Raw genomic sequence first — 144,179 nt, 5'->3', positions numbered from 1 at the left:
TATAATTATGTTAGTTAGGTTATCCAGATTTATAAATACATAGGTCAGATGGACAGGTAATCTTCAAACACTTCATGGACCTAGAGAACATGGCATTTAAATAACTTAGAATTCTGTTGACATGAGACATAATTGCTCCTGGCAGCACCAATTTGATCCCGAGAGAATGTTGGGCTTCTAAGACATTTCCATTTGGAAATTTGTCTTTGTCTTCTTGGCACAAAATGGCCTACTGGGCAAAGAACTGCCCTCGCCTCAACTGCTGACAGTACAAATGCTGTCCTTTCTGGACAAGCGGGACACAAGGAAAGCGACCACTATACTTTGCCAAGACAGGGTAAGATGGTCTTTCAGAATTCCTGCTTCTGAAAATGGTCTGTCAGATACTCTAGGCCTGTAGCCAATTTGAATGCACCAACGATACTGAGAAACGTTAGGTGACTGTCCAGGCTGCTAGCTGTCTCTGTCTACTCTTGCAAGACTCCCGAAAGTTGCTTGCGTCCTTCTCCCATTTCTCAGATATTATTATATTCCTTCTCAGGTCTTTGATGAGGTTGGAGATTAGCAGTTATAGTTACAACTTAGTATATATACATATATAATATCTTAGATAGGATATATTATGTATTAGACTCAGGTTCTTTAGGATAGGACACCTTTTGGAATGATCTTTGTAACACGCCACCTACCCATGCCCTAGACTTCCCTGGATTTTACTATGTGTTTTTTGCTTGATATTGTTTGTACTTATCGTAATTCCAACTTATCTAGGTCATTATCCCTCATTACTCCTGGACAATATTTGATAACCATCTCTTTGTATATAGTCTTGTATTAGGTTAGAACTTTCTTATTTAGACAAAAGGGGGAGATGTAGTGGGTAGCCATCCCAGCATTGGCCTGGAAGTTCCAACCCCCACTGAGGCTTTGGTAATGGTCACGCCCACAAGGCGGGGCAGAGGAGGAAGCGGAAGACGAAGGATCGGGAAGTACTCACTCTCTTGGTTCCCGGACTCTGGACGCTGGAGGTAGACTGAGCAGAGTTCTCCAGGGAACAACGCCGGATTGTGCTATACCCTTGCCAGACCCTGTAACCTACCCCCTCATTTGTAAGTACCCCACAAAATAAACCTCCCTTTTAACTACGTGGAGTGGCCTTAATAATTTCACCAATAGATGATGCCACGATATGCAGAATGAGCAGGATGGGAAGTATGTAGATGAGGTAAATGAGCCTCAGGGCAGAGCCTCAGGAAAGTATATAGATTAATAGAAATGGTTAATTTAAGTGATAAGAGCTAGCTAAAAACAAGCTTAAGCTATCAGCTGGGCATTTATAATTACTAATAAGCTTCTGTGTGGTTATTTGGGAGTGACTGCCGAGACACAGAGAAACTCTACCTACACTACCTGACATGACAATGTGACCTTCACTGACAGAGTGATGGCTATCCAAGGTTTCCATGTCAGGAGACATCACCCTCTTCAAAGGGTGACATAGATGATCACCAGCCAAAGCTGCCCATGCCTAGGCAGACAGTAAGGCAGGCAGTGTGGGTACAACTGATGAGCTTTACCAGTGAGATCCAAACCAGACTGTACTAGTAAATAAATTTAGTAAAATAGCAGCCTTAGATAATTTGCACTGTTACGGATTCTTATATGTTGATACAAAAGTAAACTATTTTTATATTCCTGTTTTAGATAATTTGTATATTAATACAAATACAGAACTATATTTGTTATAATGTACATATATTTCTACTCTTATTTAAAATATTTGTATATTGATACAAATGTAAATTTATATCTGTCATACTGTATATATGTTCTACTTCTGTTTAGGATATTCTGTATATTGATATATATTTAAGATTATTGTCATATTACATATTGCACTATACATTCCTACCTCTGTTATAAATATCCTGTGTATTGTCACAATTTTGAAGACATCATCCTTTACCATACATTTGCTTATAGACTGTTTACCTTGTTTACAGGAAGCCTTAGTCCTTAGGTTATTTAAGTAGATAAGACTTATAGATTTATAGTCACCTATGCTTGTCATCTCTATAGTTATGTTAGTTAGGTTATCCAGATTCACAGATAACATAGATTAGATGGACAGGTAGTCTTCAAACACTTCATTGATCTAGAAAATATGACATTTAAATAACTTAGAATCCTGTTGACATGAGACACAATTGCTCCTGGCAGCACCAATTTGATCCTGAGAGAACATTGGGCTTCTAAGACATTTCCATTTGGTAGTTTGTCTTCTTGGCACAAAATGGCCTATTGGGCAAAGAACTGCCCTTGCCTCAACTACTGACAATATGTGTGCTGTCCTTCTGGACAAGCAGGACACAAGGAAAAGTGACTTCTAAACTCTGCCAAGACAAGGTAAGATGGTCTTTCAAAATTACTGCTTCTGAAAATGGTCTGTCAGATACTCTAGGTCTGTAGCCAATTTAAATACACAAACAAAGCTGAGAAACACTAGATGACTGTCCAGGCTGCCAATTGTCTCTGTCTACTCTTACAAGATTCCCAAAAGTTGCTTATATCCATCTTCCATTTCTCAGGTACCATTATATTCCTTCTCAGGTCTTTGATGGGGTTAAAGACTAACAGTTACAGTTACAAATTAGTACATATATATAACACCTTAGATAAAACATATTAAGTATTAGATTCAGGTTCTTTAGGATAGGGTACCTTTTGGAATGATCTTTGTAACATGCCATTTACCTACGCTCTAGACTTCTCTGGGTTTCAGTTTGTGTTTCTTGCTTGATATTGTTTGCATTTATTGTAGTTCCATCTTATCTAGGTCATTATCCCTCATTACTCCTGGACAATATTCGATAACCATTTCTTTCTATATAGTCTTGTAGTAGGTTAAAACATTCTTTTTTTCTTTTTTAGCTTTTTCTTTTTTTTCAATTTTTTTGCCTTTTCTTTTTTTATTGTTATTATATTTGTGTTTTAATTTTACACATCAGCCATGGGTTCCCCTGTCCTCCCTCCTCCTGCCCCCTCCCCCACTTTCCCCTCCCCTCCATTCCCATCTCCTCCAGGGCCAAGACTACCCTGGGGATTCATTTAAACCTGGTGGATTCAGTACAGGCAGGTCCAGTCCCCTCCTTCCAGGTTGAGCAAAGTGTCGCTGTGTAAGCCCAAGGTTCCAAACAGCCAGCTCACACACTAAGGACAGGTTCCGGTCCCACAGCCTGGATGCCTCCCAAGCAGTTCAAGCTATTCAATTGTCTCACTTATCCAGAGGGCCTGATCCAGCTGGGGGCTCCACAGCCTTTGGTTCATAATTCATGTGCTTCCATTCATTTGGCTATTTGTCCCTGTGCTTTTGCCAATCTTGGTCTCAACAATTCACGCTCTTACAGTCCCTCCTCTTTCTCAACAATTGGACACCTGGAGCTCCACCTGGGGCCTGGCTGAGGATCTCTGCATCCACTTCTATCAGTTATTGGATGAGAGTTCCAGCATGACTGTTAGGGTATTTGGCTATCTGATCACCAGACTAGGTCAGATCAGGCTTTCTCTCGACCATTGCCAGCAATCTACAGAGGATGTATCATTGCGGATTTCTGGGGACCTCTCCAGCACTCTGCCTATTCCTGTTCTCATGTGGTCTTCATTTATCATGGTCTGTTATTCCTTGTTCTCCCTTTCTGTTCTTGACCCAGCTGGGATCTCCTGCTACCCTAAGCTTTCTTTCCTTCAAACCTTGCCCTTCATTACTCCCACTGTCATCCAGTTTGTTCATGTAGATCTCATCCATTTCTCTGTCATTGGGTGATCCCTGTGTCTTTCCTAGGGTCCTGTTTTCTAGGTAGCCTCCCTGAAGTTGTGTAGCAGTCTAGTCATCTTTGTTTTACATCTAGTATCCTCCTATGAGTGAGTACATACCGTGTCTGTCCTTCTGAGTCTGGGTTACCTCACTCAGGATGATTTTTTCTACATCCATCCATTTGCCTGCAAACCTCATGATGTCATTGTTTTTCTCTGCTGAGTAGTACTCCGTTGTATATATGTACCATATTTTCTTTATCCATTCTTCAGTTGAAGGGCATCTAGATTGTTTCCAGGTTCTGGCTATTACAAACAATGCTGATATGAACATAGCTGAGCAAATTCCCTTGTGGTATGATTGGGCATTCCTTGGGTATATGCCCAAGAGTGCTACAGCTGGGTCTTGGGGGAGACTGATTCCCAATTTTCTAAGGAAGCACCATATTGATTTCCAAAGTGGCTGTACAAGCTTTCCCTATTTGCAGATGACATGATAGTATACATGAGTGACCCCAAAAATTCAACCAAGGAACTGATACAGCTTATAAAAACCTTCAGCAACATAGCAGGATACAAGATCAACTCAAAAACATCAGTAGCCCTGACAAACAGGCTGAGAAGGAAATCAGAGATACATCACCCTTTACAATAGCCACAAATGATATAAAATACCTTGGGGTTACACTAACTAAGCATGTGAAGGACCTATATGACGAGAACTTTAAGTCCCTGAAAAAAGAAATTGAAGAAGATGTCAGAAAATGGAAAGGTCTCCCATGTTCATGGATAGGCAGGATTAACATAGTAAAAATGGCAATCTTACCAAAAGCAATCTACAGATTCAATGCGATCCCCATCAAATTACCAACACAATTCTTCACAGATCTGGAAAGAATAATACTCAACTTCATATGGAAAAACAAAAAATCCAGGATAGCCAAAGACTCCTGTAAAATAAAACAACCTCCAGAGGCATCGTGATCCCTGACCTCAAGCTCTACTATAGAGCTACCTAATAAAAACAGCTTGGTACTGGCATAAAAACCAACATGTGGACCAATGGAATCGAATTGAAGACCCTGACATTAACCTGCACACCTATGAACATATAATTTTTGACAAAGAAGCCAAATATGTACAATGGAAAAAAGAAAGCATCTTCAACAAATGGTGCTGGCATAACGAATGTGTAGAAGGCTGCAAATAGATCCATATCTGTCACTATGCACAAAACTTAAGTCCAAGTCGACCAAAGACCTCAACATAAATCCAGCTACTCTGAACCTGATAGTAGAGAAAGTAGGAAGTACTCTTGAACTCATTGGCACCAGAGATCACTTTCTAAATATAACACCAATAGCACAGACACTGAGAGAAACAATCAATCAATGGGACCTATTGAAACTGAGAAGCTTTTGTAGAGCAAAGGACATGGTCAACAAGACAAAGCGACAGCCTACAGAATGGGAAAAGGTCTTCACCAACCCCACATCTGACAGAGGGCTGATATCCAGAATATATAAAGAACTCAAGAAATTAGACAACAAAATGCCCAACAGTCCAATTAAGAAATGGGCTATAAACAGAGAATTCTCAACAGAGGAAGTTCAAATGGCTGAAAGACATTTAAGGAATTGCTCAACATCCCTAATTATCCGGGAAATGCAAATCAAAACGACTCTGAGATACCACCTTACACCTGTCAGAATGGCTAAGATCAAAACCACAGAAGACAGCTTATGCTGGAGAGGATGTGGAGCAAGGGGAACTCTCCTCCACTGCTGGTGGGAATGCAAGCTTGTACAGCCACTTTGGAAATCGATGAGGTTAGAACATTTTTATTTAGACAAAAGGGGGAGATGTAGTGAGTAGCCATTCCAGCTTTGATCTGGAAATTCCAACCCCCATTGAGGCTTTGGTAACTGTCATGCCTACAAGGCAGGGCCGAGAGAGGACCCTGAAGACCCGAGAGAGGACCCTGAAGACCCAAGATCCGGATGGGCTGGCTCTCTTGGTTCCTGGACCCTGGACACTGGAGGTAGACTGAGCAAAGTTCTCCAGAGAACACCACTGGACTGTGCTACATCTTTCCCAGACCCTGTAACCTATCCTTTCACTTGTAAGGTACCCCACAAAATAAACCTCCCTTTTAGCTACATGGAGTTGCCTTAATATTTTAGCCAATACCAGACTGCAGCCCCACAAGCAGCAAGCACACTCTTCAACCACTGCCTTCTACCCTCTGCAGCCTGTTTCCCACCCTAGTTCAGGGTTTCGTATTCCTCTCAAGTTGAGTTCATAGACAGACTCCCTACTCTGAGTTTCTATCCCCTCCCCACCTCTCTGCTTTCTCTGGTCATCTAGTACACAAAAGTAGGTGTGCCACATGACCCTAGCTGCCCAAAATGCATAATGAAACTCTAATATCTCCCAAACAGAGTTTAACTTCAAAGCAATCATGGAGGCTTGTAGAATTTTCCACAATCCATCCTGGTAAGCAATCATGGCAAAGTAGGAGCTGGAGACTCCAGACTAGGTGATATAAATTCTCATTCAAGGGGCTGGAGATATGACTCAGTGGTTAAGAGCACTGACTGCTCTTCCAGAGGACCCAGGCTCAATTCCCAGCACCCACATGGCAGTTCACAATTTCCAGGGGACCTGGCACCCATGTTGAAACATCAGTGCACACACAAAATAAATAAACATAAACTCTCATTCAAGTCTGAACCATTTCACGTGTCTCAGGAGTACAGGGAAAATTTCCAAGAAAAAAGGAGCTGAGGGCTAGTCAGATTGCTTAGTGGGTAAAGACTTTTGCCACCAATAGTGAAATCCTAAGTCTGATCCCCAGGACCCGCATGGTGGAAGGAGAGAAGAGTGTTGTTCTTTGACTTCCACTTGTGCATCATGGTGAGTGTGCAACCACACACACACACACACACACACACACACACACACACACACACACACAAAATGTAATAATTCTTTTTAGAAAAAAAAGAAAAGAAGGAAGAAAGAAAGAAAGGAAGGAAGGAAGGAAGGAAAAAGGAAGGAAGGAAGGAAGGAAAGAAAGAAAGAGGGGGAGGGAAGAAGGGAGAGAGAGAGAGAGAGAGAGAGAGAGAGAGAGAGAGAAGACTGTAAAGACTTAATAATCCTCAGTTACTACAGGACAAAGCATGGCACTGAGTGCATCCACATGTCATTTCAGTTCTTCCCCACAACAATCTCCCTAAAGGAGAGACTCTTACTATCTACACCTTGTAGATGAGACACTGAGCCATGACCAAGCCACACAGGCAGCCTCTGACTGCCCTCATGCTTGTTCTCTGGGGATGCTGAACAGGTTACTCAGGAAGTATGAGGACCCTTTCTATTGTGAGGTTCAAGGCTCTCCCATAACACCGAGGCTATAGTAGTGAGTGGTACTACATGTGGCCTCCTCATGCTTGCTCACTCATCATGCTTGCTCACAGGAAAGCCATGGAGACCAGCATGGTGCCTGAAAATAACCTAGATTCGAGGTAGGGAGTCATTACACCACAGCAGAGTCCTATTTGTTCTGAGTGGGACATGGTTTGAGCATTTAGCTAATATCTCACAGACTGGAGGGTCAGTCTATGACATGGAATTTTAGGAAATTGATCACACCCACATGAGGTGGAGCCTCGAGGTCTCTAGGTCATTGAGGTCTGCCCTCAGAAGGGATTGCAGGACCCTAGTCTCTTCCTGGCTCCTCTTGCAATGTCTTCTCCCCTTCTCACATGATTGTGACATCATTTGCTGTTAGCCCCTTCCAGGGGGCAATGGAGGGTAGCGGATGGGGCATGAGAACATAAGGGAATGGGACAGTTGAGCTGGAACATGGACAGAGTGGGAGAGCAAGGAAAGAGATACCATGATAAATGAAGACATTGTGGGGACAGGGAGAAACAGGGTGCTGGGGAGGTTCCCAGGGGTCCAAAAGGATGACCCTACCTTAGACTTCTAGAGGGTGCCTGAACTGGCCTACTCCGGTAAACAGACTGGTGAATACCCTAACTGTCATTATAGAGCCATCATCCAGTAACTGATGGGAGCAGATGGAGAAATTCACAGCCAAGCACCAGGCTGAGCTCCAGAAGTCCAGTCGAAGAGAGAGAAGAGAGATTCTGTGAGCAATGGACATCAAGATCATGATGGGGAAACGTGCAGAGACAACCAAACCAAACTAGTGGGAACTCATGAACTGTGGACCAATAGTTGTGGAGCCTCCATGGGACTGGACTAGGCCCTCTACATAGGTGAGACCGTTGTTTAACTTGACCTGCTTACGGGGCCCCTGGCAGTGGGATCAGGATTGGTCCCTGGTGCATGAGCCAGCTTTTGGAGCCCAGTGCCTATGTTGGGACACCTTATACAGGCTTGGTTCAGGGGGAGGGGTTTGGACCTGGGGCTAAGCTAGGGAACTGAGACAGGAATAGCTGCTCCCTTTTTTGGGAATGGAACCGTGTAGGCATTCTCTGGTTATATGGAACTTTGTAGGTGGGTTTAGGTACCTGCCAGCCGAGGAGGAGGCTGAAGGTGGAAACCACCCAAGCCTTTGGAATTTGCCCCACATAAGCACCAGATATTGGTGAAATTATTAAGGCCACTCCACGTAGTTAAAAAGGGAGGTTTATTTTGTAGTGTAACTTACAAATAAAGGGATAGGTAGGTTGTAGGTTCTGGCAAAGGTATGGCACAGTCCGGTGGTGTTCTCTAGAGAACTCTGCTCAGTCTACCTCCAATGTCCAGGGTCCAGGAACCAAAGAGGTCCCTGCCTCTCGATCCTGGGTCTTCAGTGTCTCTCTCAGCCCTGCCTTGTAGGCGTGACCATTACCAAAGCCTCAATGGGGGTTGGAACTTCCAGGCCAAGGCTGGAATGGCTACCCACTACATCCCTGCCTCAGCTGAATGTAACAGGTTCTGCTGACTCTCCATGGGAGGCATAGCCTTGGAGGAGGTGAGAATGGGGAGTAGATTGAGGGGGAAAGATAAGGGCGGCAGGAGGGAGGAGAGGGGCATCTGTAGCTGGCATGTAAAATGAACAGAAAGTTCTTAATAATTAAAAAAGACAGAGAAAAAAATCCCCTTCCACCAAACTAGGAGCTAAATGAATATTTTTTTCCCTCTATGAAGTTAGTCATCCACAGTATTTCATTATGGTGATGCAATTCTCCAGCATCCTTTTACTTTCATTTTTAATGATTCTCACTATGTGTTATGGAAGTTTCCTTATGCCTTTTCCTTTGGGAAATTCTGTGAGGACTTTGGTGAAGGATAAAAATGTATACAAACAGTAGCCTCTCTAAACAAAATAATTCTTTGAAAAACAGCCCAGCCACCATGGAACAATATAGCAATAACTCTGCCTGCTTCCATACAAGTTAACACCAAGCTGCTAGGAAATTTAGACACATAACATCTGCTTGATGTTTGATAATCAAGATTTATAGATTCCTAAAGTCTAATTAGGTTCACGGTAGTATTTGTTTAGCTTTGTCTTCGCTCACTTTTAAGCAATTCTATAATGGAATGTCTGATCCTGAGGAGCCTGCCTGACTCCATTTTTGAAGGCAGGAGCCATTATGCTGTATTTTTAAAAATAAGTTTCCATTTGCTGTGAGAGTTGAGTTGCTCTGTTTCCTGGAACCTGACCTTCCCCAACCCATGACCTTTTTTTTTTTTTTTTAAATTTCCTTTTTGCCCCATTGTCTTGTCTTCCCTGTGTAAAACTTCTGGTGACTTTACTCCTTAAAAGGGCCCCAAGAAATGGATGTGGGCCTGCTCTCCTTAACCCGATTTAGGAGGCAGTCACTTGTCAGCTCTTGGGTGCACCCCAATAAAAAAAATCAAGCTTGCTTCAAATGTGGCTCAAATTGTGGTAGTGGCCTTATTCTGGCCGTTGGGGTTAACAACCCCTCAAGAAAGCCCTTTTCCCAAAATCAGGCATTTAGATAAGTCCCCATTTCCTCAGGGGGTTGAAGAAAGTGCCTTCTTGCTGAAAAGAGAGACAAATTCTCTGGCAAGAGGAACTTGAGGCCCTTCATTAACACATGACTGATGCCTGTTGTCAAGGTCAATGCTAGCTTCCTCAAGCCCTGACCTCAAGCCACACCTTGGCTCCCACGCCCCTTGTCTCCCATTTAATCCTATGTGGAACTATAGAGTTTAAAAGGTGTATTCTTTCTTCAATAAAGTGCCGCCCGATTCACCTTCAGATCGCGTCTGTCTCCTCCTTCCCTTCACTGACTCCACACATCCTCTTTGGGACCTGAACCCCACCAAAGCAGATACATCTCAATAAAGTCCTGAACAGGCTACTTCTACTACCTAGCTTCAACTAAGGCTGGCCTCCCTACTCTACATTCCCCAAATGTATTTGTTTCTCAACTCATGTTGTTACACAGATTAGGAAAGGAAGACTGTAACATTCATAGTGGTAAATATCATACCCAATCAGCTCATTACAATCTCTGCATTTACCGAGGGACTGGAAAAAAAATAGGGCCACATTGCCAGGCGGCAGTGCTCACACAGCTCCACTCTCAGGCAAAAGGAACAGCTGAGAAACATTAGCTTGGTACATACACATGGATGAACTCAGGACCTGCTGGCCACGATTTGTCAAGTCATGTAGCAGCAAGCCTAGGATAAGATTAGTTACACTCCCCTGAGGAGGCAAAGGTTTAATCTTCAAAGGTCTGAATTCAAGCCCCATTCTACCCCAACTCACATTGTATGACCTCACAAGAAGCAATCTTTATCCTGAGTTACACACACTCCAAACTGAGATTAATCCAACTCAAAAAAAATAAAAAGGAATTAAAAAAAAAGAAGAAGAAGGAAAGAAGCCCTGAGAAGGGGCATGTTAGGAGGCAAGGCTGTGATTCACTATTGTGTCTACTGCCTGTTCCCGGGATGCTGGATCCTCCTTTGTCCCAGCCTGGTCCACCTAAACACAAAACATGGTCTCATCAAACTTACCCTAGGGACCAATGGTAAAAGGTCTGTTCAAATGCACATGTCCATGCTGCCTCATTGTTCCAGTTCTAGTGTTGATGCTGTGACAAAATACCCTTCAATACCAAAATCAACTCAGAGAATGAAAGCTTTATTCAGCTTACAACTCCAGGTCCCAGCCCATCGTTGAGGGAAGTCAAGGCAGGAACTTGAAGACTGTCCTGTTTGCTACTGCACACCCCATCCTCACTTACTAAGGAACGTATTTCACAGACAAAGAGGTACAGAGCATCCTAGTTTGTTTTTTCTTGCTGTGTTTAAACACCATGACCAAACATAACCTTGGGAGGAAAGGATTTATTTGTCTTATAGGTTACAGTTCATCATAAGGGGAAGCCAAGGCAGAAAACTGGAAGCATGTTATTTACTGGCTTGCTCTCCATGGTCTGTCTGTTCAACCTGTTTTTTTATACAACATGGAACCACCTATCCAGTTGTGACACCACCTACAGTGGGCTGGGCTCTCCTACATCAGTCATTAATCAAGAAAATATCTAACTACTTTTATGCAGGCAATCTGATGGAGACTTTTTTTTTTCCAGTTGAGGTACCTGCCTCTTCTTAGATGACTCTAATGTGTCAAGTTGGGGGGAAAAAAAAACCTAATGCAGACAAGCAGGAACTATGACAAATCCTACTTGCTAACTGGATGGCAGGTGGGCTTATACTCAGCTAACTTGCTTCTTGCTTGCTGCTTGCTTGTTTATTTGCTTGTTTGCTTGCTTTTAGACGTATATTTATTTTATGTGTATAAATATTTGCCTACACGTATGTATGTGCACCATGTTCATGCCTGGTGCCCACAGAAGTCTTGAGCGCATCAGACAGTTGTTAGTGATCACGTGGGTGCTAAGAACTGAACCTATGTCCTCCTCAAGAGTAGTCAATGCTCTTAATGCTAAGCCATTGCTGCAGCCCCTCAGCTAGCTTTCTTATATAGTTCAGGTCCACCTATTGAAGGATGGCACCACAGGTTAGGCCCTCCTGTATCAATTAATAACCAATAAAATACACACACACACATGACCACAGACCAATCTGATTTAAGCAATTCTTCAACTGGGACTTTCCTCTGAGATGACTCTAGGTTGCGTCGAGTTGACAGTTAAAGCAGATAGAAATCCACAAAGCTGCTAGATTTGGGTCTTTTCACACAGCCCTCACTATCTCACCCACTTCCTATGCTTAATAACTTTTGAGGGTCATCAAATGACTACACTGCTCAGTTTGGAGTCTCTCCAAATGTGTCAGGCACCTAGCAGCACAAAGAAAGAACCATATGAGATTTCTAATAATCTATGACCTTTGAGCCTCAAAAACAGTGATTTCGTGTAGTTCAACCTAATTCATTAATGTACTTCCTTTAAACGTCACCCCCCCCCCTTCACAGTGACATGATATTTTCTATTTTAGAATAAGAAGACAAGGTTCCCAGAGCTTAGGCCACTTGTGTGGAATACATGCTTATTAAGGAACAGGTAATTTGAAATGCCTGATGCACACTGCCTTTCTCTGATTTCAAACAACCCTTCTCCTCAGGGGGAGACAGGACAAATGTGTGTCATCTCAGCCATCTCTGTATTCTCAGATGGTTCAGCCTCTGACTCCAAATGGAGTCCTGAATGTCTCTAGAGGCCTGAACTGTGTGCAAGTTTCCCAAAGCTTCATTTCTTGTTGAAAACTGAAGTGTTTTTCCTGGAAGGGCTGCTGATTTGAAGGAAGTGGCTTAAACCTAAGTGTCTTTCTGAATAATTATGCTTCCAGGCAGGGAAGGTGTGGCCAATGGCCAGCCTGGATTAGCTATGACTTTCACAGAGCTTTTGGGCTTGATGCCCCCAGGGGATCTGAGTCCTCAAGTGGCCTGAGGGCTAAAGGGAGTGTCTCTGTCCCCAGAGTCCACAGCTCTGCAGATTGAACCTTGGAAGGACTCTCGCTCTGGGATGACTGAACACAGATCGACATCTTAACTGGCAGTGTGGGCCCTAGAAGAAGGAGCAGAGAGGAGGATGGCACTGTCCAGGGGATCTACACTACATCATGTCTGTGATCACCCTGACTCCCCAAGGCACCCTTGGTGTGCTCCTTCTTGTATAGAGACCATGAGTTTTCTCTTTTTGTCTGAAACATATTCTTGCTAATGTATCCTGAACCGGCCTTGAACTTAAAACCTTCTGTGTCTTGAATGCTGGAATTATAGATATGTGCTAGCCTGTCCAGCAGTCATAGCTTTATAAATGCAAAAATCAGGCCGAAGTTAATACCGTCCTCCATCCTCTCCAGTTCTTTGAGGATTTGAGCCCAAGTCTGTCTGGTTCTAAAGTTCTGGAGTTGATTCCAAAAAAGGTCAGAAACAAAGTGGGGGACTTACATTTGGCCCAGAGCTGGCCTAGGCTCTTCCTTCTCCAATGTTTTTATTTGTTCTGCTTCCTATAGAGAATGTATCACTATACCCATTGCACAGCTAAGAAAATTGAGGTCCAGGCCATCAGGGGCTTGCTTTCCCAGCATCACTCAGGTAGTAAGTAGCAGAATCAGTCTTTAGTCCAGTCTAACATGAGGGTGCCATTCCTGCTGGCTGCTTCTTGAACACTGTACCCCAAAGTGTGAGCCTTCCCCTTACTGTGCAGCTACCCAGTGTGTCACTTGGAGCAAATCAGTTATCTCTCTCCACCCCATTTTCTCCTTCTATATTAACAAAGGTCTCAATGACCTCTAGAACCCAGTCTTCCTCCTGCTAGGCTCGAAGTATTCTGTTGCTGGCCTTGGAGTTGACTGCAGATATTTTAAGAGATACCATAGAATTGATAGCATTAAGAATAGATGAGGGGCCGGGCGGTGGTGGCGTACACCTGTAATCCCAGCACTCGGGAGGCAGAGGCAGGTGGATCTGTGAGTTCGAGACTGGCCTGGTCTACAGAGCTAGTCCAGGACAGGCTCCAAAGCTACAGAGAAACCCTGTCTCGAAAAACCAAAAAGATAAAAAAAGAAAAGAAAAAGAGATGAGGGAGGGCTGGAGGAAAGGCAGTGTGTGGGTGGGGAGGCAAGAAATCTGGAAAATGCTTGAACCAACTGGAGTGCGGGGAGACAGGCATAGGCTGGGCTCTGGGCTTGCTCACCAGACATCATGATTCCTCTCCTAGGCCTGTAACAAACGTTCCCCAGATCCTCACTTGCGCTGTCAGCCTCTCTGTCTCCTCTCCTCACTCAGGGATGGGACCCAAGACTGTGCACCTGTGGGCAATCATTCCTCCTGCTCCCCTTGTTCTTTCTTCCAGACCTCTCCTATTAGCAAGAGTCCAGGCTCTGTGACCCCTTTGCTGAACTCAGTCCTGGGCACCAGGTAGAGTTCAGTCAAACTCCACTAACCACCAGGAGAAAAGGAACTGTGTGGCTGGTCCACTATATGCCAGGCATATATTCAACAAAGAAACATACCACAGTCTGGTGTTGTACATAATGATAAGAAAGCAAGATTAAGACCAAAGTAGCTGCACATATGGAGGCTTTTTGTGTCAGTGCCCTGGTATCATGGCCTTCATTGTAGTAATCGTTACAACTAAATAAGACAGTTGCTATTCCTGTACCTTTACGATACATTTCCTCAGGCGCAGAGTAGAGGAGTCACTCACAGGAACCCACAGAGGGTAGCTGGCAGACGAACCTGGGTCTCTTTGACTAACAGTTTGGCACTTCGTCTTTAAAGCAGGAGGCCTCTGGGACGACCGGATTCTCACATGTCACCTTGGTCAGGGTGTTTAACTCTCTGAAACTTCTCTTCCGCTTCTGTAGAGTAGAGCTGTGTGAGGACCAGAGCAGAAGCTAGATCCACCATGGCAGTGGACAGTCCTGTTGTACCTCTGTGGGGGGCGGCTTTGATGTGTCAGGCCCAGAGCTGAATGAGACTCTGCAGTGACCGGGACAAAAGGCAGGGAGGCAGCATCAGAGGCCACCAGGCCGTGTCTGTCTGCACATCCAGAAGCCCTTGTGGTTTTTACAAACCGTGTGTAAATGATTTTTAGGGCTATTGTGTGCCACATGAGGGCTCATCCACCTTGGGACACTGACTTCCTGACGTTCCCCCTCAGCTCCCTCATTCCTCAGAAGGATGCCTGAGCCAACCAGAACTGGACATGAAATTGATTTCAGAACTTGCAACACATTGGACTTTTCTTTCTTTCAACCCCGCAGGAGTGTTGGGCCTGGAAAATCCCAAAGGTGACTCAGATGGTCAGGGAAAGTGACCAACGCTGAGGCCATTGAGCCGCTGGGGTCTGAACAGGAGCCAGGGCTGAATCACAGGGAACCCAGTGAGGGGGTCTCAGCCCTCAGTGCTATTTGACCCTGTTGCAGAGGAGGGGTCTCTGGGCAAGTCTCCTCAACATTGGTGGCCTCATGCTTGAAGTGTGGGTGGAATTCCTCCCCTAGCTCCGACCAAAGCTTCTGCAAACACAGAAAAAGGGAAGTGCAGTCTCATACCTAGCCCATACCTAGATTACAGGAGTCATTCAATCTCTATCAGCTTTTACTCTGTCTAAAACTAATGAGGTGGTTCTGGGGCACTGACTCAGCAGGTAAAAGCACTTGCTGTGAGCCTGACAACATGAACTCAATGTCCAGAACCTACACAAAGGTGGATGGAGAGAACAAAGTTATCCTCTGGCCTCCACACACATACCACGGCATGCATGTACTCACTCACACTTCCTGCATGCACACACACAATAATAACAACACCAATAAACTATAATCACTGAAATTTTTAAAAGTATTATTTAAAAACTAACAATTACCAATGAAGCCTGTGAGGGCCAGAGGAAGGAGCAAGAAGGAGACACCAGTGATGGGAGCTGTAGCCTCGGGCAGAGGAGCAGAGATGTTTGTGGTAGCAAAAGGGAAGCAGAGGTAAGAGCCCTGCCATGTTTCTGCCAACTCCCCACCTCATTGTGGTGTTTCAATAGGAATGGCCCCCATAGGCTCCATATTTAGATGCTTAGTCATCAGGAAGCAGCACCATTTGAGAAGAGTAGGAGGTGTGGCCTTGTTGAAGGAGGTGTGGCCTTGTTGAAGGAGGTGTGGCCTTGTTGAAGGAGGTGTGGCCTTGTTGAAAGAAGTGCATGACTGAGGATGGGCTTTGAGATTTCAAAAGCCCATGCTAGGCCCAGTTCTCTTTCTTTCTGCCTGAATGGCTCCGTGCTCCTCTCTATAATAACGGACTAAACCTCTGAAACTGTAGGGAAGCCCCAGTTTAATGATTTCCTTTATTAGAGTTGCCATGGTCATTTAGTCTCTTCAAAGCAATAGAACAGTGACTAAGAAACTGGTGCAGAAAACCCTAATACAAACGGGCCCAGAAACAAACACTGGAAATGAGTGGGGGTCATGGGACATGGATCAGGGTGAGGAAGGAGGATGGTGAGCTCACAGGTGCAATCAAAAGACACTGACGGAAGGCACTATGGTGACACTATCCCCTCTCCACTTTAGAAGGATGCTCTGAGCACCACATAGAGGAAAATGAGAGATATGATCCTGGAGGCCAGAAATCAGCAGACTCACACACAGAAAGACACACACTCTCTCTCTGTCTCTGTCTGTCTGTCTGTCTCTCTCTCTCTCTCTCTCTCTCTCTCTCTCTCTCTCTCACACACACACACACACACACACACACACATACACACACACTCACACACATTTATCCACATACATACACAGAAGGACTGACCAGCTAATACCACCACCACTGCCACCAACAAAGCAGCAGCAATGACTGGACTGTGTCTGTCCTGGGCTGTCAGGGGCTCCATTCTCCTTTTTTTCTTTTCTTTTTTCTTTTCTATTCTTTTCTCTCTTTTTTTGTTTTGTTGAGACAGGTTTCTCTGTATAGTTTTGGTGCCTGTCCTGGATCTTGCTCTGTAGCCCAGGCTGGCCTCGAACTCACAGAGGTCCACCTGGCTCTGCCTCCCGAGTGCTGGGATTACAGGCGTGCACCACCACCACCTGGTGCGATTCTCCTTTCTTTTGATTCAGAACTAGCTCAGTGCTCCTGAGCATCCCCCTGGTGCTGACACAGGGTCATTTCATTTGCATATTCCCTAGCTCTGTGACCTGGTTGCTGGGTAGTTTTATGTCTGCTTGACACAGGCTAGAGTCATCTTAGAGGAGGGAACCTCGATTGAGAAAATGTCTCCAAAGATCTGGCTGTCAGGCATCTTCCTAATTAATGATTGTTGGGGAGGACCCAAACCATTGTGTGTGGTACCATCCCTAGGCTGGTGGTCCAGGGTTCTATAAGAAAGCAAGCTGAGAAAGCCAGTAAGCAACATCCCTCCATGGTTTCTACATCAGTTCCGGCCTCCAGGTTCCCTGCCCTGTTGAGTTCTTGTCCTAACTTCCCTCAGTGATGGACTTGGATGTGAAAGTGTAAGCCAAATAAACCCTTTCCTCTGCAGCTTGCTTTTGATTTTGATCATGGTGTTTCATCATAGCAATAGTAACCCTAACTAAGACATCTGAGCATTGTATTTTCATCTTACCCAGGAGGAATGTGTAGGACAGATGAGTTCAGAGACTTATCCAAGGCTCCCACAGCAAGGAGGCAACCTAGCCAGGGTTACTCTATTTTCTGTTGCTGTATCAAAGGTTGGGCACAGTTTGTAAAGAAGAGTAGTTTACACAGCTCACAGTGTTGGAAGCTGAACGTCTAAATAGCATGGCACTAGCTGTTATGAAAGCTGCCTTATCTGTGTCACATCTTGGCAAATGGTTAGGTGATAGGGCCATATATATATATATGAATGGCTGGAGCAGAGCTGGGTCTATTCTTTTTATAATGAGCGTCTTTTGAGAACTAACAAAGGTCCTGTGTAAACGACCTTAGGCTCTTCGGAGGGCAATGTCCCAAAGCACCAAACCACCTTGCATTGGGCTCCATGTGTTAAGGGTCCCACCACACTGAGGACCTAGCTTCTGACTCTTGACCTCTTAGGGTCACACAACAGCCATAAAAGCAAGGCTTTTCAAGTCTGCCAGGCTTTGTCTATCCTAAACATCATCTTCACTGTGCACGAAGCCGGCCACCTCCTCTCTCCTCCTTTTGTTCAGCACCTCTCATCAGCCTTCTTTCTTCCTTCCTTTCTTTCTTTCTTTCTTTCTTTCTTTCTTTCTTTCTTTCTTTCTTTCTTTCTTTCTTTCTTTATTTATTTATTTAGCTTTGCTCCTTTCCTGTAACTCACTCTGTAGACCAGGCTGGCCTCGAACTCACAGAGATCCACCTGCCTCTTCCTTCCAAGTGCTGGGATCAAAGTGCCATCAGCCTTCTTAATCTTAGACTTTAACCCTGGACCAGTCTTCTGGCCTACGGCATGTCCTGTGGGGTCCTCGCCAGGCCAGATTGGATATTAAAGCATCTTTCTCCTCCACAGGAAATCTGGGGCACTTCTGGAGCCAGGAAGGTCTATACATCTCCTTCCTGCCTGGGGGACACAGTCTGCTGTGGTATGGTGACCCCAGAACAAGCTGGCACCATACAGTCACCGTGATGGCTTAGAAAGGAGAGAGCTGAGGCTCAGAGAGGTTAATTTCATAATCAAAGGACACAAAGACAGCAAGCATAGGGCTGGGCAGCAGCCCCAGTGGGTTTAACCTCCTCAGATGCTCTTTGTCTGTACTGGAAAACCCCCAAACAGATCCAATACTGCCCTCATTTTAAACGTGAGGGAGAGGGAGCGGTGGCCTGTCAGACAGAGGCAAGGCTAGACCCTGTGGAGCTAAAACCACGGCTGGGCCCACCTCCTGGCAGTTCAAGTCTTCCTCTCTCCCACCAAACTCTGCCCACACGGCTCTAGTGTGCCAGGGTGAGCACTCCCCTCCAGGAAGCCAATTTCCAGGACCTTAATGGGTCTTGCTGTTGACCTATATTCTTCTAATCCAAACTGGAGCTCAGCCACACTGCAAGCAACTTCTCATCTGTGTCTCAAAGCTTTGGCTAGGAAACAAGTGAAGCCAACCCCATTTCCAGAGGCAGGAAAGCCCCCAAGGGTCCCATTCCCCAGTTCCCTCCAACCCACAAGAAGTTTGCTCTGAAGCCAATGAAAACTCTTGTCTTTCCTCTCTGTGACTCTCAGTATGACCCCTGGCAAGCCTAGGGTCACTGTCACCTTCCAAACAAACCTATCTATGTTTACTTATTTATTTTACAGATTTAAAAAACATGGTTTGGGATAAGAAGTATAGTGTGGGGGAGGCAGTGTTGAACTAATTAAACATACAAGAGTGTCCTTAGACTTCTGATCCTCTTACCTCTCCCACCCAAGTGCTGGGTGACAGGTGTGAGCCACCATGTCCAGCATGTACACATGCTGGAGAGCCCAGGGTCTCGCACATGCTGTGCCAGGAACTCTACTAACAGAGTTACATCTGCATCCCAAAGGGAAAACACCTTTTCAAAACTGTTCCTTGAACCACTGGGGAAATGGAGGCTTGTGGGGAACGCAAGCCATGCTCCAAACTGCACAGTAGGGAGGTCAGAGGTCACCAGAGGCAGGCCAGAAGCCAGGCCTGTCCTGCGAGGTTTAGTTCTTGCAGCACACTCTGCACTTTATTTGTACTGATAAAATTTCACATTGTTTCTAAAATTCTGAACGACTGGGGCCAGGGAGATGGTGAGGAAGTCAAATGTCTGATGTGCAAGCCTGATGACCTGAGCTGAAACCTTGAAATCCGCATAAAGTAGAAAGGAAAAAAATCAACTCCATGGAGTTGTCCTTTGACCACCATACATGTGCTGTGACACATGCATGCCTAAATACACACACACACACACACACACACACACACACCCATATACATACACACACACACACACACACACACACACACACACACACACACTTACACACACACACACACACACACACACACACACCATGCCCAGACTTAATAATGAATAAAGCTTAAAACAAATTCTAAATAACTATAAATGTCTTTTCCAAAACACATCTGTAGAAATAAGAGAAAACAGAGCTGAGAATTACATGCCCCTTTCTTTCATTACTTAATCTGTTTTATTACTTAATCTGCTTTCCTCAGAATGTCCTGGCCAAATTCAGTCTTCTCCTTCCCCTTAGAGACTTGAGAGAAGCAAGTTTAGGGCACAAAGGTGGGTTTGGTAAGCTGGTGGCCTCAGTGAGCTGGTGTTTGTGAACTGCCTCCATCTACAGAGTGTTTGCGATCACATTTGACAACAGCACTGTGAGGTAAAATCATGCCTGTGGGAGGGATCATGCAGCCTGGCTATGATGTTACCTGAGTAGATCATGGTGACCCCTCACCACAGTGACCAGATCATGGTGACCCCTCACCACAGTGACCAGATCATGGTGACTCCTCACCACAGTGAATAGAGCATGATGACACCTCACTATACTGACCAGATCATGATGACCCTTCACCACAGTGAATAGAGCATGGTGACCCCACACCACAGTGACTAGATTATGGTGACCCCTAACTACAGTGAGAGGGTCCCAGGACCAGATCTGGGCACCAGCACACACAAACTATTGAAGCTCAATGCTGTCTCCCTTCTCCAAGCATCTATTTCCTTGGGCATAAAATGGGTGTCATAGCACTAAGGAGTCCGGCACACTACAGCTCTCGGTATATGTAACTGGAAGTTATCTTTGTACTGGCCTCTGACAGAGACTACATTTAAAAAAAAATGGACTTCACCCCTGGGGTCTGTTAACCTAATACAGGTGGAAACTGTGTCTGAAGGGTTTTTGATAGATTCCAGATGACAAATCCATAGTAGAAGCTAGGTACATTCAGGATTGGCATGCCACTGGCTAATTGAATCACAGGTCTTCTGGGGATCTGCTGGGGAGATGTATGGTTTGTTTCTCTTGGATGTGAGCTGGTGAAGGGTAGGCCTAGAGCTAGTGGGCACCATCTTGCCACAATATGGATACTGTGAAGGAAATCAGAGTGGGGGTGGGGGGATCTGGATGAGGGGGCAGGTGTAGTCCCTGATGACATACTTGCTCCTCCTCTCCCCGCAGGGTATTGAAACTGAGTTCAATTCCTTCTGAAAGGGCAGAGTATCTAGTTGTCTGTCACTAGCTAGTGAAGGAATCCAGTTACCACACAGTTGTTGAAAGGGCGGAAGCGGAACTGGAATCGGGTAAGGAGCGTGGAAGGATACACTGGGTGAGACACATGGGCATTGCAGCGGGGCTTGCAAGCTCCCATGACTTTGTCCAAAAGATGGATATTGAGCTATGTCTGGTGCTACTCCTTATGCCCTGAATGGCTCGCAGTGTACTGTGAATTCCACCTAAAGAGAGCAACAAATATGTTCATATGAGTAAGAACCAAGTCTAGAATCACGCATTTATAAAAAATAGTTATGTCTAGAAAGTGAAATTAGAGTACATCCTTTCACTTTCTACTTCAGATTGCAGGGAACTAATAAAGTTATTTCAACTGGGTATGGTGGTACATAATCCCAGAGCTAGGGAGAATGAGGCAGGAGGATCCATCCAGAGTTTGAGGCTAGGCTTATTATAAAGGAGGAACCTGTCTGGAAAGAAGTGTGGGGAGGGTGCGAGGCAGGAGTGGGAAATGGGAAGGGGGGGCAAGAGGGAGAAAAAGTGAAACAAGAGAAAAGAAAACAGTTATTTTCAACCAAGTTTCATTATTTGAAAATGAGGGCAAATGGCATGTTCTTTTTTTTTTTTTCGAGACAGGGTTTCTCTGTAGCTTTGGAGGCTGTCCTGGAACTCGCTTTGGAGACCAGGCTGGCCTCGAACTCACAGAGATCCACCTGCCTCTGCCTCCTGAGTGCTGGGATTACAGGCGTGAGCCACCACCGCCCGGCTATGCTGTGTTCATTTTAAAGAGGGGAGCCTGGGGGTGGGGGTGGTGCTGAAGTCCTATGATGGTAAACCTCAGCATACATTGTGTAATTCCCCACAGTGTTTGATGCCAGGGTCCGAGTGTGCAAATGTAGATGCCTACAGCTAGCAAGTATACTTTGAGTCTCCAGAGTGTGACAAGCATTAAATAAGGAAAAGGCCAGCTTCACAGGCATGAGAATCTTATTTAGATTTAAAGAAATTACAGTGAACTGAAGTCACCCTTACTTGACAAGAACTTTTTCATAAACATTTTCCCCCCCTGTCCTGAAGAGTCATTCACAGACATTCGATGCATGCCTACATTGGCCATCCCGTTTACTCGATCAGCTTCATTTTCTCTCCTTTACTCTTCAACAAAAACCTCTGTCGGCAGATGGTGTGGTCTCCTCTGCCAAGTGAGTAGATCAAGGCCGAGGGTGATGGACTAGGTGACTGGGCCCTCCATTTCTGACTTCAAAGCTCAGCCTACTCTACTCTGCTTTCCCTGCTCTGCTGGGGAAGCCTCCCAGCTGACTCAGCCCAAGCTTCTTCTCTGGAAAACAGGGGGTGATGAATGATAAATAATCCTCACCCGAGTTTCCACATTTCTTCCCTCAGGAGCCTCAGTGTCTGGGACTTTCTAAAATTAAGCTGCTCGCTTCCTTTCCTACCTTGAGCCAGTTTTAAATATAGGCCCTCCTATCCATCTTCCATGTTCTCGGATTTCCTCGGCTCCTCGTGGACCATCAAATCCAGCAGTACTTTTCCTATTGCCCTCTTGACTTCCTTTGAGAATCTTGCTTGTTACCCATTTTGGACTCACTTTCTTGTAGATGTGTGTGCCCTTCTCCCCTGATGCAAAGGTGGAGAAGCCCCCAGGGTTTCAGCCATCCCTGATGGTTGAGCTCTGGGATATCTTGAGGCCTGCACAACCTGGTCTTGAATGAATTTCTTGAAAACGGTAAGATATGGAGAAAGGATAAGCTGTGCACCATTGCAGATATCTGTTGCTTCCTTCTAACCTATAGGTGACATGGAATACTTTTTTCCCCAAGCCAAACATAAGGTTTTAATTAAATATTCTCGGTTCTGTCCCCTGGTACTTGAGAGTTTTAAGGCAACTTTAGTTATTAGTTATTTAGTTATTATATATTTTATTTATGTATTTTTATATTACATATTACTATAATTACATAATCATAATTATGCCTATAATTACATATAGAAATAGTGGAAGCTGCAAGGTTCTGGAGTAATCTCAGCACGACCTCTAGTTACTATGTAACTTTGTATTGTTTCTTCAACTCAAAGTGAGTTTTAAGATCATACTGAGCTGCAGGCGGTGGTGGTGCACACCTTTAATCCCAGCATTCAGGAGGCAGAGGCAGGTGGATCTCTGTGAGTCTGAGGCCAGCCTGGTCTACAGAGTGAGTTCCAGGACAACCAGGGCTGTAACACAGAGAAACCCTGTCTCAAAATCAATCAATCAATCAATCAATCAATCAATCAATCATACACTGAGCTCATGGATTAAGTCACTTAAAAATCATCCTTTTCCCTTGTGCCCTTGTGAGCAGGTGATTTCTGTGAGCTATTACTATTCTTACATTGGCATGCAGTGGGCTTTTCTAAATACCAGGCTCTGTGATAAACTTCTTGCATTCACTCCTACATTCACAGTAACATGGCACACATTACCTCCACCATCACCACCATCCTTTGCACTGGGACAATGTGATTCACAGACAGGAGATGAATTGTCTCAAATTCCACAGCTAGTTAATGACAGTGGCCGGGTTAGTGTCAGGCCATCAACGTCATAGCCCCCCTTTCACCCACTGTGAGCTTATCACCCCTGGCTTCCAGCTCCTTCCCCAGGGACCCCCCTTGGCTCCTTCCTACCCTGATATCTCAGAGATATATCCACATTAATCTTCGTTTCCTTCTGCTATTTATGTTCTGTTACCTTGCTGATATCATATCACAAGAGTTGATTCATCAGAAATTACGGCTCAGTGGCTATGACCCTAAAGGAAATGTCCCAGAACATTCTGGAACCTGCCCCATGACTTCCTTCAGCCATGAATGATAGAGTGCTTATCATGGGGCAGAAGGCAGTCTATTGTGGGAATACAAAGGCAAAGGGACCAGGTTAGAAGACCTACAAGACACGAGCCTCACGGGCTGGCTGAATAAGCTGCTGTACACACCGCCTACCATAAACAGGAGGGGTCAGTCCAAACTGCTGACAGGCAGAGGCGCTGCTACAGGGGCAGTGAGCCAAAGACCCAAACCACAGAAGCTACCATTCTCTACAGATAAGAAAAAAGCTGTTCATGGTGACAGACACCCAGGTCATCATCCTTGTCCCCAATCTAGCCCCTCTTTCCCCGTGTTCACTTGCTCCAAGGAAACGTCTTAGATGCTGCTGTCCCCACAGAGCAGAACGCACCTGCCACCAGAAACAAAATTAGCCCACAAAAGTAACCCAGAAGGTAACCAATATTTACAAGTATCCTGAAATGCCATTTTCTCCTGAGAACTGCACTTTCTCTGTCAAAGCCGCCCTCCCTTTAAGACCACAATGTTTTCTGAGTTAGGAAGGCAGAGTGATGATAAATCTACTAAGCACAGCAGTCCCTTCCATCAACTCTTTCATGAGAAACACGTGGAGGTGGAGGGGACCGTGAGGGTGCGATGGGCAGAGTTCAGGAAGCCCCACCCACTTCTGGTGTACATGGGGATTTGTGGTATATTTCAAACATCCCAGCACTCCTAGGGGGAGGTGACAGATAGCAGAAGTCCCACTACAGCTGGCAGATGCCGGACAGCAAAGATAACCGAGGCCTCCTCTGGGGAAAAGCCACAGTGTGGTGTTGCCCTGCTTTCAATGCCTCAGCACGCACTTTGTAATGAGCCATTGTTCCATCCGTGGCCTCGGCGCCCACAAGACCTATCAGGTTTACAAATCATATGAGGCTACAGTATCTCAACACAGATATAAGGGCTGGGCGTGTAGTTCACTTGGTAGAGGGCTCACTTAGAATTCATAAAGCCCTGAGTTCAAACTCCAGCACAGCATAAAAGCCAGGTGTGGTACACACCTGTAACCCCAGCACTTAGGAAATGGAGGCAGAAAGATCAGAAGTACAAGATCATCCTCGGCTTCATACTGAGTTCAAGGCCAGCCTGGAATACAGGAGACCTTGCTTCACAACAAACAAACAAACAAAACTGATTTAAAATTGAAGGTACTTGCTTAACCTCCTAAGCCTGCTTCCACTTTTGTGTTCTCAGTAAAAGACAATAATCATCACCCACCATTTAGCTAGAAAAGAAAGTGTCAGCGTCTTCATTCTATGTGCCATTTCCCTATGCAGATGATAAGCAAAGGCAACTGGCTGTGCTGAGAAACGTCTTGCCAGCATCACTTTCAGACCAGGAGCACGTGCTCAGACCTCCTCACCTCTCCCTCGGCCTTCCCATCGCTGTGCTCTGCTTCCTCCTGCTCACCTACCTCCTCTACCTATGGACACGATCTTTCTGCAAACCTACCTGCTTTCACAGCCTACTATTCTGTTGACTGCCTTTTGCTTCAGACCTGCCCATACTCCTTATTGGGGAGCACAAGACCCTGAATAACCAACCTGTCTGCCTCCATTTTTCTCCCCAGCACCTCTGAAGGCTGACACCTATACAGTGACATCACCCATCAATCACTTCCTCACATTCTTCTCTGTCCCTGAGACTCTTCTTCCCTCACCGTCCATCATCTTCTTGAGGAATTTTGGCTGACCTTCCACCCTTCCCCAACTCCCATAGTCATCTATTGCTGCACTGGGTGGCCAGAGTGGCAGCCACCTGTGCATGTCACATCCTTCTCATTTGGTTCTTGTCTCAAGGACTAGCACTGTTTCATCTCTGCATCGCCCACCCACTGTTAGCCAAAGCCCAGGCCCAGTGGGAGAGGAAGAACTGAATAACTATAGAATGAATGGATGGATGGATGGACGGACGGATGGATGGATGGACAAATGAATGAATGAATGAATACTTGATGTATCTGATGAGCTTTTTTGAGGAAAAGTGAGGAGGACTTCAGGTTTGGAGACACAGACAGTGGTGAGATGTAGATGACTTTTGTAAGCATATGAAATGGATAAGAAGCAAAGGTTTGGGGAGCAGGTGGCTGCTTTGAAAAGGAGGGGACATTTGGAAGGTCCTGGCTCCCTATGTATCCATTCAGTTTGAAACAGAGCTATGGATGGGAGATCAATTGGAGTATCATCAAAAGGAGAAACTTTCAGTCACAGGGTCTAGAATGAGGGAAACAGTGCAGTACAGCTGGGGAACGGTGGCATTAAGGGCTGAGCAGAGAGGACAGTTCCATGTGAAAGACAGAGAGGAGCAGAGGAAAGCACATTCTGAAATTCACAAGCGGCAGGCACAGACACCCATGAGATAGTAGGCAAGGCCCTTAGTCACTTAGCCCCTGTCTACCCCCAGGAGATGCAAGTCTACAGAGCTCAGGTCCTCTGCATATCCCACACCATTTCACCTCCTCATAGCCTTGCTCAGCCACTCCATCTGCTTTCAAGGTCCCCATAAAGGCATCCCCAAACTCTCATCCATTCAATGACCTCTTGAGCTTATCCTCCTGAAAATCCTTCTTAGCCTGCCTTGCCCACTAGGCCTCCACACTTTTATGAACTTGGCTCTTATACATCGTGTGTATTATATTTTTCTTCCCATGTCTATCTCCCAGGCAAATCTGAGGTTGGCTTATTTACTTCTACGATGTCAAGACTAGACGCAAGGTCTGGCATCAAGCCAAAAGTATATGTTACTTACTGGCAAAGAAAGAATGAAGGACTTTGTACACTGATATCACTCAGCATGAATCAATACAACATAAAACCTACAAAGGTTAATGGAAGTTTCTCCTCTACTGGGTTTTGGTTAAATGAGGTTCCTTTGAAGATGCCTGGCTTAACATTATACAGGATATGGAAAGGACTGTTGTCCTAGCCTATGTGAGCTCCTCACTGAGGTTGAAATGAACTATTCTCAGTGGGAGGGATCATCTTCAGAGGTAGGTTATATAGAAACATCCGTTTGTGTTGAGGCTGCCAAATTGCCTTCTCCTTGCCCTCACTACACGAAGGGTGTCTCATAAATGCTAAATAATCATAATGACCATACTCAAGGGGATGTCAGTGGCTATAAAAGCTAGTTTTTATGGATGCTTCCTGAGTCTCCTGGTGGGTGGTTAGAAACTGCGTAGGCCTGATGACCGGAGGTCTCCATACAGGCTGCATCTGAGAGACCTATAAGCTTGGGTGGCAAGAAAGCACTCCAATCATGAGCAGGAACGCCCAACCATTGATTGATAGTGGAAGGCCACCCACACTGTGCCTTCTGGAATCTATTGGTGAGTCATGGGCCAAAGGATTATGTCTTCAATCTGGGCCACTGGGCTTGATATTGAGGCATTTCCTGCTCACAACTTAGGGGAGTTGTCCTGAGTGAGGTTGATGACCTCTAAATCCAAGACACAACTAAATGAGAGAAAAGGCCTCATCTCATTTACCTTTCTGGATGTGGCTTCCCAGGCCCTTCACATCTGAGTCTGCATTCTCTGGAATCTGGGTGTATATTCACTCTGCCACTTCCCCATTGTATTTCTTCATTCCATGGCCACTAATTGAGCACCTGTGCTGGAGGCTAGGCATATAAAGGTCAAGAAGAAATGAATACCACTTACTGAATCAATAATAGAGAGGTAACTATTCCTTTGTGATATGCTATACATATATATATTAGAGGTGAACACAAAAGGAAGAGCAGGTGACCAAAGGCATGGTATTTGCACAGTTTTGAAGAATCCCATCAGGCAGGTACAAGGGAAGAAACCCATGTCAGGTATGAGAGGCCGGGGAAGTGTGAGGCATCCTGAAAGCTTCCAACTGCACTATCCCAGGGGCACCACTCAAGAGTGTCTTTGAAAGTTTGCAATGGCACATGTTGGGACCATGTGTCCTTGACAGTCCTCCTCAGGAGTCCTGGGTTCTATTCCTGATTGTGTTTAGTGTCTAGCTGTATGACCTTGGACTACCCTCCTCACATTTCTCAGCTTCCTCGAGCGACGAATCAAGAAGCTGGGCTGGATATCTTCCAGATGCAAGCTTCCTTCTGGAGTCATCTGTGAGTCTCTGAGTCTAGGATGAGATGAAGGACTTGTAAAAAGCCCCCTATTCTTGATTTACACAAGACAGTTGATTATTGATGCGTAGAACATTAGAACTAAAAGGGCTGTTTAATTCAAGTGATTCTTTTTCCAGAAGCACAAGCTGAGGCCCAGAGAGAGTAAACAGCTTGCTCAAAGACACACAAGTCAAATGAGGACCCAGACTAGGGTCAAGGCCGAAATGTGTTTTCCTTGACAGGCTTGGAACACACCTTTAATTACAGCATTTGGGAAGTAGAGACAAGTGGATCTTTGCAAGTTCCCAAGTTTCCAAGTTTCCAAGCCAGCTTGGGCTACATAAAAATTTTAAAAGGTGTTCTTTCCCCTAAGCAAGTAGTTACCAAATTTGGCTATGTCTTCCTCAGAAGAGTGTAATCCCAGTGGCCTAAGTTTTAAGCCTATTAACAAAAGCAGGTAGGAGGCAGACTCAGCATCCTTCTGTGGAGCAGGACGCCAATGAAGTCTTCCACGATTTTTTTTTCCCAGACTGTGACCATCCTGTCTCTCAGAGCATGCAGGTGACAAGCCTGGGGATAAGGGATTGGTACTTCTTTGAAATATGACAGTCTAAGCAACTTTCCACATAAGCAGATTAAACCCCTGGACATACTCAAGTCACTTTAAACATAGCCAGAATAGTCAGAGCACCATGCATTCCCCAAGGCATCCAAACGAACATTTCACGTGTAACTATTTCCTCTGCCTCTTTCTGCCTTTCCTATCTCTACGTCACAGCCACACCCTTTCTCACCTGGCCACTACATTAGTCACCTATCTCCTTCCTTTCGCTCTGTCTCCCCTTGACAACTTTAACCCTCCCCTGCTCAGGGCATCCCACACCTACCAGCTCCAGCCTGGACTCTTCACCCTGACTTACCATGCCATTTTCCGTTTTCTCCTACTTCTCATCACGGCTCATCTCCCAGGCACTCACCCGACCCAAGAACTCATTGCTATTATTCACAGTTCAACAAATGCATTGCACTCCCTCAGGCCTGCATACTCTTGCTAGGGGTTCTTTTCTGACCTAGGAATGCTTCTTCATCCTCAAATCTATCTACCCAGGACATCCTTTTTGTATTTGCCTATCTGGGCGGCCATAACAAATCCCCAGTCTAGGTGATTTAAAAATAGACAGTTAGCTGGGCATTTGGTGGCATGTGCCTTCAAACCCAGCACTGGGGAGGCAGAAGCAGATGGAAACTCTATGAGTTTGAGGCCAGCCTGGTCTAGAGAGTGAGTTTGAGGACAGCCAAGGCTACACAGAGAAACCCTGTCTTGAAAAAACAAACAAACAAACAAACAACAACAACACCCCAGACATTTATTTTCTCTGTAAGTCCATGGTTGCCATCTAAGCAAAACTGGTTTCTTGTGAGCATTCTCGACTAGCTCCCAGCAGCTGCCTCCTCTGTACCCTCGCATGCTCTTCCTGCTCTAGGACTACATATACAACATATTTGGGGCTTCTTCCTTTACTTTCAGTGGGATTAAGGCTCACACTTCAAATATCACGTAACTTGAACTATCTAAAACCCCTATTGGCAAATACAGCTGCATTGTGAACCAGAGCAGAGGTGTGTGTGTAAAGGGATTTTTGTTTTGTTTTTTGTTTGTTTGTTTTTTGGTGTTTGTTGTTGTTGTTTTGTTTTGTTTTGTTTTGTTTTGAGACAGGGTTTCTTTGTGTAGCTTTGGAGCCTGTCCTAGAACTCTCTCTGTAGACCAGGCTGGCCTTGAACTCACAGAGATCCACCTGCCTCTGCCTCCTGAGTGCTGGGATTAAAGGCGTATATCACTGCCTAGGGGAGTCAATCTCAAGCCACCACTCCTCTGCTGTAGCTTTTTCACTCTGTGTGTTACGATTATGTATTTTCACATTTGTTTTCTCCACTGGTTTCTGCAAGCCTCAAGCTATCTCTGACCCTAAAGTTTGCTAACATCTGCTCCAACTTTTGTGAGACTCCCCAAAGCTGCAATGATGGGCCCTCATTAAGACAATCATTGAAAATTACGAAGAAATGAATAATTTGGTGTGAATTAGGGACCCGTGCAATAAGGTGCCCTGGAGTTTTAGTTTCAGATACTCACACTCCTGTCACTTGGCTTCAAGCTGGTGAGCAATGAACGTTCCCTAAAACCAGCGGCCCATTTTCCATTGCTCCTGGTTTCCTCACTCCCCAAGCAGTTAACGGGTAACGCCAGCCTTGCCTGAGAAGAAGAACAAAAGAAAACGTTTCAGAGCAGTACTAGCCATGCACCCTGCTAAGCAACAATCTTTCCATAGGTTTTACAGGAATCAGGATCACCCAGGAACTCCTGTTCCCAGTGGGCAACATGAAAACTACATCAACTGAATTGATCACTCTGTTCTTTCTGGCCCATGTTGCCACCATGTTGACGTCTGTAGCTCCTGAGGCCATCGAAGGTCATGCCAATGCCAGGCAGAGCTCCTGCCTGCCTCTGAGTCTGTTCTATCCACCAGGAAGTGAGAAAGGGAGAACTCACCATTTTCTTTCAGGTTAGGGACAGGTAGGACACATTATTTTTAAATCCCATAAGCCAGTCCCATGAGCGCACCTATCTATCTCTAAGAGAAGCCCCCAGTCCCCTGCTAATCCCTTTAGTAGGATAGTCTTATGACCAATTAAAAATTCTAGTTAATTCTAGATAGAAAAGAAATCCACAGAAATTCTACTGCTGAGACCAAGCTTGCTCTGAGGCTTGGGAAAGCTGCTTTCCTAGAGTGTATGCCAGGTAGAAAATTGTGGGGTGTGCATATAATACAATGACTTCAAGCCGAACAGCAGCTCGAGATAATTCAGTCTCCTTTATTGGTGAAGCAATAATGGGCCCATTTGGCAGAAAAAGCTACTCTGGACACTGAGACAGCGGTGATTTGTCCCTGTAACATGATCAATAGGAGAAGTTAATCTTGTGCAGATACACCCACAGACTGTTGGGACAGACTTGTTGAGCCCCTGGAAGGGCCCTTGGCTCTCTGAGTTTATGCTCCCATGACGCCTGGCTGGTGATGAGAATATCATGATGGGATATCATTGCAGTCAGACACAGCTGCCTGTAGACCTTGATGCGGTATCTTGTTCTGTCCCTTTTGACAGACATTTCTTCTTCTGGCTATCTTCGCTCCTCAGGAGTATCTTCCCTCCTTCTCCCTTCCTTTTCCTCTCCCCTGCCTTATCTCTCCTTGCTTGCCCCTCCTCTCCTCCCTCCTCTCTCCTCCCTCTCCTCTTGTCTTCCTTCATGGAATATTCTCAGCCAAGGGGCCGAGAATAGGATTTAGAGGTGTGAACTGGAGGCCGGTTCCTTTTCCCCTCCCCATTCCTTCCTTTCTTCTCCACCTTCTTTGCCCCCCCATCCCTCCCCTTCTCCTCCCTCAATTTCATACTATATTTTCCCTAACAAGCTTACTGTCCACAACACCAAAGTAAATCAATAGTTGCTACTCAAGTCTTCAGAGGACTTCATCCCCAGAAATGTTTTGCCTTAAGCTAACTTCTACTTCCTTTTAACATTTTTGCTTGTTTTAATCAAACGCCTTGGGTTTCCCCCTCTAATTCTCTCTTTGCTGGCCCCTGATGTGGCCACAGTCCCCTTCTCTAGCTGAGTTCTGAGTGCTTTAATTATTTACATACATTTCATGCTTGCTGTGGGTGTTTCCCCCTGGCCTTTACTGCAGATTTCTACAGGTCTCTTGGGGGACAGAACAGTACATCTGTGTCTTGGGCAGGGTGGCTGAGGATCTGATGGAGATAGGGTGCTTAGTAATCTGTATTGGATATTGTCAAGATCTGTGGCTGCAGGGAAGTGAATGGATTGGGGTACAACTTGAGAAACCCTCTGGTCCCTCCTTGTTTCATCGACAAGAAAACTGAAGCATATTTGGAGATTAGCTTCCTTTGGGTGAGATTCCTTTGCCAGCCATGTTTCTTTGCATTGCCAGAATTTCCTATTCAGTATTTAGGAAGAAAGGAGTGGGCAAGGAAGGGAGGAGGGAAAGAAGGAAGGAAGGAAGGAAGGAAGGAAGGAAGGAAGGAAGGAAGGAAGGAAGGTTTATTAAATATTGAAAGTGCAACTTAAAGTTAGCGCCATCTCACTTTATCTCGGAGACCAGCAGAGAAGTGGATACCACCATTGTATCACCTAAAGGGTAGGATCAAGGCTCAGGAAGATGAAGTCACTAGTTACACAGCATATAGGAAGTGGAACTGAAACTGGCCAAGTTCCTGCTGAAGCCCATCAGTCAACCACCAACACCTTCAAGGGGAAGAACGCAATGCATTGTGTAGGAAGCCAGACCAGCGTAAGGGATTCTTTTAAACAGTGTAATAACAAAGTTAGGATCTTGAGAAAAATGTCTCTGAACCTTGATGTGCTCATCAGTAATGAAGGATGGGCTCTGAGTCCTGAGCTCCTTCTGGCCTTCCAGGAGTGTGAGACAGCCCTACACTGAATTCCTCCACCTCGGTAGAGCCATTAAAACATGATAGATCCTTTCAAGAGGAGCAATGTTTCTTTAACTAAATTGCCAAGGTCAGGCCAAGCAAACTTATTTGGGGTTTGCGATGGGATTGCTCTTAATTGATTGGGGTGAACAGTTCAAGCTCCATTGGAGGACTGGCTTTTCAGCCTTAAGCTGGAAGGGACTGAAGCCTGACATGATCTGGGATTGTTTGGTGACAGCACCACTCTTAAACAGTTGATCAGGGGCCCTCAGAGCCCAGCAGCTCCCCAGTCCTTGGAGGAGAAGAAGGGAGTGTTAAACAGTAGATAAATATGCTGCCTGGGTCATTGGGAAGTCCTCCCAAATGCCTGGGGCTTTCCTGTGTTTCACTCCTGATTGCCAGAAGGGGTTTCTCTCTCTCTTCTCTTCTCTTCTCTTCTCTTCTCTTCTCTTCTCTTCTCTTCTCTTCTCTTCTCTTCTCTCTCTCTCTCTCTCTCTCTCTCTCTCTCTCTGTTTCTCTTTCTTCCTTTAAAGGTATTTTATTTTCTTTCCTTATAAGCATTTAGGACCATAGGAAATTTTGAATTTCTTTCTTCTAGAGACTCTAGGTAACAATGGTTTTTATTTCTTCTAAGCTTTGCATTTCCTTTGCCCTTCCAATTCTTTTGGCAAAGATTCATTAATAGTACAAAGATGATCACTAACCCACCATGGACATCATACCTTCTACTTCTGGGAAGCTCCTTGCTCTTTCTGTGCACAAATTGTGGAGTAGCCATCATGAGGCCCTAGCCTGGCCACCAGGAAGTAAAGCCTCCTTCTTCACTATAGAGAGCACAGGCAATACGCTGGGAAACAAACATTGGATATATTTCCAGTTACCTTTAGAAGAACTGAAACCCTGCAGGTAGGCAGCAGGAGCCCAGAAACTCAAGGGTACAGATGTCAAAGCTGGCTACCCAAAGAGGTCTCATCTGCTCTCAGAGGAGAAACTGGATTCAGATACAGTCTGTAGACATCCATGCTCCTAATTGTGTTACGACTTTTCTGAGCCTGTCACTGTGAAAGGCCGGGCTCCAGCACTGCTGGACAAAGCCAAAAAGACTGAGAGACAGGTGAAGAAAAGAGCTGAACAGAAGCCTTGAGATGGAAGGCTGCTACCCCAATTCCACCTTGCTGGGGGGAGGGTCACAAAACAAAGCTTATCTTGAGTTTCTAGGGAGCTAAATTTTAGCCATAGCCAGGTGGGCACTGGAGTGGTCATTAACTCTTAGAGTGATCAATTCTTTTTTTAATTTTTATTGACTTGTCAATTTCATATCATGCATTCCCATCCCACTTATCTCCCTGGCCTCTCGAATGCATCCACTCTCTGCCCTTAAAATCCCACCCCACCCCCCACCCCCGAAGGGAAAAAAAAAACCAACCACATTGAAAATAAATAAATAAATAAATAAATAAATAAATAAACAAACAAAAAAGAAAAAAAGGAGAAAAAGCTTGTCACAGAAGCTATAGTGTGACTCACTGAGTCACACAGTGTACCTTTTAGTCCATTCACCTTTACTTGTGAGTGTTCATTGCCATGAGTCATTGGTCTGGCTCCAGGCCTCTGGCTTCGGCTACACCACTGGGGCTCCTCTTGGACATCCTGTTATTGTCCTGTGTCATGGAAATCCTGCTGTTTTGGATCTGTAGGTCCGTCCCCTCACATACTCCAAAAGTTCATAGGTGAGGTAGATATTGAGGTAGGACAACTCATAGCCTTGGTTCTGGGCCTGGGTGGTAGCTGGGTTGGCCAGCCCACCAGCTTTCCCTCATCATCACTACCCGGGCAAGCTCTCCAACACTGCCTCCTGGAGCTCACCCAATGCAGCCTGCAGTGAGGAGCAGGGCCAGTCCTGCTCTCAGGTCCTCAGATCTAGGTCACCCACATTCACACCACCCAGGCCAGTTCTACCGTTTTGCCCAGGCAAGATGCATGGCCCTCTCTCCCAATTGCTGTAGGAGACATATGCAGAGGATGGCTGGGTCAGCTCTCCTGCTTTTCTGCCCTCAGGGCTGGCTCATCTGTGTCTACCACAGGGTCAGCTCACTTGGTTTGGCATGGCCCCTGTAGCAGCAAGGCCCTTAGACACTAAGATGGTCCTAAGTGACAGCCCAGAACCCTGCCTGGCATTGGTATGACCTTTGATGGTCTCAGGAGCTACAGACATCAACACAGACCCTGGCCGTGGGAGGGCCACAGACCCATCCATGGCCCTAGGCAGCAGCCCTGGTCTGGACAATACCATGCCCCAGGTGACAACACTGGCCACTAAAATCAGCTTTGCCCTGGTGGTGGCACAGCCCTTGGACACCAACATGATCACAGGTTATGACCTAAATCCTGGTCATCCATATACCCTTTGGTGGCAACATGGGCCAAGAAAGAACAGAATGATCAATTCAGTTGATGTAGTTTTCATGTTGCCCACTGGGAATAGGAGTTCCTGGGTGATCCTGATTCCTGTAAACCTATGGAAAGATTGTCAGTTAGCAGGGTACATGGCTAGTATTGCTCTGAAATGTTTTCAATTTTCTTAATGAGGGCCCACCATTGCAACTTGGGGGAGTCTTACAAAAGGCAGGAGCTCTCCTCTCCTCCTATCCTCTCCCCTCCTTGCCTCCCCTCCCCTCCCCTCTCCTCTCCACCCAGGACCTCATGCTTGCTAAGCAAATGCTCTACCACTGAGCTAAATCCTCAAACCTGTGTGAATAGTTGTGAGAAAGGAAAGTCTTAAGTCTGGAGCATGTGGCTGGAGTTTGAGGTGATTGGAGGTTGCTCTCTCCTGAGTTGGAGGAGGGGGAGGGCAGGAGAGCATAAGGAGAGTGTGCAGTGCATCAATCTCCCAATACAGCAGGTTCCTGTTGATCTCCAGATACGACTGAGTTAACCCATGTAGTGTCTGGCCTAGGGTAAAGTCCCAGAGAATGCTAGTGGCTGTTGGTAACAGGTACACATTGTGAAGCTGAAGCCAGTTTGGGCTCATAGGATCTTCTATTTTGTGCATCCAAAGCCCCTCTTCCGTACTCTTTCCTTGGTGTTGTATGTATATGTGCATACACCTAAAACACATCTTTTGAGGCTTTAATAATGTTTACATGTTACTTTCTATAGGGTTATAAACTACCACCTTAGCCGGTACCATGCTCTGGCTTTGTATCTCCTGCCCTTCTCTGAGATGGCATTGGCTACCGCCTTGTGTTGTCATTGTGCATGTCAGGCAAGAGCCTGAACTCTGCTCAAGGGCAGGGACTCAACCTATGTCCAGAAACAAGCATGCTTATGTTTCCAAAGCTTCATTTTACCTGGCATTTCCCCCCCAGCTCACATATTCAACAGTGACCTCTGCAAAGATGGCTTTCCTGGCTAGTAAGTCATTGCCTTCACTCAACAGTCCATTACATTGTTTTATAGCTGCTGGCATTTGAGTTGTGTTGTAGAATATTATTTTAAGATGTGTTACATTTGTTTATGCTGTGGAACATTTGTTTAATGATGCAAAGGTGTGTTGCATTCTTTTACGTTGCATTTGTTTAACTCTGTGAAGCTGTGTCACTTTGCCTGTCTAAAACACCTGATTGGCCTAATAAAGAGCTGCATGACCAGTAACAAGGCAGGGAAAAGGAGAGGCGGGGCTGGCAGGCAGAGAGAATAAATAGGAGGACCCTGGGATGCACCAAGGGGTGAGAAAAGAAGGGGCCAGCCACCCAGCTACACAGTCAGACACGGGATAAGAAGGAAGGAAAGGTAAAAGAAATAGAGAAAGGTAAAAGCCCAGAGGCAAAAGATAAATGGGATAATTTAAGAAAAGCTAGTTAGAAACAAGCCAAGGCCGGGCATTCATGTCATAATAAGACTCGGTGTATATTTATTTGGGAGTTGGGTGGTGGGCACCCCCAAAGGGCAAAGAGCCAAAGAGTAAACAACAACAGCGTTGGAATAGTTTCACTGATTTACTTACTTGTCTTTGTTATGGGAATACCCGCTACTGAACGCCGAGGTCCCGTCTGTCCTGTCCACTGCTACATTCTCACTTGAAGTGCTCAGTACAGAAACAGGCTTGGGGAATGTAACTGCCCACACAGGCTTTATCTAATGCCTGGGGAGTGGGCATCCGGGCCTCTTCTCCCAGACTGGACAAACGGTCACTCTTGGATAGAATAGCTCTACCTTCTCAATGAGTTGGAAGAGACCAAGTATGACTATTCTGAGAACAAGGCAAAACAAGACTAGGTTCTAGAACCAGAGACAAGAAACAGGTAGTGGATACACAGCTCGAGAGCTGGGGTCATACCCTCCTTCAGCTTCCCATGTGCAGCACTGAACCCAGCAGTAGGTGCTCTGTGAGCAGCTGCTGAGTTGCTATAGGGGATATAATTCACTGGGGGAGTGTTTGCCTACCGTAACGTGTGAAGGTTTAATTCCTAGCATTAAAACAACTGTCTTGCTACCTAAGAGAGAGGCCAGGGGTAGTGGTGCATGCCTGTAATCCCAGTGCTTAGGAGGTGGAGGCAGGCAGGAGATCAGGGCTAGCGTTGGCCATAGAATGAAGCCAGCCTGGGCTATCTGAGATCCTATTTTAAACATCTGAGAGGGATTGGGGCTAGAGAGATGGTTCAGTTCTTAAGGGCACTGGCCTCTCTTCTAAAGGACCTGGGTTTGATTCCAAGCATCCACATGGTGGCTCACACCACCTAGAACTCCAGTTCCAGGGGATCCAACACCCTCTTCTGGCCTTCATAGGCACAAGACACGCATGAGGTATGCAAACACACACTCTGACAAAAAACCCATACATATAATTGTTTTGTTTGTTTTTGTTTTTTGAGACGATTTTTCTTTGTGTAACTTCCCTGGATGTCCTGGAACTCACTCTGTAGACCAGGCTGGCCCTGAACTCAGAGATCCGCCTGTCTCTGCCTCCTGCGTGCTGGAATTAAACGCAAATGCCACACTGCGCAGCATAATTAAAAATAATAATAATAATAAAAACAGAACCTCTGGGGAGGGGAGGGCAGGCAGAAGAGATCGAGAATGAGTGTGAGAGTTCAAGAGAGATAGAGATGACAGATGGGAGTTCCAGTGTATCACGAGTTACTTTCGTGTCGGTGACCACACACCTGACAGCTTAAGGAAGGATGGATTTCCTTGGGTTTGTGCTTTCAGCAGGTCTGGAAAGGCCTGGCAGAGTTCACAGCAGCGGGAGGGTGGGAGCTGAGGACTGCTCATCTTGAGGCCATGGACTAGGAAACAGTAATCTTGAACTAGAAGCTGGCCTAACACTTAAGGCCTTGCTTCCTGACCTACCTTGGCCAGCGGGGTCCCACAACCTCCCCAAGTAGTGCCACCAGCCATGGACCAAGTGTTCTAACACAGGAGCCTGTGGGGTTCCACAACATGACAGGATCAAGTAGAGAAATGCAGCAGTCAATAAGAGTTTATGATTAAGATCTGTATCATTTATTGTTCAGCAGTTGAGTTTCTTTTGTGGTTCAGGTCATGTCCTTGGCACTGAGAAGAAAGATAAATCCTGGCCGTCAAGGAGCTCACAGTCTAGTGGGGTAAACACACACAAAAATAAATATAATGTGATGTATCCAAAGGGATGAGGAAGATAAAGGGCAGAGGAATCTAAATACTACGAGAATGTCTGCAGCTGAGAAAGGACCCATCTGTCTAGTGGACATTTTTGTAAGGATAAAGCAATGATTCACAAAGGCTCACTGATTACCCACATCAGAATTACCTAGAACACACACTAAAATGTAAGTTGTCAGTGCTTTCTGCATACTTGGACTCAGCACCTAGGGATTACATCTTAAAGTGCTTGTGATTCCACTGTACCTCAAATTGAGAACCCGGGAGATAGAATTTGTTGTTTCAGCTGAAGAGTGATCCATGTATCTGAAATGATGACTTAACTTTCTTCCTGTCTGGTGCTGGGAACCAAATGCAGGGCCTGATGCATGCTAAGAACATAGATTAACTACTAGCCCCTGTGCTGGGCCTTCAGTGAAGTAAAGAAGAGAAGGGACCCCACATGTACTAAATTCTATTGTAGTCTATATGTAAGCTAACTGAAATCTCAAAATAATCCTATGAAGTAGATATCATCCCCATGTTCAGAAGAAATCAGAGCTTAAGTAATTTATCATTAACAAACTAAGGAAAGTAATGCTGATATCTGAACCCAACTCAATGAGCTCCAAAGACCACCTTAGAAACACCGTGTTGGAATCAGGGAACACATTTACAGACTAACTGCTCTGGTTTCCATTTATTATTTGCTAGATCTCTTTGGTAAAATGTTGACAACTGTCAGATGCTACTTCAGTCCCATCTGATATAACCACCCATGGCTACAGCATCCTTCTTTGGCAAGACAGGATTGAGGGCAAAGCTGGGAGGAACTATGAAATGAACGGCTAGTTCTTTATTTCCAGCATCTTTTCATCCTCTAGTAGAGGTGTCATGAAACTGTTCTGTGACTAAGCACTGGGTCTATCTGGAGAGAAAGCAAACATAGCTGGATACTCACAAAAGCAGCCCCACCCAACGCTGAGTCTGGAGACATCTATCACCCAGAAGCGTGGAAGGCATTTAAGGAAAACTGCAGGGTTGATAGCACTCAAGTTCTCAAAATGTGGACTACTGGGACCAGAGCAGGTCTAGAAGCTGCATCAGAGAACAACTCCACCTTTAGAGAAACTGACAGCACAGCTTCTCCAGGTTAAATAAACACTCTCTGTTTCTCTATCCAGAAATAATGGGATGGCCAACCCTACTGTCTTAGTTACTGTTCTCTTGTTGTGAAGAGACACCATGACCAAGGCGACTTTTATAAAAGAAAACATTTAATTGTGGGTTTGCTTACAGTTTCAGAGGCTCAGTCCATTATCATCATGGCAGAGGGCATGGCGGCAGGCAGGAATGATACTGGAGAAGTAGCTAAGAGTTACATCCTGACCTGCATACGGGTAGTGGGGGGAGGGAGAGGGAGAGATTCTGGGCTTGGTGTGAACTATTAAAACCTCAAAGTTTGCTGCTAGTGACTCACTTCCTCCAGCAGGGCCACACCTCCTAATCTTTCTAATCTAATCCAGGACCTTGTGCTTGCTAGGCAAATAAATGCTCTACCCACTGAGCTAAATCCCCAACCCACCCAAATAGCCCTGAATCAATGACCACATGGGCAAAAAGGAGACCCATGTTCTGATCCCTGCCTTGCCACGCACTCAGGCAGGCACATCGCAGGTAATTCCTTATTGCAGAAATGAGGTCTGATTAACACTGGATTTGACCTGCACAGGTCAAAACTCCGAAGTTAGTGTGTGCTGTGTATGTATATGTGTGTGGTATGTATGGTATGTGTGGTATGTATGATGTATGTGTGCTCGTGTGGTGTGTGTGTATTTGTGTGGACGGGTATGTGTGTGCTGTGTGTGTGTGTGGTGTGGTGGGGTATGTATGTGTGTGTAGTCTGTGTGTGTGTGTGTATTTGTGTATCCACCTGAAATGGGAGCTATGTTCAATTGAGAAGCATGGTCTCCAATGTCAGCCCTATCATTCTCTTAGTTTGACTGTCAGCAAATCTCTGGGTATCTACACCCCGCTCCTCAGGTGATATTTTATTTGTGCTGAAATGTGTTATTTTATTTGTATATTAATAAATAAAGTTTACCTGGAGACCAGAGGACATGGATAGCTAGCCACAAACAGAAGTCAAGTGGTGGTAGCACACTCCTTTAATCTGATCACTTGGCAGGCGGAGTCTCTGTGTGTTCAAGGCCACAGCCAAGCATGGTGACACACGCCTTTAATCCCAGTACCAACTATAGAGATCTGGAGGTCTGTACAGACAGGAAGTGAGGTGGCTGGGTTAAGAGCCAACGAGAAGGCAGAACAGCAAGGCAATAAAGGCGCTGGTGGATAGGAAGAAGTCTTTCTCTTGGGAAGCTATGGCAGTGTGGTGAGCTAAGGTTAGCTGGTGGCTCTCACTATTTCTCTGGTCTCTACGGCTTTCACTCCTGTATTTGGCTCTGGGTTTCTCATTTCATAAGTCTGTTTAGAAATTCATCTACACAGGTGAATCTGAGAATCCAAATTTCTGCCCTGAGTGTTTAGCAATCCCTTGTTTTGTGATCTTAGATCCTACTCTCTGCAATTCCCCCCCCCCCATCTTCTGTGCCTTTAGCATCATGGAAGAGCAGGAAAGCACAAGATCAAACATACAGTTTCATCTTGGCGAAGTTCTCGCCTGTTTTCTCCTCTGTAAATAGTGTCTGTTTGGTTGACTCGGTACCAAAAAAGAGTCTAAAGTCCTCACAAGGCCCATTGTTAAGCGCTAAGAAAGAACTTGCTTAATAGGTGTGACCAGTATTGATAAGAAAAAGAAACTGTATTCCTTATTCTTTCACAATTTCACATGTATGTATAATGTACTTTGATCATATTCATCCACATTTCCCCCTCTTAACCTTTTCCAACTCCTGCTGAACCTCTTCTCCACAAGTTCGTTCTCTCTCTCTCTCTCTCTCTCTCTCTTTCTCTCTCTCTGTGTGTGTGTGTGTGTGTGTGTGTGTGTGTGAGAGAGAGAGAGAGAGAGAGAGAGAGACAGACAGACAGACAGACAGACAGACAGACCCTGGCTGTGATTGCATTTAATTAGGGTTGCCTGCCTGAGTGGCAGGGGTTATTTACTCAAGCGAAGGCACCTTTAAAAGTATTGAAAATGAAGTGAATCACTTGTGTCTCAGCCTCATTTTCTATGGGTAGGGAAATTTGATTTCCCTAGGGTATTTCTCCGAATCATATAGACACACACCTTACTACTTCGAGCTATCATTAGTCTGTCTTGCTATCTCCCTACGCACCACACTGGGAGTTTTCAGAGGGCATGGCATGGAAGGACTGATATAAAATGTGAAGAGTTAGGAAGGCAGATGGGGTCCATTTTTATCTCTGCCTCCTACTATTTTGTTGATGTTGGATAAGCCGCTTCAGGCCTCCAAGTCTCGATTGCTGCGTCTAAAAAGAAGACAGCAATATCTGAATCACGGGGCTATGAGGATGAACATTCATCCAATTGCTGGAACAGAAACAGGAAAGGGCTGGAAGTTTGCCTGTCTTTCCGAAAACGTAAGGTGAGGCTGAAAGGAAGACGGAACTACAGCGTTGGTGGAGTGCATGCGATGGGCCGACCCACTTGGAAATGTCAAACTCCATGGACCAGGCCTGCCGCATGGATAAACTATCAGCGGCGCAAAGATACTAAGGTTGAGCCACCCTCCTGGAGACCGGGACTGATGGAAGCCACTAACAGTTCCCATGGCATTCGGCGGAGCCTGTTCCGCCCACCGACGGGGCGGTCTCTGCGGCCCGCCGTCCTCAAACTGCGGAGAGGAGGAGCTGGGGATCCGGTGCAAAACTCCCTCAGTTGTGTTCGCACACGCTGCACAAAACCACGGCTACAAAAGCAGTCTGCAGTTGTACTCTAAGTCACGTGGCCTGGACTGAGAAGCCCAGAATGCAGTTCAGTTGAGGAGAACGAAAGCCTCTCTGCCCACCTGGCAGTCTGGCAGGACATAGGCTTAGGACAGATAGGCACCCAGGCCAGCGGAGGAGCCCTGCCGCCCTGGGATTCTTGCGGCTCTCCTGAGTGGCGGGGATGGGGTGGGGTGGGGGAGTCCCTAGGTAAACCCCAGTGGAAGCGAGAAGAAAGCCAAGGCATCAGGAGCTGCCCACACCTCTAGGTCTTTCGCACAGTAAGAAGGGCCACCTGAGGCTGTTACAGGAGAAAAGGGAAAGTCAGATGATGCTCTTGGAATATGTGTTTGTTGAAACTGACAATAAAGAAATGAGTGCTCTCCCCAGGGCCTCAGAAATGGCCCTGTCACCTTCCCATTCCATCCTTCTGTTGCAGCTTCAAATCCACCCTCGCCCACAATCCAGTGGGTATAAATGCCCGTGACACTCAAAGCTGGTCAGTCCAGTTCCTCTGTCCACCCTCACCTGAACCTGAAGGGTGACATGAGACAGAAGGCAAACGTATTTACTGACTACTACCAATAGATTCTCCACAGCACAGAGGAGGGGGTCCTAACTCTGCCTAATAGTACGACTTCCCAAGGGTTCTCTCTTGCTCTACAATATTATTACAGTATCCACTGGCAGTTCCCTAACTGAATTCAATCTGGGCACTGTCTTCCAGCTCCCAGTGCCAGATCCCATGGGTGGAGGGCTCAGTACCTAAGACTGTCTACTTGAAGCCCCAGTCCCAACTCAGGCTTCCAGACCTCCTGATGGACAGGTTATGTACAGTCACTGTTCCTATAGCTACCTCTCTGGTTTGATTAACTTGTCAAGTGCCTCATAGAGCTCAGAATAACAGTTACAGTCTTCTGTGAGCAAGCACCCTTCATGAGCCTCCAGTGTTCAGCAATGTGAAGGCCCTCAAGGCATGTCCTCTGGCTTATTTTATGGAGGACTTATTGCCCAGTGTGACAGAAACAGAGACAGCCCTGTCCAGATGTGACTAGACATGGAGAATACCATCTTACATTAAAAAGCAGAGAGGGTAGACCTCGCAAGTCCGGCTATTTGAGCAATCTTCTAGGCCTCATGCAGGATTCCACTTTTCATAGTATGGCATCAGATCCATCTAGATTGAGGATGGTAGGTTTTATGAGCTGATGCCAGATTAGGTTGGTGTGCATATATGTCCTCGTACATGTAGAGACCAGATTTTCAGTGTTTTCCTCAATCACAGTCTTCAATTGGAATCCACTTTATTTATTTCTCTCCCTCAAGCTGGAGCTCACTGATCAGCTGGACTGAATGGCCATAGAGCTCCAGGTACCCTGTCTCTACATACCAGCACTGGGGCTGCAAATACTACTGCACCTGGCTTTTTACATCAACCTTGGGGATTTGAACTTAGGTCCTCATCTAGTTTGCTTTCTGTTGCTATGATTTAAAAAAAAAACACCCTGGCCAAAAACAACTTGGGGAGGGCAGGGTTTATTTCATCATACATTTTATAACCCACCATCAGGGCAAGTCAAGTCAGAAACTCAAGCAGGCTAGGAACCTGGATGCAAGACTGAAGCAAAGATCATGGAGGAACCATGCTTACTGGCTTGCTCTCCGTGGCTTGCTCAGTTACTTGCTGGGTTTCTTATACAGCGCAATATCACTTGTCCAGGGGTAGCACAGCCCACAGTGAGCTCCTCCCACCCAACACACACACATACCCCAATCACTAATCAAGACAATGCCCCCACAGGCTTGCCTGTAGAGCAATCCGATAGAGGCGTTTTCTCAATAGAGGTTCCTGATTCTTCAGTGAGCCTTAGGGGTCAAGTTGATGGGAAACTAATACTGCTTTATACTAGAAGATCAAAGAGCTGCTCTTGCAGAAGAGTGAGGTAAGCAGGGAGTTTAGTGACAAGAAGGAGCAACAGCTGGAAGGGCATAGGGAAGAGCATTCCAAGTAGAGGAACATTCCAAGTCCCGAGGAAGGCAATGTAGATCAAAGCAGGTCATTGTCACTATTTTGGCAAACCAAGTCCAGGAGAGACACAGGGATTTGTCAGTCTCCCACACAGGGAGTTAGGTTGGGGTTGAGCAGAGTAAGAAAGTAGTTATGGTGTGTATGGCCTTTTCTGACACACATCAGAACAGTGAGGTCCTCTGCTCTACAGAAAAGCAGTGGTCTTACTGAATATGACCTCCAAACAAACCCACCCTCCTCACCCTTCACTGCCTGTCTCAGCCATGTGTCTTACCCACATCCCTCTGGGCCTCTGCCCACCATCTCCAGGTGTTGAGTCCTGATGTTTATCTCCAGCACAGATGTCTGTTGTAACCATCTCCTGCCTGTTGACTCTGGAAGTCTGCCTCCGGCCCAGATGTCTATACTGAGCAAGAGCATCTAACCACCCATTGAAACAAAAGCTCTGCTCTGTTGTATGCATGATTGTGTGTCCAAGCCAGACATTTTGGGAGAACACTGTAATGTTCAATAAATTGATATTGAATCAGTGAATTATACAACTGCATATGCAACTTTAATTTACCAGACTTATCTACCTTAAAGCCCCATGAATAGCTCAAATTCATGTCCAAAGCAGAACTTAAGCTCTCAATTTCTTCCTGTTACCCTGTATTCTTTCCTTCTAAGATTAGGACATACTCTTGAAGACTGATAAGGTTAGAAGTGTGGGGACTGTGCTTGCTTCTGGGTTCCCCTATATCCACAGAGGAAGAAGTCTTCCCTATTTTAATTCTTCCCATTTCTACAGTCCATATCTACTTTGCATTCCTTTGCTGTGTTTGAAATCTTACCACCTTTCATTTGGGCAGTGGTCGGTCATGTAATCATCTCATTTATTTCTCTCCCTTCACCTAAGCCTTGTTTCAATCTGTTCTGCAGGTTTCATCTCATATTTTTCCTATTACTTAGTAAAATAGACTTCCACCATGTCCAGGTAAATCACTGTATTTAAAGTTTGAATTCTTTTGTAGTTGAACTTTATCATGAGTGCTTTTGGGTATCTTTAAAGACACATTGAGGAACCATATTTATTGGGGGGAGGGGAGGGATGTGGAGGTCAGGGGACAACTTTTGAGAGTTAGTTCTTCTACTTGGTGGAGGCAGCAGGGTCTTGCCTGTTTCTACTGCAGTGCTGTGGGCTCCAGGTCAGCTGGCCCAGGAACTGCTTCTGTCCCTCATTTCACTGTAAGAGTGCTGGGATCCAGAGGAGGACCATTGTGTCTTCTGGGCTCTAGGGTTGAACTTGGGGAGGCAGATTTGCATGGTAAGTACTTGTAAGGGCTGAGCCATCTTCCCAGCCCTTTCCTTTATTTAAATATTGAATATCTCCATTTTAAAATATGTCAGCTGAGCATAATCATAATTTATCTGATCATTTTTCAATTACTTAGCATATAGTTTTGTTGTTATGAACAGACTTCAATGTATATTCTTGTACGTACATAATTTTGTCTATGATTAGCCCTTTGTAATTTTTCTACATTTAAAATTATTAATTTATACGATAAGGACTCTTGATGTACTTGTCAAGATATAAATCAAGTCATGTTATTCTTCTTTAAAAAAAATCTCTAAAAATAAATTGTGAACAGTTCAGACTCCTGAGGTAGGGTATTCTGCAGATTTGTCCTCAGTTTACCTCTCTGACTTCAGCTCCTGTTCCTGCATATGAGCCCCTTCTCTAGCCATATCAATAAAAAGCCCATAGGCTGGGCCAGAGCTTTGGGCCTGACTGTGTTTGTCTAGAAATCTGTGCTTCTGCTGCATTTTCTGCCATCTAGATGACTCTATTTGCTTCAAAAATTTTTGTTTTGTTTTTTGTTTTTTCAAGACAAAGTTTCTCTTTAGCATTTGGAGCTTGTCTTGAAACTCTCTCTGTAGACCAGGCTGACCTTGAACTCACAGAAATCTGTCTGCCTCTGCCTCCCGAGTGCTGAGATTAAAGGTGTGTGCCACCACAGCTCAGCTTGCTTTCAAATTAACAGTAAGCCTCATTTATGTAAAATATATAATATGTCTTCCATTTAAGTGCTTCTTGGGAGTCAGAATTGGCTTAAAAAATCATGTCACTTTAATCACAATGTTTTTACATAAGGCATGCCATATCTGATATCCAGCTGAAGAAATAAATACAAATAATGAGTAGCTTCCATGTTACATGGCCAATCAGAGATTTAAGGAAAAGATTTTTTTGTTTTGTTTTAACGCTAAGCTCACATTCTTTATCATTATCAGTTGCTTCCTATATAATCTCCCTATCATTTGGATTCCTCCTCTTTGGGTTTTCTGAAACATCTTGGCCTTTGTCTTTCTCTTTGTCTACGGTTTCAACTGCAGTTGCCTGGCTGCCAGAGCGGTGTTTAATTCTCAGCACAGAGAAACATTTGCCTGCTGACTGGATGGTGAGTGAGGAAGCCAACGTTGGTAGCATTTTCATAAATCTGACCTCAGTTTTCCCTTGTTTCCTTTCCTGTCACTGGTGCCCACTCCATGAGCCAATTTCCTTGGGGACTGCCACTCATTTCCTCTGATGTCTTGATTCATGCTGGGATCTCCCAACTGAGCAGGTGACTTCATGGTTCTGAAACTCCTCTGCCAATAACTATAGGCTCCAGACAGCACGTCCTGGAGCAAGCACGAAGAGAACCAGACTAAGAGTGCCAGGAGGAAGCTTCTGTTTGCCCACATCTGCTAGAGGATGAGAGGAAGGGCACCTCAGGCTCAGGACGGATGCTTGGTGGGATGGAAAGAGGCCACTGTGCATGGGAAGAACCAGCCTCAAAGAAAGACAAAGAAAAGGAAACATGGCACATGGCATGTGAGTCATATCTATGGGAACCTCTGCCCACTAAGGCTGCCCTTGTAATGGGAGACTCATCCACCTCCTCCGAACACTTGGAACCCATAGAAGCTTGTCATTTACTGTGTTGCTACAATGGGTTCTACTCCCATAGCAGGCACCTTCCCTAGCAAGAAGTTCTTGACTGAGAGCTGCCTGGACCACATGTTCCACAATTCAGTCACCAAAGCACTAGTTGTTTGTCCTTTCTTTCTCCTGTCTAATCTCACTGCAACATTGCAGCCTCTTTACAAATGTCACCCACACAGGGGAAGTAGAGTGGATATGCATATCTCCAACCACACATTCAGTCATATATGTGACAATACATAAACCCATATACATGTATGTGTTGACATACACACATTAACACACCAGCTAGAGGAGGGATGCCCTCATTCTCCATTTAAGCAATGTTCATCAAATAACAACTGTGGCTGTATCCTAAGAAAAAGAATTGGTATCACTCTCTAGGAAGTTCACCATCAATAGATGAGATGATAGACATGTAAGTAGTCAGCTAGAGACAAAGGAAGTAGCAAAACCATCTAACCTTCTCCTCCTCCTTCAGACAGGTGCTGAGATTCACCTGTCTGGAGGAAAAGAATGGAGAAGAGAAGAGAAGGCAATAACCATGCAGTTTAAGGTAGGCCAGCCACATGAGGACAAAGTTGCCACATGGTATGGAGGGGGGATTTAGAGGAAGAGTAAAGAAGTCCAAAGTATGAGAAAGCACCTGAGAGAAAGAGACATAGGAAACAAAGAAGAAAAAGGAGGAAGAAGAAAAGAAGAAGAAGAGGAGGAGGAGGAAGAGGAAGAGGAGAAAAAGGAGGAAGAGGAGGATGAAGAAAGAAGAAATATGTGTCTCTGAAAAAGAGCAAGCTGAGCCTCAGGACAGCTTGTTGGGACAGTGTTAGGGGGCTCAAATTTGAGAAGGAAAAGCACAGTATCTCATTCAAGAGATAATCATTCCACCCATCTCTTTAGCAAGGCTTAAGGTGAGCCCGCCTTCCTAGGGATGGTCTCTTAGCCAGGCTGACTGGATTAACTCTTTTCTGTTTTGAGTAGCATGGAGTGTTAGTTCTCCATTCCGGCCAGAAATTCATCCTCTTGACCAGAAGGAACTATTTTTCCTAATGGGCCTATATTGCTGCTAGGTCACACTGATGTGCTTCTCTAGGACTCAGCAAGTCATTAGTAAACACTTTAGTCAATGAATAACTGAAATTGTTTGTGTCTGAATCCCAGGTTTCTTCCACGTTAGAGGCGTCAGCTCAGAGAAGATTCTTTACTGAGCCTGTTCATCCCCACTTCAGAATAATAGATTTTCAGTAATTCCTAAGGCCAAAGATAGCATTTTAAGCTTTTCTGAACTTGAAGCCTGTTTAAGTGGTGGTTACTAATGGTTGCATGGCTTGGTTACCTGGCTGCTAGTTAACTGGCTCAACAGGAACTATGTTGTCCCTGACAGGAAGGCAGAAGGCAGGCAGGGTGAGGCATGCTTTTGATGCAGAGCATCTCAGACTTGTTACAGTGAGTTCCTCATGGAATTCTGGTTCGCAAAGCTTTGAGGTTACTGATGTCTGACAAGGCATGCACTGAAGCGAGCCTCGTGGAGACACAGAAGGGACAGTGCACATCTCAGCAGAACTTGAAGGTTTATGGGACAAAGCTTATTATACAGATGAGTTCCTGTGGATTTTACCTATAGGAAGTGCCCTGTTCTGTAGGTTAAGGTTGATGAGGGTCTTCTACTTCAATGTTTCTACCATGCTGCTCAGGGATGCAAATATCGGTGCTGTGTGGACCATACTTTGATAATCAAGGCCAAAGGCCCTGAAGTGGGGCTAGCTATTTTTTGAGGACAGTCCAGTACTGTTGGAGGAGAGATGAAAGACTCATCATCTCAGGTGTCTTAGATTCTAAAGCACCAGCTCTTCCCTGTCCCTGACACCGGGAAGTCCTCTTGTCTCTCTGAACCTTGGCTCTTCAGACTTGATATAAGGCTGGAAACACATTAAAATGTTGCTGGCTTGGGGGGTGGTGGTGGCCTGAGGGCAGCAAATGGCAGGCTGATCTCAGAGGCAAAGCTAGGAGCTGCATGGTGTGTGTGTGTGTGTGTGTGTGTGTGTGTGTGTGTGTGTGTGTGTGTTTACACAAGGCTTCAGTGTGCTAGACAAGTATTGTACCCCTGAGCTATCCTTAGCCCTCTCTACCCCTTTAATAAAATGTCTGTACCCGTTATATTATGCATATTCCCATCATGGAGTTTTGGAAGCACATAGCTTGTGTTTTATCAGGTCACAGATTGTTGAGGTCCCTGGAATCTGAACCTTGTGTTACAAGGCACAGGGGAATTTAGTAGCAGATGAAATTAAGTTTTCTAATTAGTTGACTTTAGCATAGGGAGATGATTTTAGAGATCCAAGGGTTCAGGCAATCACCAAGATGCTACATATAGAAGAGGAACAGAAGAGAACAAGAGACAACAAAGTGAGGAGGAAGAGGCCTGTAGCCAGGAAATGCAGGTGGTCTCAATGTGGAGGCCCACAGAGGTTTCCTAGTGAGATCTGAGCTTTACCCAGCATGGCTGCATTAGAGGATTGCTTGAGCACATGTGAGGTTAGCAGGTGATTGGAAACGGTCTGCACTTCGCTGTGCTAGGAGGTCTTTTGCCCCACCCCTTGGCATTCCTATAAAAGGCCCTTTAGAAGAGACAGAAGGGGCCAGTGGATAATGATTCAGACCCTCCTGAGGCTATCCTGTGTTTTTGTTTTCTCTCCTCTCTATCCTTCTAATATCTCTTATCCCCCAACTCCTCAAGAAGCTACCATAAAACATGGGAGCCAGTCCCCCACACCTCAAGAAGCTACAAAAGACAGGAGCTCCTCTAAAGAGTCCTGCCCAGGAAGGTAACAGATTTGTGTTGTTTCAACTCCCCAAGCTGTAGTAATTTGTAATTATTTTTACAGCAGCAAAAATAAACTAATGTAAAGCCTGTCCTACAACATACTGGCAGGCTCTTAGACAAGTTACATCATCTGCATTCCACAGCATCCCTCTTTTCTCAAGCTAAGAACTGCTCTGGGATGTAAAGGGACAACCAGGTAGAAGTGGCTGGCCCACAGATGCACAACACAGGTGAGATTCCAGTTTCCTTTTTCCTTCTAGGTAGGGGCTTTCCCAGGATAGGGGAGGGGGGACCCACGGCCCTTGTCAATAGAGCACCCTCCTCCTTTGATATGGGCTGTGGGAAAGAGTCTCCCTTAAGCTCCCCAAGCCCACTTTATCTAGGGAAGTCTCCGTATCTATCTTTGGGGGACCTACAGCTCCCACCTCCCACATGAAAACACTCGAGAGCACAAAAGCCCTTTTAAGAGGTTGGAGATGAGAGCCAGCCCCCAGCCTCCTTCTGCAAACAGTTCTTTTAGAGATGAAAGAACAGCTTCCGTATCCTGCCCCTGCAGTGACCATGATTGTTTCCCACTGACACAATCAGGAGCTGCTGTCCCATTGAGGCAAGCCCACTCTGAGGCCTGCCTGCAATACCTCTCTCTTCCTATCTCCCACAGACCCCCCCCCCCCCCCCCCCAAACAAACACCCCTCAAACAGTCCAGGCATCAATGCCTTGGTTAGTTATGTTATGAGCTTTTATTGAAAAAGCACATTTAATACACGTTTAGTTTCGCAGATACACATTTTCACTTTGTATGCCACAAAAATCTTTGAATATTATTCTCTTTACAAAACGGAACCTTACAAAAATACTGACAATTTAATGTTTTTATACAGTTTTTCTCTAGTTGCAGTTATTTCTCTCATTGTAAAACAATGGCTACCACAGAACTATGATAGTTTTAGTTGATATTTAAAAAAAAAAAACAAAAAAAAACCTCAATGCTCCTTTTAAGCAGCTAAAGTCAATAACACAGGTCGAGACACAGTTTATGATCATAGTAGATATAGCTAAAATTGTTTCAGACATATCTTACATAGTTAACCTTTAATGTTTTATACATTATTTATATAATATTTATATATAAAATCATAGCTTGCTATATGTTGAAATGAAAGGACAAGAATGTGGAAGGACGTGCATGTGGTTGATCCATATGGTTACGTGTAGCCCTTTGAAAGATTTGAAAAGCACTTGTCTGCTTCCTTTCCTCAGAGGTTCAGTAGAAGGCTCTCTGTCTACTGTCTAGAATGGGACCTTGCTTGGAAGGACACTTGTGGATAGAGGGTGAGGAAAAACTCTCTACGTAGATTTAACCCATGTGTTCCGCCCAGCAGAACCCACCAAAGAACTGTCCCAGGGATCAACCCCGAGACAACAGTGCTTTACACAGCAAGATCAACTCCTGCAAAGGCCTCCTGGCTCCCTATCTTGAAGACTAGCCTTGCAGGCATGAGACTGTCTGCTATTCTGGCTCTCTCTGATCCCAAGGAGCCAGAAAGATGCTTCATGTCTTCATTCTGCCCTTTCCCTCTTTCCTGTCTCTTTACTGAGGCTTGTTGGATTAGCCAAAGGCCAACCATGCCTGTGCTCATCCCAGGCCCTCACCTGACATCCCAGTAGGCACCCAGCAAGGATCTCAAGGGGACAGCAGTAACCGCAGTCTACCATTTCTACGTGTACAAGTGCCCAGTGATTGATTGATCCTGCGATGGCAGTTCCGCGTCACAGTATGGTGCGCCAGAAGAAGACACCTTCTGTGTCTTCTGAAATTGTGCTATTTGTGAAGTTCACTTTTCCACAAAGGGCCCCCCAATCTCTAAAAGTGAGGGCCTGTGGTTGTTAGCCTGGGGATGGGGGAGAGATGACAGAGGTCTCAGAGTCTGGGGTTTGGGATCTGAACACTCTAAGCCAATGCACTCATTCCTGGTATTTCAAAACGCAAAACTTCCTGGAACCAATGTCACAGTAGAGTGGGGCAGGCAGAGGGGTTGATTCGGTGCTGGTTCGAGCCTTGAAGCTCAAGCTGTTCTCACTAGCCTGGGATTTCTTGGGTCACAAAAGGTGACCACAGCCCCTGCTCAATTATTCTAGTGTTTTGCTCCTGACAAGCCTGTGCTCACTAGAACATGAACACTTAACCAGCTGCGCAGCCGGGACTTGGGACTCCGGCACTGTTGTTTCCACACAGGCAAACAACTTATTTTGGAAGGCCACAAGGTAAGGCTTTTTTTTGTTTTGTTTTGTTTTTTTTTAAATGTTTTCAAAATCCATTGGGCAAAAGCTTTTCCCTACATTCTACTGTCTGATGAGATTGGAGAGCAGCAGGAACATGCTGTCAGCAGTCACTTCAGAGAAACCACTGTGGAGCGCAGCACCTACACCATGTTATGGTGGTTGTTCCTGTCGATAATGTCCACAGGTGACAGGATCTCCTTCCTGATAGCAGGGGCAGGTAGCGAGAGGGTCGTCTTAGTCTTGAAGAGATCGGACACGAAGAAGACCTAGGGTTCAAATCGGAGATCCAAATCAGTCAATGCCTAGTGTAGCCCAGGAACAGGCCAAAGGGACAAACAGTTATAGTTCTTTAATCAGGGGAGGGGGGCAATCAATATCTTTAACTCTCTAAATGGGGGGGGGCGTGGCATAGAGGTCATATCTTCCAGCAAGCACTATGCAGACCGGAAACTGAAGCAATGACTAGCCTGGTCTGCGAAAGAGTAAACCCCACTTTTATGGACTTTGAATCTGGAACTTGACATTTCTGATTCCTCAAGGCAAATGTGTTATGAAAGATAAGTTCCCAACCAGGGAAGTGCTCATAATTACTCAGTTATTAATCCACACCACTTTCCTTTTTCTTACAAAGGAATCCAGAGTGGGGCCAAGAGATCGGCCAGTACAAACTCTGACCAGCAGGTGTTGGAGCCAGGAAAGGGTGATGACCACATTTTCCTGAAAGCCCCATGACAGCAACCATCTGAGGGGGTCTTGACACCGAGAGTCAGTAAGACACTGGGAAGAAAGGCCAGTGGACAAACCTCCTGCACTCATTCCCAGCATTCTTCCTCCTCCACAGCATGTAACCTTCCTGCATCTTTCTCATAATGATTGGGAAACATTTACAAAACACCCACTTGCAAGATGGCTCAGACGTGGTTGCTGTGAGTGAGCTTCTGAGGAAAGAGTCAAGAACCTGATGAGCTTCTCAGGGAGCAAACGTAAGTACACAGAACCAGCCTGAGATAGTCAGCAACAGGAGTTTGTATTAAACACTCCATTGGAAGTGGCAGCTGTCAGTCACGTCATTTCATAGGAGGCACACAACTGAGTTCATACTGGGAGTGAAATACACAAAGATCCTGGCTGGGAACCTAGCTCAGTGGTGCTTACCTAGCAGACACAAAGCCTAATAGGTCAGATCTGCAATACACACTCACACGCACATGCACACACGCAGTTTTCTGTGTCTCTCAGCTTTCAGAGCTGAAACTGGTTTGCATTGCCTACACAGTATTGTGACTTCATTCTGAACACTTAGTAGAAAGATGAAGTTCTTAATAAGAATTCACCAAACAGTCTCTACAGTCAGGCCTTGGCTACAGTCAGGCCTCGGACTGTTTGCTGAACTGATCTCCACAGTGTTCATTCTGCAGTAGCACAGAAATCACCAGAGAGCTGTAAATATTCTAAGAAAAAGCAGGTGCTGCTGGTCACTTGAAGAACAGATAGAATGGCCACAGGATAAATGTCCTGCTAGTCACCACCAAATCTTTTGTACCATTTAATTTGGTGCATATTTTAACAACTCAACCATTTCTTTTGTTGTTGTTGTTGTTTGTTTGTTTTGTTTTGTTTTGTTTTGTTTTGTTTAAAAAAAGAGTGGGGGAGGCCAGGGTGTTCCTATGCTACTAGAAGAAAATGAAATATGAGCCCTAAAATGTAAACCCCTTAATAAACTTACAGCTTGAGTGTCAGTGAAGGAGCCAAGGAAAAAGCTAAACCTTTATCCCTTTCCCTTTCAAGCTGTGGTACAAAAAGTGTTGTCTTCTAGACAGAGTCAAGCTGGGATGTGTGGGGCGGGCATTAAAAACCACCTGTTTACCAGTTGCTGGAGGCTTGAGGCTCCCCTCCTGGGGAATCTTTACACACGTGAGAAAGACTACAAATGCCCCCTGGTAAATGTTTGCACACACGCCTAAAGGTCAATGTGTTCAATGCCTAAGCTTGTCATCCCTTTCTTACGTCAAGCCCTCCCCACTCTTCTCCATATATCTCAGGCTGCCCTAGCATGACGTCATCACTGGGCAGGTGCAGAAACAGTAGCCAATTCTCTACCTGAAAATCAGGCTCCTTTCATCTTTGCTTTGTGTCCCAGGAAGACAGAACAATGTCTCCATCACTGGCTCTCACCTCCACTTACTGAGCTTCACAGTGAGATTATTCTCAAGGCCTGGCCTTAGAGGCCTTCACCCAGATTCCTGCCATCTACCATGGGCAAAAACAAGAAAAGAACAGCTCCACCATCCCCCACAACCACTCATCTCCCAGTCTCATTGGATGGGCTCATATCCACTACACACGAGTATTTCTGTTTCCTGAATGGTCTTGAGAAGGCCTATCCTGTCTGCAACAAAGTTCATGAAGACGTGTCTTCCCTTCATGCTCTGGACTGGAGCATGGTTAGGGGACCTGGACTAACCCACCTGTTCTCATGTCTGCAAAGATTTGCTTCATGAGGTTAGTTGAGCTCCTTGCATTGCACTAGAGCACTTAATTTATCTGTGTATACACCAGGTACTCAACACATGTTGGCCGTTGAATTTATCAGATGTTCTCTACTTTCTGGGAAATAAGCACTGTGGCTTTGAAGCACAAGCGCATACACAACTGAGCCCTGTGGGAGGTGGGGGCAGGGGCACACACTGAAATGGCCACATGTACCCAGCCAAGTGACACAGGGAAAGCTTGAGCCAGACCCAGCAGCATCCTGCCTATAGCTGCACTTTGCCTTTGGTGTGGCTTGAGGTTACACAAACACTTTTTGGGAATCAGGAAACATGATCTTGTCAAGACTCAAACAGGGTTCAGTCTTCCTGACGCTTGGACAGCAGAATCCAAAGAGAACCATCAGAGGTGAAAAGGCCTTGGCTTGGAGATGTCCCATTCCCTCCAGATGATTCCCTACCCAGAAAGGGAAGTCAAAGGCCCAGCTTAGGAATGCTCTGCCCAGATTCAGAGCTGTGGCTGGACCACAGGCAACACTTACTTCCAACCCACAGCCCTGCTCTACAGTTCTTCTCTGCTGTCTGAGAAATAAAATCCCAACCAATGAGTAAATGAGACCCCCCCCAAATAGCCAGCTCCCAACACTTCCCAAAACGCTTGCCTTCAATTTCATTCTGATTCTTGGAATTTTATAAACTACCAATTTTGAGAAAAGAGAATGAATGCAATCAATAAACACCTATTAAGCTCCTAGTGTGCAGTAAGCTCTAGAACATAAAAGGCAAGATGCATAAGACAGAGTTCTTTGCTCTGCAGGAGCTCAGAAGCAATGCAAGAGAGAGCCAGGTAAATCGCCAACCATACATAATACTGTGATTAAAAAAAATTAAACTATACTTTTATTTTGTGTCCATGTGTGTGAACATGTGCATACTACAGCATTCGTGTTGAGGCATGGGCAACACAACTTTTGCAGGAGCTCTCTCCTTCTGCTATGTATGTGGGTCCTGGGTACCAAACTCAGCCTGTCAGGTGCCTTTATCAGCCGAGACTCTCACTGCCTCCAATAATGCTCTGTTTTAAGAAGGAAGCACAGAGAATGAAGAATTTAACCCAGACTGAAGGAATGAGAATGGGCGTTCGTGCCTGGTGCCAAGGACAGATAGTTGAGCTCAGGGGGAGTTGGCCAGGTGGTGAATGGCAGAAATGGTGTTACAGCCAGGGATCACAGCCTGCAAAGACAGCATGGCAGCATGTTCAGGGATGGAAGGAAACTCACTCAGTAGAGCTAGGACAGAGAGATCAGTGATGCTGGAGAGAAGAGGGCACCATCTTTGGGCATATTGAGATACTTTTTGACTCCAGACATCATTGTGAAGGGCAGCATCACATTGGAAGAATGGGCACTAAAACCAGAGAAGGAGCCAGAGGGCATAGCATGAGTGAAGGCGGCATAGCAGTGTGGAGAAGAGGCAGTGAGGACATGGAGAAGGGCACGGATTCTGAGATGCCCAAGAGGGGGCGACAGCTGACATAGATGGGAGAGTGGTCTTAGGGGGAAGCAGTGGTTTCTTTTCCTCCTGTTTTCAACTCCACACACCTCAGCACTGGTTACAACCAAAGTTGTTAAAATCGAGGTGATTCTGTTGGATGGCTTTCTAATACTTGGGTCCCTAAGGTATGGTCTTGGGGAAGTGATTCTGACCTACTGCTGAGTTTGAACATTTGGCCGTTCTGGGATGGGATGCAAGGGCGGAAGATGACCTGCTGTACCCAAACACTCTGGACAATGCCATTCTTCCTCCAGAAGCAAGGCTACACACAAACAAGGCAGCTCTAGGAACCCACTCCCATGATGAAGAGATAAGAAGCTCACAGTGTGAGGGCCCCTGAAAGGCTGGCTCACTGTACTGCTGCCCTCCTCTGCCTCATCTAACCAGAGGGACCGGTAAAAAGCTTTGCTCCCTAAAGTAGACAGACTAATTTTTCAAATCCAAGTCTTGCTTGGGGACACAGTACCTTCCTCAGGGGGTTACAAGGTACAAATGTGGGATAGTGCCTGATGCCCAGAAAGAAACTAGTCAGTGGCAGCCATCATCACTGGCTGGTGTATTCAATGCTTAGTTATAGAAAAATTACTTATTTTCTCTATTCCTAATGTGGAAAGACAAAGAACTAGAAAAAGTACAATGGTGAGCACGGGGATGAGTGTCTGTAATACCAACACTCTGAAGTCTGAGGCAGGAGGATCAAGTTTAAAGCCAGCTTCTGCTGGCTATGTATGTAATAAAACAATGGTGCAAAAAAAGAAAAAGAAAAAGAAAAAAAATATATATATATATAGAGAGAGATGGATAGAAATGACAGACAACACACATGTGAGGCAGATACAGGTTCAAGCTGGTTACAGAGCTGAGTGAATGGGAGTTTTCCATACAACAGATAGGATCTACTTGCAAAGGCCTACAATTTCTAGGGCTATTTTGAGGAGTGAGTCAGCATACTGGCAAAAGGCTGTTTTTGATGTCTCATTACGAATCTTCACCTGCTGTGGAGATGCCAGCCACCCCTAGGGTACAAGCCCCATCCTGCTGGGATGTTGCCCAGCACGAGACCACTGAGACCCAGGCAGGCCAGAAACAGGAAGTCGGTCAGCAGCCTGGCTTCTGCCTCCACTACGGTGGGTGGCTGAGTCAGCAAACCTTGCTAAGGCATTTGGCTCAGAGCACATTGTGGCAGTGAACTCGACTTGCAATGCTCAGGAATCCTTGAGGGTTTCAACTCCTGAGACTATGGAAGTGAGCTCCTTGAAGATAGGAATCACACCCACACACGCAGAGACTTTTAGAAGCCCCCACCGAGTCTCCATACCATCATGAGACAGAAAACATAAAAGCAAGAGAATTTCAGGATCTCAGATGTAGATGAAAACAAGAGCTGTAGGTCTAGTCTGGTATTTTGCCAAGTGCAGTCCTTAAACCACCTGCTTCAGAATCACCTGGAAGCTTCTCAACACAGCAGATGTCTGAGCATCTGGGTGTGGCCTGGAATGTGCACTTTACCAAACATTATGGAAATCTGTGATAAAAGCTAAGAGAACAGTGATGGACAGTGCAGGAGGGGAGTGTGTGTGGGGGGGGAGGGGGCTCAAACCCTCCACCTGCCATCGCCCTGACCAGTGCCCCGCAGCTTGTATCCTTGACGCTCCTTCATCGGCCCCTGAGAACCACCAGATCAGCCCTCGCCTTCCATTTGCTTCTCCTACTGCACTGTTAATAACCCTCCATTTTGCTGTTGCAACACAGGCTTTGATGTGTGATATTCTAAATGCTGTATCATGCTTCTCTTTCCAGACCATGAGCTACTCCAGGGCAAGGATTATGTTGAGTCATCGGAGCCCAGAAGTTGAGGCCTTGGATAGAGGCTGGCCACCTTCCAAGTAAGTACAGACACCAGGGCTGCCTCTCTTCTTACACTTTCTGAAGTAGGCCTTGGCCTGGGGACTTCCTTTCAGGTTTCTAGTATACCATACAGAACCATCTCTCAGATTAAATAGAGGACTTTCTTTGGGGAAGAAAGCCCTGGGAACTGACTCACCCTCAAGGCCTAGTACAGTAAGTGCTGTCTGAGGAAAAAAATTACCATTGGCAGCCTGGTCTTTTGACTACAGGGGAGTTACTCAATTGTAGTCATTGCCTTCTAACCCCAATAAGAGGCTTTCAGTGGCTGCTGGCACAGTGAATCTGCCAGTGTCTGTGCTGAGTGTCACCCTGGTGCATCTGAGAGGAACCAAACGTGATGGGGAGGGAGAATGGCATGCTGACTGTCACAAAGCAGGGTTCTTGCCACCCTTTTTCTCTTGCTGCACCACTGACCCAGGCTATGTCATACTCCTGTGCAGTCCAGAATTAAGTGAAGAGCTTCTCTGATCATCTACTTGCCTTGTATTTATGTACATCTGTTACTTAAATAAAAAATTTTCAAGAATACTGCGATTGGAGAGATGGCTCAGCAGTTAAGAGCATGCATTGTTTTTCTGAGGACCTGGGTGCAGTGCTCAGCACCCACATGGCAGCTCACAAATACCCTCTAGTTCCAGGGGATCTGACACCTTTTTCTGGCCTCTAAGGGCACCAGGCATCCATGTAGCACACATACATACATACATCCAGGCAAAATACTCATACACAGAAACTAAAAAACAAAACAAGAGCACTTGCAGTTCTTGTAAAGGACCAGAGTTTGGCTCTCGACACCCATATCAGGTGGGTCACAACTATCTGTAACTCTAGCTTAAGGGGGATCCAACAGCTCTCTGCCACTGGCATCCCTATGCATGTGTATTCCCTCTTATCGCTCAAATACTCATAACTAAAAGAAATAAAAATAAATCTTAAAAAAAAATATCTAAAAACTAAACTGCCTTCCCAGAATCACCGTAAGTCTTGAATGAAATGAGAAAATGCCTGGTAGCTGTGATGGACTGTTCAAACCCTACTCAAGTTACCATGATTACGGACCAAGAACACAATGAAATTAGTCCTACAAAAAGAATGAAGGTTTGGAGAACTGGGACCCTTCTGAAGGAGAACAGGGCTCTGCTTTGCTGAGAAGCCTCCCAGAAAGTTCCTTAGGTTATCACGAAGCCGGAGTCTGTAAGGACCGACCCAGAAGGCTACTGATCAACAGTGGATGCTGGATCTAACAGGAGCTGGGGCTCAGGAACAAGGTACTACTGGGTAACAGAGAATTGACAAAGGTCATTCTTCCTAGACAGCCCCTGATTTTGAAACCAAAAGGAAGCAGGGGTGATGACCACCAAGCTCAGCAGACCCACCATCCCACAAGTTACCCTGGTCTGTATCTCCAGCGTCAGAAGCCACACTGTGTTCTCTCACTCATCTCCTTGCCTTAGTGGTATTCCTTCTTTCTACATAAAGTTCACCTCCTTCCCTGCTGTGCCTTACAGGAAATGCCCACTCACCTTTCAGAAGTCACCTCCTCCAGGAATTCTTCCTAGTCCCCACACACCCTCAGATGTTCATTGTCCCTAACCTTTGTAATCCTGGTTGGTCTACAGTATCGGGTACCACGCTGGCACCTGGGCCTATCGACTTGCTTATTTCTAAATCTGTTCCTACCACACCACTGTCAAGACATCAGCAAGTTACAAGAACAGTTAGTAGAGGCCACACCAGCATTTTGAAAGATAAACTAAAAACTGTGAGACATAATCTGCTAACAGGTCAACAACTATCAAGCGCCAGGCGCCAGGCTTCTGCCTCATCCCTCTCAGCAAAGGAACAAAGAAAGAAGATTCTTGATGTACTGTGCAAACTGTGGAGTGCTGTAAAGCTACTGTTAGCATCTCCCGAAGGCTTCCTTTCTCAGCCACGTCCACATCCCTGCCTACCTGACAGTGGGGAACTAGGGAGCAAGGTCAACTCTGGGTGCTGCTCTGAGCCATTGGCAGGGCATGAGACATTAGCTCAGGGATGTGGGTATCACTTCTTCCTTTCCTCTGGACTCAGGCAACACTGGAATACATCGGGAGGGAACAGGTGGGTATCTCCTACTAAAGAAGGAAGAAGACCTGCACATTCTTGGGGTGGGGAGAAAGCATGCTTACTTAGTGCTGCTGTCTTCACTTCTGAAACACAACAAGGGTCCTGGGATCAATTCCGACTCTGTGTGGACTTGGGCGTGTGCTGGGCTCTCTGCACTGAGCTTCCTCCCACAAGGCTACCGTGGCTGAACTCTTCCTCACACGAGCATTCTTGCCCCTCACTCTTCCCAAGGTCACTGCTCTGGGGCAGAGACAAAGAATGCCCTCGCCCTTCCCTGCATCCTGGAGGAAGACAGCAGGCACAAAAGAGCAACTGCGGGTGGGGGCCACACCCCCAGGAAGAGAAAACCAGGAAAGACCGCTGTGTGTTTATAAACCTCGGGAGCAGCTGCTTCCTCTACTGAACCCGCAAGCCATGGAGGCCTGCCCTCCACTGACCCCTCCCAGTGCCCCCCTAATTTACCATCTGTTAGAGGGTCAGTAAGGAGGTGGCCAGATATGCAAGTTGTCACTGGACAGGAAATGAACTGATGTCCGCCCCTTTGTCCCACTGCCTGGTTGAACCCAGGTACAGGGTTTGAAGCTTTGGTGGGGGGGGAGGGGCAGGTGTGTGCAGGTAGGAAGAACAGGGGTCAGTGTGGCAGCATTTGGCTCTGTTTGTCTGTCTGTTCTGTGCACCTGTAGGACTAGAAATGAAATGAAAGATAATGCATGTCTGTTTGTCAGGGAATGTCTCCTCTTCTGTGCTCTGGGTGTATGTCATCTGTGTCCTTCTGCCTTGTTCCTCTGTCCCCATGCAGCAAAGGTGTGCCTCTGTATGCTGTCCTGTCGGACTGAGTTCTAGCATCTGATTGAGTCCGAGGCACCATGAAGCTCTGTTTTATCAGGCTCCATGGTCTTGCCTTTCTGGAAAGCATTCAGTGAGGGCAAACTCAACCCACCCTCCTTGGGCATATCATTTTTGTCTAGACAAGTCTGCTTGCTATGACAAAAGCAGCCTCGAAAGACTTGGATGAAAGTGCTGTCAGAATGCTGTCCAAGGCTCTTCAGGGACTGAACCATGACCAAGGCAACATACTAAACCACAGGGAGACTTAAAGGCGATCACCCAATTTAGGGCATGGTCAGGTAGATTGCGCCACCTGAAACAGCTGGCCCAACTTAGTTATACAGACGCTGTCCCACCAAATAAAAGATGGGGAGCTACAAGGTCTCAAAGAAAGTAGGATCTGGGGGGAAATCCCACCCAAGGCCACAGCTCATTCATCATTCATGATATCTCCAGTGCAGATCAAACAGCCGATGTATGTCAGCTACCACACCAGGCACCCAGAATAACCACAAGATTAAGCCATGGATTCTGCTATTAAAGCATTGGCAATCTAGTTAGAGGCAGACACATGAGCAGGTAATTGACAGAAAAGGCCAAAACCATGGCAGAGCAAAGCACAGGGGCCTGGGGGAACACTAAGAGGAAGTTGAACAGTTCTAGCTTTAGGGATGGGGGAAGGTGTGGGGAGCTGAACACTGGTCCCTCGGGTATCTAGAACCCACTCTCCAGATAATGATATTATCGCATACCTGACTAAGAAGACTTTGCAGATGAGATTAAGGTAAGGCCACGGAAATGGACACATGATCCTGGGCTATCAATGTAATCAACATGCCTGAGGAGGGGCAGGCCGGGGAAGAGGCTATGCACCAGAGAACACAAGGAAGCTATGAAAGGCAAGGAAAACTGACTCTCCCTTTGGCCTCTCCACAGAACACAGCCTTTCCACACCTTGATATAGCTTAGTGAGCCTCATCTTTGATTCCTGATTCCCAGGACTTAAAACATCTGTGCTGTTTAACAGCTGTATTGTGGATTGGGCTTACTTGTTACAGCAGTTATGGATGGCTCATACAAGAGGTTTCACTAGAGATGAAGTGGAAGTGAACTGTGCTTTATCAAAGCAAGGGAGTGGGCAGCCATCGAGGGTAAGAGCTCAGTGTTATAAGAAGTGTGGCATGCCAGCAGGTGAGGGAGTGTTGGGGGCGAGGGAGGTCTCAGAGTGATGGCTTTGTAGCAGACTGTAGGAGTGCCTCAGCTCCGGCTTCTCTACATCTTCTCTGTGTGCCTTAATCCTTCTTGACTCCTGAATGAAAGTGTATGAAAACAGTCTCCACAAGCATTAGCAAACCCACATCTCTGCTCAGGCCAAAAGAGGCCTCCGAGGCTTGGAAGTAGAGGTTTTCTGGCAGAGGAGGAAATGGATTCTGAGCATTATGGCACCCCGTGGCTTGTGCAGTATTATGTGTTCTATCTCTCTGGAACCTCCTGACTCCTGTCTCTGTATGTCAAGAATCTTGACTACATAGGAGGACACACCTTTAAGCTCAGCACTCAGGAGACAGGGGCAGGCAGATCTCCATATGTCTGAGGCAAGCCTGGTCTACATAGTGAGTGCCAGACCAACCAGGATTATATAGTGGGATTCTGTCTTAACAACAAGAACAATAAATATCATAGATATACTGTTGTGGAATATTTGTTTATACTGTGAAGATGTGTCTTTGCCAAGGCACCTTTCAATTGGTTTAATTGGGCAGGAAGAGGTTAGGCGGGGCTTCCTGGGAGAGAGGTGGAGAAATGCCGGCAGATTCAGAGCAAATCAGACATGCTATACTGGGGAAAGGTAAAAAGCTCCGTGCCAGATCATAGATTAAAAAATATGGGTTAATTAAGTTATAAGAGCTAGTTGGAAACAAGCCTAAGCCAAACACCAAGCTTTCACCATTAATAATAAGTTTCCGTGTTGTTATTTGGGGGCTGGTGATCCAAAAACAGTCTGACAAGAAAGCTTGCTCCAATATACCCCATCTATAAGTGAGAAGATCACTTGTGTTCCCCAGGATTCACTGATCTTAAGGGACACTTCTGTCATATGGTATAAAGCTACAGCCTAGAACACTAGGGCTCCCTTGCATATGGGAGCTGATCGAGCTGAAACCCTACAAGGCAAATAAATGTCCTCCACCCTCTTGGTGGACCCCGGGCTAGACACCCAGTGTCCTCATCAGACACCCCCTCGAGGGCCAGCATCTCTGACTCAGTACAGCAGCTGAGGAGCTTTGCGTCTGTCTTTCCTTGTAATCAAAACCAGGACCACACTATCCGGTGTCTCTCTGTGGGAAAAGACACACTGGCTTCTTTTTTCCCTGCTGAGCTTTCTTCCACTGAGCAACTAGCCACAGCTTCCAGAGACTTCTCTGCCCTGGCTTGTCAAATGGTTTAAGCATACCAACTCTCTCTGCACTTGCAAGCTAGTGGGACCAGGTAGAGTTACATATCTAGAGAAAAATGGTCAATGAGACCAAGTCTCTGCCACCCCCATGTTGACAGGTTGCCACCTCTTCCCAAACTGTCTACTTGGTGAAAAGAAACTTCCAGACTCAAAAGGCTAACCAGATCAGCCCAAGGCTTGGGAAGGCTCCTACCACACACTTAAATGACACTCTTTAAACAGCTGTCTACACAATTTCTGCCCAAGGTAGCTCTGGCTGGCCGGTGTCTGGTGCCCTTCCCCCACTACTAAGCACAGAGGGCTTGGCTGTGAGTCATTCTCTTTGGCCTTGGGTGACCCAAGTCAGCTCTCAAAGCCTGAGTTGCCTCATCAGTGCAGTGGCCCCATGTGCCTCAAAGAAGTCACAGGGCAAAGTATCCAGAGAGGAACCAACAAACAGTAGGTGCTTTACAAACCCTGGGGTTCAAATTCTCAGCCCATGTTACAGTCACCGAGAGCCAAACAGGATAAAAGTCAAACTCCGTGATGTCCTGGAAAATAAGCCTTCATTCTCTGGAGTTTTGTCTAATTGCCCATGGCCAGTGCTCTGGAGTTGCAGTATAAAAGAGAGGAAGGCCAGGAATGAGCCCCACACCTTTTAATTTTTTTAATTGGGGGTAAGGGAGACTCCAATTATGGCGCCCACGCCGAAAGAAGCCCCCTCATCAGGCTCCACGGGCTGCCCTCCTGCTGAGGGCAAAGCTCAGGAGGGTGCAGGCAGCTGACTTACCCTGTGGCGCAAACACCCATCCCCCACTGTCATCACATATTAAAGGGCCAGGCACCAGGGGACACGCTGGAGGATGACAGCTGCTCTGGGTAACAATTAGCTCCCCTAATTTGCTTTCTCTTCTGGAGGGAAAGACACACACACACACACACAGAGCAAGCAAGCACACATTGACGACAGCCATCAAGACACTAGTCTCCCAGGCAGGCCTCCTGCACCTAAGCAGTCCTGCAGGTTGGCTGCTTCTTTCATCACGTCCACTGTGTCTACTTTGAGCAAACTCACACTGACACTGTGCTGCTGACCACACTGTGCCGGGCCTCTGCTGACCTGCTGAGGCCCCACCCATGTGTCTACTGTAGTCCCATTGCAGTCCTTGGAACTTCCTATGGCACCCGAGGTGAGCACCTCTAAGAAGAGCCTTCCGACCAAAGAGTGTGCACACTCAGCATCTGGGATGCAGGAAAGAGGCAGAAAAGGCAGGGAGAAGGAGGCTCAGGGAGGGGGAAAACCCTATCCCACTTTCACTGAGAATCAAGATGAAACGCGTAAAAAAGCAATCCATCTGTTTTAGGGGGAACCAATATGTGGCCCACCCCAAGTTCAGTCTGTATGGAGTTCTGATGATCTGCAAGGTTCCAAGCCAGGGGAGGGTTTCTCCTTCATTCAGCAAACTTCTGGTTCTCTAGCCAACACAGACCAAAGTTTCTGGAGATCATAGAAGGGTATAGAATTTCCCAAGAAGCAGAGAACAGCACTGACTAACAAATGTCTACCATTGCTGTGCATGAACAGGCTGTGTCAGGAGATTGCCATGCTACCAGTTACTCACATGCGTGCTTGGGCAACATTCTAGTCTACTGGGATCATACTCTGAGTCAGCTGGACAACATCTAAGCTGTCCTGTAATTGCAGCATTCTATAAGCCCAAACTAGGTGCTCACAGAGAAGAGGATTCAAAGACCCTGTCAATCGATTCTCATCTACTGATGGGGTGCTGGAGCCAGTGGCTCTTGGGACACTCGGAAGAGAATAGGAGTGAAGACTCCACAGTTTTAATCACCACTGAACTGGAAACATTTAACAAGCATCAGTTTTGGGCTTCTGTTTGCAAGCTAAGGCTTGACAAAGGGCTACTTACTATGCAGCAGGCCACCAGAGCTCCTTGGGCAAATCCTGCCAGGACATCGCTGGGATGGTGTTTGTGGTCAGATACACGTGACAATCCCGTGTAGAAGGCCATCATGAGCAAAGTGAACTGCAGGAGGGGCCGGAGCAGGCGGGCCCCTCGCCAGGTGAAACGGGCCTGAAGGTATAGCTGAAGGAAAGAGATAAAAGAGACGCTAAATAACTTCTCATTCATAGACTCTAGAACACCTGGCCAGCATGCTCTACATTTTTGCTAAGGAACTATCTAGATTTGGTGTGATAAACTGTGGATAGAGTATTTAACTTGGATACCATGCCAGCCACTCATTTTTTACAGCATAAAAAAATGAGTTTATTTAGAGGGATAAGCTAAAGAGTAAGATAGTACATATGAATGGTTTTTACATACTTCGAGGCACACAGCAAGTATTTAATAAACGTGACTTTCCTCTTATCTTCTGGATCTACACTGCTTAGAGAACAGTAACCAAGGCCTGCAAAGGCTTTGTTGCAGGATTGAGAATGATTTTCTAACACATTTGTGAGTTTTCTCGGGGATTACAGCTGCACAGTCCCTAGGGACCAGCAATCCCCTGCCACAGCAATGAAATACCAAGGAGGCTTTGAGTGAGTTGTCCTGACACTCCCAGCAAGGGGATGTTTCTGTTCTGAAAGAAAGTAACTCTATCCAAGAGAAGTTTCCAAGTCATCAGTAGGAACCCGGATTCTGAATCAGCAAAGGAGGAAACATAAACCAGCCAGACAATGCCAGACAACTTTCAAGGGGAGGTTGACAGATACCGCGCTGGGTGGGGTGGAAGAGTAACCTGAAGAAAAACGTAAGAAAAAGACAAGAAAAGAAAAGGAAAAAAAAAAAAAAAAAAAAAAAAAAACCCACCCCAAACACCACCTCTGGCCCAAGGAAAGTTGAAATGACGTCAAGTGGGTATTGTCCCCTCTGGAGTTATCTTGCTGGAGTTTCCGCTTTAACCTCTGGGCACGACTTACTTCCCAGGTTCCTGTGGGAACTTGGGAAATGAGGGGGAAGAAGCAAGAGGAACAAGGGGGAACTTCCGACTACAAATCAAAGCAGGGGAGAGGCCAGGGGAAGGGAAGAGCAAAGGGAGGGGCCACTGCCACATGGCAGACCCGAGGCAGGGGCAAAGGCCAAACCTCCCTTCCAGAGACAATGGGGCACTTTCCTTTTGGTGGCCAGGAAGGAGCATGCCAAGGGCCAGGAGGCCCAGCTGAGTGGACAGAGAGAGAATGGAAGATCCCAGAGGCGCTTGGGCTGTGCAGGGAGCCTTCTCTAGGGCAGAATGCTCAACTACTTGGAAAACACAAGGCCACCTATAGAAAACAGCAAGCGGCTCTACCATCATTTTGACCCTTGTGGAGTCCAATATTAGGAAATTTAAAAGTACCGAATGAGAAACTAGCAAGGGGGTATACTATTGTTTGCTGCAGAGCAAATTTAAGAAAAGAATCAATGGGTTTCTCGTACAACAGCAATAACCAGGTAAAACATAAAAGAAGCAACAGAATCATCATCCCAAAGGCAAAGACAATTAATACAAATTAATGTACCCAAAACTTCCTTTGTGAAGTAAGGGGCATAAAGGATACTTTGAATAGAGATCTAGAATCTTCACTTATAAGAACAATAAATGTATAAATGAATGTATAAATTCAATTAGCATTTGATGCACATTCTAGAACACGTGGAGAATAAAACTGGAAATTCCATTCTCAAGAAAAACCCCAAAGAACAGAACCGTGGACTGGTAGATGCTACGATGTGTGCTAAGGACAGAAAAATGAGACGTCATCTCCACTCTGTATAGAGTTATGGGTACAGTAAAGGTACTAATGTGTCTCACAGACACCATGTAAGTAGGTGGAGGGCAGCTAGTGTCATTGACGCTAGGATGATGGACTTGAACCATCAAGATGGAAGACGCTTTGATGGAAGAATTGTGAGGGCAGAGAGTGCAGTACTTCTAATAGTCCAACCTGGCTGGTGAGGAGAGTCTAGGAGGTATAAGGAAAAATAAGGTTGCAGAGGGTCTTGGGGACCACGCCAGGGAATCTGCTCTTTGTTGGGCAGAGCAATTTCTCTCAAACTGCATTCCACTGAATACTAAGGGTGTGACAAGAGAGACTGGTGAACGTCTATACTAAGTCCTTAATTCTGTCACAATGCTTATAAAATTATTAAAGGGTTTGAATCCTTGGCCGGGGGGGGGGGGGGGGGGAGAGGCCCATCAGCCCGAAATTACTTATTTGAGAGAATATCTACCTATTGGAGTGTGGGGAAGCATTAGAAATTTGAAAATTGGCTTTAAGCAAGGCACCAAGTTGGATAATCTAGATGTTTCATGTGGTTTATAGACAGCATTGGGTTACCATAGGCAGTGTAAATGTTATAGTGACTCTAAAAGCTGTTGGCCACTCCCTCCTGGACGCCAAAGAGCCTGCCTTTAGCCCAGCATGGTGCCTATAATCCAAGCAGGAAGCACAATCAAGCATATGGTGAGTTTGAGACCTGCCTGGATTACATAGCGTCTCACTATGGGAGCCAGGATAGAAGTCATGTTGGTCTCTTGGTGACCCAAAACAAGTTTCAGGAAGAAGGGACACAGTCTGTGTGCCCACTCAGGCTTGCCTACCTCCTGCTACTCTTGGCAGTGGACAGACGGGTGGATAAGAGAAAGGACACAGGTTTTCATCAGAAAGCCCTCATGCCTCAGTTTCCTTCCAGGTGAAGGAGTGCAACAACCATTGTCTTAGAGGCAGGGGTATGGATTGGTGGGCCACACAGATATTGAGCACATAGTACAGCACACAACTCAGTCAGCGCAAGGTTTTATTCTTCAATCACGCTTCCTTAAGCACCTCTAAGATTTTTCAGTTTCCTTCACTGAAAAAGCTACAGACCTCAGAAAGCACTTGTGCAGAATCCCACCCTTCTTCCCCTTGCTTGCTGCCTGCAGACTTAGGTCACAGGCCTTGGAAGCCAGGGTGGGGCAGAGGAAGGGTGGGCTTCCCAACCGGACAAGACTACATCTCCCCTGCCACTGACTCAGGCTTTGGGCTGGGACTCCAGAAAAGAAAAATCTCATACTGGAGCGGAACTGGGGAGGAGACAGGCTTCAGAATAGCTCCAGGAAGAGAGGAAGGGAGTACTTGTGAATGAGAACGGAGTATGGGCCATGGGAAAAGAATTCCTCACACGGACCGGGAATGACAGCCAGCCAGCAGATGCAACTTGTGCCTCCATATCCATCAGGAATTAGAACACTGTGGAGCAATGGCCTCATGGTCAGGAATGACTCTGATGCCCACAATGGAGACACCCCTTTGCCTTGACATGATAGTTATTCAATGATTGTGACAATCTTTCCAAAGCAAATAATTACTAAAGAAAGACCTTGTGCAATGTCCTTCTACTTAATGGGTGCATTTGATTTGAAGTTAGTTAGCAGTGGCAATAGGCTTTGTGGCTGATAGTAGGAGCCACCACACCTACCAGTGCTACCACTAGATGGATGGGATCTCCAGGGGCCCAGCCCAGTTCCCAAGAGCCAACTCAGGACTGTGGTTCAGGCCTCAAGAGGTTCTCTACACGTATTCTGGACCTTAGGGACAGTAAGTGACTCTGGTGGCTCCACTCATTCCCAGTTCACGGTACTGGTCTAAGTTACTCAAGAAGAAGATGTTAAACCCTGCCGATCACAGCACTGCTTTGCATGCGTCCATCCTGAACCAAAACAGACTCTCCCAGTTATCAGAGAGGGCCTGCAGGAGGAGCTTCAGCAAGGTCCTCAGTACTCAAAAAAAAACAAAAAGGGGGGGGGGGAATTGCTTAGGAAAAAAAATAAGGAGAACTGGACAAAACCAGAGTGAATTACCCTAACCATATCCAAGCTACTGCTGACATCCTGTCCTGCCTGTGTTTGTTCCTCTCTGTGAAGGACTCTGTGCTGAGGAACCCACTCGCTAAGTATGACTGGGACACTGTGCAAGAGCTGAGCTCTGCAGCAAGGTCAACTAGATTGCACATGTGAGCACCAGCTAAGTCATTCTACTTTTCTGAAGTTCTCTGTTCTCCTATATAGCCTGCTCATAGTATTATTAAAATATTAAAAAGTATTTCTGTTTATTTTATGTGCGTAGGTGTTTTGCCTACATGTGTATCTGTGTGAAACTGGGAGTTACAGGACAGTTGTGAGCTGCCATGTGGGTGCTGGGAATTGAACCTGTGTCCTCTGGAAGAGCAGCCAGTGCTCTTAACTGCTGAGCTACCTCTCCAGCCCTCAAGATGTGCTCATTTTTAAAAATGTTGCAAGCATGTGTTATGTTTAAAAACTGGAAAGATAGCCGGGTGGTGGTGGCACACGCCTTTAATCCCAGCACTCGGGAAGCAGAGACAGGAGGATCTCTGTGAGTTCGAGGCCAGCCTAGGCTACCAAGTGAGTTCCAGGAAAGGCACAAAGCTACACAGAGAAACCCTGTCTCAAAAAAAAAAAAAAAAAAAAAACCAAAAAAATGAAAAACTGGAAAGACACACACCAACGAAATACGTTCTGCAACTAAAAATAATAATACTAACAATACTCCTGTGTCGTAACAATTTTCCTTGCTGGTACTGAGATTGCATTTCCAGTTGTTAAAACAGAACTGCTGGTTGGGGGTGTGAGGAGGATTACAATCAAGGTAAGGAGGCTGCCCCCCCCCCCCCCCCCCCCCCCCCCCCGCACCACTCAAAGGAATGCACCCACATGGCACATGGGCATCCTTAGACAGACCGCTCTCCCTGGCCCCGGCTTCACAACTGGGGGCCTACAGAACTGGAATGCCAACAAGACCTCCTGAGACCGAGTTCTGGCCTCGTGCTGTCTACCTGGGTCTGAGCCCCGTGTGTGACTAGTCACTGAGGGAGGCGCCCGAATTCTTGCTAAGTCATTTGTGTTGCCTGCTAGAGTTGCATACTGGAGAAACAGGCCCATGCGGTCCTCTCCCTTCCTCTCCCTTGCTCTTGGGACAGGTAGGTTAACAGTAAAAAGGCAGCTTTCTGGGAGGCAGCATAGGTTACCCACACCCAGAGAGTGACACTTTCTCGCTCTCCAGTTTCCTCCTTGGCTCCCTACCTGGCCCAGGCTCATGTGCTTGGCAGAATGCCACATGATGTAAACCAGTTTCCCTCTGTAGTGTTATTAAACTGCTTTGAAGACAAAAGAGTTTTTTTTTTTTTTTTTTTTTTTTACCTGACCTTCCTTCCTTCCTTCCTAGAAATCAAATCTCATTTTTCCATCACTATCAAGAGAAGGAGAGGAAATGACCATCCTGCCAAGCACTGAGTTAGTTACACACTGGGCTAGGAGCTTAATTACCAGCAACTGCCACAATCATCATGTTAGGTGGACACCAGGGTGCCCATGGCACAGATGAAAAGACTGAGGCAGAAGAGGCCATGCTGTTCAAGGTACCAGGGAGCTCTGAATTGCATGGAAAAATTGCCTATCCGCATCTATAATCTAACTCACTAGCTGCCAGTCTCAGTAGGAAATTACTTATGTACACCGAGTCCTGCTTTTCTGAACTTAGCTCTTCAGTCTTTGGAGAAAAAAAGCTATCCCAGAGCATGATGCAGTTGTTATCTGGGACAAGCTCCAGGATATTTGGAGCTGCAGGCTCCTCTACTGCACCTGTCTCACATGCTCACCTAGGTTCTGGCTCTCAAGTGTTCACAAATGGGTGGATGAATGGACAGATGGAATGTAGTAGAAAGGAAAACCATCTGGTACAGTGGTTTATGCCTCTCTCCCCCTAGAAACAGCAATTATGTCCCTATGAGAGGTTGGAACATGTTCTTCCAGGGATCTGTGGGAATGCCTCATGGGCAGCCCAGACCCTATGCTCTGGGTTTTCAAACTTATTGAATAAAACCTCAATGACTAACAACCACAGCCTGGAGAATGTGGCCATCGAAGGTCAGCCACTTCCCTGTTTCCTTGGTACCCAACAAATCCTGTGACATATAAACAGTTCTCACAGGGCAACACAGAAAAAGCCAAGGGGTGAAGGGTTCAGTAAAGTGGTAAAAGCCTTGTCCCTGAACCACATGGCTCTTAGTAATCTAACAAGTCCATGAGTAGGATGAAAAGAAAATTACTGGAATAGAAAAGACCATTGACTTATGACAGTCAAATGGTCTGAGATTCACCCAAACATTCATTCATTCATCAAACATTCACTGCACACTTGTTAAGGATGGGGGGGGGGGTGTGGTTAGAAAGGGCTAGTGATGGTGGATGAGGCTATCTATCTTAAACAGGGCAGTCAGGAGGGCCTCTCTGAGAATGAGACCTGAGAAAAGATAAAGGGTAAGGCGCTGCCTTCTAATGAGGAGCCTGGATATAAATCCACCGCAGCCTTACGTGCACTGCAGAAGGGAAAGCTGGAGTGCATTATCCCGGAGCTTAGTGATCAACTATCAAGTGTGCACCTCATTCCCTACTGCCTTCTGGCCACCAAGTAGGAAGTGCAGCACATGCTTCTATGTACTATGGGTTCCTCCAGCTCCTCCCATTTTCACGGGACCAACGCCACAGGAAGCCTTCCCTGGCTTTGTCTTCATCTATCTGCCCCAGCACACCACAATTGCAAACAGACATAATAACCTACCCATTTCCCAATCTCTTGAGCACAAGGAGCCACATTATCATCACTGTCTTCCTGGGCCTCTGTCTGACAAACTCAGAGAAGCAATGTGACTACGCCTTACCAAATTCCACTTCCCACTCCCATCACCGCACTTGGTGCATATCAGCCACTCACTGAATATTTGCCAAATGCTGAATGGGTGATTTTCTTGTGGATGATCCCAGGTCTGAAGCATCTCAGGAGCCCTGGACAGTATCAAAGAATCTGGTCCACAGTGGAGATACCAGGTGTGCTACATAAATTGGTGTCTGCCCTAGTTTTGGTGTTTTATCCAGGTAACTACATTGTCCTCATACCTTGTCCATGGAGGCAAAGGACCAAGCTAGATGTGGTCTTCTGGGATGTAGGCCAAGACCCTGAGGTGGGAGGCATGGCGCATGCTTCTATGTGCTCTTTTTTGTTTTTATTAGCATCTACATCAGTCTCTAACAAACCTTAACCTCATCCTTAAGCTTCCATGCCCAGAGATAATTTGGTGTTTGGGTCATGGTTTTTCCAAGCCACCCATTTTGCAAATCCAAACCCAATCTGGAGTGCCCTTCAAAGCTATGGAAGCTGTTGTTGGTTATGGCTGAAGCTGACAAGTCTGCAGTAGGGATGCCTGGTGTTTCTAGCCAGCCCCTGTCTGTGAACACCATGGCTACATGGACAGAAGTTTGTCCCTCATGACTTCCTCTTTTCCATCACATAGAGGACTTTAAACGTCTTCCAAAAAGAAACACTTGGCTGAGTGATAAATAGCACCAACCCCCACTCCTTTTCCTTTCATGTGACAGATGGAGAATGTAGGGCCAGATCAGAAAAGTGGCAGCCACACTATAAGACAAATAACAGTCTCCATTTTACACAGGAGTACACAGAGGCTGGGAAGTACAACCACTCAGAGCTCACGACTAGTCATGGGCACAGCCAGAGCAGAGTCCACATCTGTCTGATTCCAGAGGCAAAAGCAACCAGTGCTGTGCTCAGCTGGTTCACATATGATTCTCCCCAATGCTCCAGGGAAGCTGTGGATCTCAGGCTGTTAGAAAAAACTTAGGGTGCGTGGAGGTAAGCCAGGATCCATGCCCAACTCCAGCACTTCCTGGAGTCCAAGAGAAAAGCCCCCAGGGAGGGCTGAAGGGCTTGCCTGACTGTGCCTGATTTCCACTCTCAGGCAGTGAGCTTCAAACTTCCTTGAGAAAGTTTTGCAAGTGGGACATTGGAAGGACTGGGATTTCTGTGAAATACTCACACAAAACCAAGTTCTAGAAAAGAACACTGCTCAAATTTTCAGTCTTTTGCTTCTGAGATCATTTAAAGCCAGATAACCTTGGGGCTGGGAGGTAGCAGGAGAGATCTGTATGTCTGAATCTGCATGTGTTGGTGTCTTCAAGAATGGACACTGAATATGTGCACAAGTTCCTAAGATGCATGGTGTATATGTAAATCAGAGGTGTGTGTGTGTGTGTGTGTGTGTGTGTGTGTGTGTGTGTGTGTGTGTGTGATAACATACCAGGAGGCAAGGGCTAAGCATGCCTCTCTGTCTCTCTCTCCTCTCTTTTCAGCTTCCCTTCCTTCTTTCTTCCAGCAATAAGAAGGCACTACAATTTTCCCCTCCCTCCAAGAGCTACAAATAAATCTTCAATGACAATGCATGCCTCCTCCCTCAGTCATCCTGTGTGCAGACTGCCTTCTGTGACCACAGCTAGCTAGCGAGGGGCTGTGGAGTGGAGGGAGCCAGCTCAGGGGAGAGTGTGGAACCACTCTCAGCTGTGAAAGCAGGTGTGGAGAAGGACAGTTCTCTCCTCTAGGTGAGGTGGGTCAAGAACTCACATTCCCTTCCACTTTTTTCTGAGAAGGTTTTTTCGGTGGCCAATATAACAGTGCCCCTTGGGGAAGACCACCCTACAAGTGCCTTTCTGTTTTGCTGGCTGTATGATGTCCTTGTTAACTTCTCAGATTCAAGTCTGTTTCCACAAACAAGATAATCAAAGCCAAGCCCACAAGCCACGAAGAGATGCGAATGTTTGTTGTGAGCTATAGGCATAGCGCCTGGCACCCAGCAGGAACCCCAAACCTGCACCCCAAACATGTCAGCACACACCTGGGCAGCTGCAGAGGACATCCTGCCCAGTGCTGGCTTCAAAAGAACTCAGTATTTTTCTCTTGGAATAAAATGAAGGAACATGGGGAGTGGGGTGGAGGTTGAACACATACAATTCTCCTAAGCACTTTTACAAAATACTGAAATTACATTTGCAAAATTGCTTCCAGCCTTGGTAAAATACACACACGGAACAGAAACCTAAATATCTGCTAAATTATCCTTTCTGAGAGCAAAACAAAAACAAGCAAATGAAGAATGGAGAGGAGTACTCTTCGTGAATACATAAGGCCCAGGTCTACTGTTTTTATAGGCTGGGGCCTACCTTTCAGCACTGCATCCTGGGTAATGGGAAGCCGGAGGCCTCTGAACTTGGAAAGGAGTGGGGAAAAAGCAAAACAAAACAAACTCTGTTTTTTCCAATTCCTAATTATGTTTTTAAAATAAGTTGAAATCAAAATGTTCTTTTTCCAAACAGCTTACACTCTTCGGGGCTATGTCCGACTTCTCTGCACCTTCTCGCTCTGAACTCAACTGGAGCAGCTGAAAGCAGGAAGTGCCTTGGCTCGAGGACCTCATTCAAGGGAGAGGAAAGGCAGGGAAGACCGCATTTAACTGACAAAGGAAAGCAGAGCGGCTTGCTGTCCACCAAGCTGGAGTGGAGGAGGCTATCTACCTGCACTGTCTGAGCATGTCCGCGGAAGCCAGCCAGGGAAGAGCAACAGGCATCCAAATCACATCTCCCCGCTCCAAGGCAATCGAACTCAGACACACTTCCTACTGTCTCTGGATCCAGGAAATAGGAATACATATTTTGCACTTTGTGAATTCCTGGACATTGGAAATACTTTGTAAAAGTCAAAATCACTCTCAGCAAGCGAGATAATGAAGGCCAGTGAGACAGCTCAGAGGGTAAAGGCACTTCCTACTTGACAATGCAAGCAAGCCCAATGATTTGAGTTCAGTCCCTGGAAGCCAGGTAAGGACTTTAATTGATTCTGACTGCCATAGGCACTCCATAGCATGTGCAGGCCTCCTCCCATATAAACAACTTAAAACTTTTTGAAGTGATATAATGAAGCTTCCTGGTATACTGCAGAAACAAACCCACACAGTGCACAATGCGAAGAGCCAGATCAGAAGCCTTGGGTTTGAATGTCACTGCTGGTGCATTTGTAAACTTGGCAGTTCACTTGGACTCTCTGTGTCTAATAATCCTTTCCCACTACAGAGCAGTATCTGTAACGTAAGGTTATTCTCAAGACCAAAGGAGTCGTGGCTTCCCAGAAAGCAATGCTTGTACCATAAACTAGTACATGAGTATCCTCTATCCCTCTATAATTTCAAAATGGACACAACAGTCCCTATTTAGCAGCAGGGGGAATGGATTTTTATCTAAATAATAGAAAAAGCCTAGAAATGAACAGGACTTTTGCTATGGGAGTATTGAGCTCTGATGAGATCTAATGTGCCCAGCTTCCCCAGCCCTACAAGGATTTCACATGAACTATATCCTCCATGATACCAAGGGGGTAAGCTACGGTTTGGCACTGCTCCTGTTAGGGAATAGAAACTTACCACCAGATACAGCATGGTAAACATGGAAAAGGAGGCGTGGCCCGAGAAGAAGGACTTCCTGCAAAAACAAGAGGGGACCGTGAAAGGACCATATTTACATCCCCAATGTTCGCTCTTCTGTCTTCCCTTCCCTAGACTCGGAATACTTGTTCATTTTTGCATCCTTGGATGTAATGCCTGGAACGTAGCAGGCATGCATAAATAAACAAGAGAATGAATGAATGAATGAATGAATGAATGAATGAATGAATGAATGAATGGGTTTAGCAATGCCATATCACAGTGATGGATTTACACATCTGTCTTGATCATTTGGCTATGAGTTCTTTCTTTGAGAGCAGGTACTACGCTTTCTTCCTCATCTAAACCAGAGCCCAGCACCTGGGGTGTTCTGGGGGTGCTCTCTAAACCTCACCGTGTCAAGAAGGGCACCTGCTGTGTCCGTGTGGTGGCAGCATCCTACCTGGCCTCCTGGACTTTGCTGTCTTCTCCTCTGCACCTATAGTTCTGAATGTAACCCTCGGAGCAGTTGATCTGACTGAAATCAGGGTCACAGACGCTCAGGAAATGAGGCCTCAGGCGCCCAATGGACACCTTGGCGATGTCTGTGAAGGACTGGCTAATGGCGCAGCCGAAGAGGAAGCAGCCCACTTGCTTATAGAGGGCGGCCACGTAAGGGTTCTGAATGGTAGATCGGGACTTCTCCTTGAGGTAATAGATCCGGTAGAATTCCCCTGTGATGATCTAAAATGAAATGAATAAGGAAGTTAGAGACATCCTCAAAGCTGATGCTGCAAAACTGCACTACGTGACAACAGGGGAACATATTCCGTATTTAACTATAAGGTATAACCCACAGAATCCTAATTTCCTACTTAAATGTGTATATTTCAATAACACAAGAGTAACAAAGTGTGCACATGGCTGTCATTTCCTTCTTTAAAAAGATTCTTACATTGCCATAGTATCTCTGCAACAACAATAAAACCCACCAAGTATAAATATATATGATAGACATATGTGTATGAGGAGACTAATGTATAGCTGTATATATGTGCATCAAAAAGGACCCAATTACAGAAAACAAAAGAAAATAGAGGCTCAAGGGCATGATTAAAAGTGACACATCAGGGACCCCCGTGAGCAAATCTTAGGGTTCTGGGAGGTGGTGAAGGATTATTAGTACTAGTTCAACTCTGGCGAGCATCCCACCTTGGTGCTGGCATTGATGAGCATTTCCACAATCCATAGTGAATCCAGGCTCTGCCACCTCCCTCACACCCTTCAGCACTAAACCTCTCAAGCTTCACATGCCTCAGCCTCCTTCCCCATAAAAGGAGGTGGCTGGCCTCTTTGCACAGTCGCTGGTTTATATGAGACAGCATTGGCAGGAAATGTGCTGAGTCATGAAAAGGGAGACTTTCTTTTTTATTATTTAACATTTATTTAATTTTCGATACTGAGAATTGAGCCCAAGGCCCCACAGAGAGTCACATCTCTGGCCCTATTTTACTTTTTACACACACAGTCTTATGAAAACAACACCACTACCACTAGACTATAACCTAGGTCCAGTGGCATACACCTACAGTGCCAGAAAGATCAAGGGTTCAAAGCCAGTCTGGGCTCCACAATAAGACTCTGTCTCAAAAACAAACAAAAACAAAATAACGCTGAAATAAAAGCCAACATTCAATAGGGTACCTTTAGGTACCTGAATTCCTCAGCTAGGCTTTGTTGTCTCCTTAGGTTTGAAAGCCAAAGAAGGAGGCTGGTTTGCATGCTCTTCCACAATGTACTATATGCCCGCTGCTGAAACTGCCTGGCTTTCCAGTAAGCACGGGCCAGCTGCCACTCCACAAGGTAAATGTGGACAGTGTCTCTCTGTCACTAGACTAAGTTGCCTTGGGTGGATGCACAATCGTGCAGCCTGCTCCCCTTGTCTTAACTTCATGGCACAGCTGTGGCAACTTCCTGGTTGCAACCCCAGGCGAGGGACAGTAATGGTCAGCTCATCGCTCACCACAAAATTCCCTTTCATACTTCCTCCCATGGAGGATGATGAACCACACTTGCCCTTTCAGTAAGCAGATACATTCACAACCACAAGGGAAGCAATAGATTAGCACATCTGGGGCATTCCTTTGCAGAGGTTCCGTTATTCCTTTACAGTGGGGTAAGGCATCAAGGCATGAGTGTGATCCAGGTCCTCAATGGCCTCAAAATGTAGGGACGGGTGGTGTTTAGAATAAGCACACCAGCTGGGTCCAAGGACAAGCAGGTGTAGGGTTGGGAACAATGCTGACACAAGAGCCCTGGGTGACAAATGTACACAGTATTTGTGTCACACTTTCCCCAGATCAGATTGAGGATGATTCTACAGGACAGGGAACCAGTCAGCATACTTGCCTAGCTGTTCCCTGAGAAAGCAGAACTAATATTTAACTCCCCATAGGTACTCAGAAATGATCACTGAAGGAACAGAGAGATGTCAGGCAGTGGGAGATAGGTCAATCCTCAGATGCACAACTGGAAATGTCCCCTAATCCTTGCCAATGTCCCTCTGATAACCAGGCACAGATTAAAATCTGAGAGGTACGGCAAGTCAGATACAAAAGCAGCCATTCTATGCTGATCAGACTAGAGCCCAAATTAACTTGCACCCAAAGATTGCACCTAGGTGCACTTACTCTCTGCCCAATGTTCTTTCCTACCATTCCTGATCCAATTCCCTTTCCAACCTGTTTGAACTTCTACCCTATGGAATCTTACAGGCTAACACCGTCCAGATGTCCATTACCACAATCTTGCTCACTGACTTCCGATTCTTTATTTATAAATCACACTCAGGTGTGTTTACATGGAGGGGGATGGGCACTGGATGAAAAATCAAGTAGCCATGGTTGGAGTCCTCACCCATGGAGTGAATTTGGAGTAAGTTCTCTATTTGCAGAATCATGGTTTAGTACTTCAGAACAGTAATGACATTTACCCTCAATGCTGCTGTGCGGGCTTCCTAAGGAAGCAGAGGAAACAGGCAACAGACAACAGGAAAGAAGGTTCCTTGTGAAAAACACCTACAAGCAAGGAGCAGCAGGATAAAGCCCTGGGCACAATGCCTGCCCTTGGATTGCTCCTGAGTTTCCAGGACCAGGCCCCTGACTTAGACAAAGACATCCTGGCTCAAGCATCATTCGGTGTAATTTTCTGTTCATGGTAAGAAAGAACATGAGGGTTTCTACTGCAAATAAGCATCTTTTACTTGGACTGACCGGCTCATTTTAGGCAAGAGTCACTTCTGTGCAGGACACTTTCGGGAGAAAGGGTTTTATGACAATTCAAGGACTCTCTTCAGTCCTAGCCTCTCAACATTCTAAAGCTCCTATGGTGTGGCTATCTCAGAGAGCCATGGGTGAAGAACCTGGTAGGATGGGAAGATCAAGAGGGAAAAAGAGATTGTATGTCACCTCAAAACTCCTGACAATGTTGGTCCCAGCAGCCATTTCTCACAGTTCCTATGAACTATTGTTTCATTTGGTCCACCACTCTGTCCAGAAGGCAAGCCCATTATACAGATGGGGACTCTGAAGGATGGAGCCTGGTAAATGACAGAGGAGTAAAGCCCACTGTCTCTCAGTTCAAAGATACAGTGTGGGCTACCCAGAGATTATCTTGTTAGTTCTATTGTTATCAAAATCATTTTCTACGGTGGAGGAACAGTTGTGTGTCCTCAGGACACCCGGGCTGAAGCCACTTAGCAGACACAGGCTCCAGGACCACATGGCTTCTGGAACCACCATGACAGATTGCACAGTTAATGAGCAGCAAATTATGTATTTTCTCCATCTCCTCATACGGAAGGGTCGAAGAGTCGACAACACAGCCATAAATCATCATTATGAACCAGGGGACTCAGCTTCTTGTAATCCTAACCCTTCAAGGCTATTTAATGAAACTTGGGCTGCACCTCTGCAGGAGAGGCGAGGGCTTACACCGTTCCCTGACATGTTATTCGCCTACCCTGGAGTCTCAGATTTACCGCTTTCGGACTTTATTCATTATTCACAATGTTTTCATTCCTGGGTCATAAAATGAGCAACCCCCTTCTCTCCAAAGGCTTGGTCCCCACCCACAGGGTCCACATTTCTGCCTCAGTCAGCAAGGTTCTGATATGTAAATTTCACTTTGGAGAAAAATGCCTTCCATGTTGATCTCTTTCTGAAGCAGCGAGCAGCAGATCTGGGGGCGATGGCCGGCTGCCAGACCGGCAGAGAACGCTTCTCTACCTGCCTTTTAAGGCCCTTGGCCCGGAGTCTGGAAACTCATACAGAGGAAAGCATGGCAATTAAGCTACACGGGGACAGAAAGGGACGGGTCCTGGCCAGCCAGCCAGTGGTCGGGAAGCTGTCTCCAACTGTAAGAGAGAGCCTCTTCCTGCCTTTTGTGGTGAAGAGGAACCCAGATACAGATATGAACTATTCTGGAGAGGAAATGAAGAGGGACATTAGGCCAGCCTTGGAGGGAAAGACAAGGCGTAGGGTAGAGAAAGCAGCACCAACCTGGGAGCCAGGAAGTCTCAGTGTGATCCCATCTATTACTTTCCAGTCAGATGACTTCACCTGTCTGGGCTTAGGTGTCCCCTTATAGAAAACAGCATTAATATCCACCTTGTGAGACTGGCAGGGGGCTCCATAGGTGATATGTCAAATGCCCAGCACCTCCAAACTTTGGTCTGGGTTTTTTTTTTTTTTTTTCATCTTCTTCCATGATTAGGGGGGATTGGGCAATATAATAATAATAAAAAAAAAATCAAAGCACTCTTTAAGAATATCTTTTCCAAGAGTTCTTTGCAAAAGAACATTTCAGACTGGATGTAGAGAGAGCATCACCTGCCAGGATGCCAGGGTAGAAGTAGAAAATGTGTGTGTGCCGACCTTGGTTTTGATCCTTCATGGAAAGGAAGAAAAGAAAGAAATTGCAGAAGGACCCCTGCACCCCACTCAGCTGCTCTGTGTTATTTTAAATGCTCTACTCTATTTATAAATCACCCCAAGAAAAGTAGTATTTTTACACATTACGTCCTAACAATTCCTCTGCTAGAGACTGAGAACCCTTCTCCTGTTGACTCTGAAGGGCTAACGTCCCTATATTCTGTTCTGCTTTAATAATATTTACACAGCATTTTACAGCTTACAAAGCATTTTTCCCTCCTCTGCGTTGTCTGTTTCTCACAGCACCCCGCAGGTCACTATATGATTACCAAGGCTTTCTAAGTGAGAGTGGCGAAGGCCAGAGAGGCCAGTGAGCGACCCTGATTAAAAAAGGGGGGGACCTCTTGACAGCTCCATTGCTGACACCTGGCCCCCTCCTCATTCCTGTGTTCTTCTGGGTGGTACCAAGGAGGCTGTTTCTTTAAAGTCCCAGTGGGTAGCTGGTCCTTATGTCCCAAAGACAGAGACATACTCTTGTCATATGCTTGCACTTATTTAAATCCTTGTGAGTCACCATCTCGAGTTGTTGGTTTTGCCTTACCCCAACCCCTACATCTCATGTTTGTTGATTAACAAATTTCTTTGTGCCTAGAAGAGATTCATTCAACAAACACTTGATGATGGAGAATCATTTTTCTCAGTCTCAAGGCAAAGGAAAAAAATATAATATACTTGGGTTCTTCCTCTCAAGATGGAGTCAGGAATGAAACGGTACTTCCTCTGAAGCCAAACGTTCCATATACTAAAAGAAACTGCCATATCTTTACTTAAGTATAAGTAAATCACTGGAAAATTCCCACTCAATTGTCTTCAGCACTTTGCCAGTACAGTGCATGCTGGCTGGGAAAGACCGTGAAGACACAGAGCAGTGGTGATTCTGGGCTTTACGGGTATGACAACTCGGACCTTTGAGACAGGGATGACAAAAAAGCCAGAGAGAGACCTCAGAAGCCCATTAGGGCTGCAATCAGCATGGCTACCTGTGCCCACAGACCTCGGAAAGAACGTAGTTTCAAGGGCCATTATTTTCCCAAATGGCAGGATCTCACATTCAAAGGCCTCTTTAAAGAAATTCTCTGCCAGTCAGTCCACGTGAGCGTCTGTCTCTAGGCAGCTCTCTCTAGAGTGTTGCACACTCCCGAACCCATACTCCTTTTCTATGTTGAATTTGTCAGGTTTCCTTAACATTGTACCGCTGTGCATTTCTTCCCATTTCTAAGCCACTCTCTCTGTTTCCAATGTCTCCACATCTGGCTTCTACTCCATAAATCCGAGTTTTCGGCAGAGTTGTATCCCCAGCTCTCGGCTGTGATCTTAGCTGCTTCGATAGCTCTGTGAAGATGGTCTCCTGAAGGGCAAATGCCCCCATCAATGCTATCCCAGTCTTCTGCCAATTCACCCAAGTGGACATAACGCCAGTAGGTCAAACTAGCCAAGTTCAAGATTAAACCTAGCCCTACCCTTCACCACCAAACTGCTTTCCTTACCCCTGTATTTCTGTTCCACGTGTCCCTAAACCTAATTGCAAAGAGCCAGAATCTTAAGCCTTCTCCCTTTTCCTTATTCCACTGCTATCAACTTCTATTGGCCCTGCTATCATGAGGTCCCTCCAGCCATCTTTTCCCGTGTTCCCATTGTATTCCCACCATGATGGTTCAGGCTTCATTCTTACAAAGGTTAGAAAATTGACCAAGCTAACCTAAAACAATATTCTTGTCAATCTCTATCAATTAATTGGAGTGAAAATCTCTCAGTCAGAGACCTCGACAGTCCTGCCCCAGTCCCTGTCAACCTGAACTTCGTCAGCATCCTTGTCCCCGTTCCTCCAGCCAAACAGGTCTGCTTTGCAGCTCCTGCAAGCGCACCAGAGTTGCAAAATCTCCTCTATTGTCAACAGAAATTCCTTTCTCCCTGCAAGTCAAGGTCTCTGGTGAAAATCCTGTAGAGCTCAAGTGCCAGCTGGTCTTGGCTTTTTCACCTCTGCACCTGGAGTAAGTAGGGGCGCTAAACCTGGCTCCTTATCCACAAACGTGAGGGTGGTGCTGGTATCAGCAGCTGAGAGTTTTCTGATAATGACACAGGACATACCCTCATTAAAAAGATGATCAAGTCTCTGTGTGTGAAAAACAGCCCAAAGTCCTCTTCCCCTGAACTCCCAGGAACTTCACACCATCTACATTTGGTGACCTCAAAGCCGGAGAATAATAAAATTTTCTGTTTATTTCTTAGTCCCAAGTAAAAGGAAACTTTGACATGCATTGTTTTTAAAGCAGTCTTGTCCCTAGGGCCCACCACCTTGATTTTTTCTTCCCTCTAATTCGTTTCCTTCCTTGAAGCTTTAACAAGACAGCTGGTTTTGCCTTGCATCCCCTTTCGACCACATTTTTCAAAGGCAAAATCACTTCTTATACACTAGCTTATGGGCCCCAGTGTCTGCCACCAGGACTGTGGTATGAGGGAAAGGCCACTGAGCATCTACCTACACAAAGTAGGTGGTGGCCACCATAGCTGTCCTCACCCTCCTCCTCCTCCTCTTCCTCCTCCTCCTCCTCCTTCTCCTTTTTCCTTTTCTTCCTTTTCTCCTCTACTAGGGGCTGAATCTAGGGCCACAGACTTAGCTCTGTTCAAATCATTTCACACAAATCACTGCTACACACTCTCACCAGTGGTCACTTGCCCAGTGGCCTGGATGTTTTGTCTTCATACATGTAGCTATCCAAGACCAAGAACTAAAAGCTTTTATAGCTGACTAAAAGAAAGACGAAGAACATTCTACATAGCACCTAACATATTGTAGATAAAAACAACAAACAAACAAGAAAAGAATGTTCATTGGAAGACTTGGGCTTTAAGCAAGTCAGCCTTGAGTTTGAATTCCCACTTTCACTTTTATTCAGCATAGTCATCTTGCATGAAATCACTTTCCTCTGTAGACTACAGTGTCCTCGATCACTCCTAATTGGGGAAAATAATGCCTACCTCATACAGCTGCGGAAGAGCACTGAAGATAAGGCAAATTCGTTTCTAGTCCCTCTGCTAGCTCATAAAAGGATCTGACTGTCCCTCTACACTCTGACTCGCCCCAGAATCTATCCCTCAGACTCATAAGCATTGTTACTGAAGGCAGAGGCTACTGTCACCTGCATATTAGATACCGTTTGCAAACAGTCATGGACACTAAGAGCCGTACATAACTAGAGAGGGACTGTACTGGGCCCCATTCCTTTCCAAACACTGGAGTGAGCACGGGTGCTGGAGAGAACAAATGAAACCCTAGACAGAGTCAGTCATGCACGTGTTGGCGAAATCACAAATAGATGCCCCCTCCCACAAGCCCCCAGGGATGAGAGGGTCTCTGCAGCCATCTGATCAGGGTACAGCATAGCCGAAGGATTAATGTGGCCTCTCTCTGTTGGTGGTCTTGGTAATTGCACAGATGGAGTGGACTGTAAACTGGGGGACTGGGTCTCCCACTAACTCACTGCTGGGCCAGCACGGCTTCACCTTTTTTTTTTTTTTTTTTTTTTTTTTTTCAGTTGAAAACTCAACTAACCTTTAATGAGGAGCAATGTTGGGGGGACCTTGTTTTCTTGGCAGAACTCTTGCAGATAAAGGGAGATGGGGTGGGGGTGGGGGAACTAATGAAGTCCAGATGTGGGCCAACTGAAGCCTGATCCTGAATAAACAAGCCCTGGAGGTATTAAGCTCTTCTTCTTGTCTCTCCAGTAAGAAATTTGCATGTGGCACAGAGAATGTCCCAAAGTTCCTCATGGAGCATATTTAAAGCTTCTGGGAAACAAGCAGGATCCTCTGGCATCTCAGGCCCAATGCTTTTGATTTTCTGCCCATGAGTGAAAGCATCCTTGGTGATTTTTGTACACTTAATATAAAGCACCATAGCCTGCATCTTGAACCAACAATATTAGATCATATTGGACCAGTCCCCACCCTGTACAGCTAACAGGACACAAACTTGAAAACAGACAAGAGAAGAAAGCACCCCAACAATAGGGTCAGAGGTAGGCTCAGAGTTCTCTGGGATTTCTGGATTTCTCCCTGGAGATGCCCTCTTGATGTCTGTTCAGTACCTATCACATTCCATTAGAGGAGTCTCTCAGGAACCTATAATCCTCCAGGAGGGACCAGACCTAGACGGGAATCCCACAACAAGGCAACGGGTAGGTATTCAAGGTACCATTGGCTTATTTGAGATGGGGCACTTGTCGGCTGTGTGATGAAACCATGTGCACCTTACCCCCATGTGCCCCACACCTGGTGCACTAGAGGCCTGTGAAATAGCCGTGGAAGGGAGGCAGGCTAGAGAGGACAGCGGAGGCGTCAAGACTTCAACAGCCTTGGCGGCTGTAGGATCAAGACTGTGGCCCTGACGTTGCCAGTTCTATGAAAGTCATCCTCCAGCCCCAGCTGGCCCAGCTCTTGACATTCATTCTCCCAGGATGACTATCCGGGCAACAGAGAGAGAGTGCGCAGAAGAGCTTTGTCACAGACTATGCTAGAAAAGCTAGCATGGGTCTCACTGATCCCACACATGAGACCACTTGATCTGAAGGCCAAAATAAGCCCAAGGAGTTAATGACTGGCCATCCCACTCTTACAGAAAAGGAAAGTGTAGCTCAGAGAGTTTCAGTGGCTTGCTCACTGTTAGCACAGGTAAAAACAAGGAAGAACAGAAGTTGAAACACAAACCTAAGACAGATGGTGCCAAAGTCTGAGGTTTTTTGTTTTTGAGCTGAGGATTGAACCCTGGGCCTTGTGCTTGCTAGGCAAGCGCTCTACCACTGAGCTAAATCGCCAGCCCCAGGTTTTTTGTTTTTTTGTTTTTAGTTAGTAATATTTTTGCACAGCTGGGTTTTCAAGGGTAAGTAGCATGCTTACGGCCAGCAGGAAGGGAGATTGACCGATGATATACCCATGCATCAATTCCTAGATACAAAGAATCTATGTGAGCCATCTTGGGGTCTGATCATGGCAAGCACTGAGCCCATGTTTATTGAACGGGACAATGACCATTTGGGGGCCATTAAGACCTTTGACCTTAAGAGTCTTGATGGGCACTAATGCAAGGCACCACTGAAGGAAAGCTAAATAGGACGTGGGGTTTTACTATGAGTTGTTCCTAGCCTGGCTGCTGCTAGAGTCATTAAGCCTTTGCAAGGCAGGGCAGGGACTGTTGCTGTGTGGACCTGGAAGGAATTCTTATGCTATAATTCCAGAATCTGATACACATCTGAAAAAGAGGTCAAAATGACGACGTTTTTCCATAGGTTCTGCCTCAGAAAGGTGTCTGCTTTCTCTCTAACTTCTGAAGCTTTGCATCTTGAAGCCACCCCGATCTCCTCCAGCACCATTCCAATCCTTTGTTGTGGTGACTGGGCAAACTGGATCAAGGGCATGACTCAGTCAAGGCTCCTCTTGCTGTTGGAAACAAACCTGACATTGAGCAGAAGGTGCAGGGCAGTCCGTAGCAAGCTGATTAGATTTCCAGTTCGGCAGCCTGCTCCCTTGCCTGACTGTCCCTCAGGCTCTCTGGTCAGAAGTCGATTCTGGGTGAAGGCAGCCAGGCTCATGGGGCACACTCAAGTTGAGAGAATGGGAACTGTGTCCTGCTGCTGCTGTCTGTATCCCGGATAGCTTTTCCAGAACCGAACATACCAAAGCGAGTTATTCATCTGCCTCTGAGGTCTTCGCTGAACTCTTCTCCAGGAGCACTCTTGGCATTACGGCACGGCAAGCAGGCTAATAGACCTCTACAGGTGAGAGGCACACATGTCACATGTGCCTCTAGCTAAAGTGCACTGGCAGCTGGAGCAGGAGGCAGAAGTACTGTTTCAGAGAGCAATGAGAAGCAAGAGTCTCGGATCTAACTAATGACATGAAAAGATTGGTCATGGTCAAAAGTGGGGGTTCCTTTCCAGACTCCATTTTACATATATATACACACACACACACACACACACACACACACACACACACACAGATTGTCATGACTCAGTTGCATCACCATGTTTTGACACTGTCTTCATTTGTAGTGAAGACAACTAACATTTACTGAGTAAACTTCACTGTGCCTGGCATTGAGTTACTGTGTGTGTGTGTGTGTGTGTGTGTGTGTGTGTGTGTGTGTGTGTGCTGATCTCATTTCAAAACTTTAGCAGACATGTCTACTTACATACTCTTTCCATATAACGTTTGAATCTACTGAGGCTGACCAAGCTCAATTAACTTGCAACATGACCCACAGCAGACGGTCTCAGATAATGCACCAGAGCCTATATCTTTATCTAGCTCTCAGTGTTTCTTTGAGGGTGAACTTTATCAATGCTGTCTCCATGTTTCCCTGGCACACAGTAGCTCTTGACCAAGATAGCAGTTATTGTATGTATTTTTTTCTAGACATTTTAAAATTTTTTACCATTGGCATAGGAGGCTGGCACGTGTGCCACATTGACCATGCGGAGGTCAGACCAGAGGAAAACTTTTAGGGGTTGATTCTCTCCTTCCGCCTTTAGGTGGGTTCCAGAAATTGAATTCATGTTGTACACTAAGTCCTGTACCTGCTGAGCCATCTCACTGACCCTGCTGTGGGCTGTGTATCTCACCAGGTGTTTCTCTGAACTATACAAGGGCTTCACTGAAACCCATTTTACTGACACCATTGCTCATCCTATGATGAAGGGTCCAGCACAGGAGTGTGTCAAGGAAACCTGGGTACCCAGGGGACATTTCAGTGAAAACTTCAAGGTGACAATGATAAAGGGCAGGGACATAAAGCACCTAAGAACAGGTGTAGAAAGGAATTAAGAACATCGGGACCTCTGGAGGAGGCACAGCGTGGGGGAAGACCTGCTGACCAGGACTTTTGCTTTAACATTTCCTTGGCCCATCCTGGGGCCTGAGAGAGACCAAGGGCTGTTCCCATGTACAAGACCGTGCACATGCCATCTAGCACACTATACAGGGTGTTTGTAGGGCCACTGTGTTTGAGTGTAATGGCAATCCTCTTGAACTGCGGACACCATTTTGATTTTTATAGAGCAGAAAACTGAGGGTGATGGGTACCAATCTTTCACTTGATTAACCTTTGGAACAGTGTCTAATTCACTTTCTACTATATGCCTAAGAGCAGCCCCAGGGCATGCTGGGAAAAACACCTGGCAGGGCGCCTGAACAGCACGTGATGTACCTGTCCTGAACCTGTTCTTATCACAAGACTCCTAGATTATAATGTGCTCTCCTAAAGTATTCAATTAACCAGTCCTCTGCCCGTCAAGAGCACCTGTTCAAACCTCAGCAAGACGTACTCTACAATTACCTGCTTTCCACAACAAATGCCCTTTTCAAGAAAAGCCATTCTTCCCGAAGAACTCATTTCCACAACCATCAATTTGGAGTAATAGTAAATCGGACCTTTCATTTTTTAGCTTTTGAACGGAGATCCTTGGTGCACCTTCCCAAGCTACTATGGCTGCCAAATGGGCTGTTTTTCTTTTCAAGTTTGGAAAGAGTTCTACAAGTTCCCCTTACCATTGTCCAAATTCAAACTGTTGATTAAAAAACAAAGAAGGGGTTTCAGGGTTTACAACCAACCCCCAGAGTAGGCAAGTCACAAGAAAAAAACAAACAAAAAAAAAAACAAAAAAACTTGTGTTATCAGTATCTTACCAGTCACAACCCGGACCAGGCCAGTTAAGCTAACTAACTGTCTACCTCCTGAAGCAGTCAGCTCATCTGGAGAGGTTGGCCATCCTGAAATATGTATCTGAAATATGGGAAGGGGGCTTTGAAATCATCCAGGCACAGGCTTGAACCCTAGGTTTCACTGGCTATAGGCTCTGAGTATGTCCTTTATCTAATCTGTCTGGGCTATAGATTTTCCATCTGCATAATTTGGATAGCAGACCAGAGTTCCACCTCCAAGCTATGTTCCTCAGAAGAGCAGTTCAAGGATCTATGGATTTATAGTCCTCACGGATGAACGTGTAGCCCCTCCTTTTCACCCACATGGCTGGAGTTCAAGGGCAGAGCACAAATATAGAAAATGCTGGAGGAGTAGACTGCTGTAAAACTGTAAACCTCACAAACCATGACCTTGACTTTCAAAGAATGACCCTTCCCATCTCCAGTCTCAAATGGACACACCAAAAGAGGGTAGGGCCCAGGTGGACCACACCCAAATTCCCACAGGCTAGCTCTGCTCCAAAGAATCCTGGACCTTGTCACAGTCCAAGTGTGTCACATTTCTGCAGCATTGTTCATGAGGGCTGTATCCTTACAGGGAAGCAGTGTCAGGCCGGACTTTATACGTACATCCCAGTGACCTGTTCAGCAATTCAGCGTTTGGGAAGTATTTTAACACCCATTGTGCTGTTAGTTTTATGTCAACTTGACACAAGCTAGAGTCATTTGGGGAAAGGAAAACCTCTATTGAGAAAATGCTTGGGTTGGGGATTTAGCTCAGTCGTAGAGCAAAGCCCTGGGGTCAGCCCTCCCTCAGAGAGAGAGAGAGAGAGAGAGAGAGAGAGAGAGAGAGAGAGAGAGAGAGAGAGAGAGAGAGGGAGAGGGAGAGGGAGAGGGAGAGGGAGAGGGAGAGAGAGAGAGGGAGAGAGAGAGAGAGAGAGAGAGAGAGAGAGAGGATGTTCTACTGGATTGGCTGGCCTGTGGGCACACATGTGGGGCATTTTCTGGACTGATGATACACATGGGAGGGCTTGGGTCACTGTACATAGTACTACCCCTGGGCTGGGTGCTAGAAGAAAGCAAGCTGAGCAGGCCATGGAGAGCAAGTCAGTAAGCAGCACTCCTCCATGGTCCCTGCTTCAGTTTCTGCCCTGACTTCCCTCAGTGTTGGACTGCTACCTGGACATGTAAACTTAAATAAACCCTTTCCTCCCCAAGTTGCTTTTGGCCACGGTATTTTACCATAGCGGTAAAAACCCTAAGACATTCATGATCTTTTATACTTTACTGTGACACTGTGAAGCAATGCGCTCATCCTCAGTTTTAAAGAGGCAGGCTTGCTAGTAGAGGGCGGGGTCTTGATCAAGTGCTCTGAATTCCAAGTCCTATTTATCTTACCACCACAGCCACAGGGCAGGAAAATTAAATAGTATGCTAGGAATTTGCAAGGACATCGGTCACTCCCACCGCAGCTCAGCAAAGGTGAGACAGGAGCACAGAAAACACCTTGGCTAGCTGGCAAGGATGGGAGTCTGCCTCATAGCACAGTGGCTCAGAGATGAGACCTTGGTGTCAGAGATGTCTCAGTTCAAATCTCAACTTGGCAACTCATTGACTAAGTCTTACTCTGTGGACACTAGAAGAGAAAAACCAATAGTTAAACTCCATTCAACTGTTGTGACGAGTGTTTCTAAATGTTTATATGTTTATCTCCTAGTAAACGTTGGTTTTAGAAATCGTATTAGTCTCAAAAGACAAAAGAAGACTGGATGAAGCTCTCCTTGGAGGAAGTCTCTTTGGGCTGGTTGCAAACCTCCAGTGGCTCAGATCTTTTGCAGTATAACACAGGAGGCCGTCAGATCAGCATGGCAGAGGCAGAACACTTACCGCCAGGATGGCAATGACGATCCCCACTGCACAGAGCACAGCATCGTTTATGGTCTCGCTGACTTTCAGCGGGTACTTGATGCTCTCATCATTGCAGTAAAATCCTCGACGATAAGGCTTAATGGTGCTTGTCTCGATGATGAGGAAGGGCAGCGCCGCTGGAGGGACACACAAGGTGGGGGGGGGGAGAAAAGGGAAAACATCAGTGCAAAGGAGCAGAGGGGACATCCTACAACACAGACTACCCCAAGTGTCGGACAGAAATGCTAGCGTAACTCCTACATTCATGCTACTCTGCAGCCTCTGTGGAGCTTTCCTGACATGTATCCCCTTCTCCCCTTCTGTCACCCCAGGGAAAATGACACCCCCCACCTTAGTGCTGTAAGAGAGGTAGTGGAAGGGTTGGGAAGGGAGTCTTCCATTCTCTGCTAAAAGTTAAAGTCAGATTTTTAAGAATGAGTAACCCAACCCAAGGCTAATGCTGTTGAGTCAGGTGTTCAGGGTGATGTCTCCTGGGTCCTAACCATCTCTGCTCTGAGAAGCTCATCTGAAGCCCATGTGTTGTGCAGGCATCCGAGTCAGATACCTTGAAGCTCAATCCTAGATTCACCAATTCCTAGCCATGCGGCTCCTGTTCTCAGTCACCTCCCAGTAAATGTGCGTGATGAGCAGTCTTTTCCTGTACATAAGGCCTCTGGCAAAGGTCTGCCTCGGTAGACGCCATTTTCAAGTCTTTCCCCTCGCTGTTCAGAGTCATAGACTACAGTTGAGCTCAGCCCTTCCAACTGATATCCCTGATAGGAGCCCAGGGGCACTGGAAGTACCAGGTCATTCCTAAAGCAGTGACTGGTTATGAGAGGCCAACTAGTTCCATTCTCTCAAGTCACAGCTCATAGATTTTTACCACCTGCCCGGAAGTTCCTCAAAGCCCAGAAGCATAAAGCATAAATTCTCACATGAATACCACAGTCACCTCTTACTAGGGTGCCTGGCCCACAATGCTTCCTACACACATCCACCGGTTTATTTTGTTGTTGTTGTTTTGAGACAGGGTCTCATTACATAGCTCTTGCTGTCCTGGAACTCATTATATAGGCCAGGATGTCCTAGAACTCACAGAGATCCACCTGCCTCCACCTCCCGAGCGCTGAGATGAAAGGTGCCATCACTCCTGGCTGGTTGAAAGGCTCTTCCCATGAGCATATTAGCTAAAGCACCATTAATGGCTCTCTCCATTGCATGAGGAAAACAAAACCTTCAGCCCCGATCCAAGGAAAGCCCAGAACCAGAACCTCTCTCTTGCAGCCTCCAGCTCTGCCCATCCTCCTCTGGACACCCAGGGAACAGGTACAGGGTCTGGCTCTCATTGTTCCCAAGGCTAACGACTGTCAAGGACTTTATCATGGCTATGTACTGAACATTCTAGTAGCCCAGAGGCCACTTGAAGGAATCACATAAGGACTACTGCCTCCCTTCGAAAAGGGGGAAAACCAGAGACTCAGCATCTTTAGCTCATTTAGGGCTTGAAGTCCACCCCTCTAAGTGCCGAAATCCCTAATTTAACTTTGCAAATTGCTTTCATCCAACTGTGAAATTCATTAGTGGAGGGTGGTGGTGGGGGATCTCAAGATAAGCAGTCGTTTAAAAGATAAAATTCCCTTTTCATTTCTAAAAATTATATTCATGCCACATTGCTCAATGCCCCAGACCGCCTCTGAAAAAAAGGAACATGAACTCCACAATTTTTCAATTCCTTTGGTCCAGACCAGCAGCGATAAAAAACGCTAGCTTTCCAAAAAAGTGTACTTATGTATCACAGTGCATACACACATGGATTTATTTGGTTTTATTCTTTGGATTTATTTGAATTCTACGGCTATTTATTTTGTGACCCCTAACTGCTTCCTGCTAGAACAACAATTTACTTTATCAAATTCATACTAGTGCTTTGAAAAGAACAGCAACAACCACAGTATCGGGCCTGACCTTCTCAAAGTAAACAGAGGGGCCCTGAAAGGCAATAACCATTAACTTTTGAAACTCTCTCTGCCCTGGAGTAGAGGGGGTGGGGAGGCAGTGGCTAAATGTGTTGGTGTAGGAGCAACAGAAGTCGGCTGATGTTCCGGGGTTGGGGGCCTGGGAGGGATATCATACTGGCTCAGCCCATCTTTACTCCATGGCCTGAAGATTTTGAAATGGGACCAAGTTGGCTATGAAGAGGGGCTGGGAAGCCAGAAACTGATATTATAGCATACTTTCAGAGCTCTGCGAATCGTGGTGATGGGATGCTTAGCTGAGCTGCGGCCTCTGAGGTGCTCGGGTGCCAAAGCATTGCTAAGAAAAAACCCCTCAGGATAGGAACAGACTCCCAGTGCCTGACATTTGTGGCTCACACTTAGACCCCCAGCATCCATACTCAATAGTTTTCAGGTGCCTGACATTTGTGGCTCACACTTAGCCCTCCCGCATTTATTCAATAGTTTTCGCATGATGGGCCTGTCAACCATGTTTCTGAGGACAGTAAGGCATGTGTTAAAGACCTCTGGAGTTGGGGCTACACTAATGATCTCGGGCTTGCTGTTCTACTCGACCAAGTTATTTCACATCTTCAAGGAGTCCCTTTTTCATCTGCTAAATAAGAAAAACGAAAGCGAAGTTCAGTTTGACTGGGATGACAGGATAAGCCGATGTGTTTGTTCATCCATTCACTCAACAAGTATGTACTGACTTTGAACTATGTTTGTTCAGTGCAGAGCTACAAACCCACCCAGACACTGCCCTCAGGGAGTTTCCAGTCCAGTCAGGGAACACATACACACACAGCACATCCTTTGGGAAGCCTTGCTCGAAAGAACCCCAAAACGACACACAGGCAGTAACAGCAGAGGCTAAGACACACTGAGGATACTTGATCAATGTCCACGGGAGGTGAGAGGGGCCCAAGGAGATGGCTCAGAAAGGAAAACCATCTGCCTTGTTCCTCTGCCCTTTCTTTGGCTGGGAACAACACAGACGCTTTCTTTGCCTGTGGCGTGGGGTGGGTTTCCGCTTCTGATTATATGGCTGATGACTACAAACAGACAAGAAGTTGGATCTAAATAGTTTCTGTTTATTTTCTTGAAAGGCGTGGAGATATCATTTAGAAAACCCAATGGCCTTTTCTATCTCCTTTACAAACTTGTGGTATTTACTGAGGGTGATGCCAGTCAAATCTTGACTTTGCTCCAGAAAGAGCTGACGAAAACTGAATGAACACTCTCCCAACTGGACAGATAGTTCTTGAGCCAGAAGACTAGGCCTTGCTTCGGGAGAGCAACGAGAAGAAGAGAGAAGTCCTTTCCAAAGCAGGGTGTCTGTTCCCATCACTGCCACCATTCATATTGTCTTCTATTGTCTTCACTTAGCTTCAAAAACCAAAACAACAACTCCACAGCAGCAGAGCGTGAGGTGCTTGGTGTAGTTTCTGCCCTGGAGCAGTTCATGTGATTGTTAAGAAGTCACAAACCAAGGGCCTGGCAGTGGTGGCACATACCCCAGCACTCAGGAGGCAGAGGCAGGTGGATCTCTGAGTTTGAGGCCAGCCTGGTCTACAGAGTGAGTTCCAGGACAGCCAGGGCTACACAGAGACACCGTGTCTTGAAACAAAAACAAACAAACAAAAGCACAAACCTAAGAGTGTCAAAATATTACCAGTGCAATGACAGATGCTTTCACAGAAAGGCACCGAGATCGCCACAAAACTCTTCTACAGGGGCACGAGAGGTATCCTACAGGGGATGGAGACTTGAGTTAACCCTTGCATGAGTAGAAGAAATTTCTGGGCCCCAGGGACCATGTAATAGACACCCATGAAAATGCAATGCAGATCAAGGACTCTAGTCTAGCAATTACAAAAGGACAACTATTGCAGAATACAGTCTCCAACTTTGCTGTAGTCATGAAAAGACAGCTAGACAATGGACAGAGGAAAGAGAAACACAGAACAAAGACTAATAATGATAGTTAGCATTTACTGAGCAAGCACTATGTGCCCACACTCGAGGATTCCCACACAGACGATTGTGGAATAACAACCTAGTTACTTTCTGACCGGGGTAGGGAGATAAAAGAGGCTAAGTCCCAATCTCTAAGGGGCCCAAAGGCCAATCACAGAGATTAAAGTGATTTAGCAGAGTCACTCTGTCAGTTAATGGTGAAGCTGGATGGAGTTCAAATGACCTGACTAAATCTTGGGTGCTTTCTAGAGTGAGTCACTTAAAACAGAAGCATCCATGAGTACGAATAAATGAGGTGAAACTCCCCCAGTAACTTTCATGCTTCTGCAGGGAATGAAAAAGAAAGAAGAGAGAGAGAGAGAGAGAGAGAGAGAGAGAGAGAGAGAGGCAGGCAGAGAGGAAGGAAGGAAGGAAGGAAGGAAGGAAGGAAGGAAGGAAGGAAGGAAGGGAGGGAGGGAAACAGAGACAGAGAGGAAGGAAAGAAAGAAAGAAAGAAAGAGAGAGAGAGAGAGAGAGAGAGAGAGAGAAAGAAAGAAAGAAAGAAAGAAAGAAAGAAAGAAAGAAAGAAAGAAAAAAAGAAAAAGAAAAGGAAACTTTTGAACAGTCAAGCAGCCCTCCTAGTTATGTTCACTGAAAATCCACTGCATGCCACACACATACTAACTAGATACACACGTGTCTAATTCAATCAGAGATCCGAAGCCAATATCCTAGAATTTAGATTTATTGATAATAAAATGTATATTATGAGCTCTCTGAAAATCAGAGCCAGAACAGATAGAATAATCTAAAGTGTCTAGGCCCAGGCTCAAGCCTCCCTTCTCCTTTTAATCAAGGATCAATTAACTTCCTGTACCTCTAGGGGCTTCGTGGGACGTGTAGGCTGCAGAGGAGGCGAAATCTGAACTCAGTGACAAACACTTAATGGGCGGAAAATCAAAGCACGAAGAAAGGCCGCTGTGTTGGATTCAGGCCTTTGAAACTTTGCTGGCTTTGAAAAACTAACACTTGGGCAGGTTGGGTGGTTTGGGGGTGGGGTGTAAAAAAACACAGGATAAGTTTTCATGGCCCACCCATTGATCAAGTCATGTGGGAAGTGTTACCAGAGTGACCCAGCCCCAAAGCCAACTCCCCGCAGCCATGGCTTCATATCTGCCCCAAATTAAACACAGCCTCTTCTCTCAAAGTGCTTTTTAGAAGCCCTTGGTGAGGTAGGGTGAGTGAGGCAGGAGGGTAAAGCAGAAGTGACTGTACTTCTCTGCGTGACCAAAACCCAGAGCATCAGAGAGGGCACTTCTCATCTGTCCTGTAAAACAAGTCCTTGCGATGCCTCTCCAGAGACTCACCCGATTTTCCACTTGAACCGATCTGTACTTATCTTCACCTGATCTTAGGCAAAAGGCTGAGAAGCAGTTGGAGGTATCTTCAAATAAGCAAAGTCTAAGATCTGTGAAAGTAATAATTAAAGCAACATCCACAGAACGCCTACGTGTGTACCAGCAAAAAATGACACAGGACACGCAATACACACATAGGCATTGGTACAGCGCAGCTGCTGAGGCCAAGCAGTTACCAGGACTCTCTGATGGGAGCTTCATTGATCTTATCAATAGGATACAGTTATGAGTGAGCACTGTTCAAATCATTTACAAATAAAAACACCGAGGATCAGCAAACCCAAACAAGCTCATCTAAGTGTACAGCAAAGGACACTCATTTGGATCAGCTATCAGAACTACAGCTAGAACACAGTGAGTTCCCTTTGAAAGGGGTTAGAGTCTGTTTTGCAATTTATTTAATGTCTATTAGAACTGTGAAAATGTGTGATTCTTGTTATTTTCATTTGTACTCAACAGTTATTGAAGACAGAAGTTTTCTATTCCCCAAGGTCTTTGAGTGCATCCCTAGGTCAGTCACTGGGATTAGAACTCAGCTCTGTCTTTCTTTTGGTTCATATTTTCTTCCTCCATGACCTGACCCTTCTTTATAAATGCATTCCCTGTTAAAATATGACTAAGTAAAAATCACTTAAGGTCAGAATGGTCAACCTAACAACTACTTAGAGGTTCAAAATACAAATATTTATGTTGCTGGTAAGTGACAGTATTTCTATTTAAAGTAATTAATTGCTACTGGTCTTAGAAGTGTGCAAACTTGCTTTGGTTTATAATATTTGTCCAGATTTTTAGACTGGACAGAATCCAGATGAGCAGAATCTAGGTTTACTATGAAGGCATTTCTTCAGCTTCGAAACAAGCTCCATGAAAAACACTTGCAGTTGGCGGGTGTGAACAGGCAGTACTCTGGGGCTGAGGCTTTTCTTGACAAATGCTCATTCTTCGGGCTAGAAAGTTCAGACCTCACTGGAGAACTCATGGCAGATAGAGTCCTGTTGCTTGTGTTTCCTGAGCCCAAGTCCAAGGTCTCTTGCTTAGGTAAACAAACAAGAACTAACAGTTCCCTGAGAATTGGGCACTGTGAGAGGTGCTTGGGCCGCAGTGGTGAGTGAGGAAGGGCTCGCGTTGTGTTTCAGCTTCCCACCCTCAGGAAGTCTGGGGTTCCGTGGCAAAGAGAAACCTGTCTGTGGCCTAATCTTGGGTATTAGAAAGAACTTTGGATGCCCTTACTTGGAAAGTGCTGACAGTGAAGACATTACTAGTTTTCAATGCTCCAGATGGAATTCAAGGCCTTCAACATGCTAAGCAAGCACTCACTACTAAGCTGCAAGTGGAACACCATAGAATAACTAATATCAATCTTCAAATCTCAACTCTGGTTGTTTTAGCTTTTCTAGTTGTATTCTTTGAAAAAAAAAGTCATTTATTATTATTTTTTTAATGTGTCTGTTGCACAAGCAGATGTCCCTGTGCCACAGCATACACGTCAAAGGACAAATTTCATGAGTCAGTTCTCTCCTTCACTATCTGTGGATAGAAAGAACTCAAGTCATGAGGCTTATGAGGTAAATGATTTAACCCAGGGAGCCATCTCAGGAGTCCCTTAAAAGCTGTCACATTCATCTGAAATAAAACAAATCAGTAGACCATAGTTTGCACCTTTCACTGGGAGAACCTGAGATCTTCTGCCAACTTTATATGTTCCACAAACAAGATCTTTCTATCCAGTAAAATGCAACCAACAGAGCCTATAGGTCCTACCATCTGTTCACCTTAGGTGAAACAGAGTCACTTCAAGACTTCTCTCTTCTCTTTTAGGCCCTTTTTTAAAATATGGATGAGAATAAATCTGCATTCACTGGGCATCTATTATGGTCCAGGAGCTTCGGATATATTAACAGATTTAAGTTTCAAAACAACCTTTTTTGTTGTTGTTGTTGTTGTTAGTACATAGCCATAGTCAAGGAGCAGAGAGGCTACAATTTATCTGTGTCCGCTTGGTGATAAGAGGAATACCCAGGACACATAATAGAACCATGAAGCCCAAAGTCCATTTGAAGACGAGGCCAGATAGACTCTCTTGCTAAACCCAACAATGTCTCAGTAGACATTCATTCCTGCAGTCAAACTACAAAACTATCGAAAGTCATTTGGACTGAACAAGGACAAAAACCAGGACCCCACCTGGCACTACACTGCTCCAGCCTATCTGCCTAGGTCTCCAGGATGGTTCAACAGTTTGGTTATTGGTACTGTGCTTCAGAGCTCTTACATAAGCAACCACAGCTGATCCCTCTGGCAACAGAGGAGACATGTTTTAAGCTCCTGTATTAAAACCCCACTGGAGATCAGTTACTTCTTTCTTTTTCCAGTCTATTCATGAAGTTTGTTGGTTTGTTTTCATTTGTGGTGGTCATTTAATATGGATGTGTTTCACCTGCATATATGTCTACACACAATATGTGTGCCTGGTGCCTATAGAGGTCAGAAGAGGGCACAGGACCACCTGGAACTATAGTTAGAGTTTGCTTTGAGCCAGCATGTAGGCAATGGGGACAGAGTCCTAGTCCTTGGGAAGAGTAGCCAGTGCTCTGAACTGCTGAGCCATCTCCCCAGTCCTCATTCATGAACTCTGGCACATAGGATTTCATCTCTCACCACCTGTCAGGACTGTAATACCCTGGGAAGGTCACTCTACCTCTCTTCATTTTTAACATCATACAACAGGACTTTAAGGTACAGCACTTCTCACTATACAGAACTATGAGGGCTAAGATGCAATTTAGAAAATGTATAATTGCCTGGCTCAGTGAATATTAGTTCTTACTGTGTGTGTGTGCCAGGGAGCCAACCGACAAAAAGCCTTAGTGTCAGGAACCCTTCTAAGGAGGAGTAAAATGTGATCAGAGTTCTGTTCAGATTCTACTGAAGCAGCCATGAGCTCAGTCAGCCACTTGGCAAAGGTAGTCTGATCCCAAGAGAAAGAAAGACATGCTTGGAAAACCCTAAAATTCTAGGGACTTCTCAAAAGTGGACAAACAGACAGGCCTTTGACAGTGGTTAGCAGGACCTGCTCCCCTGATGCCGGGAAGAGCTGACACTGCTGAAGCCCTGACAGACAGATCACTCCAGGCTTAAGAGCAACAAGTGCAAAATGAAGTCAAGAAAAAACACAGCTTCTCCTTTATCCGGTGGCAAAACATGCCCTGGTTAGCACATGTCCATCCAAGCACCGCTGTCCAAGTGTACAAAAACACCATGTTCACGTGGTGCAAAATAAACAGCATGGACTGGCAGGACATCAGACACACCTGGAAGACAGTTCGATAGTCAACAGCCAAGCCCACAAGCGAATGTGGGGGCAGAAGGCTGGGGCAAAAGTACCCCTGGAGGCCTTTAGGAGCAAGGCTGTGCTGATTGGCAATCCAATTCAAGGTGGCTGGTCTAAGGTTAAGGGTCAAGGCCACACTTTGGCAGTCCATACCAAATCTGCCTGGTAGGGATATTCTATTTGGCCCACCCAATGCTTAAAATTGTTTAAAATTAGTGTTCACATTTAGTAACAGGCAGTCTCACATAACACCCAGATCCCCAGCTTCTTAAGCCAGCAATCTTGCATGTGGCAAGGCCTAGGCCTAGGCTGTATCTCTTCAGATGAAGCCTGTGTTCTCCAGGGGGCCACTGGTCCTTACCATATCCCCAACACTAAGACTGGGTCACACATTCATTGTCATACTCATCCACCTGTGCTGCTGACATTCTTATGCTTGCTTGGTCTCTTTAGTGATTTAAGGCTCTGTAGATGTCTGACTTTCCTATCTCTGCCATAAAGAATAAAGACATCCCTTCAATATTAAACCTACACAAACAGAAATAGCCCTGGTTCAACAATGTCTTCCATTGGCCACAGCAGACATGGGAAGGTATGTACTGTCTGGTGCATAGGTATACGACTCAATCTTAATTAGACCAAGATGAGCCTCCTGTGTTTTCAGGCAAGCACAGCACAAGGCAGGTAGCTGTGCATCTCAGATGCAGGAAAAGTTGAGGACCAGAGGAAGGCAAGCCATCTTGAACACCAAAGCCTCCAGCAAGTTTCCTCCACAAGTCTGGAGGTGCAGCATGGAGGAGCACCTCCCTTTTTAGCCAGGTAAACAAGGTGTGTCATAATAAATTACATGGCTATGAAGCAGAAGATATGAGCTAACCTAAACTATGCCTGTCTAGGTGATCCTACATGGTATTATCATAGAGTTCTGTTTTTTAAGGCAGTAGTTAACTGAAATAAAAACAAAAACAACCTTCATATGATAGAAGCTCACTAATCCTGAAGAGATTTATGAATAAGAGCCTATCAGACATGCTGGTATCACTAATCTTGTTCAAAGTCGAGTTAGGCACATATACAATAGCATCCTAACACCACAGTGATCTGACATATCATTATTCTATTTACCATGTGGGAAGACTGAAGACCCACCACCCTCACATAGGAACTATTCTCCTGTACCATCCAAGAATCACTTCAGAGAACAATCCATTTCAGTACCTCCTTGGAACAAAGGACAACCCCCAGCACTCAGTGGAAGTTAACCAAAAGTTGGCAGAGCTGACTCCTCACCAAATGCAATTATATGACTTGGGGGTCCTTTACTTTCTTCAGTTCTTCCTCAGGCTTTTCCACAAAGTAAAATTATTGTAAAATACTTTTTGAACTCGTAAGGGAAGGCTGAGGCATCCCAGTGATTCAGCTATTTATTATGCCCCCAACCTACCCCAGCTATCCCAAGAGCTAAGGGATCAATTTCAGCATAACCCTAAGATCTCTTGGAGAATCAATTGAGAGGAAGCTCATGGATCTCCAGAAGGCAGCTCAGACCTGGGCTTGAAACTAGTTTTGCCACTTAATAATCTAGTGATCTTCAGCAAGTTGCTTAACTTCCCCGAGCCTCCCTAGTAAGAGGATGCCAATACCAGTATGAAGATCCTGAGGAGGAAATACAGTATGGGTAGGTATTAACAATTAGTTCTCCCCCTTTCCCTCCATCCGGAACCTGAAAAATCTCCTAGCCCTGCTCACAAGATACCACTCAACTAGACTGAATGGTTTCCTCACTAAGAGAGCCGTAGTAACCAGGACTGGGGCTCTGCCGCCTCAGACCAAGACTCGCATTGAGCAAGACTGGAGCAGTTCCAGGGTAATGTGGATAAGATAACTCTCACCCCAGGAGCACACTCCCCATTCCCAGGCCCGTCAATGTTCCTTTTGTAAAACACAGAAACCTTCAAATCTGGCAGCTGCCACCTGCACAAATAATTCAGGGATGTAATTTTGTAACCAAATACAGGTCCCGAAAAGTGAAAAGTTTGAAGTCCAAAATAATGGCTTTGACCTTCTGCCTAGATACTCACTAATCATGTTTTAATTTGCAGTTGATTTCCTCTCTGTGTGCTGTCTTTACAGGTTACATTGTCATTTTAGAAGCATCCAGGGAGTCAAGGCCATCAGGAAACACCTGATTAAAATACAACCCCAACTTCTTCCCCAAGCATCTAAAGCTTGGTCCGTGCCTCCTCTGCAGAATGGCTCTGGGTAGGCAGAAAAATAAGGGGAGGGGGGGAGAGTCTGTTTTGAAGAAGGAAACTCCTTACAGAGAAAATTGTTTGCCACAGAAACTAATAAGATGGGGTCTCTGCCCTGTAAGAATGCGTTTGTAACCAGTGCCAGGAACATCCATGGTGGCATTGCTTACACGGAGGCATGAGGACACCTGTCAGTGCATGCCTGCAGATAAGGGGCATGTAAATCCTGTTTACTGACTACCCCCCAAAATGTACTCCTTGCAAAGGACTGTAAGCAAAGACTCCTTGCCGTCATTTAAACACCAATGCCGTATTCAAGGCTGCATTAAGACAAAAACTAATCACAAAAGGATAAATTCGAGTTGCCCTTGCAAGTCCCGCCCCTTTCTGTCCCTAAGAAAAGAAGTTCACAGGAGCCTGTCTATCCCTAAAACCTAGATGCTGAAAAGATGTTTCTAGTAAGGAGATCAACCAGCCATTTCAAATGTCTTAAACCCAGAAGAATTCTCTTATTTGGGGGAAAGGGTTCTAGCTGAATCATCCCTGGGATTAAAACACAATGAAATCCAATAGAACCATTGAAGAGGTTCATTCGGCTCTGCATCTGGTCTAGATAGTCAGTCTTTTGCCTTCTTTGGAGGGTCTGAACCAATCAGATCAGCCAGTCTAGAGGGCAAAATAATCGACTACTGGTGTTTGGCTCAGAAATGCCTGGTATCCATAAGGTGCTCCAAGTGGGTTTGGGAGGGTTAGTGAAGTTTCTGTTGCCAACACGATTTTTAAAAATCCCGAGGAGACAACAGTGGTTGGTTCTTCAGGGAACTGACGGTGTGGCCACCAGACCTGCTTTCACTCTGCCCTCCAGTCTCTTCACGTGCAGCCTGAGTAGGGTGGTTTGTCCTAAGGATCTCATCCCCTATCTAAGTTCAGAGATTAAGGGCTTTGCCCAAAGAATATGGAGTCTTTTCCAAACGAGAAAGTTTTGTATCCAGGGTCCCTGAACAGGACACTTGGGCTTCACCAATGACTCTAACCTCAGCTGAGGGAACGGAGGTTACTGCTGGTCTTTAGTTTGCGAAGGTGGATGCCAGGCAGAGGTTTCGGAAGTCAAAGGTACTCATTTTCGCAAGAACAGCAGCCAGGTGGGGGTACTTCTTGGCTGTACCCTTTCTCTCTTCAAATAATCCTCCTCACAAGGGCGGGAACCGATGCTCAGAGGCAAGGTCCCAGAGGAGCACAAGATGGGACAGCGGGGTCACCTGACTCTCCGCAGAACTAGGCAGCCAGTCTTCGACTGGAGCTGTTAGAAGGGCCTCTCACATAAACAAGAAATCCAGGTGCTCTGGGGCTGCCCTTAGTGCCCCCCTCCCCACCCCCTCCAGCACGGGGACAACGAAATGCAGGCATTTCCATACCCTAGGGAGCGCTGGCAGTAGTCACTAACTCCTAGGTGGCTTGCTATAGGAACCCCATTGTTCCAGGAAAGTCTTTCCAGCCAAGACTCTCCAGGAAGCCAAAGCTCTGAGATGCATTTTTCAGCTGTGGAGAGAAAAGAGTTCTTCCTGGGATGTTTCTTCGGTGGTGTTAGGAGCCAGGTCCTTAATCCTTGCAAAGCAGCATGGAGCCAGCTTCCCTCAGAGGGACACCAATTTCTAGAATCCTTCTTGCAAACCAAAACAGAAAAACTCCCTATTTTTTCCTTTAGGGTTTCTCTCAAGCAGAGAGGGGAGGGGAGGGGAGGTTCCAGGCCTCTCTAACCCCCTCCTTACGACCTTACCCACCTGACCCTCGGCAGAAGTAAGTTACAAAGTCCCCACTGTTCTTTCTGCCTATCTTTCCCCTCCCCCCAACACACACACACACACACACACACACACACACACACACACACACACACACACACACACACTTTTTTGGAGGGCAAAATGCCAAACAACATTATTCCCCTTCACCATGGTATTGCCATGAGAGCCGCCTGGTATGTTTGCCAGAGAAATGGGAGGGTTTTGTGGCTGTCACATCACCCTCCATCCACTATGGCTCCTCCCTTTGTGGAAACGGACTTGAAAAGAAAGGAACGGGTCCCCAAGTGGAATCTAACTGGTAAGACAAGAGGGAAGTACGAGGCTATTGGATCAGAGACTTGGGGCGGGGGGGGGGGGGGGTGCTGGATTGTGCTATGTGAATGCTTACAAAGGCACAACTCCAGCATCTCACAGTCCCCCAGCACAATGTTATACGCTGCCATGGGTAGCCCAGTTTAGAACGAGGGGCTATTACATGAGGTGGGAGGGCAAGACCTTATAATACAAAGGAGAATCCTTTGTATCTCCCAATCAAGGAATTCTGTGTCACAGCCACAAGCAGTCACTAAAAAAATAAAAATAAAAAAAAAAATGGTCTGAGGTGGGGGTTTTGTGCTCGTGGAATTAGCAGGTTTAGGTACAATCCTTCGTACTTTGGCCAAGTCAAGGCAATGTGACACCAGACTGGTGAGTTCTCAGGACTAAGTGTCCTCAGCTGCAAAACAGGTCCGGCCCGCAGTCTTGAAAGGCCATAGCGGGGATTTCCTGAGATGGTGTGCTAACCGCCAGCCACGGAGCAGGTGCGCAGCTCAGGCATCTTCCTTCCCGTTCTCTGGATGCACAAAGGGGAAGGGAGCTATCCTAGGAAGGGGGCAGGTCCGTGAGAAATAATCCATGGCCTGCTGGTGCTGAGAACAAGCTGCATATGTGGGCTGCTGCTTGTCCATCAAAATGACAGAATGGGTCTCAGGGAATTAATTATTCAACAAACTCGCCCTTCACAAATCCTGTCCAAAGGAATGGCTTGATTCCTTTCAGTGCACTGACTATACAAAATACTGAAAGTCCAGTACACTTCAAAAGGCTCACAAAAACCCAGGCCTGGCCTTGGCAGGAGTTCCTCAGCCACTGGGTTTTTCTGTGTGTGGTTTGTAATAACATGCAAGGCTGATGCCAAGTCCTAATCTATTAAGGGACTGCCAATTAGCAGGGGGCTTAGAGTCGTGGGTTTGAGAACTGGGGAGTGGGCCTAATTAGGCTTGCAAATCATTTCTCTCCATTGCCTCTCACAATCTGACACAAGGTATACTAGCCAATTGTTCAAGATAGAACCGTTCTGTATCCCTGTGCACACTGGGTTTTGTTTGTGTTAGGATTTCAGGCCTGAAAGCTAGCGCTCAGGTTCCTGTCTGCACTAGTTGGCAAAGGTGGGATTGAACGAGGCTATAACTGGGTGGTGAGTCCCAGAGTCAGACAGTCACTATCAGGGGCACTTACTAAAAAATAATAGTAAGATTCTGGGCTCTGCCTAGACCTACTCCAGCACTCAGTCAAAACAGCAAAAAGAAGATGAGAATGAATTGGCATTCTCCCTGGCCTCTCCCATCCCTCCCTCCTCCTTCCCTTCTTTCTTTCTTTTCTCCCTTCCTCCCTTCAACTTCTTAGTGCTTGGGAATAAATCCAGGTAAGCAAATGCTCTACCACTGAGCTACATCCCCCAGACCAAGAATTCTTATTTTGAAGGTGATTCTATCACAAGGCAATTTGGCAATCACAGCTTCTAAAATATAATATGTCACCCTTGGCTAGAAAAGCTATGTAAAGCTATATAAAAATCAAATATACACACACATATTTTTGTATATAATGCGATTCACATATGCATACACTAAGACAGTTTTAAACTGTATTGAATAGCGAATATTTCTTAAGCAGCTATTGTATACTGGGAAATACTGACAGGAGATAAAAAGGGCTGTAGCCTTCAAGAGCTACCTTCTCCAGAAGGAAAGGGAGTGGCTGGGCAGGCACAGAAAGGCCACTCTGGTGGCTATATGGGCAGTGGTCTGTAGCACGGGAGGTAGAGTCAGCTGGCTCCAGGGAACCAAGGTGTGACCAACCACCTTCCATGAATAGCGTGGGCATTTCACACACATCCTTTTCCACCCAGAGTGAGATGTGTTAAGGCCTCTGTCACCACACTGCCACTCCAGATCCTAAACAGCACAAGCAACTCATGTAAACACCGCCTGCTCTCCAGGAGCATATGAAGCTGGCTCCATCTCAGGCCCACACACCTCTCTAAACTGACGGCTCATGTACCCTTACGTAGACATCTTCAGGTGACCTTGGCACACAGCATAATTCCTTCCACAGTACACCTGGGTCTATTCTAGAACTGAACAGGTAACAGACGAACCTATCTGTTGGCAAGGAATCCAGAAAGGAAAACATTGGTACTTGTCAATGAGTGGATTCTGGAGTCACACACTCGGGGTCTTTGGACCTCCCGATGATATGGAAGAATAAGAGAGTATGTGGGTATGCTCTCCCAACCCTAGTACACAGAAGGCGCAAGGAACTGTTATGTCTGAGAATGTGGGGTATCTTCCCTAAAATGGAGATAACTGTTACTTGGTATAGAAGAAGATCCATTATTACAAGTGTAGATACTAAACACGAAGCCCACAAGCTTTTTGGTCATTTTTCTTGTTTTTATGAAATTTAAGTGAGTGGAAATGTCTAAACAGAATATAGGCTTTGGGGTAAAATAAATTTGAGTTTGGTGCTTTGATCTGCAAGTAAGTGACCTGCACAAACCTTTAGGCCATCTGTAAAATGGGGACAGTATGACTAATCCTGAGGAGGTGCCAAAGGCTATTATGGATTTCTGAGAAGTTAAGGAGTGTGTGTGTGTGTGTGTGTGTGTGTGTGTGTGTGTGTGTGTGTGTACATGAACAGCATTAATCCATGGCAGAGACTGTGTGTTTCTCATGGTTTTCCCTACAAAATACATTTTAAAGACGAAGGTGACTGAGGTGGCTCTTTGTCCCTCCCTATGACTTACATAGAACCTTTAAAGCCAACAAGAGCATGTGAAAAATTATATAAACAAATGTATATAAAACAAAACAGACAGGCTTCCAATGCTCAGCTCTATACTAAAGGAAGATGGGGAGTTTTCTTAGAACTCAATGCAGGTTTGGATAGAATGCCCTTGGAAGTCCCCCAGATTCCTTCACACTGATAGCTCCATCTCTGTCCCATAATGTATTTCTTCATTCTCTCTTCATTTCTTATTTCTAATAAATACTAAGCACTTACAATGGACAAAGCACAGCGGGGAATCACAGGAATCTCAGTTCAGACCCTTCGTTTGTTATTCATTGTGATGAAATCAGGGAGTAGTCACTTGCCTGGGAGCCGTCAATGGAAAAGCACCGCGAATTCCAGGAGACGCAACTCCAGGAGATGCTCTGAGCCTTCAATTTCAGTTGGGGCTGAAACTCTGATGGTGGCATCACCACTCCTCCAGGAGGGCGCTGGCTCAGCAGGCACCATCAGCCCCTTCTGCCCACAGTTCTGGCAGGAGTTTCCTCCTCCCTGTGAACCGGACGCCCTGAAGACCAGGGGTGGCTGGGATCACTCACACTATATTGCTTCCTAGCCTTCCCTCAGATTACTGAAGCATACCTGAAGTCATTTATGCAAGAAAAAGAATCCAAAACCTGGAGGTGGGAAAAGAAGAGGAGGAGGTGGAGGACAGGAGGGGGAGGGGGAGGGAAAGGAGAAAGGGGAGGAAAGAGCAAGGACCAATATCTAATAAAAGTTTTCCTTGGAATGTGGTCCAATCATCAGAGAATTATTAGGATGCCATATAGTCCACAGGTCACTGTACTCATTGGATTTTTCAAAGGAATGGGCCTAGCTCACCAACAGGCTTCATAAATGCACAACTATAATTAAGCTTCAGCTACACCTAGTACGCTGCATTTAACCTGGTTTTTAAATAGCATCACAGTGCAGGTCAAAATCAGTTACATTTAAGTCAATAACTATCCAACATTGTCTCACACCAATCAAACTAGAATCAAAAGAGACAGTAGTTTTCCCTTGCTCGCGGCCTTTCCAATTCATGAGCAGGAAACAGGATATAACGAAAACCGACCATTTCAGAGGCAGACACACCTAAAGTCAAATCACATGCTACTTCTTGGGCCCCAACTTCCTTACACACAGATGAGGGGCGATCATAGGTTGAAGTGTATCCCCACCCAGAAGTCCTATGTTGAAGCCCTAAGAGATTGAACTAATTCAGATAAGTCTCTCTAGACCATCAAGTTAAATTGACATCCCTAGAGTGAGTCCTAGTCCAGTAAAATCGGAGTCCTTAGAAATGAGAAATAAGGTTAGGACTGACCCTTCCTTCACAATCTCAGAACGAACCAACCACCTTGCACTTTCCCTCAACCTCCAGACAACACATTTCTGACACCTAAGCTGCCTGATTTGTTCCTTAACACATCAGCCTTGGCAAATGGAGGGGCAAAGATCTGCCCCAGGGGTTTGTCTGGGCAGTACAGGAAACTGAACTGAACACGTTGGGGACAGACCAGTATGCAGTTAAGGGTGAAGCTCAGCTTAGGGTCGTCAAATGATCTGACGAAGTAAAGATAGTTTTAATCATCAACGCAGAAAAACAAGTGTCCGTGTTCTTAATTATTAATTGAAAAGAAATAAAATAAAAAGTAAATATGCTGAAATGGCCGTAATGTATTTGGCAGATTCTGTGTGATTTTTCTTTTCCAAATTTTGGCTGATGTAATTTAAAGCATCAATAATGGTAAGTAAATTTAGACAAAAGGCTAAAAGTACATGTTAGTGACAGGAAAAAAAAATGGATGGTTTCCATTTTGTTTAATTTTTACTGAGCAACTCATGTGTTGTATTAATATTAAGGACTTCATGAGTAGATGAGTTCCCTCCCTCAGATTCCCTGTCAAGATTCTACAGAAACCTGTTTCTTATGAATGTCTCTCCATTTATACATAGAAATATAGCATTTTCTCTGAATTGTACTGTCACCCAAATACTGGAGTTAAGTTCTGTGCATAGCCTCTAAACACAAACAGCAGAAAACTGTCTGCAGAACGTCCTCCAGTTAACCAAAAAGCTGCTGTAGCCCTGGTCAGGTCCAACTGTCAAAGTGCTTCCTGTGGAGGCCGTCCACACTGGAGAACAATTCACTCTTGTGTCTCACGGCAACATCTATCTCATATGGGGCATCGGTTTGCAGATGCTAGGCTCCTGGACCTCCAAACTCAGATGTTTCCATTCTCGGATCACTGATACACATTAGCTTGGATCAACGATACTCATTTGGGGAATGGAGGAAACACGTGATATTCCTAACTTATGAAAACTTGTACGGTCTTGCCTGGGTCCCATCTGTTCAGCAGAATCAGTTTTCAAATGTGTAACCAAAGAAATCACCGCTCCTCTTTGGAGCAGCAGTTTAGTTGACCCTCCCAGCATATGTCCTGTTGCCTGTGCTTCTGACAGACCCAGCCATTCCCTTACTTATTCCTATTGTTTGTTCCCTTCACCAGGCATCTTACCACAGAGCTGACAGGAAGTGGGTCTTTTCTGGTCAAGGAAGATTCTGCTGCCTAAGTAAATAAAACACTCTCTCTCTCTCTCTCTCTCTCTCTCTCTCTCTCTCTCTTTCACACACACACACACACACACACACACACACACACACACACACACACACACACACACGGGGAGGGGGGTGGGGAGCCCAGGAGTCTTCTCCAATGTCAATGGCCCTTATCTCAGTGTGCTGTCCCTGCTTTCCTATTGGTTGGCATGCTGCCCTTTAGGATGTGTGTGTAATGATGAGCATTACAAGTCTTATTTTCAGGAAGATCCAATGCAAAACCCAGTTAGGATGCAGGAGGAGGAGCCTGGTGGGTGGGTGGGTGGGTGGGTGGGTGTGAATAGTCGCAGTGGAAAGTGTTCCTCCAGAAATCTGTCTCTACACCTTCCAGTCCTCACCTCCCCATCATCCTGCGCCCCTGAGTGGGAATTGTGTCTTTTACATTTTGCAGCCATGGCAGCCTAGGATGAAGCAGGCCGTCAATAAATACTGGGTGATTGAACAGCGGCGGGATGACTGCATTGATTTCAGTGATGGCTTTGGGCCTTGCAAGAAAATCTCTGATCTATCTCCCACTGACCTACTATTACGAAGAAGGCAATATCCATGGACCTTTATGGATAGCTCCCCTTTCTGGTCAAAGACAGAGAGTGTTGTCAAGTCCAGGTTTTATAGAGTGTGCCGACTTGGCTGGCAGATGACAGGTAGCTCCTGAAACCAACTTTCCAGGGTTCCAGCAGAATCCCTCACTGTATGGGGAAACTTTATACTTCCTCCCTCGATCGCCCGAATCCCTCTTCTCGGCAAGTCCCAGGGCACTATTCCAATCCCACAGTGCTCTGTGCTGCAGCCAAAGCTCAGTTTCCTGCCTCAAAGGGCCCTTTGTTTAGGCTCTCTTTCCCAATCAGCGTATCCTGAGCTTGAACCCCTAGCTTTTGAGAACTTCGAAGCCTTGGCAGTAGAGGACTTGCCAGCAGGTTTGTGGTCCTTAACAGCTTTCAGAAACCTCAATGTGAGGGAATGTCTCTAGCTAAGAAACACTTTTCATGGGAGGGAGAGGAGGGAGTATTATTTTAAGAGTTGCAAAAACAACTTCAAATCGACTCTTTAGTCTTTAATTGCTACCAGAAGACTGAGAACTTCTTGTTCTCTCATACTTAATTAAGATGATAGTTTTAATCAACTTTAAATGATATTGGTTAATATGCTCTGCTCAATCTCTCAGGCAGATTTTGCATCAGAACACTGGAATGCATTAAAGACAAATTTCCAACATGGTGTCCCCACCTGGAAAACACCTTTAGCAAGAGCAGATGGAAGGGAGCTACATCTGCACAGCTACCACTTAACTCTCTGGGAGGCTCCAGCGCACTCGGCAAAGGTCAGATGCACGAGGCTCAATGCATTCTGAGTCCACTCACTGCACATTCAGGGCACGCTCCTCTGCATTTGATTCTTCTAAAGCTTGCCAGTCATCTATGGCACCTAGCAGTTCCCAAGCACTTCTGGGGGCAGGGCACAAGAACATCAAAGAACTCACTGTCGCTAGGCACCTCCCAATCTCCTGAAAGGCTGCAAAGTAGAAATTACCGTCCCCATTTCACAGATGGAAACAGAAGTTCGGAGAGGTCAGTGATAAGCTAGCAAATGAAAGGTCCCAGATTTGCACTCAGAAAAGCCTGACTCTAAGACATATATTTTTCTATTGTGGCACACTGCTCCTTAAGGTTTAGAACTTCCTGACTATGGGAATTATGATGGGAAATTGTCTCATCTTTCCTTTTCAAGGACATCTAGCAATCCAACTATCAAGACCTCCAGTGAACATTGTCTTGTGGATACAAGCCTTTTTATCCCTGTGGACTTCTGAACATGAACATAGTAGATACCATAATTTTATTTAGGGGATTTTTTTTTTTTTTTTGGAGCTGAGGATCAACCCCCGGGGGCCTTGCGCTCTACCATTGAGCTAAATCCCCACCCCAGGGGGTTCTTTTAACAATATTACTGTGTTTTGGGATGCTCTGTTATGGTTTCCTGGGCTTTGTAGACCACTGACATTTGGGATCAGCAGCTAACTTTCAGAATAACCACACCTGGCGGTTAAAGAGATGCTTAAAACGATGTTTCCCCCTATGGATTTGACCTTGAATCTGCTCTGTAAGAGTCTTCTTCCCTCTGGAGTCTACCCATTTTCTGAGACATCTAACTTCTCCAAGTATAGTTTTCCCATCTTTAAAATAAGGACGGGAGGGGAGGACTTGATGCTTGAGTCCTCTACGTCAAGCACTCTAAGATTATGCTAAAGAGTGGTCATCCATACTGCAGGTCAGAGGCAGCACTCTGCTAAGACTGTTTGTCAGTGGCCTGCTCCTTGACAAACGGTGGCAATGTCATTTACATCCTTTAGCATTCTTCCTCCAACCCCCTTCCCAACATACGGTTAATAACCCCCTCAATCTGCTGCTCCTGCAAAGTACATGGTATATTCATGTTACCACATCTGCCTGGCATCTGCTCCAGAAGACACAAGGGCAAGGACCACATCCCATTCATCACTAGATCACGAAATCTGCAAAGCTTGTGTAGTTCCAGGCATAGTCCCTGAAAGGACTTAATCACTGCAATTCACCATGATTCTTATCATTATAAATAAAGTGATATGGTGATTAATGTTATGATAACCATTACATGCCTACGATATGCTAAATAGTACTGGGTTAAAATGATAAGAAGACTGATTTTATATCAACATAATCTTTTGAACAGAACGTTTGGGAATTGGAGGGGTTGTGTACTTGGTGACGTAGGAGTGGGAGGACTAACTGAATAACACCTTTGAAATAAGAGACACAGATCCCAGGTTAATTCCTAATACCTGACCTCTTATGCCTCAGTCTCACCATCTGTAAAATTAGAGTGACACCCCCCACCCTCCCCCTGTGGGTACCATGTATCTGAACAAAAGAGACAAACCCTAAAAAGGCAACACATGCTCTAAGTAAGGTGTTTGCTCTTCTTTCTTCTGAACTGGACATTTCGGTTATTGTTCTCAGGCCCCTCAGAACAACAAGATACAAGACTGATGCAGATAAATAGTTAAAGGACAAATGTGATGGAGGACCCACCCTACAGAGTCACTTGGGGGGTGGTGGTGGTAGTGACGACTGTTTTTTGACCCAAGGTCTCTCAGTGTAGCTCAGGCTGCCCTTGAACTCTCCATCATTTTAATGGCTTTCCAAGGGTAAGAAAGCAAGAAGCTAGACATTGTTTGAAGTAACAGAACTAGTGTCACCACATAGCAAGGGACAGTTCCTTGGTCAAGGCAGCCCAGTCAGTAAGTTAGCCGTAGTCAGGGCATAAGTAGAGATAATTTTTGATCTCTCAGATCAGGCATCATTTCTCTAATAGTGGTTTTGGCAACCAGCAATGTAACTCAAGGGTAGAGGGCTTGCCCAACATGTGTGAGGAGCTGGGTTCAATCCCTGCAGCACAAGAAAATTATTCATTCATCATTCATTCATTCTCTCCTATACAATAATATAGACGCTAAATTTAAAAGCCTAAGTTGTTTTAAGGTAGGTGCACACTCCCAGTCTCTCGAGTTCCTTAAACTATTATGGACTGTTACGGACTCTCACCAGTGACTTTTTTCCATTTCATCACGATGGCTTACGGGAAGCAGGTATTAAGCAGTATGTAGCTTTATAATTACACTTAATAATGGAACTATTTACAGAAAAAAAAAAAAGATGCTGTGTCAGTGGCTACCTTGAGATTGTGAATTAAGCGAAACAAAAACCGTCCTGTCCTCTTTGGTTCTGTGTCCTTACTGCCTAGAATGCTGTTTTCAGTTATATATTTTTCAACAGAACTTGAGAGCTGTTTTATAACAGAAACTTCAGACATGGAAAGATGGCACCCAGGTACAAAGCAAACCCATTGTTTAAATTGTCTTTCATGTTTGAACATTGAAAAGGTGAACCCAAAGTGGCATGGGACCCGCAGCAAGGCGAAGTCTGCCCAGAGGAAACACCTGAGGTCTTGACTAATGAGAACTGGGAAGCACATACCTCACAGGGAATAAGAATAGCATGGTATGGGAAGGCTAGGAAAGCCACTTGTGCCTCAGTGAGGGAGGGCAGAGACGAGAGGGAAGGCAATGGGAGCAGGAAGAGTGGAAGACAGAGTCGAGAGGGAACCACATTCTGAAGGCTCTCAAGCATGCCGGGGAGATGCTCTCCACACTCGTGGGAACTTTGTTCTGAGGAGAAGGCCTGGGTGTGCAGAACTGCCATTCAGAAGCACAACTCTTGGGTACATACTGCCCAAGGACACCTTTGGATTGCCACCTAGAAATACAATCTGCAAGGACATTTTTCCATATCTGACAATAGCATGTTCTTAATGTGGAGCTTCAGAAATGGGGGCAGTAGGGAGCACATTTCAGACAAAATTGCATTCACGTTACAAATATGAATGAATATTTCCAAAGTATTTCCTGTTCCCGTGGCACACCATCTGTCTCAACAACTCATGCTCATTTTACCATCCACCAAATGACAGCAATTTGCCAAGGTTCCCCAGCGAATACCACCAATTTCGAGACTGAACAGCAATGAGCTGCCTCATAGACCTTTTACTTTTCTGATTCCATTCAGGTATCAGATCAAAACACCTGTGACTGACTTTTGTCTTTTTACTTGCTCCTTCAGCACAGGTCCCCCCCTCCTCAGTATATTTCTCTGTGTCTTCCCCAAGGCACTGTATGTATCTCAGTAAACAAAGGGCAAAGAGTAGATAGCCAACCAAACTCAGGAACGTTCTCTGTGGTAGCTTTCTGACAACAGAGAATGCTGGACAGCTAGGGATTCCCTCTCCCCATTGCCTTGTGGGTATTTCCTGTTGAGCCGTGAGCAGCGCAGAAAGGAGCCGGCTATGATTCCATCTCTAGCGCTTCTGCCCTGCATTCTAAGTGTGAAGGATGTGTGCAAAATGGGACCGACCGCTCTCAGCCTTGTTTAACTTCTCTGTGTTTGTCAAAGCTCTATGCCAACCCCCTCAGAAAGAAATGCCACAGAACTTCTTTTAGGAGGTAAAAAAGACCTACTTTATACACTTGGTCTCATGCTAATCAGAGCACCATTGAAATCCCAGCTGAATAGGAGCCCTACAATAGCCTGGGAAACACTCGGTGGTCTTTCCAAAGCACAGGCTGCTTCAATCAAAGCATTTCACTCCCTGGCTTTTTAACTCCTTTGGAGAAGATGGATACCAAGGGGAATTAACACTGGGATCAGAAATGGCTATTCCTCTGCAGAAAATCACCCCGCTTCTGCACGAAACTTGCTGGGTTCTCTCACCGGCCCTTCTAAGGCATTCTCTTCAGTATACATGTCATGGAAGTGGACACAGGGTCCAGCAACCAGCTCTAGAGAGATCCTAAAACTGCACTTTTCTGGGAATCTTAGTAAATGATCTCTGCTAGAGATTAACTAGTTGAATTATTAATGTAGTATGTCACCAGCCACCAATAAGAGCTGAGACCGACCTTCTGACCAGCTTTCTGGAAAAAAAAAAAAAAAAAAAAAAAAACCTGGAATGAATGCCAGCCTCCTCCTTTTCAGGGTTGTTGTGAAATTCAAGTAAGTTAATAATGCATGAAATGCCTTAGTGCACAGCTTACCACATAATGGGGATTCAGTGAAGTCCATGCCCTTCCAGCCTGAAGTTCAGACTCTCGCCTCTATTCTCTTGAGAATCTACACAGGAACAGGAAATACTGACACAGACAGAGGACTTTAAACCCCAAATCAAACTTAAATATTTTATAGGGGCTGAAACTTTGAAGACATTCTGACCGGTTCACTTTGTTCATAGGCTTTTTAGTGCAAAGCCAAATGCCAGTGTTTGCTCTTGGAGAAAAGGATGTAGGTATCGGTATCGGTGGGTTCATGGCCAAGAGCGGGACCATTTTCTATCCCAGGGCCTGTCGCTCAGTCTCTCTGAACAGCAGCTGCATCATCCATAGCATCATGTAGAGGATGGTGGTTCCTTTGGGGCTGTAGGATCTGATGAGATGAAGACGTGCCTGACTACAGGATAAGTGTTCAAACATCCACTTTCCAGCCTCTTCCAGCTGACTGAAGACAAGGCTTGCTACTCCAGGTGTCATGATGTGGGGTGGACGTGGGAGAGGGTGTTTGCTTCGGGGCATGGTGGTGGGGAGCCTGAGGGATCTACAGTGAGAAAAACTAATGGAAGCAAGACAGACTATCTAAATACAAACTCTCAGAAGGATATAACGTCATTTGGCAGAATTTTTCAGTGAAAGGTTATTAATTGATAATAAACCCTCAATTTCACAGCTGGGACAACCACAACTGCAAACAATCAGTTTAAGGCAAACTCACAATGGAATAATTTCTCAATGGACTTAGGAAAATTAAATCTAATATTCATGACAGCTTATGTCCCCCAGGGATAGAAAGCCCAGTACTTTCAACGCTTTGACCCAAGATGTATATTTTATTTTCCCAGCCAGTCCCTAGGAGGTCTGCACGCATACAATGCCTAAAGTTCAGGCCTTTCACAAAGGTGCTAGGAACCCACTAGCCCTCCTGCCATGCCAGGGGAATTGCTCTCTGAAGAGATTTCAATGAGTAGCCCCTGAACAAAAGACTCTCTGGTAAGTAAGTTGGTAACACCTTTGGAAATGTTTTTAAAATCTCAGCTTCCCAGAAGTTCCTCCTCATGAGCACAGAATGTGCAGTTGCTGCAGAGCAAAGCACCAGGCATTGAATCAAAACAGCCACTAAGGGCAAGATGTCAGCAAATGCAAAGATGAGAAATGATGTGTTAGGCTGTTCCTCCCTAGAAGCCTACAGAGGCCAAATTGACCAAAACAGCCCCTTTGGGCAAGTGTCTAATGAAATGGGCTGTGTGGCTGAGAAACATTTCTGCCACTTCCTGTTGGTGGTTGCTAGCTTTATAACAATGTGGGTCATTTGTGGGGAAGAGGCCAAGAGGAGAAGTTCTATTTACTACATTTAATGAGCGAGCTGCATCCGCAGCCACTAACCAGAGAAGCTCAAAATTTACCACTACAGCAGACTGAACCCACGGCACAAAAAGGTTCATGAACAGAGTGACCCGATATTGCTGCCTGGTGTGGGCTACAAAGGGGCTCTAGTTCAAGGCCCTCCCAGCACTTAGGAAGCCTTCCCGTGGGGCTCCAAGACCCAGTACTCTCCCTTTCCTAGTTCAGGGCTTCACACCTTCCAAGGCACCAGCATTTCCAGCAGTGAAGATCCCAGAAGCTCCTTCTTGTCCTCTCCCCAATTACTTCTAGAATAGTTTCAACCACTCTTTACTTCTGTTAGGCAAAGCGTGAAGAGTACCAGTTGCATCTCCTAACAGACAAAAATAATGAGTAGGCACACAGTGAACTGACAGGTGTCACTCAAATCACAAATTGAGAATGCTGATGCATGGACTAGTCTAGGTAGATGCTGGGGCTTTAAAAAAAAAACAAAAAACAAAAACAAAACGAAGCGCTTATTTTATATTACTCTATGTTTACAGATGTTTTACCTGCATGTCTGTGCACCACGAGTGTGAAGTGCCCACAGAGGCTAGAAGAGGGCCTTGGAACCCCCTCCCCACTGCCCCACTCCTGCCCCTCAGCACTGGAGTTACAGTGAGCCACTATGTGGGTGCTAGGAATTGAACCTAAATTCTCTGCAAGAGCTGCCAGTACTTTTAACCAATGCACTATCTCTCCACGTTAGTCTTTGCAAGTCAGTTGTCAGTAACATACAGTATACATCAGATATTCTTGAGGTATCCAAACAGCCATAGAATGTACTATGGTTGCCTTAACTGACCTTAATGGGTCCAGAAACCCCAGAGTGAAAATCACAAATCTAACTCCCTTTGGACTACTTGGTCTCCATGGATGACTGATAGAAAAGCAGGCTTGAGGTAGAAGGGGGAAGCTAGGGCTTCTGAAAACATAAGCAGGAGAGCTGAACAGTGAGAAACAGCCTCACCAGTCAGACTTCTCATCCCAGTTCTGAAACACGCGTACAGCATCATTTAAAGGAGTTATTTTCAACCTCTCTGAACCTCAGCTCTATAAAACGGAGATAAACATGATTGGCACTTCGTAGGCTCCTTGGAGAACTAAATCGGAATAGATGGACAGTGCGTAAACTGTTAAGAAGCTCCCAGCTAATACTCAATACATTATAAGCAACTGTCATCATTTAGTCAGGCTTCATTCAGTCCAAGTCCCCATAAGCATTAGCTGAGTGAACTTGAGCAAGTCACTTACCCTCTCTGAGTGGAGGAGCCAGTGACAAGCATCGGCTTCATTCTGTTTCTGGAAACATGGAGGGATCATGGAAAGCCGCTAATAGTAAAGAAGGTTATCTCTCCTTCGCCTTCTTTAAATATCTGTGCTTTCACATCCCACACATAAATCACTTGAACGCTTAGCGCATTTTACCATCACGTGACATGCCTTGTGATTATCTTCTTTAGTATCTCCTGACATCCAGCATATGAGTCTCAGTGATAGGAAGCCATCTGAATTCTGAGATGGTGATTAGAGATCGATCCAGTGGGGGAGGGGAGAGAGAATACTCTAAACAGATGGGTTGGTATAGTGTGGCCTTAAGATTGTGTTAACTAGGGTCTAAGAGAGTAAAATATTTGGACTTCACAGTTTTCAAGATACTCTGAAGTGGTTTCTTTTGTTGTTTGTTCTGTTTTGGTTTTTCACTTGGAAAGTTCAGTCTGTAAACTGCTGTTATTCAGCAGGCAGGTGGGTCTAAATGACCACCCACCCTCTTTCTCAGTCAGGATCCTGTTCTCTGCTCACTCACCTGAAACCCAGTGACAGGATTTAAAGAATTACAGAGTCTGTTTCTTTGTGGGAAAATGCCTTAAGAACAAAATGATCCGGCAGTGTGATTTCACCACTATCCTAATTCCTAAGACCTCTGGTAAAACTCTTGCATTTTTTTTTTTTTTTGAGCTGAGGACTAAACCCAGGGCCTTGCACTTGCTAGGCAAGTGCTCTACCACTGAGCTAAATCCCCAACCCTTGTATTTTTTTTTACATATGTTAATTTATCTAAAGTGGTGCAGATATGATGGAAATAATTTGGCAGTTCATCAAAAAGTTAAACATCTGATAATATGACCAAGCAATACCACTGGATATATATATATCGAAGAAAATGGAAAACATAAGGACACTTTTCCTATTCATAATAGCCCAAAATGAGAATAATGTAAATCCATTAAATAATAAGTATATACACTAAACATGGGGTACCCATACAATGGATTATTATCTGGCAATAAAAATAAATGAACTACTTACTGACACATGCTACAATACGGATGGGACTTTAAAACATTAAGTGAAAGAAGCCAGCTATAAAAGACCATGTAGCATACTGCTGATTTATGTGATATCCAGAATAAACAAATCTATGGGAGAAAAAAATGATTAGTGGTTAAGATCCGGGAGAGGTGCACAGGAATGGGGAATGATTAGTAAAGATCAATTTCTTTTTACAGAGATAAATTCTAGTTGGTTATGGTAATAACTGTCTAATTCTGTGGCTACAATAAAACCCAATGAATTGTGTGTCTTAAATGGCCACATCATGTGTTATTATAAATTATATCTCAACAAAACTGTTTCTTAAATATCATTACAACACAAGAAAAACCCTCACACAAAATCAGGAGGGTTTTTAGTTCGTTCCTTCTAAGAGGCATTTGAGAAAATCTGAAGTTCCAGGTGGAAGAAGTGGATGACTTGTGGTCTCAGTTTTGTTGTGGGGGGATACACATGAAGAAGCACCCACCAGTCATACCACAAGGCTTTTTTCTACGGGTGCCACATGTAGAGTGCTGAACAGGAGGCTGACCACCAGAAGCCCAGGAGGCACCTGGGCTACTTCTGCCACATCCCTCTCCCATGTGTCATCTCTCACTTGTCTCAAGTTCCCCCAACTCTCCAAGCCAGAGATCTTTCTCCCAAACCTGAGTTAGATTATAATAGGTAAGTCCTCTCCTCAAAACTGTTCACAAAATTATACTAATTTCAAAGACCTCTGGGAAACTTGTCCAACTCCCCCTTCCACTGTAAAGGAACTGGAGATCTGTGAACCACTGTAGTCCCTACAAAACAGCGTGGAAATTCCTCCTCCAAGTTGGGAGTCACTCTAGACCCTAGCAGTGCCCCAAGATCACCGATGGCAGCTATATGAAAATTTCCATGATAAAAAGAAAGCAAATGGCAAAGATAAAACTCCCATTGTTCTATTGGTCCTCTAAAATAATGCCCAAGGTCCCCAGCTGTCTGTCATGGTCAGCCCCTTTTCTCAGTCTGGCATTATCCCTGTCTTCCAGCTTCATCTCTGGCCCCCTCTCTCCCTGGCCCTCACAATGCGAATGGACCACATTACACCCCAGCTTCCACCAAAAACATTCCCTACTTCCCTGTGGTTCCCTCCTCCTTGCCTAGGACCCGGTTTCATACCATCATCAACTCCATCACTCCCCACTGCGTCATATAAAGGGCCCCCCTTTAAGGCTCCTGTGTCATTATTAACCAAAGGCTGTTTGCCCTTCCTTCACTAGCCTGGGAATTCCTTGCGAGTAACCTTGGCCACCTTGCTCAGCGTAGGTACTCCAGGAACACCCGTAGAAGACAAGACATGAAAGGCAGGTGCAAACACAGTCTTGATCAAATTTGCTGTCTAGAAATTATATGGATTTACTCTGCAACTAATTGGAGGTGGGGGGAGCAGATACAAAGACGACATCAATGAGAATGGCTTCCTTCATGAGTGTAATTGTGTAGCACGCACTTCAGGGATACACAGACAGGAACCAGTGCATACTGCTTATTATGACAAGGCACTTATGCTGATCTGCATTTCTCTGCAAAACTCTCCAGGCATATAATTTTGTTAATTTGTGACAAACCTCAAAAACACTCCATCAATGCCCTGATTACAATATGTACTTTGAAAGCACACACACACACACACACACACACACACACACACACACACACACACACAAATCAACTGTATCTTTCAAAGGCTTGCCCTTGGGCACTGTTCTTACCCTCATTGTTCAGTATGTTTTACTTTTGGGGATTTTAACACCGATCCTAACATATAAATTTACCTGGACCAAAGCAAAGACTAGTACTAAGAAGACATTCAAAGTAAGGCCTCCCTTGGCTTTTGAGTATCAGTGCATCCAGTCTTGTCTGATCTTCAGAAAATTATTTAGACCCAGACTCCGTTTCATCTATCAGAAGATGAGGATAATTTCTTCCCCAAGAGTTATTCAGAGGCATTTTAAAAAGCCCAGTCTTTGAAAACACTGAGTTCCTTTTCTTTTCTTCTGGGATACAGTATAAAAAGGTGGTGCCTGTTCAAGCTCCAATCAGTCTAGCAGTGAGCTGAGGTAAGATGCACCTTCTAAAGTCCCAGTCTGAAGAAAAGGAATACACCAAAAACTGCCTAGTCCTCCAGACTCACCCCATGAGCCTCCGACCTCACACAGCCGTGTGGACTAAAAGTGAAACCTGTTTGTCTCGTTCCTCTTTTCACTGACATTCGCAAGGGAAATAATAGAAGACTCTCAGAGCTGTGCCACATGAAAGGTATCCAATTTCAAATACAGGGATATCAGAAAGGCAAGACCTTGTTTCTCCTCCTGCTCTGTCTCAACCCCTTAGCAATTACTAGCCAGTCCAGGCCTCAGGTGAGCAGGGCATTGTGCTCCCATGCCCACATCATCCCATTTTTTACAGATGAGAAAGGAGGCCTCAGTGGGGTTAGATCACGTAGTATGACGGAGCTCGGAGCTCTCATTGCAAGAGAAAGAGAGCACCCAGCCTCTGACTGAAAAGCTTGGACTTTTCTTCTCAGGCCCTCCACCATTTGCTCACTCCCTTCAGAAAGGTCTGTTTTTCTGATTGAGATTAAAAACATAATAATAACCTTGGTATTGTTGACAACAAAATCCTAAAGATTCTGTAAATTTAGGAAATGAAGAACTGTTCCAATGGTTTATTATTATGGCCATAGAGAGGCCGATACATAGCCAGTCAGGTACAACTGCCAACTCTACTGTCAAGTATGGTCTTTAAGGCTCCTGTGCCCTGTACGGAACCCTGTAGAACAGGTGGCAAATATCTGGACTTTAATAAAATTGAAACAAATGAAATGGAACTAAAGGAGCACATCTTCCTTGGGCTGTCCTGGAAAGTGGGTGTTGAGGGAGGATGAACACCCCAAGACCCTGTATGGTGACCAGCAGGTAGTGCTCTGGGCTGCAGCTTCCCCAGCTTAGCATCACTAGAACTCAAGCGGTACCCCCTTCCTTAAACAAAGAGTACCCCAGGAAGTAAGCATTTCATTCATTTCCAAAGACTGATGTCCTTGGAATTTCCAGTCAGCTTCTCCTGCACTGTCGGCCGGACAAAAAAGAAGTGTAAGGCCTAAAATCGTCATTGGCCCAAATTGTCTCCGCCCTTCCTAAGACCGTCCTTTTTTTCCTCAGATGTTACAGACCATCTCTTTTCTAAAGGAAGAGAACATCAGCCACCAAAGGTGACCAAGGCGCCCGCCCTTTGGCCTTCCCAGACAGGTCAGAAACCCGCCACTGTTTCTTCAGCTAATGGAAACCATCCGCATCCACTCTGCCAGCTTCTCTTCCTCGGATGCTTTTCCCTTTAATAAGTTTCAGGAAACTTGACAAAAACAAGAAAAAAGAAGGGCTTTGCCACAGAACCCTGGAGGGATAAGGAAAGTGGAGGAGTCGACAATGCTCTCATTACTAATACAGATCATGGCAACAGGGCTCCTGGTGGTAAGAACACACTTTTTAACTTTGCACCCTTCTCTCCCCTCAGCTTCAGGACACAGGTCACTCAGGCCTTTGCTGATTTTACCAAGGAGGAAGTCGAAGCCTGGAGAGGTCAAATGACCTTTGTCCAAATCACACCTAGGGGCGTCAGCTTTATGTCCCCTTGCAGCCTCAATCTCAGCGACTCCCCCAAGACTTTGTCAAGTTGACTTGAACTGTTCAAGCCTCCACTTAGCAATCCAATGCATGCCTGTTTCACCTTTCACTCACACACAAAATTTCACATCTCAGAAAAGACAGATGCATGGCCAACAATAAACCCCAAACACAGCCTTGCAATGCAGAAAGTGCTGGAACATTCAGAGCAGGGACAAAAAAGCCTGCTACATAATTCAATTGCCCTTAAGACATCACGTGTTACACAATATAGTGATTCTAAAACAGGCCTGATAAAAATCAGCCAAGGATTTATAAAAACAAAAAACAAAAACAAAAACAACAACAACAACAACAAAAAAAAACCCAGAATCCCAAGGCCTGCCCAAAGCCCCTGGGGAAACTTAGAATTTGTATTGCGCACCAGATGGTTCTCTCATCAGGTGAGTTTATCAAACATGGACATAATGGGCACTGCCCACATTAAAGATTACTCTCAATACTGGATAGAACTGAACTGACGGTGAGGTGGGGCTTCTCCAAAACTATGACTACCTACACAAGGAAGAAGCCCTTGACTCCGGTGTCATCAGCATCGTGCTGTGACCACCTGGGCGCTGCCAGCCCAGACAACTGCACAGGAAGGGGCAGAGAATCTCAGTTGACAGGCACTCAAAAGGCTAAAAGCGTCGGCACTCTCTCACCCAGGCAGCTTCCTCCAAGGTGTCTCCTAAGAAGACTTTAGGAGACAAAGAAAGAAAATGAGTAGGGTAAGTGGGACGGCAATTTTGGCGAATAAGGACATGGAGGTTTCCCACCATCCTAGGAAAGCCAGTGGAGTTCACCTGCTAAGCCGAGGCCACCTTCATGTTTCTTACAATGCTTGCAGGATAGTTGGGTGGGTGGTTCAACAGCAGGTCCATGAAAATTTGTACCTATATTCTGGGGCTCAATGATACATTGTTATCAAAACCAAGACTGCTTCATCGAGTTATTTAAAACACAATAACTGGGTGACAAGAACGCGGAAGGCACATGCTGGGCTTGTTTACTTGCTTGCTTTTGATTACTATGAATTTCAGAGAGTAGGTCAAAGGACGCATCCGGCCAAGAGGTGGGGAGCTTTCCAGTTAACATCAACTTAGGTTAATTTCCTTCATTATTTCTTTGGTCAAATTGGAGTGTCTCCAGCATATTTACAAAATTATGAAGAACTTGGAGTTCAAGATGACCTAGTCTCTCTCCTTTGCTGCCATGATAAAGAAATCTATGTCCAGAAAGGTCACGTGAATTTGCCCAAATCACACAGTGACAAGTCAATACAAGATGGGAACTCACACCTCTGGGCTCCTTATTTTTTTGCAATAGTTCCTAGAAAAAATGCAGAAATGTTTTCTTCCTCTCTGTGAGATCCCAGAGTATTCGATGGTGTCCTGGGATTTTGGACATAATCCCACTCAACAAGCCACTTTGCAGGGAGGGGGAAAAATGCAAGCTCATGGAAAAATCAGTGTGTCCACAAACACGTAACTAGATTTGGGAGCAGCCAGCCACCTAAGAAACCTCAGTTTCTGTGTGTAAGGGTTCCATTCTGTTCTCTATGCCCCACTGCCCCTCATCATCAACTAGCACAATAGTAATGATGAATAATAGATGAATAGTTAACAATGACACTATGTATACCATGTATGGAAGCAGCTCTGAGGTTCTTATCACGACTATTGCAAATCAAAAGTGTCAACATGTGAGAACACCCGATTGAATGGTGTGGTTGTTAACCACCTCCATTCTCTATTGCCCATAGAAGAATTAGAAATCATGATGTATCCTCCTACTTTGGTCTAAACGTGGACAATGTGAAGAGTGAATAGGCAGACAGCTCTGTAAATGAGCTCAAAGATTTTTCGTGAGGTCTGAATTTCACTAATCTCCAATGGAAAAAGGACTCCACTTAATGCCAGCTGGCTGACTTCTTGGAGAATCGACCCTTCCTACGTTGAGAGGAACTTTTTCTGGTCTATACCATGGAGATAGCTTCACAGGCAGTACAGTGAAAAGTCTATTCATCGGTTTATACTTTTAAAAGAGACTAACAACTTAGACAATAGGAAATCTTCTCTGTGGTCCTCATGGAACTCTACACACCAGAACTGATGTGAAGGAGAAAGACGGTGAGAACGGTACTTAACTGAAACGGAGAAAAAAAAAAGGATTTCAGAAAATCTAGCATGCCGAGATTTGCCATTGTATTTAAAAGCAACCAATGGATAAAGGTAACTGTTGATGGGTGGGAAGCTCTCTGCAGGGTTCTCTGACACCACATTCTTTTCCCCTTCAAACAAGAGTGGACCTTTTGGTTTTCACCCAGAATTTAACATTCTGAAAAGGTAGGTGAAGCAAGTTAAAGTACTTGCATATTTCCACTTACATAACAGGCACCCAGCTCATCAGCTTTTAGTTTTTCCAGATACTAGGAGATGAAACTTGGTCTATATTCCTATGGGAGAACAAACAGAAAACTGTCTCTCTTCCTAATATATTAGTACCCTGTAATGCAGACCATATGATCAATAAACTGTAGAAAAATTAAATCATACTGACAGTCTTAGGCAAAAACTGAACCAAGTAGAAACATTTTTTTAGGACTGCAGTGTGTAGAATATTAAAATCACATGTTGCATTATTAAATCTTCTTTTGGAAGCCAAACAGAGTTATGTTGCATAACCACCTCAAGATACATGTTAATCTTACAGATAGTTTTTCCAATTAAAGGTGTTAGAGGCTGTTTAACCAGTGAAGCTGTAATATAGTTTGTGCTTATGCTGAAGTTTGACAACTGGTTTAGAATTTTCACTCTGGAGAGACACTTGCTGCAAATAAAGAGCTGAAATGCACGCACATACACTGCACCCCTTAATTCCACCCTGAATACACAGGAAAACATCTTGGGATGTCATTGTCCCTACATAAGCTATAGTTGACAGGCACTGCTCTCCGTACATTGCTCTACACTGCCTTTTTTTTTTTTTTTTTAATAAGAATGCAACATCTTTGAGAGCATTTCACCCCACAATCAAAAAGAGTGTCTAGAAGCTAGAGCAATGTGTGAAAAGGCTGTCAAAGGAAGTCCAGCTTTCCTAATGATAAAGCAGGAGGCAGGGGGCTTGCCCCACAGACTGCAGAGAAAGTGCTGATCCCGCCCACCATGGACACACTCAAACCCTGGGAGGCCTCAGACAAGTGTGCTGCACACTGCTTCAACCTTTTTAATGTTTTCTCCATATCCTCCCACCCACCCCCATCCCAGGACCTGGGAGGGTCCTTAAAAAAATTCAACAACTTGAATAGAAGCCCTTAAGTACTCATCTGTTTCACTCTGCATGATAATAAGCCTGCTGCCACCAGGAAGGCAGGCCCCCCAGTGACAACTCCTCTACATAGCATCTTAATGTTGAACCCCTGTGAATTGAACAGGGAATGGGATCCCCATGAACTACAGCTGCCCCCTTCCCTTTAGCAGACTGCAATCTTACCTCTAACCGTCTCTATCGGAAGAGGGCCATTCTTAATTTTAAATTCTAAGAAACCTATCGACTCACAAAATTCTCTGAGGGTAGTTGGACAAGAACAGGAGGCCACTGCCTAAAAGTCCTCAACAAGGTGGCAAACCCGGGGCCGCACGATCTGCATGAACTAACCCCCTTCCACGGGGGCTGAAGCCTCCGTGCAGGCGTTCTATTTTGGGGAAACTGGACGGGGAACACAGATGTTTCTTCAGTTAGCAGTGTTGGCAGAACAGCTCCTGGACGGCATCCGAGTACTTAATGCAAGAAGGGGCCTCACAAACCATCTACTTGAACCCACTCATTCAACTGAGGAGGAAACTGAGGCCAACCGGGCATTTAGGTGGCACACCCATCTGCAGGCAGAGGGGCGAGGCTCTGGTGACAAGTTTTGCACACTTGGGTTTACATCAAAATTCACTTAAAAGAAAAAAAAAAACAGTCCTATTTTTACTTCAACCACGGGACTACGGTGGATTCACGTCAATAGCTTCTCTCTCCCCTAGCCTGGTTCAATAACCGCCCCCCCCCCCCCCCATTCCTTTGACTCCCACCACCCTTCCAGCTGGAGCTTACATCTGTTCTGCAAAAACAGACGTGCGCTAGCGCCTCAACTTTGAGGGAGTGACGCTCAACTGTGGTCCCCAAGCATTATCGTGGCTTCCTGGGTGAACCCGACTCCTAGCCCCTGCCTGCACGAATCAGGGAGTGAGCTGGTTTAAAACGGATGCCCGCGAAGCTGCCTACCACCTGGCGCACAGTAGGCGCTCAACAAGTGACGCGCTCCTCGGTGCCCAGGACCTGGTTGGGAAGAGCCCAGTCCCACTCCCTGGGGACTTTCAGCCTAGCGAGCAGCGAGTGACAAGGCCAGCTTGCGCGACTGGCCCTGCAAGGCAGCGCGACGGAAGGGGTGGATGTTTACATGCAGCCGGGACCAGCAGCGCCACTGCAGTTGGAGCCCGGTTGGCCCAGAGACCTAAATGGGTCTCGCACAGACTCGGATGCAGGGAGGAGAGCCACAGGCTGCCTCCAGATCATGGAACTCGAGCTCACACCTTTCCGAGGGGCTCTGCCTCGCTCCCAACTGGAGATTACCCCTAAGAAGCTGGTTCCAGCTGCCGCGAATGCACAAGCACGCCCCAACTTGTATTCGCAGGCCTGGGATTGGGGAGTCCGGGAGGGCGGGGAGCTCGCGGCTAGCGCGGCGCCCGGAGGATGGCTGCGGAGCCTCGGGCTGACAGCGCGGCGGGGCCCGGGGTCCCGAGGGGGTTGGGGGTGACCCGTGGGGCTGCGCTCACCCATGAAGAGGCAGAAGAGGTCGAGGCAGATGAGCAACACTCGCTTGCTGCCGCCCTTCCTCGGGTTGTTGTTGAGCGCCGGGCTGCCGCCGTTCTTACTCTCGGGGACGATCGCCTTGTCGTACTTGTAGTTTTGCATGGCGCTGGCAGCGGAGAGCCTCCCGGGACGCTGCGGGACGCCGCTGTTCAGGAGCGGGTCTGCGGGCTCGGGACGCGGCGGCGAGAGTGCAGCCCGGCCGAGTAGTTCCAACTGCCGGCGCGGATAGGTTTCCCCTCTGGGCGCCTCTGCTTTCCTCTCAACCCCAAACTGTTCCCTAGTCCAAGAGGAAGAGAGCCAAATCCCGAGCAGAAACTTTTGCAGCGCTGTGCTGCCCGGGACGCGCACGGCTGGCGTGCGTCTGCGTGCTAAAGTTTGCGAGTGGGCAGCGTCTGCGTCCCGCCACCGTCCTCCGCAGCTACTTAATGAATGGAGCGACGCGGAGCCCTGCAACTCTGCCGCGTCCTGCAGCTCTCGGCAGCGTCTGCTCCAACTCCAACTCTGCCTCCTCCTCCTGCTCCTGCTCCTCCTCCTGCTGCTGCCGCTGCCGCCCGGGCTGCCGCTGTGATCGCTCGGTTTGTTTTCTGAGCTTATATTTCACGAGCTCCTTTAAAAAGCGAGGGGGGAGGAGAAAGACCTCCTTACTTGGCTCCGACGAGATTCTGAAAGCACAGCCCCTTCCTTAAGCTGCCTAAAACGTAGGATAATTAAGGCCACATTTCCCCCACCCCCTTTAAAAAAAAAAAAAAATCCTAAAAGGAAAAGTTGTTCTCAAACCAGAGAATCCGGGAGCCCCTAGCGTTCAGAAACTCCAAAGTGTCACAAAAGGAAAATACATATAAATAAAAAGAAACATCTTGCTGGCCTTGGAATGGGTGGGGGGGACGCAGAGGGAGGTCTGTAATACCAAAATGCAGTTTTATTTATTTACAAATTTCAGCCTTGAATGGGATTATCCTAAAAATACAATTTGCAAGGAAAGCTGAATTTGTTGTTTTTGTTTTAACACTCAGCCCTGGATAGTTGTGCTAGATAATATGGTGTAAAAGACTCCAAGGCCAGATACCCTGTTCTAGAATCCTGGCTATGTCTCTGTGCCTCAGTTTCCCCACAAGTAAACTGTCTTCCCACGAGTGTTTCTCCCCAAGCAGTCACGGTAGGGATATAATCAATTAAGCCGCAAAAGCTTCTAGAATAGCGCTTGTACATCAGAAGAGCTCCATAAGTTGAGCCAATACTTTATTCCTGAATGTGGGAATACCAAATCCAACCCCACCCACCCATTTGCTAGTCCAGCTGGCCTTCAATGTACCTGTGCCACCCTGGGGAACTCTAGAGTCAACGGTGATCCTGGCCTTGACTTTTCCCTTGGATGTTCTCATAATGTTGATTATTTTTATGTGAGTTTTTATTTTTCTTCAAGATAGAGAATGAACACTTGTAGGACCAGGGCCCTCCCTTACCTTACATCTTCCAAAGCACACATGTACATGTCTTCTATGGGTCTTTATCGCAGAGATGGAAATGACTCTAGCCTTCTTTTTTCTTTTCTTTCTTTCTTTCTTTTTTTAAAATTTTTATTTATTTATTTATTTATTTATTTATTTATTTATTTATTTTTGAGACAGGGTCTCTCTACATAGCCTTCATTATTCTGGAACTCACTATGTAGACCAGGCTGGCCTCGAACTCACTTCATCTTCTCCCGAGAGCTGGGTTTAAAGGCAACCAGGTACAGTTGGTTCTAGCTTTTTAAAAAGATGTTATTTGTTCTATTTGTATTAGTGTTCTCCCCGAATGTTTATCTGTGCCCCATGTTCATGCAGCACCCACAGAGGCCATCAGAGGTGTCAGATCCCCTAGAACTGGAGCTATAGGTAATTGTGAGTTACTGTGGGTGCTGAGAACCCAACCTAGGTCCTCTGCAAGAATATTAATCACTCTTAATCACTGACCCATCTCTCCAGCTCTGGGTTCTAGCTTTTGGATGCATAGTACAAATCATTGACTGACTGCCTTATTGGACCATTCTGTAACCCTATATCCCACTTTCAACCATCTTGAATATTCCTTTCAACTGCCCCCCCCAGCTGTGTTACACCTCTGCCTACACTGTAGATCTTCCTCCCCTAACTAGCAAACTGTTCCTCTTCTGTGCACCCTGACCTTTCCCCTCCTCTCTGTGCCCTGGCTTGATTCTTGCACAGAATTAATTTCACCATCAATATTCTGTTTAGGCCGCTCTTATAAATACTCATCTCAGTATAATGTGGTGTGGGTTAGCAAAAACTAGTCATTTGTATAAATTATTATCCTCACTGCACCTCTTTAGTGCTCCAGGTTTGAGGTATACTGAATTAAGCTCAGACTGGGACTGGTCAACAACAAGAGGTAAGGGAAGACAAAATCATCTCTTTAGTGCTCCAGGTTTGAGGTATACTGAAAGTAAGATGTGCCAAGGAAGCTTGGGAGCAGACATGTTATCTGCCAATCAGAGGCAGCATCCCCATGCAAAGGAGAGCAGGCAAAAGCCCCTGGCATCTAAGAAAAGTTCCCTCAACTCCCCTTTCAGGAGAAGCAACAGTTGGTTGGAACAGCAAGAGCAATGGGGAGCTGATGCAATAATTAATAGCCTTCTAAAAGGACTTCAGAGTACCACTGTCTTTTTCCTGCCCAACCCTCTTCACAGCCATAACCCTCCTTGAAATTCAAAGGCCCCAAACCTGGGAATTCCAATCTGAAAGGCAGCTTGTGCAAACCTTCTGCAGCCTTCTCTGACCTTTCCCCTCCTGCTTGGGCCCCCAAAATATCTGGGCCTCCGTTTCCCACTTTCTTTTTTTAAAGATTTATTTATTTATTATGTATACAGTGTTATGTATACAGTGTGCTGTTTGCAAGTATGCCTGCAGGCCAGAAGAGGGCGCCAGATCTCATTACACATGGTTGTGAGCCACCACGTGATTGCTGGGAATTGAACTCCGGACCTCCGGAAGAACAGCCAGTGCTCTTAACCTCTGCGCCATCTCTCCAGCCCCTTACTTCACTTTTCACAGGGGGCCAGAATTTGCTTCTCCCAGGCCGGAACCCGAGGCCCGTCTTGCAGAGCCCAAGAAGCAGTGCTGAAAGCCGCTGCTCCAGAAAGAGCTCAAAGAAGTTCAGTTACCCCTCCGTAGTCCCGACCTGCTCCTCCTCCTCTGCAAGATGAGTCGCATTAAGAACAAATGCCTTGCCGGAGGTGGTGGCACCAGGCAGATCTCTGTGAGTTCGAGGCCAGCCTGGTTTACCGAGCAAGTTCCAGGACAGGCACCAACTCTACACAGAGAAAGCCTGTCTTGAAAAACAATACAAAAAAAAAAAAAAAAAAAAAAGAACAAATGCTTTTAAAAGGCCAAACTTCTCTCATTGTCCAATAGCGTAAGCGCTCAGCCATCATTGCTGTTTTTACAAATCACTGAGATTGCTAACTTCAGCCCGCACTAGCTTCGGTTCAAGGGACCTATTTTATGTTAAGGTTCTCTGGCTTAAACTCAATTACTTATTAAGAAAGATAAAAATCTGTTATCCCAAAAGCAGATTAAAAAAGATAAGTGGGTGTTTAAATAAAAGCTGTCTATTTCCATTTGCGCGGCTTTGTAGGCCATTACTCTTCCTAACTAAAAGATCATGGTGTTAATTGATGCGTGCAATTCTATGCAAACAAGATTATATTTGGATAGCTCTCAAGGGAACAGAGAATTTGAAATGTTCGTTAAAATTGCCTTGAACAAGTCATAAAATATAGTGTCAATCTAATTCTTTAGGTAATCAGATCCAAATTTGCCTAACCAGATATGTAAACCTGAAGGCCTCTTGGCTTTACCTTGTTTCTTATTCTATTTCACCCCTCGCCCCTGCCCCGCTCCTCCCCTCCTCCTCCACAGCTTTAAACCTGACAGTTGAGCCATCCTTCCAACAAATAAAATGCAGTGAGGCCAACTTGATGATAGTCTACAATGGTGTCATTGAAAGGCATTAAGTGATTAAAATTCCTGGTAAACACAGCTTACGCACACTCACACATTCAAATGACAGCCAGGTCACTAGCGTGGCTCTGTAAATGCTGTCACGCCAGCAGGGATAAAGGCCTTCATGAGAGTAACTTACTGCGTGTGGTAACAACAGCTTGTCCTTCTTCAATAACCTCCCTCCCAAGAGGGTTAATAGCTCTCATTTCTAGAATCTCTCCTCACCTCATAACTTTCTTCCTGTCTCTCTCTCTTTGAACCCCTAATATTTACTTCATCACTTTTTCACCCTTGGTATCTAATTAGTCACTTTTATTTTTTGAAAAATTGGTATGAACTGGTTCTGGAAATGTTTGAGGGAAAAGTTGCAGAGTACCTCTACATAAACTTGCGTACTTGAAAGTCAGAGCCCCATGTTTTAATTTGTGAAATTAAGACGACATCGAGTTCACTAGAAAGTGCCCGTCTAGCCAGGCTCTTCTGTGATGGTATTGTGTTCCCCAAGATATTGTGCACCCTAAAAAACTTATCTGGGGTTAGAGACATAGCAGCCACAATATTAAACATAGAGGTTAGGCAGTGGTAGCACCCGCCTTTAATCCTAGCATTCCAGAGGTAGAAATCCATCTGTTCAAGGATACAGCCAAGCATGGTGACACATGCCTTTAATCCCAGAAATCGAGCCTTTAATCCCAGGGAGTGATGGCAGAAAGCAGAAAAGTATATAAGGTGTAAGGGCCAGAAACTAGAAGCTTTTGGCTGGTTAAGCTTTTAGGCTTTGGAGCAGCAGTTCAGCTGAGACCCTTTTGGATAAGGACTCAGAGGCTTCCAGTCTGAGGAAACAGGATCAGCTGAGAAGTTGGCCAGGTGAGGTTAGCTGTGGCTTGTTCTGCTTCTCTGATCATCCAGCATTCACCCCAATAACTGGCCTCAGGTTTGATTTTATTAATAAGACTCTTTAAGATTCCTGCTACACTCTTCAAAACTGATACACTCCCCTTCTGGTACATACTAATCAAAGCTGCCTGGCTTGCTACTGTGAACACTGAATTTGATATCTTGAGTGACTCCACACTTACCCTCCTTAGCCAAAGCAGGACGGAAGCAGGGATGTAGGTCAGAAGATCTGGTCTCTGCTGTTTGCCCTGAGGCAAACAGAGGAACCAGCCCATTCTTCACTTCCTTCAAAACTTTTAAATGAGGCTGGCATTTTTCTTCATGGATGATTCAAGAAGTTTTAAAAATGAAAGAACACCTGAAATCATCTGGTACACAATAGACAGGCGAATGTTAAGAAGCCTTGAGTCTGGTCCCCAGCACTGCAGAAGTTGAAATAAACAATGCATTAAATGAATACTACAACACACACAACTTTGGTATTCATTAGGCCTGCTTTGTCCTAGGCAAGCCTATCCAACTGGACGGAACCAGTTTTCTTACAGATAAAGTGAAAGTGATTGCCACATTAGTTCATGCAATGCAAGGTCTGCCATGTTGGAAAATTTACTGAACAACCAACCCACCCACCCTCCACCCCCAACACAGGGGACATATCATTATGCTTGCTTCAGAAACGCAGAAACTGAATCCTGGAAAGATGAGAGCTTGGCTTAGGTCGGAGGTGAGGAGATTCCTGAAACCCTGCTAGAAGTCAGATTTGTTCATTTCTAAGTCAAGACTATCTTCATTCCTCAAGGCCTTGTTCTGGAAGATGCTCAGAGGTTTCTGTTTCCTCCCAATGGTTCCCCAGAAGGCCTTGCACGCACGCTCTCGGACAGAACTGGCCTTCCTTTGTTTTTGTTAGGAGACTGGGTTTTAATTGGTTTGTTGTTTCTTACAGGATGGTAAGATCACAATGTCGTTTGACATCATGTCTCTGAGACAAGAGATCTGTGTTCCTCATTTGTCAAGTAGGTTGTTGTTACAGAAAGAGAGCTTTAGGAATGAATACCAAACAGGGCTGCTCAGAGGCAACCTTGGAATCACATCAACATTTTTACCTCTTTTCTTTAGCTCACTGGTAGAGCTGCAAAGAGTGAACGTTACATTACTTCATGCAGTTAATACCGATGGGGCAAAAACAAAAGCCCAGGGAAATGAAGACGTGCAGCACGGGCCTGCTCAAGACAAGGCAAAAACCAGCCGTCCTCTCGCTCAAAAGGAGACTCATGCTGCCACCTTGTGGCACTACAGAAAAATGCTCCGACTACCGGAGGGAAAACCGAAATTGGCGGCTGAGGAATGGTTGGCGCTATCACGTGATGCATAAAGCAGTAGGCAGAGTGGGTATATTTTGAAGATCGGGATACTGGTCATTTATTTGGTAACTATTTAGCAGATGTCTGCTATTTATGCGCGTAACACTTCTAGAGCAAACAGACTAAGCAAGCAAACGAACAAGCTAACTCCTACAGGAGCCTTTAAGCATCCGATTATTATATCCATGAACTCATCTTAAATTCTAAACAACCATAGGAGTAAGTCTTTTCCATGTTAAGGATGGGGTTCCTAAGCACAGGAAGATGAAGAAACTGGTTAAAGGTGACTGGTTGAGTCCCAGACTTGAACCCAGGAAGAGAGGAGACATTCTCTCTTTAGTCATTAATCAACACTGAATAAACTTTGCCCTCAGTCTAACTTATAAGGAGAAAGATACGTGTTTCTGAAGTGGCTGCTTATTTGTGTTGTCTGAGAGGACGTGATGGATGATGATGATGATGATGTGTGTATGTGTGTGTGTTCAATGGAATTCACAAATATAAGTGCCCTATATACACATCTACTTCATTTCTGTGTGCATAATTACTCACTGTGTGCACACATGTGTTTGTTTGACATTTAACCACTTTTATCAGTTGCTTTTTTCTGAGCACCCATGCTATGCTAGGATTCCCATTAGGACCAGGGGATGACCAGATTAGAGCTTGGGATTGCTTCCTTTACACGAATTGGTTGTTTTCTTCAGAAAGACTGCAATCTCAGACAGGAATCAAAGTATGTGCTTCCCATGTGATATGACAAGCTTTCAAGCAGGAGTCACGACTAGAAGAGATTTATGATTCACCACAGGGGCCCCAGAGAAAGGCCTCCAGTGCATATAAGTCATGGTTGTAAACACAGCTGAAGAGGTTTGTGACAGCTGAAGTGTACAGAAAGAAAAGTGCCAGGTCTCTACCTCACACACATCCGTGCTCATCTATCCTGCTTTTAAGGTTTTGGTTGTAGAATAACACAGGTATGCTATGCTATATAAGTAGTAGTTCAGGTTCTTTTAGAACCTTTAGATTCACTTGTTAATCTTCCCCTATCAACTTTTACACACATGTGTGTTTGGCTGTGAACTGTATCCAAGTCAAATACCTCAATGGCTTCCCTGACTGCCTCCTACTTGATCCCTCACCAAAGATGGCCACTCTTCAGAGTTGAATTGTTCATTGTTGAACTTCTTACAACCAGTCTTTGGTATGCATGGGGCCTTGGGTTAAGTCCCCAGCATCCTTCTGTTTCCTTATTCAATATGACGTCTGAAATGGCTATCCAAGCTCTTTTGTGTAGCTATACGTCATTCATTATCACTTATTGTATGCCACCCCGATTCCTGATAGGTCGTAACTTCCTTGTTCTAAATTGTGCTGTTTCTATTTGTGATCTGTCATGGATAAAGCTGCTAATGAGCCCTCTCTTGCACAGGTCTTGCAGTGGGATAGTCTCATTTTGTCAGGCATACCGCACAGGGTGGCTTTGTTTCCATGTAGTAAATACCATTCATGAATGTTTCAGAATAGCTATACCAGTTTACACTTTAACTGGTCATGATGTCTTTGGCACTTGATACTGTCATGCCATTGGGGTTTAGCCATTCTGATGATTATACATGGGTATTTCATTGTGGGTTTTTTTTTTCTTTCTTCTTTTGAGGGGGTAAGGAAACAGTTTATTTGGCGGACACTTCCATATAACTGTTTGTCATCAAAGGAAGTCAGAAGAGGAACTCAAATAGGAAATAGCAGGAACCTGAAGGAGGGAGTTGATGCAGGGCCATGCAGGTTGCTGCTTACTGTATTGCTACCCATGGCTTACCCATCTTGCTTTCCTATAGAACCCAGGACCATTGGCCCTGGGATGGCCCCACTCAAAATGGACTGTGTCTTCGTCCACCAATCACTAATTATGGAAATGCCTTATAATCTAGCTTACAACCCGATCATATACAGGCATTTTTTTTTCAATAGAGATTTCCTCTTCTCAGACGATTTCAGCATGTATCAAATTGATATTAAACAACCTAGCCTATTAGCCCAGACTGGCCATGTACTATGTCATTTAGAATTTCTTGGAACACATAAAATTGTGTGTGCCATCCAGTGCTGGGAATACAGGAATGTGGGTCACTGGGAAGGAGAACAAGACAAGAGAATAAATGTCCTCATAGAGTCCAGGCTTTTATTGAGGAGTTTCAAATGCATAGGGACTTGTGTAAAAATCAAAGTCTATTGTCCACTTGTAAGCTGGTATAGTCAATAATTCATTGTGGGGTTTTTGTTTTTTTGTTTTTTTGTTTTTTGTTGTTGTTGTTTTTTTGCTGTTTTGGTTTTTTGAGACAGGGTTTCTCTATGCAGCTTTGCACCTTTCCTGGAACTCACTTTGGAGACCAGGCTGGCCTCAAACTCACAGAGATCTGCCTGCCTCTGCCTCCTGAGTGCTGGAATTAAAGGCGTGTGCCACCACTGCCCAGCCATTGTGGTTTTAATAGGCATTTCTTTAATGTGTTATGTGCTCACTGGACATTTGTACATATTATTTAGTGAGGTACATATTCAAGTTGTTTGTTCATCCCTTAAATGTCTTTTTAGATTATCTGTTTTCTCTATGGAGAATATATTTTCCCTATCTGTAACTTACCTTTGTACTTCTTGATTCTACATTTTAGAAGTCAGCAAAATTTTTCTAAACAGGGCCAAATAGTAGCTACTTTAGACTTCGCAGGGTGTGTGGTCTCCATGGCAACTAACCAACTCTGCCACTGGGCTACTAGAGCAGCTACAGAACCTACCATTGAGGAAGTTTGATGAGTGAGCTTGGCTATGTTTCAATCAAATTTATTCATGGACACTAACATTTGAATTTCATCCATATCTCACATATTACAAAATTCTATCTTCTGAGTTCTTCATCTATATAAAAATAGAAAAACTATTCTTACTTCACAAGCTGCTCGATGGAATGTGGCAGGCTCGATTTGGCTGATAGTCCATAACTTGGCAAGCTCCAGTGTATTTTATATACATAAGTTCTTCATTTTATTGAATCCCAATTTATCCATCTCTTTTATCATTAATGTTTTTGTTCCTATATAAGAAATCTTTGCCTACTGCAAGCATTATGACTATATGCCCTCATTTTATTTTATCCTTTTGTTGATGTCCACTCCCTCTGGGATTGAGTTTTGAGTGAGGAGTGGATGGGAGGTCAGTACTTCTGTTTCTGTATGCTCCAGTGACTGCACACCTTTTGTGACTATGACACGTGTGCACACTGGCCCTTCCCCATGTGCCTATGTTGAATCAAACCTCTTCTAGTCATCACCTCGACAACTACTCACTTAATCTTGTTGTGCCATGTAGCTATACATGATATGTAGGAGGAAAGGGCTAAGTGGAAGAAATGTCCCAATTTTCCAGAGTAATTAACATTGATTACATTTATCAATTTGATGTATGGTCAACAGAAAAATAATTATTCTGGAAAATTAACCTAGTTTGTCATTGCAATTCCACAATAAATGTGAAACTAATCACGGCCTTGGATCACATTAATAATTATAGTCAGATTTTCTTTGGACCGCCAGTTCCCAAATAATGATACAGAGACTTCTTATTAAGTATGAAAACTTGGCCTTAGCTTAGGCTTGTTCTCAACTAGCTCTTAAAACTTAAATCAACTCATTTATATCAATCTGTGTCCTGCCACATGGCTCATTACCTCTCCTCCATACTGAACGTTCAACTCTCCCTCCCCTCCTCACGTCTCCCCGGCAACTTCCGCACCTCTGAGATTCTTCCCAGAGTCCAGAGTTCCTGTCTCTTCCCAGAAGTCCCTCCTGTCCTCTCCTGCTTAGCTATCAGCCATTCAGCTCTTTATTAAACCAATCAGAAGGTGCCTTGGTAGAGACACATCTTCACAGTGTACAAAAAGATTCTCCCACAACAAATAATTGCTATGTCCCATGAACATCTCTACTTTAAGTAACACATCTGCTTCATTTAGTTCTATATAGACTCTGAATTCACACACACACACACACACACACACACACACACACACACACACACTCACACATGGATATAGATACACACAGACACACTTCTAAAAGGCAGTCTTTTAGCCTGGAAGGAAAATATATGAATGTTAAAAAGTTCCTAATGAAAGCAAAGAAGAACCTTGTATTTTGAGTCATTTGTTTATCTTAAGTGTTTGAATGTTTTGCCTGTGTGTATGTATGTATGTATGTATGTATGTGTATCACGTGTGTGCCTGGTGTCCTTGGAGGTCAGAAGAGAGTATCAAATGCCCTGAAATTAGTTATGGATAGGTGTAAGCTGCTATGTAGGTACTGGGAACTAAAACTATACCCTCTGCAAGAGCAGTGGATCCTCTTAACTGTGGAGCCTTCTCTTCAGTCCAAATTTTTATTGACTATGACAAACTGAAAAGTAATCTCTAAGAAAGATAAGTTCAGTGTTCTTCACAGCCCAAACCTGTGAAGTTACCTTATTTAGAAAAGACAGGAGGTGTGACTGTTTCTGATACAATTGGATTAAGGAGCTTGGGGTCAATTTATCCTGCATGACCAGGAGAGCCCTAAAGCCAATGACTGTTTTTTTGTTTTGTTTTGTTTTTGTTTTTGTTTTTGTTTTTGTTTTTCACAAGAGACAGAAGAGGACCTAGGAATGTAGCTCAGCAGTGGAAAACTTGCCTAGGACATAAAAGACCCTGGGTTTAATCCCTGAGTATAGGGGGGTGGGGGGTGGGGAGGGGCTCATGTGAAGACATGAGCACACAGAAAAACTCACAGTAAGATAAAGCCAGAGATGGGAGTAGTGTGGTCAGCAGTGTAGACCCACTAGCAGACGTTGTAAGAGATAAGCTATGGCATCTTCCTAAAGGCCCTGGAAGGAATCTAGGATATTTTGCCCCCAGAGTGGCAAGGCCACACATTTCTCTTGAGTGACTAAAGGTAATTATCTTCCCCAGTCCACTTTTTATTTGCTAAATCTTGGATGGCAGGAATGGGATGCAGGATTACAGGGACACATTGAGGGGTGTGATGGCTGTTCCTGGTTATCAACTTCACTATATCTGGGATGAACTATAATCCAGAAGTGGAGGGCACACTTGTGATCTAGACCTTGAGGCAAGAAGACAACATACCTCTGACTCGGATCTTGAGGCCAGATGACACATACCTTTAATTCAGACCTTGAGGCTGGAAGGCACACCTTTAATCTGAGCCACACCTTCTGCTGGAAGGACAATGGATGAAGAAAAGGGGTGTATTTGTTCTTCACCTGCTTGCCCTCACCTTGTCTGCACATCCATTTCTTCACTGTCCTTGGAGCGGACTTCTTCAGGATTCCAGCATATACAGATGACTAGCTGAGACACTCAGTCTCATGGGACTGAGCAGCTACTGGAATAAAGAACATGTCTCAGTATCATGTGACTACCCAGTCTGAACCATGTATCAAGATGATTATCTATGTATCTGCTTGCTTTCAAACACATCTCAAATTCAGCAACTTCAGAACTGTACCAAGGCCAACTGCATCAGTGTTCAGAGTCTCTACCTATCCATACCCTTCAGAGCCTCCATCCACCCAAGTCACCAACTTTCATTGATTTCTGTCCAACGGACCCCAAAGCCCACCTCTAGCTTCATTCAACTCAACCATCCTTCCCTTCTCCTCCTTCACTGTAATAAGCTCTTAAGTGTCTCTCCTGCATCTGGACTAACCCACTGCTCACTATCCATACACCAGCCATGAAGAATGATCTTGAAATGGAAAGTTCATTATTTTACTTTCTTAATTTCCTTCCAGTCTTCCTCTATGAAACCTGATAAAATTTCCTCTTCATATTAAGCTCCTTCCCATAAGGCTGGAGAGATGGCTCAGTGATTAAGAGCACAGGCTGCTCTTCCAGGGGACCTGTGTTCAATTTCCAGTACCCATATGGCAGCTCACAAATGTCTGTAACTCCAGTTCCAGGGGACCTGACACTTCACACAGACATATATGCAGGCAAAACACCAATGCACATAAAGTAAAAATACATTAAAAAATACGTTTCTTCCCAACTTGAGGCTATTTATATTCTTTTATTACATTCCTTCTTTTTCTATTTTTTCTGTTACCCAACTCTCCCTTAAAAAAAAGACTTATAGAAATTCACATACCACAAATATACCTGTTTATGACATATAATTGATTGGCCTTAGTGTACTCACGAAGAAGTGTACCATACCACAGTCAATTTTAGACTATTTCTATCACCGCTAACCAATACTTGGACTAACTAGTTGTCACTCCCTGTCTTTCTTCCCCTCCAGTCTTTGGTAGTCACTAATGTATTTCCTGTCTGGATTTACCTATGCTGGACTTCCTCTAACTGGAGTTACATCTTACGTGGCCTATTGTCGTTGTCTTTTCATTTAGGATAATGCTTTCACAGTCCATCCATGTTGTCGCCTATGACGGTACATTCCTTTTTCTCATTGCTGCATATTATACACCCAAATGAGTGTGATATGCTTTTGTTCGTGTATTCATATGGAGATGTTTAGACTGTTTCTACTTCTTGAGTATTTTGAACAATGCTGTTAGCCCTTCCTCTACATGAATTTCAGGTCTACTTTAGATGGTCCAGAAGAGTTGTTCTGACTTGCATTAAAAGAATCGCTCTTTGTGTCATTTTTTGAGAGTTGACTGGGTATAAGCAAAAGTAAAAACAAGGACTCTGAAGAGAAAGATCGCTATGGATTGAGTTAAGGAGGGAGGGAAGGTTAAGTTGGGGAGGTGGGCAGTTCTGGGTATATTTTGAACGTACAACCAACAGGACACATCAAAGGTAGTTCCTAGCGTTTTATCCCAAGTAACCAGAATGATGAAGGAGTTGCCATCACAAGATGGAGAAGGATTCCTTTGAAGTAAGCTGATCTGGGGAGGGGAGTGCTGGAACTGTCTGGACATGCTAAATCTAGAATAATCTTTTCGACAGCTGAGTGACAAGATGCCAAGTAGATAACTAAATCTATGTTACAGATGCCACTTAATTTTTCTTGAGAACATCAAGCAACTGGTTTTACTAGTGTTTTTTTTCTTTAATCCACTCAGTGAGTGATTAGTGAGTGTCTGCTACGTATAAGGTGCCTTTGTAGGCTTCATCTTTACCCTGGACTGAGTTCCACGTGTTCCCAGTCATCGGTTGAAGCTATGTAGACTATGGAGGCCTATTTGCTGTGTCAGTTGTGAGATAATGTGAGGTTGGGCACTCTTCACACATTGCCCACCTCGGCCTCAGCTTCTTCAGCTTTAAAATGGAGAGTTGTGCAAGATGACAGCCGAAATCCTCCCACAGTCTTGAAAAATCCTTCAGATTGCTTATTGCAATGAAAACTGGATTTCCTGGATGATATCATCTTGGCCCTTTGCTAGGTTCCAACAGATTCCTGTCTTCTCTTCATTTACTAAGCAATGAAAACATAAAGTGTTCTATGTATCCCTGATTCTCTTAAAATAACAAACAATTCTTTATCCTCTTATTAAACAAGTAATATTCAAGGCAAACAAAAAATTCTATTCTGTGGTCACTGTTTTCCTTCCCTAGTCCTTCATTACATGGTATCCACACCTCTGATGAGGTATTTCTAATGTCTGTCTGCTGGATGTGGTTATGTGTGAACTCTGAGGTTGTATTTTCCTGAGGACAATGACTGTATTACACACATCTTTATATGTTCTTAGAGTTCAGGTCAGTGCATTGTGAATAACAGTCATCTCCCCACAACCTAAACTAAACCCAAATGCTTTAAAACAGATAAAGTGAAAAATGACACATCTCAACAAATAACTCATAATGTCTAAAAATGACATGTAAATATTTATGTTAATGAATTCAAACATGTGGATATTCTACACTTTTTAAAATATGAGGTATTTATTGTGTATTTTTATGGTACTGAAGATTGGACCTAGGGCCTTGTGTATACTAGTCCAGCATCCTACTACTAAGGCATAGTCCTTGCCCTCCTTTAGTTTTTAATTTTGAGATAAGGTTTTCCTAAGTTACCAGTGCTGATCTTGAACTTGTCATTCAGCCCCCTAAGCCACCCTAGTAGCTGGGATTACAGTTATTACCTACAGTCTTTATTTATTTGTTTGTTTGTTTGTTTGTTTTTCTTTTGAGACAGGATTTCTCTGTAGCTTTGGAGCCTGTCCTGGACTAGCTCTGTAGACCAGGCTGGCCTCGAACTCACAGAGATCCGCCTGCCTCTGCCTCCTGAGTGCTGGGATTACAGGCATGCGCTACCACTGCCCGGCTTGCATACAGTCTTTAAAACTGTGTTTCATTGATATAGTCACTCAATTGTGTAATTGAGCATGTGTTCTGTGTTAAGTCTTATGAACAAAAACTCGTTCTGTGAAAGACTCATTGGTATTCATTAGTGCTGAGGTAGAACAGAAAGTCAACTTTATATATGACAATGTAGACTGTAGCAGAAGGGGGTTTAAAATCAGAGGGCCATTTTCACCTGGAGGGGAGAGACGAGAAGGCACATGAGTCAAGGGGTTCATCTGACAGGATTTGTTGCAAGTAGAACATTGAGTCACTATCAAATGTGTTCCGTTTCTGCCATGTGAAGATGCTGAAAACAAGTCAGACATGGGTGGTGCACACCTTAATCCCAGCACTCGGGAGGCAGAGGCAGGTGGATCTCTGAGTTCGAGGCCAGCCTGGTCTACGGAGTGAGTTCCAGGACAGTCAGGGCTACACAGAAAAACCCTGTCTCAAAAAAAAAAAAAAATGCAGCAGCAGCAACAGAAGGAGGAGGAGGGCAGAAGGAAGGAAGAGGAGGAGGAGAAGGAGAAGAGGAAAAAGAGGAAGAAGAGGAAGGATGAGGAAGGAGGAGGAGGAGGAGGAAGAGCAGGAGAAGGAGTGCTGGATGCAAGAAGACCCTCCTCTGTCCTCAGGAATGACTGATGATACTGGGGACAGAAGAGGCCAGCAAGAGCACAGAGGCAAGAAGCACACGGACCAAGAGCAGAAGGGAGAGCAACTCCATCCGGGAACTGACGGGGAAACTGCACTCCGTCAGCCTGATGACTTCACAGGGAAAGATTCATGGCATTAAAGGCAGCAGTAAAAGAGAAAGCCACACAAGGCAACCCAGGTGTCCTTCAGACTCCTAGAAGAGTGCAAAGCTGATTTATTCTTTATAAAAAAAAGGGAACGGTTCTTTATTACAATATGTAAATTCACTTTCTTCATTTATTGGTGGAGTGCGTGTCACTGCAATATGTTTCTATTTTATGATTGAACACAAAGAAAATATTTTGTCTAATTCCCCAGCCTGAAGACGGGCATGTAAGTGAAAATACATATTCTACAGTTCATACATGAAAGTTCATTTCTGTCCTGGACCATTCTGTAGCACCCGCGCTACTACCCAGTTCACCATGTCCGAGTGAGGGGCTGAGGATTAAAACAGAGACAAGACAGTGGGTCATTCATCTCAGTAGAATGCCCTTTATTGAAGGAGGGAAAAGGCCTTAAATACAGGCTTACAGCACAATGGAAGAACCTGGGAGGGCAGAAGTTCTCTACAGATGTTTTACATTCTAGCATTACACCCATATGCAGGATATGCAAACAAGGAACCTCCAGTAAGCTGTTTAGGAGGAATGAAATAAAACTGGCAGGGAATTAGCATAGGGACAACATCTGATCAAGGTCAGCAAGCAAGGCAACAGCTCCCCCAGGGCCCAACACCATTCTTTCTAGATTATTCTTCAGGAATAAACAGTAATTATTCAGGTTCTAGTATTTGGTCCACTTTCTCTAGCTAATGACAGGAATCAGAGGAAAAAATTCCAAGGCCCATGTTGAAGGATATGCCTTAGATTTTAATGGGCACGTTTCTGAGTTCTCTTTGGAAGAGAGTGCAGGTGCTCAGGTTAACTTCGTCACTGATTGCATTTGTCTTGATGTTGCTTCAGTTCAGAGATGAAGTCAGATGTTCCCACTAGCTCACAGCTGTAATCCTGGGTAGGTTAAATCACCTCCTTGTTCCTGCATTTTCTATCTCTTAAATGAGAGGTAAATTCGGTTCTACAATGTCACATGCCTACTAATGGTAAACATTTTTACATTTCAGCATCACAATGGATCTTGCGTTTTGTAACAGACATAAATTCTTCATGTTTGATCATTGAAGTGCTCAGATTTCTAAGATATAGACGAAAGAAGGAAGGCATGCAATGGTATTTTAAATCAGACAAGCATATGTATAACAAAGGCCTAGAGTTTAAAATGTGATTGAGGATTCATGTCAACCAACAACAACAACAAAATGATCTCCATTTGGAGATCATAGCTGGGGATGCTATGTAAAATCCTGGTGGGCTTTTTCATCCTGACTCTGGATTATTTGATTGCCTCTACAGTGAAAAACAGGAAATGGAATCTGAACTTCTGTAATTTACAGGCTGCAAAGCTAGCCTGAGTGTTCACCTTTGGCACAGAAGGAAGACACCTCAGCAAAATTATTCCTTTAAAACTTTATTTATGTATATGAGTATTTTGCCTGTATGTATGCATGTGTATCGTATGTGTGCCTAGTGCCCTCAGAGGTCACAAAAAGGCATCAGCTTCCTTGGGACTGGAGTTATAGATGGTTGTGAGTGGACCATGTGTGTGCTGGGAATTGAACCAGGGTCCTCTGAAAGAGCAGCTAGTGTTCTTAACTACTGAGTCATCCCTCTAGTCCCACACTATTCCTCTAATGCACAAAACCCATCCACTCTTAGAACTGTCAAGACTGTGATGACAACCTGGACCATCTCTTCATTTTATAAGGGAACTAGTCCAAGAGACTGAGGGGTTTGATTAAAGTAGAGGAAAAAAATCTCAAATCCCATTTCCAATCTGTTCCACTTTCCAGCAATACCGCGTTTTCAGTTTGTTTTCATGGGAAAGACTCTGCTTCAACAAAAATGTTAGGAAAGGGAAACATGGCCTTTATACACCCACTCTAACCCCTTCTAATCTTCATATGTGGTTTTCAACCCCCAACATTTGTAAATGTGTACATTGGTTTGTTTGTGTGTGTGGTCACTTGCTTGACTAGGGGTTGATTGGAGACAGGACTATCATGTAACACGGTATA

At 45.3% G+C, this 144,179-nt stretch overlaps 1 protein-coding gene across 1 annotated transcript; it reads right to left on the bottom strand.

Moving 5' to 3' along the window:
- Positions 1–50,536: 50,536 nt before the first annotated feature.
- Plpp3 (phospholipid phosphatase 3) lies at positions 50,537–127,356 on the bottom strand. Its single transcript, XM_036178134.1, has 6 exons — positions 126,695–127,356; positions 90,326–90,483; positions 76,213–76,493; positions 75,750–75,807; positions 65,352–65,528; positions 50,537–52,364 (listed from the first exon to the last, which is right to left on the bottom strand). Exons 1-6 carry the CDS (start codon positions 126,831–126,833, stop codon positions 52,239–52,241), a joined length of 939 nt encoding a protein of 312 aa, XP_036034027.1. The 5' UTR covers positions 126,834–127,356; the 3' UTR covers positions 50,537–52,238.
- Positions 127,357–144,179: the final 16,823 nt, after the last annotated feature.

Source organism: Onychomys torridus, chromosome 2, assembly GCF_903995425.1.
Source record: "Onychomys torridus chromosome 2, mOncTor1.1, whole genome shotgun sequence".
Lineage (NCBI taxonomy): Eukaryota > Metazoa > Chordata > Mammalia > Rodentia > Cricetidae > Onychomys > Onychomys torridus.
Note: the sequence above shows the minus strand (reverse complement) of the source record. Positions and strands in the feature narration are given on the sequence as shown.

Coding starts and splice junctions, on each gene's coding strand:
- Plpp3 (XM_036178134.1), bottom strand. CDS start 126,833: ATGCAAAACTACAAGTACGACAAGGCGATCGTCCCCGAGAGTAAGAAC. Junction 65,529..75,749: donor TTACCATGCTGTATCTGGTG/GTAAGTTTCTAT, acceptor TCTTTCCTTCAG/CTATACCTTCAGGCCCGTTT. Junction 52,365..65,351: donor CTCTGGTGGCCTGCTGCATA/GTAAGTAGCCCT, acceptor TTTGAACCCTAG/GTCTTCTTCGTGTCCGATCT.